This window comes from Diadema antillarum, unplaced genomic scaffold (assembly GCF_040938485.1).
Source record: "Diadema antillarum isolate AM-2024a unplaced genomic scaffold, OU_Dant_1.0 seq00001575_RagTag, whole genome shotgun sequence".
Classification (NCBI taxonomy): domain Eukaryota; kingdom Metazoa; phylum Echinodermata; class Echinoidea; order Diadematoida; family Diadematidae; genus Diadema; species Diadema antillarum.
The window spans coordinates 359,558-482,996 of record NW_027272295.1 but is presented as its reverse complement, the minus strand read 5'-3'; the positions used below and the strand labels follow the sequence as shown (position 1 = coordinate 482,996).

The 123,439-nt window shown below is 37.9% G+C and overlaps 3 protein-coding genes across 3 annotated transcripts; 1 reads left to right on the top strand and 2 right to left on the bottom strand.

The window, feature by feature from the left end:
- Nucleotides 1-39,259: 39,259 nt before the first annotated feature.
- On the bottom strand, nucleotides 39,260-65,857 carry LOC139710842 (protein Skeletor, isoforms B/C-like). Its single transcript, XM_071622764.1, has 15 exons — nucleotides 65,765-65,857; nucleotides 54,228-54,374; nucleotides 53,049-53,121; nucleotides 52,340-52,448; nucleotides 51,613-51,784; nucleotides 47,441-47,516; nucleotides 46,310-46,505; nucleotides 45,625-45,942; nucleotides 44,912-45,056; nucleotides 43,730-43,843; nucleotides 42,860-43,045; nucleotides 42,180-42,373; nucleotides 40,937-40,967; nucleotides 40,075-40,241; nucleotides 39,260-39,376 (listed from the first exon to the last, which is right to left on the bottom strand). Exons 1-15 carry the CDS (start codon nucleotides 65,823-65,825, stop codon nucleotides 39,260-39,262), a joined length of 2,106 nt encoding a protein of 701 aa, XP_071478865.1. The 5' UTR covers nucleotides 65,826-65,857.
- Nucleotides 65,858-75,871: 10,014 nt separating this feature from the next.
- Nucleotides 75,872-93,418, bottom strand: LOC139710846 (alpha-N-acetylgalactosaminide alpha-2,6-sialyltransferase 2-like). Its single transcript, XM_071622767.1, has 8 exons — nucleotides 93,116-93,418; nucleotides 88,798-89,489; nucleotides 87,911-88,082; nucleotides 79,740-79,899; nucleotides 79,220-79,328; nucleotides 77,387-77,493; nucleotides 76,979-77,091; nucleotides 75,872-76,618 (listed from the first exon to the last, which is right to left on the bottom strand). The coding sequence occupies exons 2-8, from the start codon at nucleotides 89,398-89,400 to the stop codon at nucleotides 76,407-76,409; spliced, it is 1,476 nt and encodes a 491-aa protein (XP_071478868.1). The 5' UTR covers nucleotides 89,401-89,489; nucleotides 93,116-93,418; the 3' UTR covers nucleotides 75,872-76,406.
- A 14,149-nt stretch (nucleotides 93,419-107,567) lies between these two features.
- Nucleotides 107,568-116,429, top strand: LOC139710841 (protease-associated domain-containing protein 1-like). Its single transcript, XM_071622763.1, has 5 exons — nucleotides 107,568-107,677; nucleotides 109,456-109,556; nucleotides 110,853-110,962; nucleotides 113,075-113,242; nucleotides 115,854-116,429. Exons 1-5 carry the CDS (start codon nucleotides 107,602-107,604, stop codon nucleotides 115,969-115,971), a joined length of 573 nt encoding a protein of 190 aa, XP_071478864.1. The 5' UTR covers nucleotides 107,568-107,601; the 3' UTR covers nucleotides 115,972-116,429.
- Nucleotides 116,430-123,439: the final 7,010 nt, after the last annotated feature.

Genomic DNA, 123,439 nt, shown 5'->3' with positions numbered 1-123,439 from the left:
TTACGCAAAATTCCATTTTACTTGTTTTCAGTGTTTAGCTGTTTTTATGTAATGGATTAGAGGAAAAACAAGCGTAAATTTGCGAGTAAATTCTGAGCTGCCTGTTCATCATGATCAAATACCGCATTTAAAATTCTGAAACTACTGCTCTAAGCTCATTGCTTACTTTGTAAAACTTTATTTGTCGCTATTGGAGCTAAAAGATTTAAAGAATATAAGGACACTTTCGAAACACGTTATCCCTATCGGTCGGATTGCATACGTCACGAACGTTCGTTGATTATTGTCACGGACGTTCGTTCTATATACTACTAGGGTCATGTTCCAGGACGGGTAACTAATCGACGGAGAGTACGTAGCCTTCCTAACTCTTTCAAAAAATTGAAAAGGTATTGTCAATGCACATTATAAGAAATTTGACACTCTTTCAGCATATACATTGCTCAGAGAGGGATTAGAGGGTGAATTTTCAGAGAAAATTGATTTTCGGTGAATCGTGATGTTCCAAAAACTGCAGACGAGCCCCAGTCCGCTCTAAACATGACATGCAGCTCCTCGGCTAGAGAGCCAAAGGTAGAATGTGTACCTTCGCCATCAAAGCAAGATGGTGCCCCACTCGATAACGTTTTAATCCTATAAAGCCTAAGGGGGGCACATTGTGCCCCCCTACCAGATTTGCGTTTGCCACTCCTTCGCCCTTAATCCGATTTCAACCAAATTTGGTGACTTTTCCTAAAATCTTATTGCAAACATTTTGATATATAATTTAGCTATATTTGATGTTGCTGGTTGCCATGGCATTCATAAGCTGACAACCATGTCAGTCAGATTTTGCATCTTTTTTCTGTTGCCATTTCATTTAATAGCATTACAGTGTAAGAAATGGGTGTTTCTTGGCTGAAATTTGTTGAAGGAGCAAAATTTGAAGTAATTATGGTCCTGGAACGTTTTTCTTATTATTTCCTTTGTTTCTATGTGACAAAGGCATAAAAAATAGATATAATAGAGATAATTGAACAATAATATTTTCTAAAGATTGCCCTGATATTTTGAGTTATTTTGATTCCTTCACACAAGTTATGCCTCTTACTGAGTATATCATTAGTTTATGATATTATTATCAATTTTCAATCTCAAAATTCCAGTATTATGCAAATATGAAATGCCATAACTATACATGTACCCATCCCAAACATTTCATCTCAGGTCTCATAATGTATCACTATGTTGATATGGATAGCGCCCCCATGTGGTGACCTTGAGAAATTTCAAACATAAAAATAACAAAATTCCACACATAAAAATAACAAAATTCCACTTGCTTATCATTTGTGACAAACATGAAAATGATTGGTCTATAATAAGACATGTACGATGGGGATAGAGAAATTATACAGAAAATCATGTTTTTAGCATATTTCCTATGTATTCCTTTATATTTCGGTAAATAGCGCCCTCCATGGGTGACCTTGTGAAAATTCAAATGTACGGTCATGTAGAGTATGAGTTACTCTACCCACGAGCCAAATATTCAATTCAATTCAATCTTTATTTCCAATTCCATATACAGTATAGATTAAAAAATACATGTAAATATGAGCACATTGTGCAAAGGTGCAGAAATACAAACAAAAAACAATGAAAACATTGACAAAACAGGAAATTATTATGAAAAAAAATAAGGAAAACAGATAGAATATAGGTACAATAAAAACAAAAGCTCATTGACCAGAAAATGGTATGCGCGTAGAAAGCCAGAATAGGCTTGTTATGTTGCACATACCCCGTAATATAATCATTATAAAAACTAACTCGAATGCTATTATGATATGTACCTAAAATCAATAACAGCAATGGATATACTTTATACAACATACAAATAAAAAAGAAGACTAATTATCAATATCAAAAAATCAATACTTACTAATCAACATCTTCTTATACTGTCTTTTAAAACTATTATTAAATTGCACATTAAGTTTGCTCAAATCTAGCGTGTTCCAAAGAACAGGACCAGTATGACGTAACGAGTATTTACATTTGTCAGTTAAAAAAAAACGCCATCGATGAAAATGAGTTGAGGATCTCGTATAATAATAATGTACATCAGAGTTCAAAGAAAACATATTTTGTATATAAGGCGAAATATGACGATGATACATCAAATAATACAAAAGTTACATGGGGGGGGGGGGCACAATGTGCCCCTCCCCCCTTCGGCCTGCGAGGGGTCAAAATAGCTTGGGCTTAATAGGTTTAATCATCACGGACGTTCTGTTTTTTCTCGGAGGTCAGGCTAAAAATTTCATTTCGGTTCGCATTTGACAAGGGATGGACAGAAACTCAAAACATACATATTATCGTGTGGCTAGATCTTAGTTGATTACGAATCAGAACAATATCGCCAATAACGTTTAACCCTAACCAGGCCGGGCTTTTTGGGGTGTTCTGTGGCCGAGGGGGGGGGGGGGGGGTTGATTCAACCCCCCCCCCCCCCCCCCCGAGATCTCGGCCGTCGATCGCGCAATCACCGTGAAAATTGGCACATGCATTATCTGTGGTGCAATCTACCACATTACACGAAAAGAAATAGAAATTTTCATTCAACTAATTAATTATACTAATATATGCATAAAATCATACATTTTGCTCTAAATCAGAAAGTAAAGCTCCTGGAATCCTAATTTTTGGTGATAACATTCTTTGTAGCATTCCTAACAATGTACTTGAAAAGAAAATCCGGTCTCAAACTTAATTTCTTATGTATTTTATTGTTTTATGAATTTTTAATGTATTTCTGTTTTTCGACCTTTTGTTTTTTTCATTTTTTTTTCGCAAAAAATTATGACAGAACCTTTTCCAAGCATAATTATGCTAAAATTAATTGATTTCAGCCTATGAAAGCGAAAATAATCATCTCTTTACGAATAAGGTGTGAAAACTCCATTTGCATAGACTTTATACACAAAATCACGTTTTTGAGCCATTTTCGGTCTGACAGGCATGTATAAAAGGTCGTGCAGCGTTGTAACGGTGTGCACGATTTTCGCGAAAATGGTGTCAAAAGATGCGCAAGACTTGAAAGTAAAAAGTCAGCGACTGGCGCGGTCAAAAAATTTCGCGCGGCGGAATAGTCGCGAAAAATGTCGGGGGGGGGGTTGATTCAACCCCCTTCCCCCGGCCTTTTTAGGGTTAATGTTCTGATACGATCTCTATTAGTAGGCATAAATAGCGGACGCACGCCCGTGACGAAAACTGAGTATAATCTTGCATAAAAGAATGTTACGTCCCATGGGTACAGTCAGTAGACGTACAAGTTTTGCAGGGTATGTACAGTAGGTGAAACACCAAATTTTCGTATACAGTTGGGACAACAAAGTGGAATTTGCAGCAGCGATAGAAATAAAAGCATCACGGACGTTCGTCAATTTAGGGCTTTGATATTTCAATACATTCTCTGTATACGTGCTCATAAAGTTCTTATAGTTTTGTGGTAAATACCCATGATATGTCAGATCCAGAACACGGTCAGATATTAGATGCCACGTACCATACAAAAGGCACATAATTGGTTTGAAAAACAAAAATTATTGTGAAAATAGCGTTTTTACCTTATTTTTACGTTTTAAGTCCCTGTCAAATGCAAAATATCAGTCAAAAGTCACCCAACAGGGACCAAACCATACATTTCCTGAAAGGAAATTTACCAGGCTTTGAAATGACATGAAAGAATCTGGTTTCTTAGATCATCCTGGTGTGCTCTATTCTAAAGGGAAAGAATGTCATAAGGTGCGAAAATTGGCAATTGTATATCCTTATATATATATAATATAATATATATATATATATATATATATATATATATATATATATCTTATATATATATATATATATATGTATATCTTATATATATATCTTATATATATATATATATATATAAGATATATATATATATATATAATTTTCGCACCTTATGACATATCTATTTAAACAAGGAAGGGAAAACTGACCAGAAACAAATAGCAAAAAAAAAAAAAAATACAATAAAAAAATAAAAAGCTTCTGACCACACGAGCAAAGAGAATTAAGGGTTTGGGACGAACACCGAACTAAGGCTTTCAATGGCTCAGTCTGTAGAGCACCGGTCTAGTAATCCGGAGGTCTCGGGTTCGAATCCCGATGAAAACCCATTTTCTTTGCTCAAAGTTTTCACTATATATATATATATATATATATATATATATATATAGACATTTGCCCTTATTTCACTGCCAGATCGTATATATTTTGTATTCCGCGAGGTGGTAGCCTGCATTTTTAGATGATCATTTCCAAATGGTAAATTGTATAATTGTGTATAGGCATTTTATTAGCATTATTCGTAAGGTATAACATCTATTTGTTTATAATTTCATGAAATGAAGTTCTATCATAAATAATTAGATATTTTCATGAGATAATATCAGTAATATCATATTACCATTACACAGACAGACAGACAGACAGACACACACACACACACAATAGTTCCCCATAATAAAATTTTGATTTTTTTTTTTTTTTACGAAAATAAAAAGGAGCAAAATTAAAATGGCAATGGTATGTCTGCACGTATTGACTAAGGTCAGTATAAAAATGAGAATGATTTCCTGAATCGTGGATGAGTGAGCACACATCAAAGGCAAATTTGATTACTTTTTAAAAGTATTATTACGGTCTTATTTTTTTCGGGGGGGGGGGGGTGTCACGTATTCTGTTTGTTGTGTATTGTATATAATGATTAATCGCTGTTGCTGTTTCATCATCCATCACTTCGACCCCTTCACATCAACTGTGACGCTTTTCATGTTTTGTTTTTTGTGAGGAAAATAGCTGTGTCAACTCTCATTAAACTGCAAAATCCATTTAGTTCAATAGGATTGTTGTCAAATAATGCAGCCAAGATCTAGCAACCCATGTCGAGTTAGAATAAGAAAGAGTAGTTGTGTCTTCATTGAGTAAGCATGTACACTTTAAAGATGGAGTAAAAACTGCAAAACTATACTCTTGATATTGAATAAGGGAGTGGTGGTACAATGAATCATGGAATAACAACACCACTAAAACATTCACCGGAAGCAGAATGTTTCACATATACCCCACAAAAGTAACTTTTGTGACTTTTGAAAAGTAACCATTGTCACTCCTACATGACTATAAAGATCACTGTCATTATTTTCCACATAGAAGTTTGTCAATAAGTGTAGCAATATCCCTGCGAATTGATTTTGCTTAAAACTTATTTTTTTCGTTAAGTGAGATTATTTTAGGGGAGTGTGTATATCGGTTTTGTTAAATACTGTTAAATAAAACAATAAATCAAGCCAAACCTACCAAACTTTCAATACCCCATGAGATAACGACATTTTTGAATAAAAAGGCATAAGATACATACTATGCAGATATGAATTCAAACATATTAGCAGTACTATCAGTTCGGCCAACTTTTTTATAATGAGCGTATGTCATGTTAGCATTCAAAAAGATTCCATCCTCTTTTTTTATCTCCCATTTCATCACATTTTCTTCATGTATTTCAAAGGAAGGCGAAAGCATTTGTCTTAATCTTTCTTTTTTTTTCTGGGGAAGAGAGGGCGATGATCTGGGGCCCGTTCATAAAACGTGTCATTAGTGACAAGTTGTCATAGATATGACAAGATGCTGAAATCCTTGCATCTGATTGGCTGAGAGCGAATTTGTCACAGAAATGTAGTAGCTGTTACTGATGACAAGTTTTATGAAACGGGCCCCTGATCTTCTGTATGCGTTTTTTTTTTTTTGGGGGGGGGGGGGGGGGGAGGGGAAGACCGAGCATGTCGATTCAATTATCTATTAATTTCTTTAGGTTGAATGAATGGAGGGCCTATCTGAAGTTGTGGCTGACCTAGGTGATGCTTTCTCTCTGATAACGTAATCGTCATTCGCAATACTGCACAGGTCACGTTGTCATCATCCTATAAACCTGCCAACCCTTAGCTATCATCGATAGTTGTGGATAGCAGGCCTATAATCACTCTGCAGAAGTTAACGAAACAATAAAATCAATTGTCAGCTGAACTATAATATTCCCATTCGGGTCCAAGTCCGATCCCGATTGTGAAAGATATCATATCTTATCTCAACAGCCCGCATTGGTTCGCGGTATTCGTATTGAATTGAATACTTGAATTGAATAACTGAAACGGCACTGGTCTTACACTCGAGACACAGTGAACAGTTCCAGCACGTTTATTTTCATATTTCACTTGACATCAAGATACATCACAAAAAGAATACAAACAAGCGAGATACAAAATATGATATAAGTCTGGTCATGAATAGAAACTGTGTCAGCATGTACATAAGACAATTGTCTATAACGTGTGAAATGTGATGGAACCGCAAAAGCAAAGTTTGTATGCGCAGGTTCCAGGAAAAAATTACCAATGTAAATTTGCTATGCAATCAATGGAGATAGGACACACAGTAATAATGACGAAACTATATGGAAGCTAAAATATTTATATCAAGGTACAAAGGGAAGAAGAAATAAAAGAGGAGAAAAAGAAAGGAAAAACAAGAAACCACAGAATAAGAACTCAGTGAAAACATAGCATATAGATACACAAGTATACGAGCACATATCTAGAATCAAGTCCATAACGACTTCAAAATGTAAATACTGATGTAGGGATTATACAATGGGATAATAAACCAGAGGTAAATCGATCATACACTGCAGGTTGAAGTGTCATACATTGAATGAGGATACTGCAGATAGCATATTAAAAAGTTCTAATCAGGTAAGTTATATTCATTAAGTAACATTGATTTTAATTTTTGTTTAAATGTAAACATATTAGAACATTTGATTAAGTCTGCGGGAAGATCATTCCAGAATGTGGGTCCGGTAAAAACAATACATTGTTTTTTACTAAGGAGTGTGCGAGTACGTGGAAGGTGAAATTAGTCTCTTTGTCTTGTGGGGTAAGCATAAACTGCATAGTTTTTTTGTTTTTTTCTGAAACACATGGATTTATACCAACGACGTAAATCCGTACTGAGGAGTGGGGAGGATGGTCGGCGATAGTCATCATCACCACGAATACAATTGACAAGCCCATAACCGGACCGGCGCAGCCTTGTGGGGGATTGTGAGAAATGTTTGCATCCCCCACTCTTTTGCATGAAATATACAGTTGGAGGGAATTAAGTGGCAGCAAAAGTGTGACGACTTTTTGTTCATGCAGTATGTTTGCTTTTTTATTGCTTGTCAGCCGACTTTCGGCGGAAAATCAGACCTTAAAAGTATATAGTAAGACTATTTTGTTGCTGTTTCTATTTGTCTTTTGACTTTATTTCTTCTTGACTGACAGGCGATTTTGACCCCCCCCCCCTTTTCAAAAACGTAGCTTCGCCCTGAATGATGCCCAAATAAAATCAATAGAATGGTAAGATGGATCTCCATTTCTTTGTATGTAATAATGCAGTAGATATTTTCACGTAGCTATTGTATTTTTCAATTTTCTTGATTTAAGTCAATAAAGCTATCATCTCCAGGGGCATCGTTCCATTTTAATGATGCTGGGTGAGGGAACAACTTGGAGTTGGAATATCTGTCCAAGGGAGCCGAGTAACGGAGCGGGGGGAGTGTGTGGGAGGGGGATACCCCCTCCGACACAAGGAAAATTTTGCATTTTCAGACTTGAAATTCGGCAATCTGGTGCAAACTTTTGGTGAAATTTTGGATTTTTCCTATCAAAAAACAAATAAGATAAAGAAATATTCATAGATCATTGAATGACTTAACCGTGGTATCTCAGCTCTTGCTCCGCCTGTGCGACATCACTGTGTAGGCCTACTAAATAGTTGGGTCTATAACCGGTGAAGCCCGGATTTGATCCTGGCGGGAGGGGGGGGGGGGGTTAGACGCGAGGGAGCGAAGCGACCGAACCCGAGCGAGCGGAGCAAGCGAGGGGGGGGGGGGGGAGGGAGGATGGTGCGGGAGGGGGGATTCCCCCTACCATGGCGCGAACCTTTCATTTTGATGTTGTACATGCATGGTGCAATTTCATGCATGTGTTTGCGCGTTTTGTCGAATTGAAACAGTCCCACTTGTTTAAGGTAGTAATATATTTTGATGTTGATTATTATTAAACAATTTGGCAATAAATGGTATCATTTAAATGAACATCTTGTATTACATTACACCGAATATCATGAACGCGATCGAGCTCGAACGAGCGGAGCGAGCGGGGGATTCCCCCTGCCATGGTGAGAACATTGTGCAATAACATGATGCATGTTCTTGTGCGTCCCACGATGAGAACTTTTTGCGTTTCGATATTATAAAGGGTGCAATTTGATGCGTGTTTCGGCGTGTTTTATCGGGTGCACGTCACGAGACCGACACCCACGAGTCATACAGCCCACAAGTTATACAGCTCACAAGTCATACAGCCTACGAGTCATACAGCTCACAAGTCATACAGCCCACGAGTCATACAGCTCACAAGTCATACAGCCCACCAGTTATACAGCCCACGAGTTCGACACTGAGTAAATAAAGCCCACTAGTTCGACATCAAGTAAAATAAGTCCAGGAGTTATACGGCTCACGAGACCGACACTACGCACAAAAGGCTCATGAGACCGACAGTAAGCAAACAAAGCCCCATTATTGATGTCGGTCTCGTGGACCGTATGACTCGTGGGATGCCCCCGTTTTATCGGGGTCATCCCAAGAGACCGACATCCACGAGTCATACGGTCCACGAGACCGACATCAAAAATAGGTCCATGAGTCATACAGCCCATGAGTTATACGGCTCACGAGTCTTACAGCCTATGACTTCGACACTACGCACAAAAGGCTCACGAGACCGACACTAAGCAAAGAAAGTCCACGAGACCGACACTACACAACAAAGGCTCACGAGACCGACAGTACGCACAAAAGGCTCAGGAGATCGACACAAGGCAAAGAAGGCTCACGAGACCGACACTAGGCAAAGAAAGCCCACGAGACCGACACTAAGCAAAGAAGGCTCACGAGACCGACCGGATGAACAGCGCCATCTACATGTCAATTACCTGTACAGCGTGTTCATGAAGGTGAAAATTACATACTGGCGGGTGCAATATCGTCATGCTATCGAGCGAGAGATTGTAACTATTAAAGTTAACATCACCATCTACATATCAACGATATCAAATACCTATGCATTTCTACACGTGTAGCTTTTAGAGGGCAGTTCTGTCACGCTACAGGGAGAGAAATTGTTACCAATTTATCTTTTTTTTTAAAAAATAAAACTGTCCTCTCCATAAGACCCCCCCCCCAAAAAAAAAAAAATGTATGAAGAAATAATAGAGGACAAGAAAGATGTATGGTTTGATTTTAGATGCCATTGTGCTATTTTTGATAGGCCTTCCGAGTTTCCAGATAGACGGTGGACAGGATGTAAGTTGTTTTTTTTTCGCCCTTTTCTTTCTTGCTTCTTTATTCAGGTATTCCTTGTTAGATAACCTATCCTCCTGCTTATACCCGCCTCCTTGGAGTTCAGTTTGTAATTGTTTTCTGTAACTATAATGTATGACATTTCAAAGGATGAAAACGTTTTATATCGCAGAGATTCACCTAGATTTGTGGCTTGTATTTGTTAAATCATTCTCCTCAAAACGGTACATTTTTCATGAAATAGAATGGCTGATTTCATGGATTCGTGTTCTTTTTTCCCCCGAATACTTAACGATTCCTTGATGTTATAGACGATTACATAATTATTTCTGCGAATTTATACTAAATCAACAGCTTTGCAGATGACTGTTCCCCTAACATACCATGCAAAGCAAGTGTGCACTGCAACAGTAGCCATTTAGTGAAATATTTTCTTGTAAACTTCAGTGTGGGAGGGGGAGGGGGGTGTCCCCCTCTCACGGTGAGAACTTTTCACATTTCGATGATGTAAAGGTGTAATTTGATGCATTTTTTGCGTGTTTTATCTATCCTGCTGTCCCACTATTTTGAAGGTAGCGATTTATTTTGATGTAGATTATTATTGAACGATTCACCTTAAATGGTATCCTTTAAATAAACTTCTTGTATTAATTGTTGCACTGAATGTCATGAATGCGACCGAGCTCAAGTGCGTGGATCGATCAGGGGGGGGGGGGGGGGTGGAAGGGGGGAGGTGTTCCCATACCACGATGAGAACTGTTTGCATTTTTGATGCATGTTGTAAATGGTGCAATTTTATGCCTGTTTGCGTGTTTTATTGACTTGAAATAGTCCCACTTGTTTAACAGTATGTTTTGATGTAGATTAAATTGAACAATTTGCCTATAAAACGTTATCATTTAAATAAACTAATTGTATTAATTCCTACAATAATTATCATGAACGCTGTATATTAAACAATTCAAACAGAAAAAGCAAGCACACGACAGCGTAGACAAGGGGCATTTCTCCTCCCACACGAAGGTGATTTTGCATTTTCAGACCTGAAATTCAGCAATCTGGTGCAGCATTTTGGTGCAATACTTTTTTTTTTCAGCGCCCCCCCCCCCCAAAAAAAAAATGGAAATAAATTGGGTTTTTTTTCAGGGAAGTTTTAAAATCACGGAATTTAGCTCTTATTCCGAGTGTGCATCATGTGTGCGTGTATGTACAAAGTCTATATTATGGTAGAGCTTAAAGAGAAGGTGTGGGAGGGGATTCCCCCTCCCACTCGCGGAGCTTTTGTGTTATCAGAATTTAAATAAAGCGATCTGAAGCACACTTTTTGTGGAAAATTCACAAATTGTCATTCCCTCAAGTGTACTAAGTCTGTAGAGGGGACCAAGCAAAAGGAGGGTGGCAAGATATACCTCTCCTATATTCGAGGGAGCTTTTATCAGTTTTCAAACTGAAATTGAACAATATGGTGCACACTTTTATAGGAATATCTGGAAATTTGTCAATCAGAGAAGGTGGGAGGGGATAAGCCCTATCCCCCCCCCCCCCCTCCTACACGAGGGAGATTCTGTATTTTCTGATTGCATTAAAACGTTTTGGTGCACATATTTTGTGGCATATTTGGAAAATTGTCTATGTTCAAAGTGTAGCCACAGCCTAATGCATGGGGGAGGGGTGGGGGAGGGAGGGGCGGGCGAGCAGGGAGAAGGCGTTGGGCGAGTGCTATCACCATCCTTCCCGTATGACGGAGCTTTTGCCATATACGCATATTTGATGGAATATTTAGGAAATTAAAAAAAAAAAACTGATCTGGGGGAACTGAGCGAGGAAAGAATTGAATAAAAGGGGTATTCCCCTTGTACACGAAGAAACTCTTTGATTGAGTTTTCGGAATATAAGTAATTATAAGTGATACGTCTTGTGCACTCAGAATTATTCAGAATATTATTGAAAATCTGAAAAGTGTGCTAAGGCTAAGGCACACAGGGGGAGGGTTTGGAACGAGTGGTATCTCCCTCCCAAGCACGAGAGATTTTGCCTATTTTGAATTGAAATTCAACGATCTGGTGCACACTTTGAGTGAATTATAAGAAAAAAATATGATTTTGCTTGATGAAAAGTTGAAAGGAAGACCCGCTTCATGTACATACAGTGTGCACGCATTTTTTCCCCGCCTTCCAAATCCCCGGTCCAAATCTTAGGGGAGAGGGGCGCCCCCATCGCCCCCTTCCCTTAATTGGCTACACCAGTGTAGAGACAGCCCCCATAACTTCCAGTTTAGAAGTTATGGGGGAGGGTGTGGGAAGGGGTAGCCCCTCCCACCAGACGGAGCTTTTGCATTTTTGCGATTGACATTATTTTAATGATCTGATGTGCACTTTTGTGGAATATTCAGAAAAACTATCAATCCCCAAAGTGTACAGAGTCTAAATCAGTGGATATGAACCTAGAGGGCGGGGTAGTAAATTAAAAGAAGATGAGGGAATTTTTTAATTTATTACAATTAAACAATATAATGGTTTTAGAACTACTCCCACCTGACAACTCCCCCGGAGGACGTCTCCCCCGGAGATCAACTCCCCGGAGGACGTCTCCCCGGAGGACTACCCCACAGGAGGACGTCTCCCCCGGAGGACGTCTCCCACTGAAGACTACTCCCCGGAGGACGTCTCCCCCGGAGGACCACTCCCCAGGAGGACCACTCCCCCGGAGGACCACGCCCCCGGAGGACCAAGCCCCCGAGGACCACTCCCCCGGACGACAATTGCCCGGATGACCAGTCCACTGGTCGACCATCCCCACCACTTTTCACAGTCAACATAACAAACGAAAATTACAAAATAACATTACTGACAGTGACACACAGGATAGTAAACTATATATCATAAGAATCTAAGATAAAACCATAACCACATTACAAGGTACTTCTATTAACACATTCCTTATCATAATCATGAATTCAAAAAGAAAAAGAAAATCATTCATGAAAGGACTTCTTAAAATAAATCAAATAATGAAGAAAAACAGGTACATGCTAAGGAAAGAACTCTCCCCTCGAAAGCGAATTTCCGCCAATGTGTTTAACTCTTTAGTAACTTTCAGTAATAAAATGGACCTGCGCTTCTACTTTTTTTTTTGACATTACATGTAGCGTGTATAATGGTTAAGCTTTGTGCTGAGATTTCAAAAACTTTGCTATAAAGACGGACGTGTCTTAAAGGTAATGCAAATTTTAAACAGACTTTTATATTGATAGAATTATAATTGTACACAGATGAATTGAGTTTTAATTTTGTGTCTTACTGATCATATAGTTTTAATGCAACAACAGTTTATAGTGCATATACCAAAGTAGGCTTTATAATTACGCAAATCATGTTGTACTCCGGAAACCAATGATAGCTCGGTCACAGTAATGGTTCAAATTTTAGTACTTTTTTTTTCTTATTCTTTTTTATCACATAGGCATACCCCAATTTTCTTATTTGGCACCATTACATCATCTGGTCTTATCTTCTATCCGTTCTCCGTTTCTTTTTCACGAACACTAATTACTCGGGACTTACAAGCTAGCTTTCATGTAAGTCCTGTCATACTTCTCTTTGATCAACCCCATTTCGATTTCGATTTGACCAGTTATCATTACATGTAATTACTGTGTTATCACCCATGTATATTGTTTGTGTTCTGCACATTGTTTACAAGGTAAAAGAACTTGTTTGATTTTTGTTATAATGTTCACAAATGAATGGTATGGAAATGAATGAATTGAATTGAATTGAATTTCAAGAGAGACGTCCCCGGGGCAGTTGTCAGGTGGGAGTTGTCCTCCGGGGGAGTGGTCCTCCGGGGAAGTGGTCCTCCGGGGAGCAGTCCTCCGGAGGAGTAGTCCTCCGGGGGAGTGGTCCTCCGGGGGAGACGTCCTCCGGGGGAGTGGTCCTCCGGGGGAGACGTCCTCCGGGGGAGCGGTCATCCGGAGGAGTTGTCAGGTGGGAGTAGTCCCCGGGGGAGTAGTCCTCCGGGTGAGTTGTCCTGATACGCAATATAATACATGTAGATCTGATGCATACATAAAGGAGACCTCCGGATGATTTTCAGATTTTTACAGTTAAACAACTATGAATTACTTATACTGAGGACAGAGTTTCCGAATTTGTGATGTTTGGGATGAAGAAAAAGAATATTTTTAAAATTTAGAACAAATTGCTATGAACAAGGATGATGACATGGCAGAGTCACCGTAAAAATGCGTGAGTTGGGGCTCAAGGAAGCAGATCAAAAGAAGAAGGCATGCATGGATTATACACAGGTGAACTTGCAAGCAAGCGGTATTGTAATGGAATTACACTGTTACATTTCTGAAATATGTGAACCTCCTATGTTATGATCCTTGTTCAGTGTAATTTGTTTTAAGGTTTTTCAAAGTATTGTTTCTCTGCTCAAGAACCACAATGAATTCCACAAATCTGTACATGGAGCTGTCAATTTATGTACTACATGATGTGAAATTATGAAGATCGTCATGGAATGTCCCTCTAATGAAAAATTTGGAAATCTGTCAATCTAAATCTGTAAAAAGTCTATAGGAAAAGGACCGAACCGGGGAGGGGGAGAGAGAGATGTTGTATTTTCAGAACTAAAATTCAGCAATCTGGTGCACACTTTGGATAAGATATTTGGACAAAACGTAAGAAATATTTTCTCATTTCGGGGATTATTGAGGAACAAAATGACATGTTTGCCCCCCCCCCCCCCCGTCCTCCAGGATCGACGTCCCTGCATCCGAGTGGGCTTTTGCATTCTTATAATACGAATACAAATGAAAAGTTCTGATGGAATTGGGAAAGCTGTCAATCCCCAAAGTGTACTACAGTTTTTAATGGGAAACCAAGCGGGGAAAGGGTTGATTGAAAGAAGATATCCTCTCCCACCCGCGGTGGATCTTTTGTGTCATTTTTTTTTTTTTTGTAACTGAAGTGGCAGACCTGGTGCACACTTAAGATGAACAATTTGGAAATCTGTCAATCTAAAAAGAAAAAAGGAAAGGACCGAAAGGGGGTATCCCCCTCCAACGCGAGATACATTCTTATTTTCATTTTCAGAACTGAAATTCTGCATTCTGGTACACACTTTGGATAAGATATTTGGACAGTTTTCTATCAAAAACGCAAGATAATTTTCCTCCTTTCGGGAAGCATTGGCGATCAAAATTATAGTGTCACGCATATTGGTTAAGATGTTTGATATGTTATATGTGTATATAGCTTTACATGTTTTTCATTGCTTTCATGATTATTGTACTAGTCTATGTAAAGGATGTCTCGCCCACGCTATAGCAAATTACTAGTTTAACTTAGCCTAATCTCAAATTGCTTTGCATTAGCGGAGTTCTCTCTTTGTTCTTCTTCCTTTTGTTCTTCTGACCTTCACAAGTCTATTCTAACCTCTCACCACTTTGACCTTGTGCTCGCTTGTTCTTCTGACCTTCACATGTTCATTCTGTGCCTCCTTCGATCGCTTTGACCTTGCTCTTACTTCAGTACTTTCGCTTTGTCCCTTCTCACTTTGACTTTGCTTTGTCTTTCAGAACTCTTGTCTTGCTCTCCTCAGTTAAATTTTGTCCTGACTTTTCAGAATCCTTGCCCTTACCCTTCGCCCTTGCCCCTCACTGCCCTTCAGCCTTTTCAGCCTGCTCCCCACGTCCTTGACTATCACTGTCCTTCAGTCCTTTGTGCTTGCTTCTTATCTTGACTTTCTCCTGTCCTTGTATCCTCTCCTTGCCATGACTTTGAGCTGCTCATCTGTGTGCTCAAAGACGTCCTTCTCCTATACTCCGCAGCGCGATAAACGTCTTTCTCGTGACCTTCATGACTGGTCCTCTCTATCTCTCTCGAACAAGAGGAGGTTGTTTGAAAGCGGTATATAAGACAGACTTTATGCTTATCTGAAGTTCACTTACCTCCTTGGGAGACGGACAGCTAGAGAGTAACCAACGACAGAGATAAAGAGTCAACCAGTCCAGAAATTGTCTCCAGTCTTGTTAGCTTATTGCATTAGTTAGTCATAAGTCCTTCACCGCATCGCACCTCTCATGCCTGGCGAGACATTCTCAATATCCATCTCTAGCTGTAAATGTGTTCGAGTGATTCACCATAATAAACTTCTTTTACCGTGATTTCTGCCTGATGACTGTAATTTCTCCGTGACCCTCGGCATCCTTCGACAATACTCTTAAGCACATAGCGGGACTTTATTTTGGGACATTTATAGACTTGGAATTATATTCTGCCCATCTTCAACAAATATCACCGTTACACAGGTGTCAGGAGTGGGATCCAGACTTTAACACGTGATTTGCATATAACATTACTGCATAACATGGCTCCGAGGAAGCAAAAAGCAGATCTGGAAAAGGAGCAGTTGTGCGATTCGAACGTACATGTTATTTATACACCTGACTTCTTTCATTGAAAATGTCGAACGATTATCTATTGACGGAAATGCCAACGACCAGCAAAATTATGGAGAAGGCAAAGGCTGGTGACTATTGTGTATGATCTCTTCTTGGAGGATTAAATCGGAATCATTTTCTGAGCATGATAATTCTGTGACGAAGGACAATGAAGGTCATAATTTTTCTTGCATTGGTAGCTCTTTTCTACTTACTAGTGCCAGCTGATGCCAAAAGGAGTGTGGAATCACGGGCAAAAGAACTAATGATTATTGAAAGTGTTTTCTTGAACATAGTGAGCGGAGACAAGGAACTGGGCAGAATTGAATCCGCATTGGGGATACAGAGGTAGCAAGTCCCAATACATCTTCAATGATTCCCTGATCCACAGAGGTAGCAAGCCCCAATACATCGTCAAGGATTCCCTGATCCACAGAGGTAGCAAGTCCCAATACATCTTCAAGAATTTTCTGATCCGAGTCTTTCCTCATGGAGATGACACTGGAGGCAAGACTGCCACAAATTTGATGATGACAACTTCCCAGCTGAACCACTACGGATCTGGCTTTCCGAGTACGACCAGCGCTGGCCGGGACGTGAACGGATCACAATTTTTTCATCACAACCGGGGAGACATCTTGGCTGGACGGGAAGTTCATCGTCTGGTAGACAGACCCGGCACCAATCACCATGATAACCGAGAGACATCAACTATAAATTCCACCACATGAGCGGAAAAAAAGAAGAAGAAGAATCAAACACTGTGAAAGACTTAGAATAACTTTGATCAGAATATATGTCGCACATTGGATTTGCGATTTGGTACGTGCTCAACAGACTTCAGAGCTGGGTTTTTTTTTTTTTTTTTTTTTTTTTTTTTTTTTGGTGTTGTGTGTTTTTTAACAACCAGTCATTGCCATTGTTTTTATTACTGCATTCATCATTTGGTGTTGTAGTGTTGTAACTACCTTGTTAATATCTCTTTAGCTGGGAGACATTTGTGAAATTTGTTTCATTTCACAACTGAATATGATTGTCTGCATTACGTTACAGTATGTTTCGATATTCTGTAGAAATTTCGTGGAAATTGTTGCGCATGAGGTTAGAAAAAAAAAGTATATGTATATATATAGATACATGTATAATATATATATATATATATATATATATATATATACATGTAATTGTGTGATTAGATGTTGTGAAATGGCACGAAGAAGACATATTGAAAATCCTGGCCAGGTTTGTCAATTAGATGATGATGAAAAGTCCATGCCTAAATGTGAAGAATTAAAGGAGTATTGCGATTACGCGCATTGTTGTTCTTATGGCCGTTATCACTAGTGATTTGCCCTGCGACTCCGTAAAAGTTGCCTTAGCTGATATTTTTCAGGCAGTAATGATCCAACTTGACACCATACATATAATGAATAACGCAACAGTTTATCGAAGCATACTGACAGCAATGTACGCAATTTGGTTAATTGGAGTATCAGACAAAATTTGGGAAGACGCCGCAGTTTTACTTTAGTTGAAAACGTTTTTCGTTCTCTAACGAACGTTGTAGGGGTAGGGAGGCTAGATTGCCCTGCGTCTCAGAAAAAGACGCCTTCCAGGCCGCAATTTGGTCCATGAACCTACGAAATTTGTTGGATGATAGCTAAAGTAATTTTGAAATGGCAAGAAAAAAACACTATATTTTTTTAGTTTGTGATTAAATTTTACGGCATAAAGTGACTGGTTTGTGACGAAAAGGACATGTTATGAAGCTATTGTTCAAAACCGAAATTTTCATTATTGGTTTATGGTCACCCCTAAGCATTTTTCTTGTAAAGTGTGACTTGACCTACGCTCCATGATTATAGCACAATAGCTGATTCATAGGTTGTATGGTTATTGCTCTCTTGTGTTTGTCATGGTAAAATATATCAACCAACATGCTGAGCACACGTGGCACTCGGTATACCCTATAATGCACTTTTTCTAGTGTACTTGTTAAGCCTATACGTTTTATGTTTTATGTGTTTTTGCGTCCAGAGAATGCTGACTGCTGTGATAATTTCATACAGTAAAGTTAAATATTTAGTTAAATCATGGTCGTATTTAAGTTTATTTTGATTTATTTGTTACAATCAGGAAAGTGTTCATACTTCCTTTCTCTTTCTCTCCCTGAGATCGCTCTGTTCTTTTCCTCTCCTATCATTTTCTTCACAATTATGTAACTATGTATATAGCCGTTATGTTTTTTACTATTTCGGGTTCTATGGTCTTTCTTCGCCTTATTACCCACCGGCTAGTATCTAATTTTTGCCAAATTGTGCAGAGTGTGCAATTCCGATGAAAATATCTCGTAAACACATTTATGATGTAATTTGGGAAAATTTTCAATCCCAGAAGTGTATCTTTTTTATTTGGGGGGGGGGGGAACCTTCCGTTAATTGAAAGTGTCTAGATATCTCCTCCCCTTTTGCATTTTCTTTTTAACACTGAAGAAAGAGACCTGGTGCACACTTTAGATGAAACGTTTGGGAATCTGTCAATCTATATGTGGAAAGGACTGAACGGGGAGGGTATGGAAGGGGGGTAGGCCTACCCCCCTCTCACGCGAGGGAGATTTTGTAGTTTCAGAATTGAAATTCAGCCATCTTCGGGTGAAATATTGAAAGGGAAATTTTGTAAGTGAAAGATCTGCTGCACACTCTTATAACTTATGACTCTGACTCTGAACAAGCTGAAACTCAATGAAGAGAAAACAGAGTTTCTTGTTCTCGCCTCCCAACGCCATCTTAACTTGTACAGGACATCAAACTTGCTCTTGGTACAATTCTCATCTCTTCATCTGATCATGTGCGCAATCTTGGAGTTATCTTTTCCTCTGATGCAAAGATGAGCATGCAGGTTTCACAGATCTTCTCCTGCTGGTCTACAAAGTAGTCAACAAAAGAGCTCCAGAGTACATTGAGGAGTGTCTGGTACGACACTCTCACTCTAGGCGCACTCGTCTTTCATCATCCGTTATCTTTACACAACCACACACGAAAAAACTAGCCGGAGATGCAGCTTTCTCTTCTTGTGCTCCTAGGCTGTGGAATAAGCTCCCTCCTCTTCTCAAATCTTCACCCACACTCGATCATTTCAAACAAAACTTGAAGACTTATTTATTTTGATGTCCCTCTATGTGCACTGGACTTATACTGTCACTGCCTGGTATTTTGTATATATCTTATCTCCTATGGCGACCAGGGATGACATGTCATAGCGCTTTGCATCCAGTGGAAAAGGCGCTCAATAAATGTCTACTATTATTATTATTATTATAAAATTTCAGGAAATACGTCAATCTCAAAAGTCTACAATGTCTATCGAAAGGGATCCAGTAGTGGAGCTTTTGCATGTTTAAGATTGCATTTCGACGATCTGGTGAATAGTTCTGGCCCGTATTTAGATAATTTTCAATAAACAAAGTTCCTAATCTCGAGAATTGCTTGGAGATAAATGATTTGTCTGCCCTCAACATTTCCGTAGGGGCGGGGAAAATGCCCCTTCACAACCCCCTCCCCGAGATAGATTCGATACCCCTGATCATCCCTGTGTATGCCCATAGATGTATCCTGACTGAGTCACCAGAGTCATCATCTTTTCAGGATTGATTCAGGAAATCAGAGACGTATGGCCGAGTAGTCGAGACGTATGGCCGAGTGGTTAAAGGCGACGTCTCAGAGATGTGAAGTTGCGGGTTCGAACCCCACAAGATCACGAAATGGAGGGAGTTCAATATTATTATACGGCGGTATAGTTTGTTTGTTTGTTTGTTTGTTGTTGTTTATTTTTTTTTTGGGGGGGGGGGGGTGGTTATTGTTTGTTTGTTTGTTTTTGTACATAATTTGCAGATGGTCCCGAGTTGCTCGCGTCATAGCATGTTTACTATTTGACGTTGTCAACGTCTGGACCATACCTTATGTCGACGTTTCTTTCTTCGCGAGCGAGCGAAGCAAACGAGCGCTTGAGAAAATAATGTATACATTATCCTACAAGACAGAATACTGTTCAGCTCTGTTACCTGTCTGAAGGCGGGCGTAAGAACGGGTGCACGTCACGAGACCGACGTCCACGAGTCATACAGCCCACAAATCATACAGCTCACAAGAGTCATACAGCCCGCGAGTCATACAGCCCACAAGTCACAGCCCATGAGTCCGACACTAAGCAAACAAGGCCCACGAGACCGACACATTATGCGCCGTGTTGTATCTGTCGAACTCGTGGGCTGTTTTTACGTAGTGTCGAACTCATGGGCTGTATGACTCGTGAGCTGTATGACTCATGGACCTGTTTTCAATGTCGAACTCGTGGGCTGTGTGATTCATGGGTGTCGGTCTAGTGGGATGACCCCGTAAGAACGGCATGCAATATACCAAAATTGATACAATCGCATTTCTGCTTCCTCCATTTTATTTTCCAAGTTTCAGGGGGGGGGGGGGGGGAGGGGTATGTACAGGCCATCCCCCACCTCCATCTGGGGGGGGGGGGGGGGGAATATATCCCCCATGCCCCATACGCCCATGGTAAATACGTCAGGCAAGCAAGCAGCAACCATAAGGAGTCTGTTTTCAAAGAAGAAATAATTCGTGTGGCAATAAAAATCGGCTAGATTGATTGAACGAATAGCCCGTTTTTGTATTTTGGAAATGTTATCAATGTGTGATTTTGCACATTTTCCCCAGGCAAGTATACCGTAACTGAGATAGGGTGAAATAAGCGTTAAATATAAGTTTTTCACAATATACTTCAGAAAAATGTTTTAGCTTATTTAAAATCCCAGTATTTCTTGAGAGCATCTTCGATAAATAATCTATGTGATATTTCCATATTCATTCATGGTCAATACATAGACCTAAAAATTTAAACGATTCAACTTGAATCAAACAATCATTATTCATTTTTATATCCTCAGGCAAGTGGGTAACAGAATTACTGAATAACATATATACAAACGGTTTTGTTTACATTGAAAGACAATTTGTTTGCTTGAATCCACATTTGAACCGACGTTATTCTCTGATCACTACATCTAAATGGGCTGTTGGGTTTCGATGTGAAAAAAAGATATTTGAACCATCGGCAAAAAGAAGAAAAGATAAAACATTAGATGATTTTTTTTTTGAAATCATTTATACAAAGAATAAACAAAACTATAGAGCCGTTGATATTGACAAAATGTTTCCTGTTGGTTAGGTAGCTCCTGAACCAGTCCAAGGCCTTTCCACGTATCCCATAATGCGAGAGTTCATAAACAAACTATCGTGATTGATAGTGTCAAAGGCCTTGGACAGGTCCGGGAATTTACCAGCTGTATGTGATGAGTCGTCAATAGCGTGGGCTATTTTATCGATAAAAGCAAGCACAGCGTGAGTAGTAGAGTGTGGTTTTTTTGTTCTAAATCCAAATTGAGAATCACAAAAAGTATTACATTCGTTTAAGAACTTAATAACAAGAGAACATATCAAATGTTCGAGAATCTTGGAAATCGCGGTCAAATGAGAAATTGGACGATAATTACTTACTTCTTCTTCATTACCTTTTTTTATAAACCGGAACAACTTTAGCAATTTTCATTTGACTGGGTACTACGCCAGTAACAAGGGACAAATTATATATGTAATTATGTTAAAGGAGACAATATTGTGGATACTATAGTATTTTTCAATAAGAAATTCGTAATGCCATCATTTCCAGCACTCTTTTTTTGTTTTTAACTTGTGAACTACGTCCCTCACCTCGTATTCTTGGATGGGAATAAAAAAAAAACCACACAGATTGAGGATTTGGATCAATAGAAAATAATGAAATTCTTTATCTAGTGTTACTGGTACATTACTAGCAAGACTGGGGCCTAAATCAACAACAACAACAACAAAATCATAAAACGCATAATCAACATGTACCGGATTTTGGATCAAGATACCATGCTGAGATATTTCCTTCACTTGTTCTGATTTATCATTAACTCTGCATGATAACTTCATTAATCTCCTTCATAGGACTCTTGGTATTGGAACGTATCAGAACGTAGCTGCACGCACCAGATCGGGGATCCTGATAGTAATGATCATGTAAGATCAAAACCAATCGTAGACTCAATCGGGGCAATCCTATCTGGTCGTATTTGAAAGGGAGACCAGATCGTGACAGATCGTATTGCTTGAAATAGACCGATCGTGACCATGTCGCATCCAAGCGAACCAACACGTATTGACTGGCATAACCTCGTATGCAAACGTGAATTTCAGACGAGTTCAACAAAACTTCCGCGATCAGTTACGAATGTCCAATCGTGTCGTTCGCAATGGATCACACAATAGTGGGAACCCCGATTTAGATGAAACATTTTTGGATGGGTATCCCCCTACCAGGCGAGAGAGATTTTGCATTTTTAGAATTGAAATTCAGCGATCTGGTGCACACTTTGATGAAATATTTGGAATGATATGTTTGCCCCCCCCCCCCCCCCCCACTCTAAGATTGAGGGAGCTTTCGCATTTTAGCTCATCTGAGCCGAAGGCTCAAGCAAGTGAGCTATTGCGATCGCTCTTCGTCCGGCGTTCGTCGTGCTTAAACTTTTAACATTTTCATGTTGTCCTTGATAATAACATATTGGATATCCACTAAACTTGGCAAGTAGCATTCCCAGGGGATAGAATCTCAATGTGTTCAAATTGGCACCATGCTCCCCTTTGGGTCCCTATGGGACCCAAACCTCCAAAATCAAAAAGGAATATTCAATCATATTCTTCTGCAGAATCAGACGTGATAGAGTTTTAAGTCTTTTTATTTTCAAACTGCCAAAGTGTATTACTTTCTAATATCTTGGTAAAAATTTACAATGCAATAATTTTACCTCATCTTGATTATTGCAATGAATTTGGGGAACACAAACAGGGTACACATTCACAGATTACAGTATGCTTAAAAAACGAGCTTTACGTATATAAGCAATAGTCATTATATTAACAAGTTCACCACTCTTTGTGCAATTTCGGATGCTTCCAATTTTTGATCCGGTCAAACTGAATGTTTTGTTGTTTATGTATGTTTATACATGTTCCCGATGAATTCCTCACTCCATTCATATCCAATTCGGGAACGCTATAATTTTCGTAAACCTGTGACTTATTCAACTCTAAGCGGATTGCAATCTATATATTTTACAGGTGTCAAGAAATGTAATTCTATCGATGATGACCTTAAATCTACCGCTACATTTTCTAGGTGTAAAGTTCTATATAAAGAGAGTGTATTTAGACAGAAGGTATCCATGACTGACTAGACTTCCTTTCTTCCTCTACCTTTCTTTCTCTCATCTCTATTTCTCCGTACACTTAAGATGGATGTGTGAGTGTGTGTGTGTGTGTGAGTGCGTCTGCCAAAAAAAAAAAATAAGCTAAGGTATGTCTTTGTGTTTGACGACAGATGATTTAAGAACATGTGTTATTTCAATTTGGACTAATCTTCTGTATGTATCATTCAATGTCACAACAAGTGTTGGTTGATTATGTGACAAAATAATATGTTTGCCCCTCCAATGTTTTATGGGGGGGGGGGGGGGTAACTACCCCCTGCGCCCCCAGGATCGACGCCCCTATAAGGGAGGGAGTTACCCCCTCCAACATGAGAGAGATTTTGCAATATCAGACCTTTACTTCAGAGATCTAGGTGCACACATTTGTGTGTGTGTGTGTGTGTGTGTGTGTGTGTGTGTGAAATATTGCTTCTGTCACAAAAGTAAGAAACATTAAATTGTATTCACGAAAATGTGCTGTGAAGGGGGATAGGTCCCTTCTCACGCAAGGGGGCCCTGGAATTTAGAGATATGGTGCACACTTTTGGTGAGATATTCGAGTTTTGTTTTTGTGAAAAGCGTAAGTATTCTATAGTAAAATATAAATTAGAATTAGAAGAATGGGGGGGGGGGGAGTGACTGTGCCCACTCCCACACGAGGAAGATATGCTTTTTCAGATCTGAAATTCGGAGATCTGGTGCTCACTTTTGGTGAAATTTTTGGATTATTCTCCTGTCAAAAAACAAAGAAAAATAAATATTCACATATATTATGAATGACTAAATCGCGGTATCTCAGTACCAAATATATGGAAGTTGACGGGGGGAGGTGACTATGTGGGAGAGGATAGTCCCCTTGCACACGACGGACTTTTTGCATTTTTACAATTGAAATAGAAGGATCTGATGCACACTTTTGCGCCATGTTCGGAAAATTGTCAATCCCCAAAGTATGCCACATCTAATTCTAAGGATAGGACCCGAGTGGGGAAAGGGTAAATTTAAAGAGGATGAGGGAACATTTGAGTTTATTAGAATTGAAGTGACAGATTTGATGCACACTTTGTGATGAAATATTCTGCATTTGCCCAACTTTCCAAAGTGTATCAAGTATCAATAGGCGACGAAATGGGGAAGTGTGTGGAAAGGGGTATCATTTTGACAATATTGAAATTCGAGGACCAGGTGCATAATATGGGTTAAATATTTGGACAGTTTCCAGTCAAAAAGCAGGAAAATCTTCCTCATTTCGGGAAATATTGGGGACAAAATGACATGTTTGCCCCCTGTATAGCCCTACTAGGATCGACACCCCTGTATACGAGGGAGCTTTTGTGTTTATTCAAATCAAAATGAAAATATCTCGTAAACACGTTCATGACGGAATCTGGGAAAATTCCAATCCCAAAAGTGAGTACTAATTAAATCTGTGGAGGTGGAAGAACCCCATAGTTATCTCCTCCCACCCACCAGAAAAAACGTTTGATTTTTTTTTTTGACCGAATGACAGACCTGCATGGTGCACACTTTAGATGAAATATTTGGAAATCTGTAAAAGTGTATTAAGTACAAAGGTCAGAATGAGGAGGGTATGGAAGGGGGTAGGACTGTTCCCCTCTCACGCGAGGGAGGTTTTGTATTTTCAAAATTGAAATTCTGCCATCTTGGGGTAATATATTTAGACAGATTTCTATTTTAAAAAAAAGAGTGAAAATTTCCACATCTCCGAAATAACGAGGAGGAGCAATATAATATGTTTGCCCCCAATACTTTTATGGGAGGGAACCACCCCCTCCCCCCATCGACGCCTCTGCATTATTATGAGGAAACTTTTGAAAGTGAAATATCTGCTGCACACTTCTAATAAAACATCAGGAAATACATCAATCTCAAAAGTGTACAAAGTCTGTCAAAAGGGACCCAGTGGGGAAGCTTTTGTATGTCTATGATTGCAATTCAACGATCTGGTGCATAAGAATTTTTTGCGGTATTTATTTTAGACAATTTCCAATCAAGAAAGTTCGAGATGTATTTTTTTTCCTCATCTCGGGAATTGTTTGGTTGTTTGCCCCCAACATTTCCATGAGGGCACGGCAAATGGCCCTTTGCACACCCTCCCCCCTCCCCCCCCCCCCCCCCCGTAGGATCGACGCCCCTGATCATCGCTGTGTATGCCCATAGATTCATCCTGACTGAGTCATCAGGGTCATCATCGTTTGCTCAATGATTCAGGAAATGGAGGGGGTCAGTTATGGCGGTATCATTTGTTGTTGTTCGTTTTGTTTTTGTTTTTTCGTACGTAATTTGCAGGTGGTCCCACGTAGCGCGCGTCATAGCATGTATACCTGTAAGGCTATGTCACTTGACGTTGTCAACGTTATAGGCTATATTGATTAAAGAGTCGGTGGCCCTGGCTTATTTTCAGTGCCAAATACTGGAGGATAATGGTAGACATAATTCAAATACTTACACAATTTATTTCGAAATTTGACCAGACGTAGTCAAGACTTTAATGCAGTCTACCAGTTCCGAATCCGAACTATTAATCAAATTCAAAGCTTCGTTGACATTACTCACGGTAAGATGATAATGGGATATACCAAATATTTCATACTGTATATCAAATGAAAGAACTAAGGGAACATAAAAAAAGAACATGAGATCGATATGAAAGCGAATCTCATGCCTCGTAAACTGTGACGTAGAAAGACTATAGTGATATACAGAATAGTAACATAAGATTATAAAGGGTAGCATGAAGAGTGTATTAAGGAATTTTATTTCATACTAAAACATTTATCTTCCTGGAAACTTGAGTTGTTTCTTTACCACAGATTTTTGTTTCATATCGCTCCATCAAGGAGGTGCTATAGGCGAGCTTCATGTCATTTTCCTATCAGATAACATTGTGTTTTGTGGTTTTCAGTAATTAGTACTTCGGGTTCCTGATTGGTCGTTGCCTTTGCCTTAACAAAGTGTTACGAAATTATTTAGGGGTAAAATTTTCCTGGAAAATGTCCATTTTTATATAACATAATTTCAACAAAAGTATCCCTGTGATGAAAAGTGGAAATAAAGTTGCCACAGAGAATAAAAGTAACATGTAATAAAGTAATATGTTTGTTTGTTTGTTTGTTGTTTTTTTTTTGGTTGTTGTTGTTGTTGTTAAAGAGTCTGGGCAGGAATTTGGAAAAAAGAAGGATACTAGCGCAATGATCTTTTTAACAGAGTAACTATTTTCACTTACCCAAAGGATATAAATGTAAAGGAGTCCAGCTGTTTGTATTTTCTCTTTTTTTGGTAGACTTTTATACTTTATTCCGTCAATATGATTCCAGTTTTGTTACAGTGTATGACAGGGTGTTAAGAAGACACTTCGAACGTCAAAATATATACTATGGAGAATAATTCAGTAGGTGAGTATTGAATATATAGCCGCAAATACTTATTTCACTTCCATGGAAATCCAATATTCCCGTATAAGGACATGGGCCAGCATAATCCTCCAAATATGTCCTGACTTCTTTTACCTGATTTAGCATTGTTTAGTAAAGAGTTGAGTAAAGTACATGTACCTGTAAAAGGCTTTTAATATACCATACCTGCCGCTTTTTATTTTCCCGATTACCCTATTTATCAAACATATTCAATTCCTTTTCTAAATATCTTTTTCATACATAGAAGTAATACAAAGTCAATTCAGCGAACTAATTGCTGAAGCTGCGAACAGGGAGCTCTATTATCACCTGTACACCAAGTACCATAATATTGTGGCAATATGCCTATTGTTGGATTTTGTCGGTTAGTTGGCTACTTCTATAAAGATAATCATGACTACTGTCGTTGAAGTATATGTTGATGATATTACGCGCATTGCATTCAACTGAAAGATTCAGTATGTTAGGAAACAATACTTAAGACTGATAATTATCTATCTGCGCATTGCATTCAACTGAAAGATTCAATATGTTAGGAAACAATACTTAAGACTGATTGTGGAACTTTGTTGCCTTTGACAATGGCGCAGACATGACACACCGCAGTGATAAAATAAACATAAGAAATTGCGCCCCTCCGACATACTGTCGATGTGACTAAGTTATTCATAAATTGGTTACTATTATTATATGATCTACGGTGCATATTCCATGGTTTCGGTACAGTCATCGACAGCAATTTGTAGGAATCAGATTTTATAAAGAAAATCGATCAAATGCGCTCAGGAGTTTGCATTGACGACCTGTTAACCTTATAAAGCCCAAGCTATTTTGACCCTTCCCACGCCTAAGGGGGGGGGGGGGACATTGTGCCCCCCCTGTATAACTTTGTTATTGTTTAATGTTTCATCGTCATATTTGGCACATAAGTAGAGCATCTCATACTCTACATGACTGCACGTTTGATTTTTCTCAAGGTCACCCATAGAGGGAGCTATTCACCAAAATATGAAGAAATACATAGGAAATATGCTTTAAAAAAATGCTTTTTCTGTATAACTTCTTTATCCCAAGTGTATGTGTTTAATGATGGATCAATCATTTTCATATTTCCCACAAATGATGTGCAAGTCGAAGCTCGTTATTTGTTATGGTTGAAATTTCTCAGGGTCACCACATGGGGGCGCTATTAATAACAACATAAAGACATACATTATGAGACCTGTGATGCATTGTTTTGGATAGGTATATGCGTAGTTATCACATTTCATGTTTCCATAATATTGGATTTTTAAGTTTGCAGATTGATAATGTGATAAACAGATGATATTAGAGTTATAACTTGGGTGAAGGAATCAAAATCACGCAAAATAGAACGGCAATCTTTTGAAAATACTGTTGTTTTCAATTATCTCTATTATTTCTATTGTTTTATGCCATTGTCACATGAAAACAAAGGAAATGATAGGAAAAACATTTCACAGCCATAATTACTATACATTTTGCTTCTTCAGCAAATTTCAGCCAAGAAACGCCCATTTCATACACAATATATTGTTAATTGGAATTTGAACAGAAAAATACGCAAAATCTGACTGATATGGTTGTCAATTTATGGTTGCCATGGCAACCAGCAATATCAGATATAGCTAAATTATATATCAAAATGTTTGGAATAAGACTTTAGGGAAAGTCACACAAAATTGGTTGAAATTGGATTAAGGGCGAAGGAGTGGCGAATGAAATCTGATAGGGGGCACAATGCCCCCCCCCCTCGGCTTTATAGGGTTAATCGATCGACACCTTCCTTTCACGACGTGTTTGCAGGACTGTGATATTACTGAGTCTAAAGTTCAAAGTTCATTCTACTCAACAACCCATATTCTGGCTATCGGGGTCCAATTAAAAGTCATATTTCACGTTATTACTTCAATAATCCAAACAGAGTTGCAAGTAACTTTAAGTTTATACAAAACAACTAAGATAAGGTAAATAGGAGTGAAGTGCGATTGATGAAAATAAAAACAAAGAAGAATGTACAGAAATACACGGTTTGATAATAGTGAACAAAACAGGAAGGAAAATATGAAGAGAGATGAGAGAGTGAGAGAGGATTAATAAAGAGTAATAGGGAACAGTGAGAAGGACACAAAGCTGATGACAAATTCCTTGGACATATTAACAATAAAAGAAATACGAGTGACATATCATTGATAAAAACAACAAAAAAGATTAAAAAACGTTAAAAAAAAGTACAGAAATATATTTAGACAATAAGTGAACAAAGAATGAAGGAAATATATGGGCATGCGAGAGCAAGAAGAGAAAGGAAGAGAAAGAGGGGAGAGTGGGAAGACAAGTTCAGCAGATTACTCAATATATAGAAAGCACGGCCTGTAAAAAGACATAAACAAGTAACTAAGAGAAGGTCGAAAAAATACTCATGTAGGCCTACATATGTCATTATCAATTGTAAAACTTGGTTAAACTAGAAAGGACTGCCCTCTTTTCACAATTAGATAATTGATCCACCTTCATTTTGGGTATTGCCTGTGATATCTTATTAAGTATTTCTTTTGCTGTTCATTGAAGAGGCTGCAATGAAAAGGTAATGAAATTCATCACCAATATCATTCTTATTGCAGTGGGTACAAAATCTTTAATTTCCAGGAAAGTGATTATATTATCTTCCAGAAACAATTGGCAATTTGGGATTAACACAACGGAATTTTCATAAAAATTTATCTGAGAATCATTTAAGTGTTGGGAGTATTTCTCAAAATAAAGCTCCTGCTTGATAATTCGAGAGTTCTAAAATAGAAAATGAAAATTCTTCTACATCACTACCCCCACTTTTGCTTGAAACTGCAATTCAGTCAGGTGTTAAATAAATTTACGCTTCTGCAAGAGTGAAATTTGATACAGGAATGTGATAGAATACTGTGAGACAATTTTTTTTTCTTTTTATGTCAAGGTGTTATTTTCCGATATTTGTAATTAATTTAGGTAGTTTTCACGTAGGAAAACTTTTTGTTTTGGAGTTTGCATTACTATAGTGTTTCGATGTGTCAATTTCCGATATTCATGATAAATTTACATTGTTTTCACATTCGAAAACGTCGTGACTTGGAGTTTGCATTAAGTATTATTTCGGGATGTCATTTTCCGATATTTGTAATCGATATAGGAGGTTTTCACATAGGATAGCGTTGTGTTTTTGAGTTTGCGTTGAGTTTGCATTAATTAGTATTTCGGGATGTCATTTCCCGATATTTGTAATCGATATAGGTTGTTTTTGCATAGAATAGCGTTATGTCTTGGAGTTTGCGTTGAGTTTGCATTAATTAGTATTTCGGGGTGTCATTTCCCGATATTTGTAATCGATATAGGTTGTTTTCGCATAGGATAGCGTTGTGTTTTTGAGTTTGCGTTGAGTTTGCATTAATTAGTATTTCGGGGTTTCATTTCCCGATATTTTTAATCGATATAGGTTGTTTTCGCATAGGATAGCGTTGTGTTTTGGAGTTTGCGTCGAGTTTGCATCAATTAGTATTTCGGCATTTATGATCGATCAGTAATATCCGTATTTCTGGGCATCATTCTGCTTTACATTTTCTGAATTTTGAAAGCGAAATATATTCAAAACGATATCTATTTGGTCAAGAAATATGAATTTAATGATATTTTCATAAAATGTTTTTTTTTTTTCAAATTAGTGTTGACTGTTGAGCAGTTGCGTTAGTCATTCTCGATAGAATGGATTTACTTGATCGATACTAGTTTTTGTTTCGAGAGGACTAACGTGAGAGTGGCCTCGGAAGAGCCAGGTCCAGGTACTGTAATTCACCCTAATTTTCACCGCTAATGGTTTGTATTAGTTTGCATTAATTAGTATTTTGCATTAGTTTGCATTGATTAGTAGTTTGCATTCAGTTTGCATTGAGTTTGTATTAGTTTGCGTCAGTTTGCATTAGTTTGCATTAGTTTGCATTAGTTTGTATTAGTTTGCATTAGTTTGCGTCAATTAGTAGGACCCGGCAAAGTAAGGGAGGATGTAGCTAGGGAGCTGCGGACAGGTGCGTGCATGCTCAGCCGATTAATGTATGGTATCTCTCAAAATAAAAAAAGAAGAAAAAATGTAAAATTTATTATGATGCTTTTGAATAATGTAAGTTTCGGTGTAGATCGCATAAATTACCTGTAAACAATGGTCGATATACAGTAATCCAAACACATCACATTGTAATATTCAGTGTACACTCTGCTTGTCGTCTCAAATAGGTGACGAGTTTCATTATATATTTGTTTGTCCTTATTTCCAAAGGGAGAGACGTTTGTACCTGCCCAAAAAGTTAACCAAAATTAGGTTTCCAAGTGCTTTGCACGTGACAGAGTTTTTTGATACCAAAAGTACCTTTCTGTTGAAAAACCTAGTAAGATTTACTCGTCTTATCATTTCCCAATTTTACTAAAAACTCTGAAAAAGATAATCACTTATTAAATAAGCACCATAGATCAACGGCGTAGCCAGGATTTCATCTTAGGGGGGGGGCGGTTAGTGTGCGAGGGAGCGAAGCGACCGAGCCCGAGCGAGCGGAGCGAGCGAGGGGGAGGGGAGGGTGTGGGAGGGGGGTGTCCCCCCTCCCACGGTGAGAAATTTTTGCATTTTGATGTTGTAAATGGTGCAATTTGATGCATGTTTTTGCGCGTTTTATCGACGTGAAACAGTTCCACTTGTTTAAGGTAGCAGTTTATTTTGATGTAGATTATCATTGAGCAATTTGCCTATAAAATGGTATACCGGGGGTAATTTAAATACACTTCTTGTATTAAACCTTTTCACTGAATATCATGAACGCGACTGAACCCGAGCGAGCGGAGCGAGCTAGGGGGAGGGGAGGGTGTGGGAGGGGGGTGTCCCCCCTCCCACGGTAAGAACTTTTTGCATTTTGATGTTGCAAATGGTGCAATTTGATGCATTTTTTGCGCGTTTTATCGACGTGAAAGTCCCACTCGTTTAAGGTAGCAGGTTATTTTGATGTAGATTATCATTGAACAATTTGCCTATAAAATGGTATAATTTAAATAAACTTCTTGTATTAATTCTCTTCACTGAATATCATGAACGCGACTGAACCCGAGCGAGCGGAGCGAGCGAGGGGGGAGGGGAGGGTGTGGGAGGGGGGTGTCCCCCCTCCCACGGTAAGAACTTTTTGCATTTTGATGTTGTAAATGGTGCAATTTGATGCATGTTTTTGCGCGTTTTATCGACGTGAAAGTCCCACTCGTTTAAGGTAGCAGTTTATTTTGATGTAGATTATTATTGAACAATTTGCCTATAAAATGGTATAATTAAAATAAACTTCTTGTATTAATTCTCCTCACTGAATATCATGAACGCGACTGAACCCGAGTGAGCGGAGCGAGAGAGGGGGGAGGGGAGGGTGTGGGAGGGGGTGTCCCCCCTCCCACGGTTAGAACTTTTTGCATTTTGATGTTGCAAATGGTGCAATTTGATGCATGTTTTTGCGTGTTTTAACGAGTTGAAACAGTCCCACTTGTTTAAGGTTGCAGTATATTTTGATGTAGGTTATCATTGAACAATTTGCCTATAATATGGTATGATTTAAATACACTTCAGGGCTTTTTACACTTGTGTTTCTTAACCCCGGACTTTCTCTGACCCAGGACTATCGTTAGTCCCGTACCAATTTTTCAGCTTTTTACACTCGCCAATTAGTCCCGTACTATCTCTTGTCCGGGGCTAAGGAGAAAACTGACCTTTTTACACTCGTATTTCTTAGCCCCGGACTTTCCAAACCACATGAATATTCATAATTACGCTGTGTACTGTACACGTACACGCACGCACCGGCAGCACTTGATTGCCTCGTTTCTGATTGGTCAGTGAGGGTCGGACTTCGTCTCCGTCGCTTAGCCCAGGATTATTTTTTCGTTCTGTTTACACTCACTTGCTTGGCACCGCAATTGCGGTGCTAACCCCTGCTATTTTGCAGGGCCAGATAGTACCGTACTATCGGTGGGGCTAGCCCACTTTGGCAAAAACGAGTGTAAACAGAAAGTGGGCTAAGGATAGTCCCGTACCAACGGTGGGGCTAAGGCCCCCCCTTAGCCCCACCGTTGGTCCGGGGCTAAGCAAAATTTTACAAGTGTAAAAAGCCCTTTCTTGTATTAATTCTTTTCACTGAATATCATGAACGCGACTGAACCCGAGCGAGCGGAGCGAGCGAGGGGGGGGGGGAGGGCGTGGGAGGGGGTGACCCCCCTCCCACGGTGAGAACTTTTTGCATTTTGACGTTGCAAATGGTGCAATTTGATGCATGTTTTTGCGCGTTTTATCGACGTGAAACAGTAACACTTGTTTAAGGTAGCAGTATATTTTGATGTAGGTTATCATTGAACAATTTGCCTATAAAATGGTATCATTTAAATAATCTTCTTGTATTAATTCTTTTCACTGAATATCATGAACGCGACTGAACCCGAGCGAGCGGAGCGAGCGAAGGGGGAGGGGAGGGTGTGGGAGGGGGGTTTCCCCCCTCCCATGGTGAGAACTTTTTGCATTTTGATGTTGCAAATGGTGCAATTTGATGCATGTTTTTGCGCGTTTTATCGACGTGAAACAGTCCCACTTGTTTAAGGTTGCAGTATATTTTAGTGTAGATTATTATTGAACAATTTGCCTATAAAATGGTATCATTTAAATAATCTTCTTGTATTAAACAATTCTTACACAGAATATCATGAACGCTGTCTGTTCAGCAATCAAACAGAAAAAGCACAGGGTGTAGATAGGGGCATATCCCCTCCCACACGAAGGTGATTTTGCGTTTTCAGACCTGAAATTCAGCGATCATGTGTAAATTTTTGGTGCAATACTTTTTCATCGAAGTGAAATCACGGAATTTAGCTCTTATTCCGAATGTACACCATCTGTATGTATAAAGTCTAGTGAGGTAGAGCTTAGGGGAAGGGGGATTCCCCCTCCCGCTCGCGGAGTTTTTGCGTTTTTAGAATTGAAATAAAGCGATCTGGGTATAGCCACAGTCTTTTTCTATGCATGGCGGAAGAGGGGGGGGGGAGGGGCGGGCGAGCAGGGAGAAGGCGTGGGCGAGTGTTATCTCCACCCTTCTCTTCCGATGGAGCTTTTGCCTTTTTAAGGTTGAAATTGAGATATCTCGTATACGCATATTTGATGGAACCAACATTTGGGAAATCAAAAAAAAAAAAAACTGATGGGGCGGGGGGACTGAGGGAGGAAAGGGTCGATTAAAAGGGGAAATTCCCCTTATACATGAGGGAACCTTGAGTTTTTCGGAATATAAGTGATAAGTCTTGTGCACTCAGAATTATTCATTTTTTTTTTTTTTAATCTAAAAAGTGTACTAAGCTAGGGAAAGAGGCACAGAGGTCGAGGGTTTGGGAGGGGGATACCCCCTCCCAAGCACGAGAAATTTTACATATTTTGAATTGAAATTCAACGATCTGGTGCACACTTTGAGTGAAATATTCAAAAAAATTTGATGAAAGGTTCAAAAGGAGACCCGCTTCATGTGCATGCATACAATATACACGCATTTTTTTTTCCGCCTCCCAAATCCCCGGTCCAAATCTTAGGGGGGGGGGGGGGGGCGACCGCCCCCATCGCCCTCCCCCCCCCCCCCCCCCCTGGCTACGCCAGTGCCATAGATAGTACAAAAAGAGTTGGTCCTACACGGACACTTAGCGGCTAGTATAGGTTAGTGAAGCAACCTTCTTTGTTAAATTTGTAATATTCTGCCATTTACATGTAGATTGTCTGTGTATCTTATCATTTTACTCATGTTTTTATTCTCATATACACTATATTATCTTGTATATCTTTTGTGTCATTATGTGTAATCTACAAGAATTGTATTCACTGGTTTGTCATATTGTTATTCATATTCTTTGTTTGTACTCTCATACCCCGAGAGGGGGTCGAAAGAGTCAATAAAATTCACTAAATTCACGAACAGTCCTGAGCTGCTAACTATATCGTGCAGTTTTTTTTTGCACGTGGAGCTTTGAAAATCCCATTTCACTTGGCAAAGGTAGGGAAATCTTGGCAATGTCATCTGCTGGCTTGAGGCACATTGAATGGCAGTACGCATTGCGTGAAACAAATACATACTACTGAACGTTTTCGACGAGCACTCGTCGGAGTAGAACCGCACGTATGAAACAATAAGCGCATATGAAACAAGATGCGCGAACATAACAATATATACTTTTGTATATATAATCATATAATCATATAATTCTATATTTTTTAATGGACCCAAAATTTGGAATGCTATTCAGGTTGAAATAAGACAGAGTTCATCGCTGAATGTCTTCAAAGGAAAATTAAGATTGCATGTTTTAAATCAGTATGCCGAAATTGTGCGATAAATTGTTCTCTTATGAAATACGTCAGTGTGTGTGTGTGTGTGTGTGTGTGTGCGTATGTGTGTATTAATTCATAAAGAAATGTATTCAATCAATATTTCGGTATTTTATGAATGAAATAGTGTGGGGAGAGGACTTTTATGTAAGGCATAGCCTTTCTGACTGTCTCCGAACACTTTCAAATGTATTGTATATTCGTAATGTTATACTGATGGTTATTGTGATCATTCTTTTCTTTGTTATAGTATGGTGTTGTCAATTTTCTGTATTTTTCTTCTGTTTTTACTGAAAGTGTTGAATGCATCGAAATCTGAAATCTGTAATACTCCGTAGGTGCAAAATGAGAAGGAAAGATTGTGCTAGAGGTAATGGCAATAAAAAATCATGATAATAGCTAGAAAATGATAACGATGATAGTATCAACATCAAATATTATGATCACGCAGACCGCCGTAGCCAAGATTTTTCAAAGGGAGGAGGTGCAGATAAAGGTCAAGAAATTGGAACTTTGATCACTGCGGCCCGATTTTTTTTTTTTTTTTGGGGGGGGAGCTAGGGGAGGTCAAGGATGAATGGTAACCTACACTTTAGGTGGAATGATTTTTTTTTAAATTCAAGCAAACAAAATATGCACAATATACTATTCAGTGACAGTGTGAATGGCTAAATCGTGATATCTGTCACCTTTTGACCCGAGTGTGCGTCTTCACTATTATAGTTTATCGAGATACTGGACCAAAGGGAGAGGGGGTAGGGATGTCCCTGCACAAACGAGGTAGCTTCTGTATAATATCTCAAAATGAGCGATCTGGTGCACACTTTGGTGGAATGTTTGCATTTTTCCCCGATCTACATAGGCTATACATAGGCCTACTATGAGTTTATGGAGGTGCACCAAAGGGAAGGGGCGCGTCCCTCCCCCCACAAGTGAGCTTTTACAATTCATAATTGAAGTTCAGCGATCTGGCGCACAACACTGATTATCTATCTTTGCATGACGTCATAAAGGGTCTCCAAAGACGATATTTAAATTTGGATTTGGGTCAAGTATTCAATTGTGGCATCATTACTGTAATTACTGCTTCCACAAGAAGAACAACCCCTGCTTGACCCCTTCCCGAACAAATCAATATGAATAAGAATATAATCTTTATTTAGAACGGGCATCATTTGAGTGATATCATAATAAAAAAAAATAGTTGTCATCTTGTCAGTCATTAGAATTAATTTCATTTGCATCAGCAGCATCCTCTTTACGATCGTCAACAGAAAGGCTGTCATTATTACTGATATATACACACGTATCCAGGGCCGGCGGAGCGTTTTCAAAAGTGGGGGCCCACTTCCGGGTTTTATGAGCTGACAAGCAAAAAAGAAAAAAAAAAGGTCTTCAGCTCATCTTCCTCCTTCCTTCCACTTCCGGGCTTCTTCAGCTGACAAGCAAAAAAAAACAACAACAAAGTCTTCAGCGCAAAAACATAACCTTACCGCACTCACACTTCACGGTCTCTATCTATTTCTTATTAGTGCCACTTACGCACTTCCGGGGTAAAACAAGTGGGGGGAGGGGGCCAAAGTGGTGACCTCTTATGTATTCCTTTGTATGGTGCAAAGAAAGTGCCCCCCCCCCCCCCCCCCCGTTCCGCCGGCCATGGTATCGACAGAATCATCGGCATACGTTTGGTCAGTTGATAAGCACATACACATCGTTAGTAAAAGCACCATCGACAAGGTCACCATCGAATCATTAAAATAATGCCTTGGTTGTGAAACAAAGCCAATAATTTTCCTATAAATAGCACAACTTAGGGCTGGAACCCCTTACCCGACCGTCTTGTACGATGATAATCTATTCATGTATTGAAAAAACAGTTTAGAGATATATTATTTAACGTTGTGTAGTTAATGATTTAAGCATGGCGTTTATGATTCGCTTGCTTTTCATGTAATCACACATCAACTTTGCAAACATGACCATCAAGACATATTCTCTTGCATGTGTACACGCAAAACTTAATTGCACAAATTCTTAACAATTTTCCACTACAATGAACCATTTCACATTTTGTTTCCCCCATTCGCAAAAAGGGCTCGGCGAGTGGTGACTGGATAATCTATGATCGTATTGTATAATAAGTGTTTCTCAACCCATAATCCTCGTCAATCATCTGCTTATGATAACGGTCTCCTGCATTTTTACTCAACAGGTTTCTCTTGAACAGCAGGTATCCATGGATTCTTGTTTGGGTTTTTTTATGCGTAATGCGACACCTGCTTATCTTCATTTTGTATCATCAAAACCAAAACAAAACAATGCTGTATACATTTAAGCCAACTATCTACCTGTTTCCATGTATTTCCTCTGTTCGAATATCACTACAGAACTTCGTTCAATTGACTGTGTGTCATATTCTTGTATCAAAAAGGAATGTAAAAATCAAATCAAATTCGGTTTGCGATATCAAATTGTTGTGTAACATCGATATATGCAAGAAGAGTAAAACAACATACACGCACAAACACTAGGAACAACTATATTACAGCGAGATGTCAGTGGTTATTAAAATTTGTCTCATTTATTTGAATTGCTGATATTAAAACACAGGTGCGATAACAAAGTTAACTGTAAAGTATAGAGTCGAGATTTTATAGCAAACTTTAAATCACTGATGACATCAACCAGTATTGCACCATTTCGATACTTCAGAATTATAGATAACACCAAACCTCTCCGAGTTGAATGTACATTTAACATTTAAAAATTAACAAATATGTAAAGTATCGTCATCATATTTTAAATCTAAATGCATCTAGGAGGATTTAAAACTATTACTTGTTTATCGTGGTCACGTAGTTCCCATGACCATTCATTAAAAACGAAGAAAATACAAAATTCAATCGTTCCGTGTGAAAACGACGGAGTTAACAGCTCACAGTATAAAGTGGGGTACCTATACGCCTTCCCACGCAATCACCACATTTTACCGAAAGCACTCTTCACCACATCTTTAACTGAGGGATCTTTGATCTTCACCGTATGGACCTCAAGTACTGACTTAAAACCCACCCTCAAAATTATTATCCCTTATTTCAGTCCATTTCATTAAATAAGCATGGTCACTAGACTTTCCTATCTATCACAGGAAGTTATGCTTGGAATTCGAAATATTTGCTAAAAATTATTGGTTTTAGACTTTCAATATCTTGACCATTCACATCTGTCATTTCGGGCTACTAATTATCTAGTTTTTATACCATTTAAGAATATCATCTAAATTAAATATTCGAAGTTGTGGTTATGGGCTGGAAAAATAAGTTATGTACTTGATAAAAACAAAGTGAGTCTGACCATGACCATTGATCTTTATCACCACTATTAGGTTCAAATAATTGTCAATTCATTTTCTATTCTTCTCACAAAAATGACATTGCCATAATGATATTCCTATCTCAAGTAATGACTATAGAGATAAAAACAAAACAAAACAAAGCAGCTACTTCGGCAATATCATGAGGCTTTTACGGCAATTACTTAAACCCTTCACGACAACAATCATTGTTATGTACTATTACTTTTTTTTTAAATCTAAGCAAGATGTATGTTTTGGAATATAGAGTCAAAGCACTCATAAAACATGGCATTTCCATCCAAAAACAAAACAAAAAAAAATCAATGCATTTTTGCACAAAATGTTCTCGGTATATACACTGTTTACTTTTACATTAGATATGCAACATAATTACATGTATATGCAGTGGTCCGGTGGTAACAAATTATAATCCATAGAACGGCTTTCTAAAATCGAGAAGAGATATAGGAATGACGGAAGGACGGACAACCGGAAAATGAAATACCTCAGACCTCCATTGGGACGAAATCATTGAATTTTAAGACATTGAAAATTCCATAAGTAACGTCCAAAAATATTCATTTCTATTTACGAAAGATAAGATTTTCCACAAGGTAACAACAATATATACTAATTCTTACATAACAAAGAGTAAGGAATCGACCTGAAAATGTCAGGTTAAAGAGTGTACATCAGATGAATTATAATAAGACATAAAAAGGCACATGGTCCAAGATGTAAGTGGAATGATATAAAATGTATGTTGGACGAGGCCATTTACATGTTGATTAGAGACAGGATGGAGAGAATGATGATGCTGCATATGGAAGCGGAAACCGGAGAAGCTCTACCGGTCACGTGAATTTTCCAGCCCAGAAAACGGTGGGTATAACACTGAAATCAAGAAAGAGTGTACAAAGACCAAATGACAAAAGTGAATTTTTGACTGTTGAAACTTCGATTTCTTTCATCTTCAATCAATCACGTTTCGAGAGAAATTTTATCAGTGACCGTCCTTTGTGGGAGACGATAGTTCTGAAGGTGTCGTGGATTGACAAAAGTAGCCTGATTGATTTCTGAGAGATGTGCAATAGTATGAATTTATTATAGAGGACCCCGTACAGGACTAGGCTTTAAAATATTTCATTCCAGCCCATTCATTGTACAAGAAAATGAGGCAAACTATTCAGTTACAAAATACAAAATCTCAATTCCTTGATTTTAACTTTGGTTTGATTTGATTTATTGGTTCCTGTATGTTCATTATACATGCACATACATGTAGGCCTGTATGTACACATAAATTGTTGATGCCATACACATACATAAACATCAGTTGTTAACAACTGCTTTTCTTCATTGCCTTTACACAATGTAAAGGAGAATTATGGTAATTTTATTCTGCTATTCATCATGCGTTTAGACAATGCCGAGATACTCAGTATGAAAAAAAAATCAAAAAACATCATCCTATCAAACATCTATACAATGTGATAAAGGAAAGAAGGCGGGGTATGTTTGCATTGTATTTTTCGTACAAACAGTAAAAGTCTGCTCATACCGTCATGATGCAACAGTAGAATGTAACCTACTTGGTAATAGACGAGGTCCGGCGTATCCATGGCCACTTTCCAAACCAATTTTCCAGGTTCGCCGGGCTGGCAGTTCTTCACGAGCGTGGAACGATACGCTCCGAATGAACTGTAGTCATCGGCGTTTCCCGTACTGGGTGTGTTCATCCACTGGCAGAGTGGGCCCTCTACGGTACGTATATTGAAAGAAGAACAGAACAAAGTGCCTTATTTATGATTATTGCCACATGGTAATGAGTCCACATACGAAAAGATCAAAATGTCAAGTAGGTAACAGCAAGAATAGCTCCGGGAAAAAAAAAACCCAAAGAATTTATAGAGTATTTTCCCTTGTTTTACTGAGCACCCGGTATGTATTTTCATTCATTTCTTCTATTAAAAACAAACAAACAGATAAAGGTGAGAGCCGGGTGAGCACATTGCTCAAGGAAAAAGAGCCTGGTTTGCAGAGAGTGCCCTGCACTCTACACTTAGATATACGTATACACAACATGCACGACAAAGGAAAAACAATATTAAACTTGTAAACTTAGAAGACATGTGTTCAGGAAAAGCGTGAAAACTAAAATATGCTTGATGATCCTGTGAGGGAACCACCAAATACGTAAATCTACAGCTGCTTCATTATGTACACATACCTTATTATGTATAATTATGTTCTCTGTCAATACATGTATTTCTAAGTGTTTGCCCAACAGTATGTTTATGTGTTATTGTTGTTGTTGTTCAGTTGTTGTTATTTTTTGTGGTTGTGATTTCAATGAAATCTTTACTGACATCTGTCACTATATAGGTCTATCTAAACATAGGGTCTGTTTAAAGACAACAAAATTGCAAATTCACAGTGATATAAACATCTCACCTTCTGGACCTGCAAAGATTGTCGAAACAACCTGCATGTAAACAAAGAAAAAACAAAGACAAAAAAAGACAAAATGTCACTACAAATGTTTTGGTATGAGGAGGAGCAAGATTGACATAAGGATATACTGCAAATGCACTTCTTGTGTTTCTTCTTCTAGTTTCTCGTCTTCATCTTCATCTTCGTTATATTCCTTTTCATCTTCGTATTGTATCATGGCTGATTAATGCAAATGATCTCGTTTTTTCTTTCTCCTTCTTGTTCTTCGTTTTCATTTTTATTTTCTTCTTTGTCTTCGTTTTCATCTTCTTCTTCTTCCTCCTCCTCTTTCTCTTTGTAATGTCCTTCTAAACTCATGGCTGTTGAATATTGGGACGTCGTGAGAGAATAGTGCTTAAACAGGGGGTGCTGTCAAGGTAAATTTTATTTTCATCATTGTCATGATCGCCACTGTAACTTTCGTCATTATCACTAGTAGCAGCAGAATAGCAAGAGTAGTAGTAGTAGTAGCAGTAGTGTATGGTAGTAGTAGTAGTAGTGTATGGTAGTAGTAGTAGTAGTAGTAGTGTATAGTAGTAGTAGTAGTAGTATAGTAGTAGTAGTAGTAGTAGTAGAAGTAGTCGTCATCGTAATAGTAGTAGTATAGTGTTGTAGGAGCAGTAGTAGTAGCAATAGTAGTAGTGGTAGTAGTAGTAGTAGTAGTAGTAGTAATAGCAGCAGTAGTATAGTTAAACCAGTATATTGCAGTACAACCCTTGTAGTAATAGTAGTATAGTACAAGTAGTAGCAGATAGTAGTAGTAGTAGTAGTAGTGTATAGTAGTAGTAGCAGTAGAAGTAGTCGTCGTCGTAATAGCAGTAGTATAGTGTAGTAGGAGCAGTAGTAGTAGTTGTAATAGTAGCAGTAGTAGTAGTAGTAGTAGTAATAGCAGCAGTAGTACAGTTAAAGTAGTCTATTGCAGTACAACCCTTGTAGTAATAGTAGTATAGTAGTAGTAGTAGTAGTAGTAGTAGTAGTAGTAGTAGTAGTAGTAGTATAGTAGTAGTAAAAGTAGTAGTAGTAGTAGTAGTAGTAGTAGTAGCAGTGGTAGTAGTAGAAGTAGTAGTTGCGGTGGTAGCCGTAGTATAGTTGTTTCCGTTATTGCTGTTGTTGTTGTGTAGTAGTAGCAAGAGGAGGGGAGGAGGAATGGCATGCAGTTGTACACAGTATCATTAATGTATAATCACGAAACCTGGCTATATACCCCCGTATTATCGTTGATGAGCTGTTCGAAACCGCCGTTGGGGTCGTCGGTGATGTAGAAAGGATGGTAGTTAGCATTGACGGAGGGGTCGTCGCCACCACGTACGAGGAAGGTGTAGGTGCTACCCCTCTTTACCGTCATTTCCGGGATGAGGAGGTCATTGATGAACCAGGCGATGCCCCAGCCGACTTGACCTGTGGGTTTTCAGTTTTCAAATATGGGAACGTAAAATCCTGTTCCTGAATAATAAAAAGGTCTTATAACGTTTTAAAAACCTGTTTGATAATAAATGTCAGTTACTAATTGCAGTTACCATGACAACAAAAAAAAAACCAAACAAACTATAAACAAGCAAACAAGTAGCTATATATGAATTGATTTGATTGGTTGCCCAGATGATTATTTCAGTTTGTATATAAACTTTTTTTTTTCAAAAAAAGAGGCATCTCTAGGGTGTCAACCTTGCCTCTGAAATTCATTGCGGGGCAGAAAAGGATCATTGATGCATGTACGATGTGCTGAAACAGTGGCGCGATTTGCATCACCCAAGAACTTATTCTTCGCTCTAAGCCTGAAATGATAATGAAACAAGCAGAGGTTGAGATGAATAGGATAGAATAAAAGTCATCCCAAAGGTTATTTGTTAAACAAGACAAAGACTCGATAAACCACAAGAATACCTGTAATAGCTTCATAACCCTTTTCTCCTCCAGAAAGACCCATTTCGACGGTAAAAGTGGTATCTTCAAGAGCAACAAGACTCTCAATTTCCCATCCACCGGACATTGGAGGTGTGGTCCTCCCAGCGTTCAAGTCCTCACAGGCGGAACTGGCACGACCAAACTCGATTTGGAGATTCGATTCACCTGAATAAGAAAATGAAACAGACTAACACACTAAACACATGCAATCCAATCTAGAATTATTGCTCTATTCACCATCGTACTCCACACGACTTGAATTATCAAATATCAGGTAGGTCTATACATGGTTTAGTTTGATGGTCTGGGATCATGAAATTCTGTCAAACTTCAGAGCAAGAAATTTTTAATTAATGTATCAGGTTTACCAGCTATAGACGTATTTACTACTTGAGTTTTGATCAACATCTGGTATAAATGCATGGTGTGACAGATGTTTTGCCTTTCAAGATCCTGTCCGAAGTCTTTGGAGTTAAAAAACAAACAAACAAGCACTGAAACGGTAATTGACGTAATACATGTGCGTATTTTAGCAGAAAATTGGAGCACAGATCTAACAGGCGATATTATTGCAATCGGGAACAGTTGGCGAGGGAATTTTGAATGTGATTGGGCATTACGTGATGAGCAATATTCTGACACATCACGTTCGCCTTTGCTTTGGAAGAATCGGGACACGCCCCAGTCGAAACGTCGGTTGACACCGTAGTAGTTTAGAGACATGAAACCGAAACCAAACGAAACCTGTGTTTTATGAGCTAACGCCATGGAAACGATCATGTTGAAGCGCCTCATGAGCGACCACTTTTATAACAAAATGGAATGAAATGAATGATAGAGGAGACTTACGTGGAGATCGTTTTTGATTATGGTATGCCACTCGTCCATCTGCGTTGATGGGTCCCAGGGCCCATATGACGAACGTTGGACCATTAGTCAAGATGGGCTTGTCATAAGTAGAGTCTGACGGCATGAATAAAAGACAGCAAAATCGTGAATATCATAAAACTATATGACTGTTTGATAAGTTGCAAACTTATCAAACATCAAAACAATCCAACCCAAAATAGTTTTGACATATATTGGCAGAAAGTTCACTCAATTATGTAAAAAGTATGGAAAGATGATAAGTTTCAACGTCGAACCAAAATGACCTCAGACTAATTCTGCATGCTAATACGAGACAGCGAAGAGAAACCTCCGTCTCTATCTACCTTAATTTGAAAAAAAAATAAAAACGCTGTAAATTATAATCGGGCAAGAAAAAGAGTCGTCGAATCATTTATATAAGTCTTTGTGCTTTCAAAGAAGTTAATACAGAAATTTTAGTAGCTCTTTTGGTAACTCATACAAAGAAGGTGAAATCATAAAGTCTTACAAATTTCCCAGCTCATGAACCTTTGCAATTGATATACAGAACTTTCCTTTTTCTTCTGAAGCCTCACAGATGAATGATTTTATTTTCTTTCCAATCATATATCACCTCAGAATTGTGAGAATCGAGCAATGAGAACTGACCACTGATCTTTACAAAAGGCATCTGGATATCTCATAGGCCCATTCATGCTGTACAAGTAAATGAAGCCGGGGTGCCGCCATCTTACTAGAACTAGACACACTCTTTGAGGATACATGCATTTCCCAGGACAGACTGCCACACCAAATCCAAGATCAAGGTCCCATTTCACAAAAGATGTTATGATAGCAACTCTTGCAGGAATGGCAACTTCTCATGGCGACAGCCAAACAGGAAGCTGGATTCTTGTCGTTAGCATGACAATTATTGCCATTCAAGCAAGAGTTGTTATCATAATGAAATTTTTTTTAATGAAATAGGGCCATGCATGGGTTGTGATATCGTAAGCTCCGTACACAGATGTATGGGCGATGTTAGTGGTAAGATGGCTTCACGGTAGTTTCAAGCGATTGGCCTATGAAAAATAGATATTATCTACCATAGAAATTAGTGAAATGACTGGGCGAAATCATTCGTAATGGCTGCTGAAAACTTTTCGTGAAAACCCCATTTACCCTGAGCTGCCAGCGGCCTCGTGTACGTGATATGCGTGATTCCGTCAACGGTCACTGACGATAATAACGTGACGTCATCAGCAGCCGACCCGGCACCCGCGGCTATCACGTCGGGGCACGCTCCGGCGCCATTTTGAGGAGTGCACTGTTTAAAGAGTCAAGGAGTAAAATGATCATGATTAAGGCATTTAAAAAGAATGCTGATACAATTCCATCATTTGACTAGCACATTTCCCACTTATTCAGGTCATGAAGAAGCCTGAAGTCAATATTTACAAATATATTGTACGTCAAGTTTCTTCGGAGTTACTATCAAAACAAGCATGCAAGCAACAAAAAACAAAACAAAAATCGATGATTTCAAGCCAACAAAAGCTGAATGTTTTGTACCCCACATCCGTTGGAATCTCATTCATGTTATTCAGAATGCTTGTCGCTGTCAGTCATCTCGTGTATTTGTACCCGAATGTTCTTATTTGAATGAATAAATAAAAATAATCTTGAAAGTTCCTTGGCCTTTCCTCGATACAGCAAAGCTAAGCAAACACAATACTACTAAATCACGCAGAAAGACAGACGTATGATCGTGTGTGTGTCTATTTAGTTTCGTTGTATTTTTGCATGAAACTCCTGATCTTTGAGTAAAATATCTTTACAAGGGAAGGGCACCCTCGAATTTGTGCGCGAACGTGCATTATAATCAAACTTGTCACCTGTGCGTATGCCGAGAGATAGTAATCCACCACACGGGCTTGTCCCGTCGCTCCCTCGACGTACGCTACAGCCACGTCTCCGCCAACCATCCTCGTACCCGTGGCCGAACCGCTGAAGCCGAACGCAGCGTACTCGCCTGGAGAGTTCCGGCTGCTGAGTCTGATGGTGATGTCGGTCCCGTTGATCTTCCATCTAACTTGCAAGTTACCCGGAGAAAGTGTCTCACAGTTGGGGAATTCATCCATGGGTTGGGTTTGAGGAGAAACACTCCGAGTCTGAGAAGAAACACTCCGAGTCTGAGAAGAAACACTCGGAGTCTGAGAAGAAAACAAAAGACAAAAATTGAAATGACCAAAGTTGCTGATTCGTCAACTAACTAGTGTCATCAAGTATGCAGAATGAATTTATAATTCAATAAGTCTATGAATAAAATGAATCGATAGAAATAGAATATTAATACATAAATAAATAAGAAAGAAGATGAAAACAAGAAAGGTGCGCTCTCTCTTATTGGAATTCACTAGTATTCCATTTTTTTTCTCATCCTCATTTTTTATTAAGATTTACAAGCTATCTATTAAAAGCTGTATAAAGGTTTGTGCTACCTCTACGTTAAGGACATACGATATACTGCGAATGAACTGGTAAGAACTATTGATCATCTTTTTTTTTCGTTTGAAATACCGTTGGTCTCGGCATGGGTTGCGCCAGCGGTTCTGGAGGAATATTCAGCTGGTTTTGGGCTGGGATGTCGAGATGACCGAAGTCTTGGTTTGCCAGGACACACCACAGGCCAATGTGACCGATGTCGAACACTGTCACCCCGTCTGGCAGAGTTATGGTCAACGTGGCATCGGAGTACCGTCCCAGCACTGCTTTGCTACGAAATCGGACGAGGAAAACATCGACATTTAGGATATCATTATGATGTAGGCCCTATCAACAGACCTCCCCATCCACCCAATGGAGGCGAACGCCATTAAGTTCGACTCTGACGGTAGTCCCATAATCTTACTGTACATCCATGAAACAACGTATTGGTATGATGATGTTGTTCAATGTTTATCTATCTTCACACACACACACACACACACACACACACACACACTCTCTCTCTCTCTCTCTCTCTCTCTCTCTCTCGATTCTTTATATATATATATATACCGATGGAGAGAGAGATCTATAGATATCTCTCTCCATCGGTGTTTGCATACATATCAATTAATTATTATGTATGCAAACATCATTTATTATCTACATGTACGTATAGGCCTACATGCAACAACATAATAATGTTTGGTTATAAGGAGGTTCTCAGTGTAGTGATTTCATTTATATGTCTCTGCCAAGAACAGGAAACAAAACTGAAACCAATTGTAATCATAATTATGTCGACTATGGGGTATTTTGTTGCTGTCGTCGTTGTTGTTAATTGTAATCACAAGAATACTTGAGAGCTTTTCACCAGTCTTTAATGGCAATGACAATATAAGCAGTATAAGCACTACAAAGACAAGCAAAGTGATGTTTTCTTGCTGGGATGAATTTTGCGCTATGCTGTCTCCGCAAGTAATATTGATAAAGCTTTCGCCAATTTGTGACTTTTGTCGCTCTGTGCTGGGTCTCTAGATATTCTATTTACCAAGTGTATTCTTTCAAGTATTCTTAACATAAGTTCTAACTATACTGCGGCTATTTCCCAGTCGTGGGGATATACCGTCTGTTACAAGTAGGTCACAACTGGTTTATTCTCATAGCTCTACAGCAGATTGAAAAATACATGACATGACAAAATGCGGCTATAACAATTATTACCTTCCTGTTTCATCTGGAACAATGATACCATTAGTGTTGCTTGGCGTTCCTCCCGGGCCCGCCCAGAAGTACGCACCTGAAAGGGGAAAAAAAAGCGCAAGAAATAATGTACCATTAATCCTTAGTAGTGCCAATATTAGGTCGCCGAGGTTCTATCTTCATCGGGCACCCATACCGCAGGTCCAAACTTTCCGAAAAAGTTTTAAACAAATTACTCCGCAGTCACTACATCACAAATCTCGAGATCGTTATTTTGGAGATCACAAAAACAAGTGCTGAGATGGTATCACCAAAATAGGGAATTACTAGCTTGTTTGTTTGTTTGTTTGTTTGTTTGTTTGTTTGTTAGCTTGTTTGACTGATTGATTTCGATGTTTCATATGAAATCTATGAAAAACGCATGGATGCCAATTTTAACACACATTGACTCATCCTAAAAAGATTGTATTTATAACAAAGAGTGCATTTAGCAGTGCATATACTGTTGGCTTTGTTTCTTTGTTTCTAATCACTGGTCCAGTATCTCCCTTTCCTTAGCAGGCCCGTAGCCAGGGGGGTGCGTCGGGTGCGTACGCACCCCCCCCCCCAAATTCTAAAAGGTCCACTTTTTCATAATAACGGTTTTTAGCAATTCTCAAGATAACAATCCAAATAAATATTAAGACACATTATATGCTACGTAAATGTGGAAGAGTACGTTTAACAATGTTAAAAATAATTGTACGAAACCCTTTTGTTGTATGAACCATCGGATCGTCCCCATGCACACAAACACAAATGTTATGTATCAATTTGTGCGAGCTATTATTATATTGGCACTGCATGCCATGGCCCTTGGCGCGTGTGACCGGTGTTTTTTTTTTTTTTCCACTGGCCGACCGAGTACGTGCGATTCGTGGATGACATTGAGGTTGACACTTGCATTTTTTCACAGGAACAGAGGTAAGTTGATGAAAATCTAATAGCCTCAAGTTTACATATATGATAAAAATTAAAGAAATTTCCTCGAAATTACTATAATCGAAAACCTGAGACATTTTATATCTACGTCTCACAAAGATATAGTACATGTATATATAAGTACATGTTGGCATGATCCCTGGGGATAGATTATTATGTCAACTATTTTCCATTATGAATGCATGCTCCAATCAAATTGTGAAAAGGTGGTCATGAATTAGCATTTCTTACGAACGATCAGGAGAGACAAAACAAAATGAAAGGCCTATCTTACTCCAGTTCTCTTGTAACACTCATTGGGCCATTATGCATGCCTAACGAATTATTATAATAGCTGCTTTTCTAGCCCTTTTGCTAGTACCAACATTCGAGAAAAGATCATCTATCAAGTAACTGTACGATCTCCGTGCATAATCTAATGCTTTTTATAGTACAAACGATTTCTTGAGCCTGCACCGTTTCAGGCTCTGTTCTGGATACGGCGGTAAAAACTCATTCTTTTTTGTTGTTTATTTTATCATATTTACTAATCTCTTTTCTAACTTACAGGTAGCGGATTTCTTTGCAGGCCAAATTCGGAAATGTAGAGTTGATTATTACTTATACATTTTCTCATGTTGTGACAGTTCTATTGGTTCTCATTTTAAAGTGAGCCAAAACCTAAGAACATTTTCACTTATAATTTCCAAAGAGTATTATGCAGGCACGCAAACTCATTTTAGTTATATTTCATTTAAATGTAATGGGTAAGAGGGTATGAGAGAGAATGGAAAGTGCTGAGCTATGAAGTAAAATGGTAAAGTAAAAAGTTTGTCAGATAGTATTACAAAAGAAACTCTTTCTTTTTTGTTTGTTTATTTTATCATTATTTACTTATCTCTCTTCTAACTTAAAGGTAGTGGATCTCTTTGCAGCCCAAATTCGAAAATGCCTAGAGACAGCTAGTAACCAAATATGCTACTATAATTTAATAAATAAGAAATAACCATTCCAGTATGTATCTTAGTGTGCACAGTAAGACAGATCAAATCAAATAGGAAAACATCTGAGCACTAAGCCTGAGGTCTGAATTTGCACTCAACTTCTTCCAATGGCTAACGGATGTTTAATTTTTGAATTTCACTGACCTCCAAATTTCACAAAGAAAACCTTCTTAGCATGATGGTTAATATGACATTTGACTGATATTGGAGATGTTTGCGAATCGGATCTACTACCTTTAATATTATTAAATCTAAAATGATTATTTGAAAGTTCGGAAATGCTGGAAATATCCTACCACAAGGAGGCAAAATATAAATGGTTCACATTTACAATTCATTTTGTTTTAAAAATTTTCTTATTTATTTTCGTTTTTGACAAACTCGCATACCAACGGCTGATATACTGTATAGTAAAGTGACTGTTTCATCTTCCAAACAGCATCGAATGGGATGGAAAACTCCAACTGAAAGGTGGACACCGTGACCATACTCGCTAAAGAAAACGCGTAATAGGGGTCGTTTTTTCTCACGGATTAGATGGAAAGTGTGATGTACAAGCGTCTATAATCAAAGGGTATCAAAAAGGCCGAAATTTGGGAAAATGGTATATTGTTCAATCATGATGAAGTACTTCTTTAGGGTGCAGGAAACATTTAAGGAATACTTGTTTTTAAGGCCCGAAAAATCAAATGATCATTACTCGTTTAGGGGCCATTTTGAAAGTCCATGTATGAGCATGGTGCCCACCTTTTAATTGTCGCTACCCCTCCCAGGACAGTATCAAAGGACCGTTTTGTTAATTAACGCAATCCCCCCTTCCTTTAAAAATCCTGGCTTCAGGCCTGCTAACGCGGGTATACAATAGAAAAAATAAAAGTTAAAACAACACCAGGAAAATCACTATTCTCAATTTTGCGGCGCGCTACGCGCGCAGAGTCTCGAACACAATTAAACTTTGCAACTTCCTGGCAAAATGAGTTTTTACTATTTCCTAGATGAAATACCGTAACGCGATTGCATGCAACAGACAAAAATACAAATTTCCTCGAGACTTTAAAACGTCATTAAAACAGTCAAAATTTACAATTTGCGCAAATTCTTCTACAACTTTTGTAGTTTGGTCGTCCAAAGAATATATATATATATATATATATATATAATTGTGTGTGTGTGTGTGTGTGTGTGTGTGTGTCATCATTGGTATTGGTACCGAAGGTCCGTTTTTTTAGTGACCGCACCCCCCCCCCCCCCTTGAAAAATCCTGGCTACGGGCCTGCTTAGGTCCTAAAAATACCCCGTAAGAAAGACAAGTTATTTATTCCTTTTTAGGGGGCATTATTGCGATGACTGTGTTATGATCCACATTGTGACGCTTCATCCCTTTCCCCGTATAACGTAACAGTAATCATTGATGTCGATGTCATCACATTGTTTGTGACAAAAGTTCTGCGTAAAATATGCAAGTTATGTTTTTGACGGACAATAGATTATATGGTTTCAACCACATCCATTTTCACTCAAGTGTCTTTTTTTTCCATTGATAGATTATGTTTAAACAGCAAGATCATGCTGCAACAGGTGCAACTTTGTTTCCTCTGCTTTTCTTACTTCTTGTCCCAAAAGACAAAACATGAAGACATTTAGTGAATATTTACTGGCAAGTCAGTGGAAAACTTGCGTCGGCATGACGTCATCATTCCAGCTAATTTGCAGGCATATGGTCCCTACGTACTAGTGTTACTATTTTTGTGAAATGAGTAAAAATAACCTTTATAATCTCTAAATACATAATGGTGAATCCCTTCAATCCCCATTTATTTGACTTTGATATAATTTACTTGAACTAACTGTGGAATCAATATCGCATGAATTTTATAATTCTCAACCTCGATGATTCGAAACCTCGATTGATACACCACTTTACAAACCCTCGATGTGGGATAAGTGGCAAGTGTAATTATACCCGTCTTTTGACAGCAGCAAGAAGGAATGATAGGACCCATGCAGTTTTCAGAAAACCAGACATCTGAAACATTTTCATTATATAGTTTAACTTGTAGTAAAACATGACATTTCCTGTTATGACAATCACCACACATAAACTGAAGGTCAACACGCATGCACGCAATCTCATCAGGCACAAGTTATATGCGCCTGCACAATCCAACACACTCGGGAAAGGGATACATAATAACATTTCCTTCAAATACACATTCACTTTCGGCTTACGTGGTCCATATCCGTCGTAGTCCAGGTTTTGGAATCTGATCTGTTTTGGATTGAGAATGGTGACACTAGAGGCATACACATTGTGGACTCGAGGCGAGAATCCAAGGGGGCCTAGGTTGTACTCCGAAGGAGGAACGAAATTGGCTGGGAAGGACACGTGAGCGAAGTCCACCTGTAACGAAATGATGCGAAACGCATGAGTTAGAATAAAAACAAAACAAAACATACAAATGCGAGATTACATCCCCTGGAATAATCACATGCTACTGTCCGTGCTTCAACATGACACAAACGAAATGTATGGGAACATTGTATACAACACGATCAAATTAACAAGCTCTCATTTTCAGGCCTTCCGTTGACGAGATCCTCACTTCTGCCTCTCTTAGTTCCGGGTCTTCATCTTACATTTTATATGTGTGTACAGCAATGTGGGCGTTTGTGTGTGTGTTTGCTTGTTTCAGTAGTACAATATTTGTAAAGACGAAATATTCAGTATGAGGCCGATAAAACAATAAGTTCCTATGATTTCCGTCTCTGCGATATGGCGCTATTGATGCCCCACAAACTTGAACGTTATCTGTGCATGGACCTTGGTGCTCTGGTGTTTCTCCTCTTTGGTATATGCGTATCATCATTTCCATGACAATGTGTACAACTGAGAACATTATTTTACTAAAAACTACAGCGCCTCCTGATCCTATTGACCACAACACATTTTACCCACCGCAAATCTCCTACACCAAACCGAAAGCCACGCCAAGTCTGACACCGTCTGACCCGTCGGCATCTGCACGTCTATATCTCTGTTGTCATAGCGACCAAGTTTGACCAGGCTGTATTGAATGGACACATGAAAAACATGAATTATAATTAAGCGTTCCTATCCCTCTGCGTGCAACATTCAGCAATTGTCCACATAGGTTTGTATATAAAATTTGTACACATTTGACTCATTGTCACAGCAGAATGGAAGAAACTGCACTTCGTTAATCAAGTTGGCCTGAAATAAAATCCGTGAAGAAAAAAAAAACAATCAATCAAAGGAATCCGTTAGAAAGTGGCATCAAATCGATCGTAGAATTAGAAGGCATTGGAAAAAGTTATGCCTCCAATTAAGAAGCAGTAGTATTCATCTCCACCACACAAACAAGGTTACTTCGGTGATGCTGCCGAAAAAATGCCTTCTAACTCTGGCTCGCAAGCATGAAAAAAAAAAATGTTAATTCGTGTTCAAAAGGTTCTCAAATTATGACATGTAAATTATTTCAACCCGGTGAAGTGGTCAAGCCTCACATCCAACTGGACCCCATGGAAGACCAGCTTAGCATAGCTGAACATGGGATATCCAGCAATCTTCTTAGATGGAAATGAACAAACAAACAAACAAACAAACAAACAAACAAACAAACAAACAAACAAACAAACAAACAAACCTTCCTGTTTCGTCCGGGATGATGAATCCTTGGTCGGACGGGGTCCCGGTCCTTCCTCCCCACAGAAAAGCATCTATACAGACACATAGGTGATATCAAAAGCAAAGGTAGAGACGTTTGACTTTGTATCCTTCTATATGGCGTCTTGCTACCTGAAAATAGTTACGACTTAACTTTATCAGAACCACTTTGAGCATGAGAAGAAAAAGGCAATTTGTACCAGAGAGCATGTTGGTGTTTGAATTCAATGAGATAAGCATCTGTGATGTAATGATTATTTCAAGTAATCCTTGTAAGTGGTGCTTGCCATCACATCCACCTGACAGCAAAAGTGGTATTTGGCAATATCAAAGGAAAATTATTGTCATTACATTCGTTCCAAAATAATAAAGTGGATGCTTTCCAAAGTGTTAATAATACTATTGATGGATCATTCTGGTCACGTGGTCTCGGCGAATTCATTCTTTGTTTGCACATGACTGATGAATTCCATATATTGTTATGTTTGGCAAGCTAATGCATTTTGTCGCTTGAAGACTAGTGGAGTGCCTAATTAACTGAGAAAGAAGAAAGGTCATTTGTACAAATTTGTGCATGAGCTAACCCCGAACTGGCTTGTTACAAGAAATAACCTAACTCTTGAGTTACTGGATGTTCAGTTTCCGGAGCATTAGGGTATGACATGTATTTAAATCATTTTTATAATGCCAATCTACGCGAAATGAAATTAATGATCTTCTCTCTAAATACACGTACTGTATATAGAAACACAACTTCTAAATGGAGTAGATAGATGGAATTCAAATTTACCATATGATATGCACCCACTTATCACTTATGATGAATTACGTGTACTGTTCATCTGTCGATTGATATATATATTATAATACATACTGTACATATTGACTCAGTAACACCTTAATGTATATTGTATATACAGCATTATTCATACATGACTACCCCCATCATCTCAAGTGGTGTATCACTTTACCGCGGCGGCCTTCAGAGAACTCATCATGCATTCTGAGCAGTTGTGTGCTACGCGAGCAGTCTACAATACCAGTGAAACGTGATGTATGATAAAGAGCACACTCCGCTGCCTTTGCCATGTACACTATACTACATTACAAAATGATAATGATAAATGATGATTGTAATTGGTGATGGAAGAGCGCTCACCCGGAGCAGTACCGTCATAGGAAAACCCGATGATGCGCAGTCTATTGTTGTCGATAGCGTAGACGGTACCAGTCACGGCGTGCGCGTTTGACGTTCCGAATGACGCGACCAACTTCCCATTATACTGCCCCCTGGCCAGTCCAGCAGCTGTGTCGATCAGAGAAAGTAAGGAGGAGATTGTTTATGAGGAAAACCATTTTCGTTAATCAGATATTTGGAGTGAAAATGCATCACGAAGTGTTGACATGATTGTGCGTGTATTGCACACACATACCTTGGACTCAATTCCAGATGGAAGATCATTGATGTATATTCCTAATAGACATCAATGATCTTCCATCTGGAATTGAGTCCAAAGTATGTCTTTATGCCGATGACTGTATTCTATACCATGAAATCCGCTCACCGTCAGGTAGTGTTGTTCTCCAAAATGACCTCCAGCGCCTAGAAAAGTGGGCGAAAACGTGGCTAATGTCATTTAAATTGCCAAAATGCCAGATGATCCACTTCACAAAAAGGCGTACCATTATCCCAACTTCATATACACTCTACGGCCATCGCCTTGCAGAGGTGTCACAACACAAGTACTTGGGAATAACCCTGTCATCGGATCTAAAATGGAATACACATATTGACAACATCACCAACAAAGCAAGCAGTATGCTCGGATTTCTACGGCGTAACCTCCATAGAGCCGCTCTTAATGTCAAAGTACAAGCATATAAGAGTTTAGTCCGCCCTCACCTGGAGTACTGTAGCCCTGTTTGGGACCCGCACACTTTGAGGCTTATCCAAAAAGTAGAGGCTATACAAAGGAAAGCTGCCCGTTTCATAACCAACGATTACAATTATGGAAGCTCTGTAACAACCATGCTCCAGAATATCAAACTACCTACCCTGGAACATAGGCGTCACATGAACAGTATCATATCCATGCATAAAATAATCTATGGCCTGGTTGATTTGCCCTTCGAAAGACATGGTGAATTCAACCCTGAACCACTTAGAAGGACCAGGAGTTGGAAGCCTCTTCAAATCAAGCTCCCTACTTCCAGAACTGATCTCCATCTACACTCATTCTTCCCAAGAACCACCAGAGAGTACTGGAATTCCTTACCACAAGCAATAACCAATACAGCTGATCCACGTTCATTTAAAGATACATTATTCAAACATTTTGAGTAATGTCCCTTCTACCATGACCTATGAACCAAAGTTGAGTGTTGCTCTACCAGGGCTGATCAACGTACACCATCAAGATCAAGATCAAGATACCCACAAGCATGCATACACGTATTGTTCAATTCAATTCAATTGTTCGGGTAGTCCGCCATGATGGAAAAAAAAAACAGGTGTATGTGGGAAAAACCCCCATAAGAATAATGATGCCGCATTCAATTTCCTGCTCGTTTTCAATCTGGACGTTCAAATGCTAACTATGAAAGCGCCTCGAATGATCACGTGAATAGATGATGAGATTGCATTCTCAGTTGCTGCCATACACAAAGGACATTCTCATTTCAAACAAAAGGAGCATGTGTAGCTTCCGGCAGTACACAAATGACTCCGAGGTTTGAGTGGGTGGATAGGAATTTGATACACTACATGTAGGCGTATATAATTTCAGCTATAAACTCAAAACAAAACAAAAACAAAAACAAAAAAGCAAAACAGAAACACACAAAAAGTGTGAGTCAGCTTTTTTTTAATACACTGAGTTCAAAATTCCCCCAAAACATTATTAAACTGTGTGCTGACTATATTTCATCATCAGCTGCATGAACTTGATAAAGATTTCAAAGGTTGTACCAATGTAGCTTGAATTTGAATGACATTCGTATACTGTACCCAGAAATAGCTTTTTTGTTTCATTAATATCACCTTGGAAGATATTTATTAAAGGGATAGTACAGTATTGGTGGAGATGAAAATTGGGTTTTTAACTTTTTGCAAGATACCAAGAAAACACTTATGAAATAGTACATAGCATACCATCTTAAGAGGAATTCAAAGTTTATTTGATGAAAATCGGGTTTGGAATGACTGAAACATCCAAAAACAAAGTAAAACAAAGCAATCGTAATAAAGTGTGGGTCCCACACTTATTAGAATCACCCTGTTTTGGATATCTCAGCCATTTCAAAAACAATTTTCATCATATAAACTTTGAATTCCTCATGGAATCATATGCTCTTTCATATTTCATAAGAGGTTTCTCATTATCTCACCAAAAAAATGTTAGAAACCTGAAATTAGGTCTCAACCAAAACTATACGATCCCTTTAAGTGGCCAAAACACTGTTTCAAAGATAAAGTGCATCCAAAGCAGAAGGTTACCGACGACAGTTATTATGACTGTATGTCAGATAATTAATTAACTGCCACAGGAATATCTTTTTCCGATGTGATGTGAACATTTTCAAACTAGGAATATAGTCTGGTATTGCAGATAATGCGATCTGATTACCCTCTTACAGTGGTACTAAGTACTACATGGTCAGGCTCTTTGATGATAACAACGCGTCTGCGACGTCATCACACTCTCGAAACTGAAGGACGAAACTTGTACCGGACATCACCCGGGATATCCTTTCAAGCTGTTAGCTCTATACTCTCTCTCTCTCTCTCTAAATAATAATAATAATAATAAGATGTTGAATTGAGAGTGTCTCTCAGTATACTTATTGCTTAAATTGGCATTCCAGACGATTTCCATAATGACACATGGCATAGCATATGAATCGACAAACCCACGTATTAGATTTGTAGAATTTATTGTTGACCTTGAGCAGAGAAACCAATACTCTGAAATAAGCCTAAACAAATTACACTGAACAATTTTGATGTCATAGGAGGCTCCCATATTTCAGAAATGTAGTAGTGTAATTCCATTACAATACCGCCTGTATAGAATCATGCATGCCTTCTCCAATTGTTCTGTTTCCTTGAGCCCTAACTCAGGCATTCTTATGGTGAGGCTGTATGTCATCATCTTTGTTCATTGCAATTCGTTATGAAATTTGAAAACATTTCTATTACTCGATCATCCCGATCACTATTAATGAATCTGGGGGTCTCTTTTAAATACCCAAGCTAGAGTATAATAAACTTTTGACTTTATGTGGCTTTGGGCAGTAATATTATATGTCTTTGGTAAGTAGGGACCTATTGACAATGCACTATTTTTTAATGTCTTTGTTTAATAATGGATATATCTGAAATCTTTTGACATCCTGACAAGCAAATCACTGTATGGCAAAGAAATGTTTGATTGTGGTGATGTATAACATGAGCATAAAGGACTCGCGGTCTCTCTCCGCTGCATTAAAACACAGTGATATATATATATATATATATATATATATACACTCAGCAAAAAAAAAAGTAAGTTCCCCCCTAACATTTTTGGATATATCACAAAAAGCATTTTACGGATTTTCATAATTCAAACGGGAATGGATAGAAAATTTCATTACTCATAACATGAATGGCATATAATTGCCACCAGATATCATTATTGGTGTAAAAAAAGGCATTTTATGTCAAAATGCATGGGGAAAAAAGTTGCACTTTAGGCTATATGAAGCATATTGTATACATTTGCTATGTAAGTTAGCAAATGACCTTTTTAAATTGTGTAATTCTCAGGAATTTCTTCAGGTACAATGTGCTTTCCTATTAAACAGATGTTATGCATACTTTTAAACAATAGCCTTTTCAATATGAAAATGCTTGGAGGAGCCATGTGATTTGTAATTCCAATTTGGGTTGATCACATTAATGTGCCTATGGCCATTTTGCATCATGCGCTCAAGTTGTAGATCAGTTTGTTGAAGGAAATGGCATCGAACGTATGGAGTGGCCTGCAAGATCCCCTGACTGTAATCCAGTAGAGAATCTTTTGGATATCATTAAGCGGAAAGCGAGCAAGAAGGTGAAAAATGACACTTCACTGCAATAATTTCAGCGCATCTTGCAGAGAGCATGGGCCAACATTGAGCAGCGCCAAGTACAAACTTTAGTTAACAGTATGAAGACGAGATGCCGGCTGGTCATTGAAGCGGATGGTGGACATATCAATTATCAAATACTTGACTGTATGCTCATGAAAAGAAAGAGATAGAAAAATATGCAATAAACCATGCTTAAATGTTCAGAATCATGATTGATTGTTTGATTATTTGTGTAAAAGTCACTGCAAATCACTAAAGTGCAACTTTTGTTTCCATGCATGGACATAAAATGCATTTTTTCACACCAATAATAATATCTGGTGGCAATGATTTGCCACTCATGTTATGAGTAATAAAATTCCTTATCCATTTCCGTTTGAATTATGAAAATCAGTAAAATACTTTTTGGGATATATAAAAAAATGTTAGGGGGAACTTACTTTTTTTGCTGAGTGTATATATATATATATATATATATAGGGTACATGCAGGTAATATGAGACTATTAAGCTCATTTGCATAAATGGCATGAAGATGCATACAGAGAAACCCATCAAACTTTGTTTTTGGGAATTAGCAACTATTCATCCTTCCTTTTATATAGCATTTGCACTAATCAAATATTTTTGTTGACAGTTAATATGCAAATTATGACATCATCGCAGAAGTCTCATATTACCTGCATGTGCAGGTAATATGAGACTGTGCATGGTAGACATTGTGTCAATGTTGAAATGACAATCTTATGTCTTAAATTCATGACTTTTTTCTATTGGTGTTGTTTGACTATTTAATTTTGATAGATATCATATGAATATTATCTAAAACTGAGACAAATAACACAATTTTAAGCCAAAAATTGATTTTAAGCATGAAACGCCATTTTCCGTGTGTTTGTACACAAATCTCAGAAATTCTCAAATTTGACGCCGACATGAGATTTCATTACCGACATGAGATTATTACGTAAAGGTCTTTTACTTTTATTTTTACAAAATAGGTATCAAATGTTGCACAAAAGTTCAAAGAAAAAAAGATAATCCTGATGGGCATTTTATTATATTTTATTATTCTTTTTTTTTTTGGCAACTGAGCTAGGCCTGGCCTAGCTCAGTTGCAAAAAGAAAATTGAATAAAAAATGATAACAACCGCGGAAATATCACACAAAACGTTGAGACCCCAGTCTTTTATGGTTAAAACTATGAACATTGTGAATTTAAATGTTTGAAGTAATCGTGTACAGTATCTAACACATATAAAATAACACTTAAACTAAAGATTATAGCACACCAAATTAATTGTGGCATTAATTTGGAAGCACCCTATCTAAAGTACACAAATATCAATTTACATACATGTTCATATAGCTGTGTGTTGTACTTTGTGATACATTTTTTATATACTTTGAATATAAAAAACTGTCAGAGAAGAAAATGAGGTATTTTGATGTTGGCTTCTATCTAATTAGGCAAGTCACTTGATATCAGAGATGTCAATAAAACCTGTCCGACATGTTGACGTCTCATATTACCTGCAGCTTGTTGGGTCTTGTTGGTCCCCTTTGAAGCCATATAACACATATTTAGTACAGTACATAGACCAAAACACACTTTCTTTGGTTAAACCAATCAATGAGCTTACATAAAATGCAAAGAATTGATTTCACACACAATAACTTTACTTACACCAGTGTAATTGGTGAAATGTCAAATCTTATATCAAGGCTAAAAAATACTGTAATTTTTACATATCTTTTCAGTATTTGGTGATATTCTCACCAAACTTTCAGTCAGCGAGCAGGAAAATCATCAAGAACTAAGCACAGTGATGATATAAAACTATAGATGGCGCTATATGCATTTTGGAAGTGGTTCAGGTGGAGTAATAAGGGTTTTTAAGTCACGCGTGCCATATTACCTGCAGTCTCATATTACCTGCATGTACCCTATATATATATATATATATATATATATGTGTGTGTGTGTGTGTGTGTGTGCCTATGTGTGTGTGCGTGTGTGTGTGTGTATGTGAGAGAGAGAGAGAGAGAGCATGTGAGTGATACTTGAAACTCAATACTAAAAGGAAACGAAGTGAGAGGAGGAGAAATAAGAATTTTTAGATACTGAATATGAGCATAGACGAAAGCATGTATACATAACTATATACATGTATTACTGACATTATCTCCGAAGGGTGCAGATAGCCATTCTTAACATGCATACAACGAGGGAAATAAACACGACTGTGTACATACATGTAGGTCTGCTATATTGTCCATTATAATGCTCATATACAGTGCTTCCCTTATAAAGGAGAATGATACCGTTATACATGAAATGTGAATTGAAGAAATACAGCAATACTAGTAGAACACTTTAGCAAAGTTCGAGGAAAATCTGACCAACATTTTCAAAAGTTATGACTTTTTATAGTTCAAATAATGCAGCTATCACAGGATAAGAAGACTACAACACATACGGACAACAATAAAGGAAATATTTTCATTTTTCTATTATCGCATAATGAAAGAGTACTTGACTTACCTCTTACAGAAAACAGAGAAATTACCTTAACACATTAATATGTCAGTAGTAAGTATAGATATAAAGCATACTTTTCACAAGAAGAAGTGACATTTTGTGAAATTCTCTCTGTATATTTTCCTTGTATCGGTGTAGGCCTATATACCTGACGTCACGAGCTTAAGTACAGTTGTCTCATCAAGCGATGTCTTAAAAGTTCATAACTTTTAACAGGTTGTCCTCTTGCTTTAAATTTCATTTATATTGTCAATCCGCGTGTACATTTGAAGACAAATTTCATATTGGCATTCGTTTGAATGGAAGGACCCCTACTGTAAATCCTTTTAGCATCTGGTCTGTCAATTACTGAGTATTGGTATCCGGTCTCATATCAAAAGAAACAATTTTGGTAAGATTTTGTTCTACACCTGTAGGGTGATGATTATATTGTTTGACAGGGAAACCTTGCCTTGCGGTTTTCCGTTTTAACTTTATGAATGCATGTTTGCATATACGGTGACAGAATTACGTGGTTATATGCTGAATTTTTACACCGGGATCTGGTGTACGAGATGGGAAAATTCACAACATGGAAGGCATCTTCATACCATTCAGCCTACACCATATGCGAAATTTAAATCATTCTGTAAAAATAGAAAAGACGAATGTGTATTACATCGATTAAGACTTGGAAAATGTAGGCTTAATTATTATTTGTGTAAAATAGGAAAACATGATAATGGACAATGTGATACTTGTAAAGAACAAGAGACTATCTCTCATGTTCTGATGTATTGTAAAGAATACTCCAGAGAACGAAAGTTTTTATGCAAACGTCTAAAGATATCATCTGATGCTCTCACATTACAACATTTGCTCCAAAATGACGAACTCCGCCAAGAATGTGTTTTATTATTTTTGAAATCCACGGGCATATATGCCAGAATATGATTTTTTTTTCTTTCAAGAAACATATTTATCGGGGACTGATGTGTCAAGTCTCATTTCATCTCCTCTGTGTTCTTTTCTCTTATTTTCTTATTTCTACCTAATGAGAAGATAATCAGGAGGAATAGTATATAACGTAACATCATTGATGCACAGCACAGCACTGCACTTACCCGCTATTGGGCTTGTCTGTTTGTATTTTGTGTTTAGAATTATAGCTAGGTAATATGTTTTGTATTGCATGGTGTATACAAATCGGGAAACTGTATCGCAAAATAATGTGTTGGGTGGAGCGCCCTCGTTGCAAATGAGTGGTCTAGGTCATGCGCGATCGGCCGAGAAGCCTGCTCAACATTACCGAGCCGGGCTGACCAGATTTTGCGAGCCTTTTACGAGGTGCTTTTCTCTATCTCAACCTTTATGCGTACAGATTGCTCCCCGCGCTTAATTATAATCATGATTATTATTTTACTTATATTACAATGGAATTATTATTCTTTCCGTTGTCGAAAAATGAGTGTGAATTTCTTTTATATATGAGATAAAAGGCGTAAATATTCAATATTGAATGACGCGCCATTTAAGCACCACCAACAACAACAACGTCATGCATCCAATTTTCCGGAAGCGTTCTGGTTCTGGTTCTGGTTCTGGTTGTATACTGCACACAACGCCCTGGTGGGCTATCACGGTACAGTGGTCGAGGTCATTTGCAGCAGCAACAATTAAATCTTGAAGTGTGCTTTTTGGGTTATACTAAACACATCTATATTTAATAAATCTGCTTTAAACTTGTCAAGGTTGTGGGCCGTTTTCACACTATCTGGTAGTAGATTCCACTCTGGAATAGTGCGAGTGTAGAGGGAATACTTAAGACAATCCTTGCTAAATTTAGGCCTCTCATAGGAAAATTCTCCATGAAGTCGACGAGTATGATAGTTTCCTTTGTGGGTGAATTTCTCTACATTGTTTGGGATCAGTCCATGGGTTTCTTTGTAGATGGTTGTAAGTCTGGCTCTAATACGACGGTCTTCAAGGGTCTCCCATCCAAGTCTTTGGACCAGGGAAGACGAGCTGGTCTCTCTGTTGTAATTGCTGGTTACGAATCGTGCAGCTCTATTTTGGATTTTTTCAATTGATGATATGTGTACCTTGTGGTAAGGATCCCAGATGGCATGGCAGTATTCCAATCTTGGGCGTACCAGTGATTTATAAGCAATTGACTTAACTTCAGGAGGACAGCAGTGAATGTTTCTTCTCAAGAGCCCCAGCATGCTGTTTGCCTTGTTGCATATTTTGTGTATATGACGCGACCAGGTAAGATCTTTAGATATCTCGACTCCCAGATATGAGTAGTGTTCCACTTCAGCAAGGGGCATATCGTTCATCTTGTATGTGAACTTGGGAGGTTTGCGTTTGTGTGTAATACTCATAGAGTAACATTTGGATTTGTTGAAATTCATTTCCCATTTCTTTTCCCAGGCCATGACATCATTTAGATCCTGTTGGAGTCTACATTGGTCTTCAGGTGACTTGATCTCCTTATAAATAATACAGTCGTCGGCAAAAAGTCGTATATCTGACTTAATTCCTCTGGGTAGATCGTTAATATAAACAAGGAAAAGGAGTGGCCCTAAAACTGTGCCTTGAGGAACTCCTGATAACACTTTGGCCTCTGCGGATGACTTGCCATCCAGCACTACTTTCTGATGCCGTTGTGTTAAAAAATTTCTAATCCAGGTTAAGATGTTGTTTCTAATGCCCACACTGGAAAGTTTAAGTAGTAAGCGTTCATGTGGAACAGTGTCGAACGCTTTACTGAAATCCATGATGATCATATCCACTTGCCCCTTTGAATCCAGAGTTATTGCAAGATCGTTAATAAGACCAGTAAGTTGTGTTTCACAGGAAAGCCCTTTCCTAAACCCGTGTTGTTTGTCGAATAAAACATTATGTTGTTCAAGGTGGCATATTATATGATGATAAATAATATGCTCTAATAATTTACATGTAATTGAAGTGAGGGAGATCGGACGATAATTTGCAGGATTCGATCTATCACCTTTCTTGAAAAGGGGAGATACATTTGCATTCAGCCAGTCGTCTGGAAGTGAACCAGTAGACAAGGATTTGTTGAAAATCTTGGTTAAGACTGGAGCCAAGCTCTCTGAACATTCCCGCAGAATTCTGCCTGGGATTTCATCAGGTCCTGTTGCTTTATTTGGCTTGACATTGTTAAGGAGTTTTAATACACCGGAAACTGTGACATTAATTTCAGTAATATCAGATATGTCCTCATAATTACATTTTGGCATCTCAGATTGATCTTCTGTAGTGAATACAGAACAAAACTGGTCATTAAGGGTGTTGGCCTTGTCCATTGGTAAGGTTGCAAGACTCCCGTCACTTCTCTTTAGAGTAGATACACCAAAAACCTCTTGTTTTGTGGTTTTGATGAAATTCCAGAATGGTTTTGTGTTGTTTTCCTTTAAACTCCCTCCTATGATGTCCCTAATATAACTCCTGTAGGCTTTACGAATATATCTATCAGTCTTACGTCGGTGGGTTTTGAATTTTTCCCAGCTTTCAGATGTTTTCAGTTTTTTAGCCCTTTTGTACAATCGCTTTTTCTTTCGTATATCCTTCTTAATGCTGTAATTTATCCAGGGGAGGTTACGTCTCGACGAACTTTCCTTAGAAGGGATGTACTTATTCATTGAAGAAATAATGATGTTCTTGAAACCTAACCAGATTTCATTGACATCATGACTTGCTATGTAATCAGGAGTGAGGAGCTCATCAAAAGCTGTAATATCCTTGGAGATGTCATCGTACTTTGCCTTTTTGTAAAGGAAGATTTTTCGTCTGGGTGGTCTCACAAATTTTGGTTTGATATCTGCTTCGATGATTACCACATCATGATCACTGATACCTCCAGTAACTGTGACATTTTTCACAAAAGACGGACTGTTTGTGAAGCACAAGTCTAATATGTTCTTTTCTCTAGTTGGTGTAAGAACCTTCTGGTGTAGGTTGTGATCCTGTGTTATTTCAATCATGGCTTTGCTGGGAGCTGGATAAGATCCTCCACTGACAAATGCAGAGTTTTCCCAGTCAACGTGAGGTAAATTAAAATCCCCTAGTAGCCAGATGGATGCTTGTCTTGGGATTTTGTTTAATGCGATATCAAGTTGCCTGATAATCTTCCTTAGTTGACTGAGGTCTGTAAAATGCACCAATAAACACGGGGCTAATACCTTTGACGTGTATGCTTGCCCAGACTGATTCAGTTCCAGTTTCTAAATTCTTTTCCTCCGTTGTTCAGGCGTTGACGGAAAGATCGGTCCGTTTGCATTGCACGTTTACCAAAACAATCAAACAAACAACAGAAAAAGTCTACAAAGTGTGTGGCACTGGAAATCTGTCCTAATTACATGATTAAAGCCACCTAATCCGTTGCTTTTCTATGTTACGTTGGTGAAACTGTTGTGTTGGACAGTACTTTATATGCACCAAGAGCTTGCTATATACAGTAGAAAGGCTACAATATGCGCGTTTAAGCACACGTATTATCTAAATCTGTACAAACTAACACACACACACACACCCACAAACACACATGCATGCATACACACAAGAAATCCTTAAATGATTATAGTACTAATTAGCATGATTACACGCGTAGAACGCAGCTTGGCATAATGAACCAACCGTCACTGCAGTCGTTGCTCAGTGTATGACAACAACAACTAGAGGCAGTTCATATTTTGATTACGTTCTAGGCTGTCATGCTCATATTATGTCATGTGAGCATGCGTGATTGATGAGTAGATCAGTCTAGTTTAAGTTTGTATGTCTCTTATATCAAGAAAATATCGGCACATAGATTGCAGTATTTTGTTTCACGTATGTGCAGTAACGAATTTCCAAACGGAGTGGTTTTACTGGAGTCGAAAAATACTCAACGATGATAACTGAAAGCTGCAGCATCCCGACAACGATCATGACGACGCTTCAGATTTCTCAGGGAACAAGATCATGCCATGGTTACACTGAAAAAAAAACCTTACTAAGAAATAACCCCAGTCACGCCAGTGCCATTTAGGAACTCACCTTGTAGATAAAGATAGAGGAACAAGTGTAGCCAAACAGGGACACGCTGAAGCCACGCCATCTTACTTGGTGATCTGCGCTTTCGATAGTGAAGCAAGGATGCCACTACGTGTACGTGTATGCAGTTGGTAAAACCTAATTGTTGTGAAGCTTCGTCTATGTGTAGATTATCATGTGCATTGAGCCGTTTCAACATTCCCTACTCTTAAAATAAAATCCGGGTGACGGCAGGCATTTCTGCGCCCAAGGCACTATAATAGTAGGCCTATTACGCAGAGCTTGGACTCGTCTCTTTGGAGAGATTAACGCTTGGAAACAATGACGTCAGAAGGGGACACTTATCTAGATCACTGTCGGTTCTTTCCGTTCATAGGATGTTATTCTCTGCCAGTGCTTTGACATTATATTGTCGATATCTTGTCAGGCCATTTTTTTTTTTTCAAAATTCGTCATCGGTCAAAGAATAATTGTAGATATAGCATAGGTTTAGACCTCTTTATCATAATTGTGCATGTTATATGGGGTGCGAGCTTCGCTTTAATGTAAGCTCTGTCCCTCATTAATGAAGATTAAAAAAAAACCTAATAATTTTTGACGTACACTGTGTTCTGGCGATTATTTCCATGAGCGGTGATTAAGACATTGATGTTCTTTCTATTTCTAACGTTTATCTACTGCTCTCTTTAGTATTCAAATAACAACTTTTAAGAGTTACATATGCAGGGGTTCGGCTGGGACAATTGCTTTCGATTCGACGGACAGCTTCGAGGGTCAGTGTTTTGCACAAGACCTTGGGGGCGGGGGCACTTGGCCCTGCCGGTGCCGAACTACCATCGTCCAGCTACACGAGCCGCCAGACGCACTGCAGGAAATTCTTTCATCCAATACTCCACCTGCACCAACTGTTTCAAACACTATATTCCACGTACCATCAAGGACTGGAACTCATTACCACCGGACATTCAGAGCACAGTCAACAACGACACTTTTAAACTTCAAGCAACCATTTTTTTTCCGTAACCGAGACTCAAGCTACAAGGATTAACAGAGCAATATCGCGCACTCCCCCTTTCCTCCTCGTTTGATTCCAGACGGAACGTTGAGGAGTACCTTGAAGAAGAAGAAGAAGAAGAGTTGAGACTCCTTCCATGGCTAAGATGAGAAGCATCCGCAACTGTTTTATATTCTGAGTTCAGTTTCAGTCATTGTCAAGAATATGTTGGACCTTGCAAAGAGCTTTCTCATCACGTGTCACTGCGAGAGCTTGGGCACAGGAATGCCATATATTGATTCTTTTCTCACTGGAAATCCAGATCGAACGAGGGGTCCCGTTTCATAAAACTTGTTATCAGTAACAACTGCCACATTTCTATGTCAAATTTGCTCTCAGCCAATTAATACTATACTATACTATAGTATATATAATACTATAGTATATATAACACTATAATATCATTACGTTATTGCTGTATCTCCTTTTCGTTGCAATTCTCCAGTTCGTTCATTCGTTCGTCCGTTCGTATTTATTACGCTTCTCAAATCAAATCAAAATGAATTACATGGATGTTACAAATTCAATCAAAACATCACCAATTGACAAAGGAGCAAAATATATAGATAAGTGCAGTTTATACTACATTCATAACAAAATAATTGTAAAACATTTATGGTTGCATATAATACAGAAAAGGTAGTACATTTGATTCAACAAGCTCAAGGAAGCAAGAGACCATCAGCATAAGCATGGCTTGACTGGGCTGATTGCCTCATTTGGAATGTAGCTAAGGTTTGCCTCTTACGAAAAGTATTATTTTTTTATTGCAATAGTATGTTTTAGAGGGGAAACAAGAAAATGTGAGTGAGTGTTATGCGTGTGCAGTAGGTACGTGTGTTTAATATAATCAGTCTTCAATATATAAATAAAAAATAGTAACAAAATCGTACAAAAAAATAAACAAAGTCATATCAATAAAGTTTTATTTTACTAAATGTATTGAGTTACCTCATGTAGCTGTCACAAGCGTTATAAACCCATCGTAAGACATAAGAGCTCTGAATGTGTTCTGGGTCCTACATAAGAAGTGGTCTTGGGGATTCCCAGCGAAGACATTTTGTTGAGACGGGAGTCTGCATTTTACGGGAGACCAGCCTTTGGCACCCAACATCAGGAAGTCTGGGCAACAGCGCCAAAAAGGGCAGGTAGATATGCATAAACCGACTAATGGGAAAATTATTTTTGGCAGCGTTTTTTTTTGATGTGCGGGTATACGTGGCAATGCCACTTCCTTCGAACTATTAGAAGAAAGTGTCGCTTTCTCCAAAGTTATTGTAATTGTTATGATCACGGACAATAGATGTTATTGTCACTGACATGCAATTCGTCGGGTGCCCGTGCATTGGCCGCTAACGCAATACAAATTGTATTGCATTAGCGGCCAATGCACGGGCACCTGACGAATTACGATAACCATTATCACCAACATTTAATACATACAATCATCGTTTTCTTTTTTTTCTGGATTATACTATTTTGGCACTTCATAAGCACAATGCAAACTACACTACGACAAAGATTGAGCTTCCAGTAAAGATTGTGTGTGTGTGTGTGTGTGTGTGTGTGTGTGTGTTTTCTACTTCCAAGCTACATTGCGTATACCTATATACTAATAATACATCGATTATATATATATATATGTATATATATATATATATATATATATATATATATATATATATATGTTTATGTGGTCGAGACAATGTAGATGACAAAAGATGTCACATAAAGCCGGCTGTTACGAAGCTTTCGACCTTGGTCTTCCTCAGCTTTATTATCTGTTTATGAAATGAAATATTATGTTTTTGAGCATAGCAAATCTGGAGTCATGAACACAATATATTAAATACAAGTTCAGCATGAGTTAATAGCTTCATAGCATACTTGGCAACATTTTTGGCAATTTGCAACACGTTCAGCAATGTATAACTGTAAATGAATATATAGTGAGTATATGTGGCATACAAACATATCATAAAATAAATACAAAACATACATCACAAATAAACTAAGCAATATAATTACCTGCTAAGCAGACGTGTGAGTTACTTGGGTGTCTTGTGGCTGTCTTGTGGCGGGATGTGAGTGATCATGTGATATTGGGGGGAAGGTTTGTGTGCGGTGGTGCATGTCAGGCCGGAGTGGGGTAGTATACAGAATTAGGTTCAGTGTTACAAGTGTGTCAGTGCAGATGTGAACAACCCTCCATCTGCACTGACACATGGCCGAGTTTTCTGCTACGGGTGTTCTATACTGTGAGTCTGAAGATATATGTTTATATATAATTAGTAATCTTTTAAACAGAACATGATTTAATCTGATTCAATTCGAATGATTTTTTATTTCCATAAAAAGTAATACAAGATAACATACAGTATATATATATATATATATATATATATATATATATATATATATATACAAGAGATGAAGAAGTAGAGTGGTAATGCATTTTGACAGTCCAACAGTGCTATTTATTCAGACCCAATTTTACAGTTACTTTTGAATTGGCGTCTCCAGACAACACTTGACTCACAGGCAATTATTGACCATGTAAATGAAAACAGAACATGTCAGTAAATTTGATTAAATAGAACCTTGCAACTTATATGATATAATCCTTGACAATTATGATTAATGATTATATTTTCATAGATACTAGGTGTTTCAAAAAACATTTCCCACTTTTGATCATTAATAATTCTGAAACTGTTCATCCGATATAACTGTCATTGATATGAGTAACAGCTGAATAGTGTACAATTTTGTTAAAGGTAATTTGAATGTGAAAGCATAAATCAGTTTCATTAAATCTAAGATTGATTTTGAAGTAAGGTTTCAGATTTTGGTCAAATTTTAACCCTCTGTACAAAAAATGATCTTTACACAGAAACCAATGATGTGTATGTGAGTGTGTGCTGACAATGGCCCTGAACAATGGACATGCCTGAACCACCTGTTGACTGGGCGTCACTCTCGCGCTCCCTGGCACATGAATGCTTAATCAATAATTCATGTTGATTGCCCTTGATGGGCACTGCTAGTCTGAATTCATGCACGGTAAAGGGTAAAATGCATGCACATGGAAAAAGTAAGCACATGTTTCCATGTGCTTGCAAACACCACATTTCATTCCAGCTGGCAATCATTGTCAAATTTTGCTTCACACATCACTAAATTTGGGATATAATTAAGCATAAATGATCCGAAAAGTCCCTCATTTTTATACAACTGTCTATGTATAATAATTAAATAGTCTGACAAATTTTCGCTTTTTCGATAAAAAGAGATCATTTTTGGTAAAGAGTTCAGCAGCATTTATCATTGGGGCGATTTGTTTCACAGTAGATTTGTTTAAGGCTCCATATACACAAGAGTGTATACTCTAAATTGATTTTCTTTGCTTCCTGTCACCATGTTTACGATAGAACAGAAGATATTCATTGTAATTTCGTTTTTCAGAAGTAGGGAGCAGGCCCCTGGGAGCAACTTTTTTCACAGGGGTGCTGAACCCCTGACCCACCCGTTCGATTGCCGGACCATATTAGCAGCATTTCAGTATGGGAGGGGGGGGGGGGGGCAGTGGGAGGTGAAGGGAGGGATAGAGACATTGCAGCGAGGGCAAAAAAGCCCTCTGCCACACAAGGAAACTTTTGCATTTTTAGTGAAATTCAACAATCTTGTAAACACTTTATGTGGTAAATTTTGAAATTCTCCAATCAAAACAGAAAGAAAACTATGTTCATCGATGAAATGTTGAACATGGTATCTGTTATCTCTTGATCCGTGGGAGAGGGAGATTTTGAATTTTCAGACCTGAAATTCAGCGTTCTGGTGGACACTTTTGATGAAATTTTTAAAGAAGTATGAAGAATAAATTTTCACAGAAATCAGAATGACCATTAAATCGGGGTATATAATCAGGTAATGTATTGTTCCACGTGTGGGTCATCACTGTTTAATAATTGTATTAAAGTTGATGAGGTGGGGATGGGATGGGTAGCTCCCTCCAACACGATGGAGCTTTTGCATTTCTAGAATTGAAATACAATGTACAACGATCTGATGCACACTCTTGGTGGAATATCCAAAAAAATTTATCAGAGAAGTGTGTGTGGGTCTTTCACTTTGTATAAGTCCATTGAAGGGGACCTAAACGGGGAGGGTGTGGGAGGGGGTATCCCCCTCCCACTCGAGGGAGATTTTGAGACCTGAATTTCAACGTTCTGGTGCATACTTTTTGTGAAATTTTTAAAGAAGTATGAAAAATAAATAATCACAGAAATGTGAATGACCATTAAATCAGGGTATATGATCAGCTATTGTTCCGCGTGTGGGTCATCACTGTTTAGTAATTGTATTGAACTTGATGAGGCGGGGATGGGATGGGTAGCCCCCTCCAACACGATTGAGCTTTTGCATTTTTAGAATTGAAATACAATGTACAAAGATCTGATGCACACTCTTGGTGGAATATCCCACATTTTTTATCAGAGAAATGTGTGTGGGTCTTTTCACTTTGTATAAGTCCATAGAAGGGACCTAAAGGGGGAGGGTATGGGAGGGGGTATCCCCCTCCCACTCGAGGGAGATTTTGAATTTTCAGACCTGAAATTCAGCGTTCTGGTGCGTACCTTTTGTGAAATTTTTAAAGAAGTATGAAAAATAAATACAGAAATGTGAATGACCATTAAATCAGGGTATATGATCTGCTATTGTTCCGCTTGTGGGTCATCACTGTTTAGTAATTGTATTGAACTTGATGAGGTGGGGATGGGATGGGTAGCCCCCTCCAACACGATGGAGCTTTTGCATTTTTAGAATTGAAATGCAATGTACAAAGATCTGATGCACACTCTTGGTGGAATATCCCAAATTTTTAATCAGAGAAGTGTGTGTGGGCCTTTTCACTTTGTATAAGTCCATAGTAGAAGGGGATCTAAAGGGGAGGGTATGGGAGGGGGTATCCCCCTCCCACTCGAGGGAGATTTTGAATTTTTAGACCTGAAATTCAGCGTTCTGGTGCATACTTTTGATGAAATTTTTGAAGAAGTATGAAAAATAGATAATCACAGAAATGTGAATGACCATTAAATCGGGGTATATAGTCAGCTCTTGATCCGCGTGTGCGTCATCACTGTGTAATAAATATATGGCAGTTGATGAGGCAGGGATGGATGGGGTAGCCCCCTCCCACACAACGGAGCTTTTGCATTTTTAGAATTGAACTACAATGTACAACGATCTGATGTACACTCTTGGTGGAATATCCTGAAATTTGTATCAGACGATAGTAAGTCATCTGTGGAGGGAAACCAAGCGAGGGAAGGATGTGATGGAAGGATGTATCCCCCTCCTACCTGAGAGATCTTTTGCATCTTTATGATCGCAAAAAAGATCTGGAATTTCTGGCGCACACTTCTGGTGGAATATGTAAATATCTAACATAGCCATAATCAATGCATGGGGTGGAGGCTAATATACAGTAGCATATGGGGGAGGGTTATGGAAGGGGGTGTCCCTTACCCCTCCCAATCGAGAGAGCCTTCGTATTTTGAGGATTGAAATAAAAATATATTGTTTATACTCAATTATAGTAATTTATGGTGGAATATTTGAAAAAAAAAAACACGTCAAATAAAGAAGCATAAAGCTACTAAATGTAGTGGGGGAATAAAAGTAAACTGAAAGAGGACATCCCCTTTCCGAAATTAAAGAACTTTCGGTGACAGATCTGGTGCGCACTTTTTGATGAAATATTCCGAAAGTGTCAATCTCATAAGTCTATACAATAAGTGTATAGAAGTTGGCCTAACGGGGTAGGGTGTGGGAGGGGGTATCCCTCCCACGCTAGGGACATTTTCCATTTTCAGAATTGAAATCAAACAATATGGTGCACTTTTGGTGAAATATCTGGACAGTTAGCAAGATCGTGGGGATCTTTTTATTTGGGGGGGGGGGTAGGGGGATGGAGAGGGTGGGTGTAAAGTGATGTGTTTGCACAGCCCCCACCCAATATTTTTATTCCAGGATTGATGCCAGTTAATACGAGGAAACTCACTGTGGCATTTTTGGAATTCATGTGTCATTTTCTGGAAACAATTTTTTGATGGAATTTGGGAAATTATCAATACCCGAAGTGTACTGCAACAAAGTCTATGGAGGGGAACTAAGCGGGGAAGTGGTTAATGCCTAAATGAAAGGAGGGTATTATTCCCACACGAGGGAACTTTTGAATTTTTTGAACTGAAATGACAGATCTTTTTATGACTTTGATGAAATAATCATTCGGAAATATGTCAATCTAAAGACACGTACTAAATCCACGGGAAAGGATAAACGGGGGAGGGCTATCCCCCTCCCACGCGAGAGAGATATTGTCTTTTCAGAATTGAACTGCAACAATTCCTTGCATAGTTTCGGTAAAACATTTGTCAGTTTTCCGTCAAAAAAGCAAGAAAATCTCTGACATCCCGAAAAGTATGGGGGAGGGGGTAATTATTATTATGGCAACTGCCCCGCACCCCTGCATACGAGGGAGCTTTTGAATAATAATGATAATGATAATGATAATGAATAACATTTATATAGCGCTTAATACTGATGTTTCTAAGCTCATCGATCCGGAAAAAAAGAAGTATGACATTGAAATAGAATACAGCATTATATACATGTACATATTACAATATAACAACAGCAACAAAACAACAGAATTAAAGTTGAGTAAACAGATAAGTTTTCAACAATGACTTAAACTTATCAACATTTTCAGCATTACAAATATAGAGAGGAATACTGTAGAATAGACAGGAAAATATCGTGGCAAGGGATATTTCCATCTAACACGACGGAGATTTCGCATTTTCAGAATTGACTGGTGCACACTTTGGGTAAAAGATTGGGACAGTTTAAAAAAAAAATCCACATCTTGGCAATGTTTGCTTTCCCCCCCCCCCCCCCCCTCCATCGACGCTACCCTGGAGGGGGTACCCTCCCCCTAAATGAAGGAACTTCTGCTTTTTTAGAATTGAAATTCAGCAATCTAGTGAGCCCTTCAGGTAGCATATTTGAAAAAAATCAACAAAAAGTAAGAAAAGTAAATATCCAGGGACAATGGGAATGCTTAAATAGTGCTCTGTGCTTATATAAGCTTGTTCTGTGTGGGAGGGGGACACGCCTCCCACGCTATGGAGCTTTTACATTTTCAGAAATGAAATTCAGTGATTTGATGCACACTTTGGGTGGGATATTTGGACAGTTTTCTATAAAAAAGAAACAAACAATTTTCCCTGTAAAAAAGACAAAAGTTGGGGGTGCAGAAGCACCCCCAACTTTTATTTTTCATAGGGGTGCTACGCCCCCCTGCTGCAAAAAGTCAGGGGTGCTGCAGCACCCCCAGCACCCCCGGCTCCCAGGGGCTTGGTAGGGAGAGGACTGTCGCCACTCAAAGACAGTATCGGCAGGTGTTTGACTTTACACAGATACTGCCAGAGGCTGAATAAAGACTAGTTGTGATAGTGGAATTTCTCATGAATAAATAATGAAGCATTCAAACCCTGGCCATTGTTCAGGACCATTGTCAGGGTGTTAACCACACACTCCCATACACACCCATTGACCCCTGTGCAAAGTGAAATTTTGTACAGACGGTTGAAAATAGAGCAAAATCTGGAACCTAACTGTGAAATTAATCATGGATTTCATGAAACCGATTTATGCTTTCATATTTAAACCACCTTCAACCAAATTGTACAGTATTCAGCTATCACTCATATCAATGACAATATTATCTGATATATACTTTATGAATTATTAAGAATCAAAAGTGGGAAATGTTTTTTGAAACACCTAGTACTTCGTGAACTACCAACAATCCATGTGATCGAGTGGATTAGAATTGTCTCTCCTATAATATGAAGAGTTCATTTCCAAAATAGGCTAAGGCTGCGTTTATCTAAAAAAAATCTGAGGCAGAATCACGATCCTAAACGCGTTTGAGGCATGAAACGCAACCCTGTTTTCAAACGCGTTTAGAAACGCCGTTTTGAAACGCCTTTCAAAGGGCGTTTTAAAACGCGTGTGAGATCACGATCGCCGTTCTGTGAGTAGATAAATGCAATGCCGTTTTGAAACGCGTTTATATCTCATGGTCAAATCCCAGCTGTTTCCGGTTGTGCTCTCTACCCATTATTTGTGTGTGACTGAGGAGGCATGTTTGGTGGTATGCAGTTGACCTTTACTTCCCGGGTCAAACGGCGCAAAGCAGCTGTGCAGTGGCACCACTCGAATCGCGATTGTATGATGGTTAGATAAACGCGGCTCCCCGAGAATCGCATTTCAAACCACGTTTGCAAACACCGTTCCAAACGCGTTTTGAAACGTGATTCTCTCTCTCAAGTTAGATAAACGCAGCCTCAAATACATCTTAAAGGAGAAAAACCTGGATTTTTATTTTGCAATCATCGAGGTGCTTTCATGCAAAAGACTTTACGTACAAGGGGAGTATCACATAATGGGATAAAGAAGATGTGCCAAAAAAATCTCCATGCATATACATTGAATTTTGAAGAATTTATATTTTGGGGAATTTGGGGACTGAGCAGCTTTGAACAAAACTTTTAGCACGGTGATGTACAGCATGTAATTGGTGTTTTAGTTTCTGTGTCTCGAGTTTCTGTGACTTCATGTCTTTTTCTTGGATGATGTAATATCTCTACAATTCTCCTCCTGATTTCTTCATCTTTCCGAAGAATTCATAGGCATAGAAGATTCTCAGCTAACAATCATGTTATATTTTATATATGGGTAATCTGGGAAGCTATACATAACTTAGAAAACTAACCAGCCTAGCATTACTCAGAGGTCAAAGTACATTAAAGCATGCACACTGGTCTCCAATTGGATCCCGCCGGATTTAGCAACTTTTGGAACAGAACTCATTTTTCCTCACCTGATTTCTCCATTTTCTCAAAATACTTTCAACACGAAGAGTTTACTGTATGGGACTGCTTAAAATGAGCATGTTTCTGTCAAAAAGTTCAATTCGATTGAAAAGGAACTTTTCAATATACTCCTTAAGGTGTAAAAATTTAGTTTTGTGCGACTGATATGGGCTTGATCTTTAAAACTGAAATGAATTATTGCCATCAAATGCCAAAACGTGGCGCCGAAGCCATGTGTTTTTGATGGAAGTCAGCAACAGATATTTTGCTTACACTCATACACGATACCAAAGTACTCTTGTTGTTGGCGGTTTTCTTTTATATATATACATATCATTATTCAGTAGAATGCCAACTAATTTAATCTTGTCATATTTTTTCACATATATTTATATTCATATTTACAAAAAAAAAGACACTCGATAAAAACACTTGGCACACAGGCAGAAGTGAGAAGTTTAGATAAAAAGACTATGAGGGAGAGAGAATAATATTTAGAGATATGAGAGGGGCAGCGGTGACGAAAACGATCACCACAACGTATAATTAATTAAATGGACTCAATTCATCCCTCCCCCGCGATGAACAATCACGGGCAACGCCTCAGTAAGCATCGCATTGTGATGTCACGCGTTAGATGACGTCATCAGTCTCTCCTGTAGAGTCTGATGATGCCCTCTTCGTGCATTTTCTTCCACAATTCGCGCTCGTTGTCGACATCGTGCGCGCCCGTCGAAGCCTTCGTGTGCTTGACGAATGCATGGTCGTAGAAATGTAGCGTGAAACGAGGGTCGTAGCCAAAGCCGTAGAGAGTGACTTCGTCACAAATATGAATGGCTAACAATGTCACTAAGGCACCTATTAAAAGAGTATGAAAAGCAGATTTATAGAAATGTAACTTTTTTCGATGTTATAGTCATGCACACACCTTTACTATATTGATATCATATCATATTATATCATATCATATCATATCATAAAATCATATCATTATCATATAATACATCATATCATATCATATCATATCATATATCATATCAAATCATATATCATATATCATATCATATCATATCATATCATATCATATCATATCATATCATATCATTTTATCTCATATTGCATTCGTGTATCATGCCAATTGACCGAGATAACCTTGATCACTAACCACTATTGATTAACCAACAACTGACCAATGTATACCCCGGGTATATACCTCACCTGTTGTGGGTCTGAAGGATTTACCGTTCAGAAACCGTGTGAAGACGTAGCGCGCGAAGTCAGGATGGAGGAGCTTGAGTCTGGAGGCAGAAACCGGTGGTTTGGGTAGGGTACTAGGCAGCAAATTAGCATGAAAAGACGTTTTAAACCATAGTAATGTAGTTCTATACGCACTCGATAAGTCGTTATGGATGAATATGATATTACATTCATGATATTTGGGTGACATACTTACGAAAAGCTCTTTTTCGTATTTACAACAAAAAGAAGCAATGGTTGGGTTTTTTTTTTTTTTGGTTTTATCTTTTATTTTTGATAGGAGTACTTAGTAGTATGCAGTGTGCCATAAAATGATAATAAAATCTTTAAAAAAGGAAACTTGAATACATCATGTTTTTCAAAACTTACTAATTGCGTGAAGATGTTTTGAACAGAGGAGGGGGAATCTCTCTAACCATGTGCTCAGCATAATCCACATCGTATTGCTTAAACATGGCGAACACGGCGAGTGTGTCCTGAAACAAACGAAAAAGAAAGAAAACTTTAACGAAACATTGCTATAATGACGATGAAATTCGATGGACTCAATCGAATCATGAATTTTTGTTAAATTTGCTTTCTTCCTTATCACGTTATTAACCGGGCAGACAATAATAATTCTATTACTTTGTATATACTTTACTGCAAAGAAAGATACACCCGTATCATAAAAATGATATAACGACTTGAGTACTAATAATGACGTATAAATACTGAGCATAAGTATCTGTTCTGTGTGTTTGCTTGCTATCAGTGTTTGGTAGTTATCATCTGCGTTACTGTTCACCTATCAGAAAAAGGTGTGCAGTATGAAACGCGTTCGAATATATTTTTTCCTCTGCAAAAGTTCCACAAAATTTCACTTTTCACTTTTCATGCATTCCCTTCACTTGTTGATGACGTTCACAGTAATATTATTCCCCCTGCCTTCGGAAAGAGGCGCATGTAATACCCAGCGATCTTTCATTATGCTACAGAAAAATGAAAATATATTGAATTCTCCTTTTATTTCTATTTGTCTTTGTCCACTTGTGACAGCAAGAATTATTATAGTCTTTTATCCAGCCATGGCGCTACTGACCCTATATAGTAATTTATAACTTTTGAACGAATTGTCCGATTTTTCTCAAACTACATATTCCTTGATATCATCTATAACTCGATATTTCTGCATTCACTTGTGACTTAATGTACACATATTTGGGTTTCATTTCCCTTTAAGAAATTGTTTTTTCGTTGGTCTGTGATATATATATATATATATATATATATATATATATAATAATATATGACATAATCTTGATTTTAATAAATAATCCGAATTTTCGAGGATCCTTCCTCTTCATCAGGGATGACTGAAGAGGAAGGATCCTCGAAAATTCGGATTGTTCATTAAAATCAAGATTGGCATTTAATGCATTCCACTGTTGTGACATTATTATTGCTATTTCTAGTACTGCCAGTACGCGGAGCAACTACAATAATATGTATATATATATATATATATATATATATATATATATATATATATATATATATATGTATATGAATATACAAGAAGAACGAGTCTCAAATACGCCATGGATCCAACAAGAAGGTGTTTTTTTTTTATCACAAAATTTTCAGCCTGCCTCAGCATGTGCACTACACTGACGAAGGCCTGAGGCAGGCTGAAAATTTTGTAATAAAAAAAACCTTCTTGTTGGATCCATGGCGTATTTGAGACTCGTTCTTCTTATAATTACAACATTCGAAGTCCAACACGTGGAAAGTTCCAAGATATATATATATATATATATATATATATATATATATATATATATATCGATGAAGAGTTTGTTCGCAAAAACCGATAAGTCCATAGTTGCCAAATGGAGATATTTGTGATTAAAGGTCGAGAAAGATAAAGAGAATAATAAGAAAATTTTTGCTTCTTTTGAACAAAACTTCAAAAATGTACCTTTGTATGTAGTGACCAATATATCATTTAAAAGGTATTATTTTGTACTTTATGACAGAGACCATACTTCAAAATCTACAAAAATGGACTTATCGGATTTGGCGAACAAACTCTTTATACATATATATATATAATAAATGAAATTAAACGATCAGTTCCATTTGTTGATGTGTCAATAAATCAATGCGTAGTTTTTATAATTTTTCATTTCCTCAACAAGAACAATGAGTAGAAAGGCAAACCTTGTCCTTTACCGCACTTGGATACAAAGACTCTGGAAAAAATACGTAGACGCTCGTCTTTTCACCGACATCTTTTGCAAAACGCTTGCCGGCTAAGCCTCGGTTCAATCTTGAGAGAAGAGAGAGGGAATGGGGGTAAAAAAGGAGAGAAACTGAGTATAATATCTTTTTTACTGGCAGAGATGAACAAAAAAAACATTTCAAGAAATATAATTTCTTAAGCCAATGATTACATAAGCTTACAAGAGATGGAAAAAAAAAACCTTAGAGAAAAAGTATTTTCACACTACTTTTGAAATTTACTGCGTGTACCTGTATGTATAGGTTTGTGTGTGTGGAGGTGTGTGTGCGTGTGTGGGGGGTTCTTTTTTTTTGGGGGGGGGGGGAGTTCACTGTCGTCCCTCAATTTCTGCCAGGAATGAATACAGTTAACATCATGATGCAATATTAAAGCATTATCATTACATACTTGATTTGTCGCTCCCCGCAGTAGGCCTCAGAAAAGCAGCGAAATCATTACCTGAATACAAGATCGTGACTGTCAATTTCCACGCCCACATTGGATCCATTGAGGATCCCTCCAGAACCAACGACAGCACACCGTAGACACTGAGGGCGTTCTTCAAGAAGGAAGAGAGGCAGGTTGGTGAAGTTGCTGTTCGTGGTCATAGCAGCCAATTCTGAAGAGCCATATAGTAAACACAGTAAAGTCATTAAACCCACTGCTTCTGAGATGATATAGTTATTTCGTATAAAATTTCGTAGCATCCGGTTACGTCATGCAGTCGGTTAAAGGGATTATGCAAGATTGACTGGTATCGATCTATAATAGGCCTACCCTCATTATCTCTCATATGTGGCTACAAAATATCTAGTGTCATGTAGTCTGGTAGGAATGGGGGGTCCCCATGCACCCCCCGAACACATTTTTTTAAATTACTTTTTTGTAACCCTTAGGGTGTCTAGTTAATGAATTTTTTTGTTCCCAAGAAAAAATCGTGTCCCATGGGGGTCATTGGCGGCCATCTTGGCAGCCATCTTGGATTTTCAGGGAAAATCATTATCTTCCATAACTTTTGAACTACACAGCATAAAATTATAAATAAAGCACTTCTGCAGGGTAAACATGACACAAGAAATCGATTGCAATGGTTATTTACATGATTAAAGCAAGTCTGAAACAAGAAAAGCCTAAAAACATCCAAATTTTGGTGTCATTTTCACCGAAAACTACCCAAATATCTTAACTTTTGAATTACACAACATACAGGGACAAATAAAACAGTAATTCAGAGTTAATACGGCATGATGAATCGTTTGAGAGAGTTATTTACATGATTAAAGTAAGTTACATACAAGAAAAGTCCAAACATGCGAGGAAAACCAGTGTCGTTTACTCTAGAAATATTCGCAAGTAGTCTATATACATATATACATGACAACCTCATACCTCCTAAGAGTAAACTTACCTCTTTTTCTTAACAGTCTGGTAGGAAAGGGGGGGGCGTGCACCCTCCTTTTTGTATCCCTTAGGGTGTCTATTTGATTTTTTTTTTGTCTCCAAGTAAAAATTGTGTCACATGGGGGTCGTTGGCAGCCATCTTGGATTTGCGAGGAAAATCATTAGTTTGTATAAGTTTTGAAGTTTGCAACATACAAGGAAAAATAAAACATTTTTTCAGGGTAAATGTGACATGAGGAATCGATTGAGATGGTTATTTACATGATTAAAAAATGCTTGATACAAGAAAAGTCCAAAATATGAAAAATTCTGTATTGGTTACACTGAAAAGTACCCAAATAGTTCAACTTTTGAACTATACACAACATAAAGGGACAAATAAAACATTTCTTCAGACGAAACACAGCATGAGGAATCAATTGAGATTGTCATTTACATGATGAAAGCAAATTTGATACAAGAAATGTCCCAAAAATGAAAAATTAAGTGCTGTTACTCTGGAAATGGCCCAAATATTTCATGCTACATACAAATGTACATGACAAATTGCATACCTCACAAAAGTGACTAACAACTCTGTCTTTAGATCATTGCCCAAATAGGCCTTTTTTGTTTTGTATCAAAAACATTAAATAGAATCTGAAGAAAAAATTAATTTCAAGCATTGTCACCCCTCACTTGAATAGAAATAAGAATGTAAGCACTGTGATAATTCATATGCAAATATCCTTAAAAAGAGGTGACACATGATAATAATGTTGATCACAACACTTAAAAGTGACTAATGGACAAAGATAAAACTTGAACTGAAATTTAACACTCTTTGTGCGCATTCAATTTCGTTTCATTTTATATTTAAAACGAGTTTGAGTTGGGATATATTCAAGGAAACAATCACTGTGTCAAAATGTCGAGCCGATTTCAAAAATTTAGATGCCAAAATGGTTTCATTTATTCCCAGGTTAAAAAAGCAGTTCATTCATATGTATTTGTTTAAAGTTTATTGTCCGAAAACAAAAAGAGAAACATTTCATTTGACAGCCGGAAATCTAGCCTGTGAATAGGAACTGTATATCAATGTGGATTGCTGCTACTTTAATTTAGAAATATTTGCATATGAATCGCTTTTGTGCTTACATCCTGTATGCATTCAATTCAAATTCACATTGATTGGAATTAAGTTTCCTTTCGAATTCTGTTAAAAGTATCTGATACAAGATGCAATATTCAAGCTATTATCAAAAGACATAATGATATTTTGAAAGGGTTAGTCACATACCGATTAGTAATTGGCTGAACGCAGTCACGTGATGGAAGTACATTCGTTATGTTCGCCCATGGGCAAACATTCTTGTAATGTTCTCCCATGGGAAAACATTTCCACGTGACAAATGACAGAATTAAGGCCTAGGACCGCACTGCACTTATAACCTCCCTCAATAGCATTTCAGACCCTTCGGGTGGAACATTGGGTATGTTCCCTCCGCCGCCAGTCATCATCTATATATTTTAACATCTGTGACATGTGTATATGCTTTTCATGAAGTATGGAATTAACGTATATTGAAAAAATATAAAGTAACACAATATGACTTCACTTTTCTTAAAAAGTACTCTGAATGCTCATCCTGTGTAACTGTACAAACCACAGAAGCGGTTATGCGATATATCAGGTTTTAATTTCACACTTCTTTAATTTCTATACTGGTAGTCATCATCAAAACGATCATTGTAATCAATGTTTGGCTCTTCTTCTTCATCCTCCTTCATTTCCTCAGTAATTTTCTGAAGAAGTCAATGAGGGAAGTCGGAAAGATAGGGCCACTTGACCACACTGGCTCCATCATAATAAAGGCTACCTTCTGCCATCCTTGTCCAGAATCAAAGGAGTCATATACAGAGCACCAGAAGATTGGTTGGTCAGCTCTCTTTAAGATGGCAAGGCGATGGGTCACACATTTAATGTGTGGGATAAGGTTGTCTCTGCAAGGTGTATATGAGCATGAAGAAATCCACATTGGAGTTTGTCGTCATTGTTCGCCCTCTCCCATCATCTGCTTTGGATGATGCTTTTGTAAATAGACTTCTCCACCTCTTATGGTCATACATTAGGCATGTGAATGCTCCAATGTCTTCTGTCACCTCTTATTGGCTCTACAGACCACCCATCTCCAAGGTTTACGTGGGGGACAAAAAACATTGGCACATTTTAAAGTCATGTTGTAAGATTTCAGCAGTGTTCAATATAATGTAATATTGAACAATCTACCACATTTCAGTAAAATATTGCAGAGATTATAATGTCAAACTACTCTCTCCCGAATGCTGTATGGTACGTGGGGTGGCTTTGTAGATTCTTTAGGGGTCCGACTTTGCCCCTACTCTTGAAGGCACTTGTTACATCTTCCCCTGTAAACACATGTCGTCCAAGTATTGTGGTACAGTAGCCAGCTCCCTTTGATTCTGTATGCCAGTTCAACGACATTCACAATCTGGCAATGCTCGACAGTCCATTTATCAAGGAGGATAGTGAGGGTGACGGTTAGACGGCAGCTCATGGATAGAGCTTATTGTCTCCTGGGATGAATAATAAGGTGAACAAAAAGAATGTAACAGGAATCACTTAAGCTTCAGAGAATGTGATTTCTGTTACATTCCTTTTGTTTACACAATGATTATGTTCCAAGAGACAATGGCGCGATATCCATGAGTGACTGTCTAACCAGTAGAAGGAGACGGACACCAGGGTCGTGCTCTACCTCAAGTGCGCTGCTAAGCTTGGGTACAAGGTAGCTTTGGTGAGGAATCCAGACACACATTTTCTTGATCCCCTTGATCCATGCTTAATCCATTCTACAATGTATATTAGTATCTTTCTTAATAAACGGACTGTCACGTATTGCCAGGTTGTCAATGTCAATTAACTTGCATTTATATAGAATCAACGGGAGCTCATATACTGTATACCAAAATACCTGGACTGTATTTGTTTACCGGGGAAGATGTAACAATTAAAGTGCCTTAATGGGTATTGGAAAAGTTGGACCCCTAAAGAATCTACAAAAGCCACCCCATATACCACATAGCATTCAGGTGAGAGTTGTTTGATATCATGATTTCAGAAGTATTTTACTGAAATCTAATAAGTTGCTCAGTATTATATTATAATAAACACTACTAAAATCTTCGCATATGACTTTACAATATGCCAAGTTGAGTGGTTTTTTTTCCTCACAAATCTTGGTGATGGGTGGTCTGTGGAGCCAGAGGTGACAGATGACATTGAAGCATTCACATGCCTAAAATGTATAGCGAGGCCCGGGAGAAGTCTATTATAATGGCGTTCGCAGCATCATGCTGAAACAGATGGTGGGAGAGGGCGAGCAACTGATGACCAAATCCAAGGTGGATTTCTCCTTGCTCCCACCTGGCAGAGGCAACCTTATTTCACACTTTCAATGTGTGAACCATGGGTACCACCTTGCCATCTTCAAGCGATCTGACTAGCCAATCTTCTGGTGCGCTACCTCTTTAATCCTGGACAAAGGTGGCATAAGACAGCCTTCGGTATCATGGATCCGGTGTGGTCAAGTGGCCCTATCCTTTCCACTTCCCTCATTGACTTGCTTCAGAAAGTTACTCCGTAGACGGAGGAGGATGAAGAGGAGGAGCCAGACATTGATTACAATGATCGTTTTGATGATGACTGGAAATTACCAGAAGTGTAAAACCAAAAGCTAACATATTATCGCTTACCGAATCTGTGGTTTGTATAATTGCATAGGATGAGAATTAAGAATATGTTAGACAAATTAAAGTCATAGAAAGAGAGAGAGGATTTCTGACTGTCAAGTGATTTTCATATGTTTGTTTTCAGACAGGAAGGCTTTAAACAAATACTTTTGAATGAACCATTTTAGCTTAATCTTAAATAAGTTTTAATGATAACAATCTGACACCTAAATTGGTGAAACCGACAGAGCATTTTGGTAAAATGATTTCCTTTATGAAAATACACTTACTCAAACTCTTCAAATACAAAATTATATGAAATAGAAGATGCACACAAAAAGTGTTCAATGACATTTTAGGTTTGAATTTTGTCGATTAGTCACTTTCACATGTTGTAATCAAAATTTGTATGTTCACCTCTTTCGATCTGCTTTTTTAGGGGTATCTGCATATGAATTGCCATCGTGCTTACATTTTTCATTTGATTTCAACAAGTGAGGCGTCAAAATGCTTGGAGTTGCATCGTTGCATTTTTTTTTTATATACAAAACACCATATTTGAGCTATGATCTAAAGACAAAGTGCCAAGTCACTTTTGTGAAGTAGTTTGTCACGTATGTATACGGATTTTGGGTACTCTACAGTGTAAATGACACCAAATTTTTCGTATTTTGGACTTTTTGTATCAAACTTGCTTTAGTCATATAAATAACCATCTCAATCGATTCCTCATGATACAGTTACCCTGAAGGAAATGTTATATTTATCCCTGTATGTTGTGAAATTCAAAAGTTACAGAATTTACTGATTTTCCTCTCAAATCAAAAATGGCCGCCAATGACCCCCCCCCCCCCCCCGACACGATTTTTACTTGGAAACAAAACAAAAAAAATCATCAAATAGACACCATAAGGAATACAAAAATTTAGGGTGCATGAGGATCCCCCATTCCTACAAGACTATTAAGACTTTAGTGGTTAGTCAATCATATGAGGTATATTGTCATGTAGGTATATGGACTATTTGGGCAGAGCAAACAACACTGTTTTTTATTCGCATGTTTGGATTTTTCACGTATCATAATTGCTTTAATCATGTAAATAACAATGTCAATCTATTCCTCATGCCAAATTTACCCGGGAGAAATTATTTATTTGTCCTTGTATGTTGGAAAGTTCAAAGGTTATAGAAATTAATGATTTTCCTCGTAAATCCAAGATGGCTGCCAATGACCCCCATGCAACATGATTTTCACTTGGAGACAAAAAGAATCAAATAGACACCCTAAGGGATACAAAAAGGAGGGTGCATGGGACCCCCCATCCCCCATTCCTACCAGACTGTTAAGAAAAAGACGTTAGTTTACTCTTAGGAGATATGAAATTGTCATGTATATATGTATAATATAGACTATACTTGGGAATATTTCTAGAGTAAACGACACTCGTTTTCCTCACATGTTTGGACTTTTCTTGTATGTAACTTGCTTTAATCATGTAAATAACTCTCTCAAATGATTCCTCATGCCATATTAACTCTGAATTACTGTTTTATTTGTCCCTGTATGTTGTGTAATTCAAAAGTTAAACTATTTAGGTATTTTTCGGTGAAAATGACACCGAAATTTGCATATTTTAGGCTTTTCTTGTTTCAGACTTGCTTTAATCACGTCAATAACCATTGCAATCGATTCCTCGTGTCACGTTTACCCTGAAGAAATGCTTTCTTTATAATTTTATGCTGTGTAGTTCAAAAGTTATGGAAGATAATGATTTTCCCTGAAAATCCAAGATGGCTGCCAAGATGGCCGCCAATGACCCCCATTAACTAGACACCCTAAGGGTTACAAAAAAGTAAGTTAAAAAAATGTGTTCGGGGGGTGCATGGGGACCCCCCATTCCTACCAGACTAATGTGCCATATCGGTATTTAGGATAATTTTCAATTTTGCTTTTCTTCAGATTACTTAGATAAGCCCACAAAAACCTTTCGAACAAAAATTTTGTCAATGACATGCTATGTGAATTATCACTGATAGTTTCCCTGCAATCATGGCAATGTGTCTTGTTAATCTATGATCATCAACAATCATGGAAACGCATGCAATATTATGCTCCGTTCAGGGACATCCAAATGAACTGTCTTTTGTTAATCATGTTAGTACTTTACTACAGAGATTGACAGATGATGTTAGTGACAGAATCTTTGTTTTGGAAGATTTCTTAATGGCGTATACCAAGTACAGCAATAATCTAAATAAAAACTAGATATGTCGTCTTTGGGACATGATATGGTATAATTTTGAAATTGATAGGCAGAGGACTTTCTGAGCTAACCTCTGCACAACTTTTGGGGAGAAATAAAGAAAGGAGAATAAAGAATCAGTACAGATACAGGAGGTGATCCGAGAGGGTACTCAGATCACCTAATGATAGAAAAAATAATGTTAAAATACATGACACATATTTAGATATTCTTTTGGCTACATAAGTTATACGTTATGCCGAGGGCATGATATGAATCAACACATGTCAATATACATTTGCCTTGCATTGGCCCTTAAACTCATCAAGATAGGGTCATTATGATTGTTGTGAGCTAGAATTCAAGGTGTGAACAGTTATAAACAAGAAAACTATACCTATGTTTGAGATCATTCGCACACTACTTGTTGTAAATCACGCATTTTGTAGATCTTAGTTGATGAGTCTTTTCATTAGTTCATGCATCTATATTGTCATGATTAATGTACTTGTGATTTGAATCCTCTAAGGGTTGAAGTTCGACCTTGCCATTCGATGGTTTTCCGCGATTTAATAGATTTTTATCGTTTGTTTAGAACACTATCCCTGCAGAACGACTCAAGAAGTTTCATCAAAAGCAAAAACACAATTCAAGAAGCACATAACAGATTAGTAGCTTCCAAAAACGTGGATATAAACTGTATATAAGCGCTAATGTTATTTCCTTTAAGTGCACGTCGACTTTCGTGACGGCAGAAATTAAAAAATGGTGTATGTTAACAGCAAACATCATCGATTACCATACGGTGGTACGCAGAACGTGTATTCAGTGAACAAACAATGCAGTAACCTGGCCAATGATGTAATGCATGTCGCCACTGGGTCGTGTTACCATCGATTTGGCTGCGTGTAAATATAAGATGTGCCATACTGTGATTTTGTTTCTTAATTCGCTCAATTCACAGCAGATGTTTGAAGTTAAATGCCACACCATCATGCTTACTTTGAAGGTAATTTATTTTTAATGGACTGCTTGGATTTTTGCAATGTCGCTTGAAAAAGAACTAACAATAATTTTTCTTTTATGGTATTAAAGTTTTATTTGAATATGATTAGAAAGACCGCATGTCTATTATATGTGTTGCTATTACATTATTACTATGGATGATCGGTAATCATGCTAACATACTGACAACCACGGAAACGTCACACATTGCTTAACACTATACATGTACATGGAAAGAATATTACTCACGTTTCCTATCGACTCCTCTGTAGCCGAATGGTAAGCGGTAATGTTGCAGTTTGTGGAAGTTCTGATAACCCCGTATATCGTCATAGTCTGAAAATAGTTTGATGTCTTCCATGAATCTCTCGCCGAACCATCTTGAAGTTCTGCTAATTGATCGAAGAGTCTTTGGGCACGTCTATGATATGTAAATTGGAAGTAACATCATGTCATTCCTTCAAACTTTCGGCATTGCTCTTTTTAAAACAATTTGTACGTATACGTGATTATTATCATGTTTTTCTTTACTACAATCAATATTGGATCTTATCATTTACTAGTACCTTATACTCTTATGGTTTTTATCATCACCAGTAAACCTGAAGAATAGCTGCTCACAATATCGCTTTATCTTTGTCATAATCTCTGTTTTCATCCATCGTCGATATTAGTTCTAGTTTTGTTATCATCTGCGTGTCCATGTAAATCATGATTATAACTGATATTATGTGGAAGCGTGATTATCTTCATCTTAGTACGGAATTTTACTATGTATAGTTTCATACTAAAGGAGAGTTGCAGGAGCAATTATAGCACTATAGCACTTGTACAAGTAAAGTATGTACAACTAGGCCCATAGCACCGAAGCAATTTTACATAATGTAAGTAGTAAGTAGTACTAGTAGTAGTCGTAGTATAGTAGTATCAGTAGTAGTAGTAGTAGTAGTAGCAGCAGCAGCAGCATTGGTATAGTAACAGTCGAGTAGTGGTGTAGTAGTAGTAGTAAAAGTATGGTAGTAGGAGACTATAGTATAGTTGTAGATAGTACCAGCATTTACAAGTATAAATTAGTAGTAAGCTGTTGGATGGTCAGATGTCGACTGTAACATACATAATTCATCACTGCCGCTTACAGATTTAGGAAGCGATGTGTCTTTGAGGAATGGCAGTTTATTGACGGGGACATTATCAATGTTGCTGGGGAACCTTGGTTCCTCCAAGGGAAGTTGCCGTAACATGTCCTCCTGTCGTTGGCGTTCGAGTATCAATTGCTGCCGGTGCGAGGTGGCTTCGCTTTGACGCTGCCCACTTGACCCATTCCTTTCGGCCACAAGTCTCCTTATGACGCTCATTGCCTCGTGGAATTCAGCTTGACCGTCCCGTCCCCTACCCGTGTCGTTCCACCTCTCCGCGACGTGTTGCAGAAGCGTTTCTAGTGGAACGCCTTTGTCTGACCCGGACTCACGGTCATACACGGTTACGGGAGAGCTGGAGTTTCGGTCTCGACCTACCATGAGCTCGTGTCGCATTGATTCAACTGCCCCGCTGGCATTCCTCAAAGTCTGCAAGGCATCCCTCGACAGAACATAAAACTTCTTGTGTACGTTGCGCGCTGAGAAGACCCTCTCATTGAAGGTCATTCCAACCAGGGTCACAAGAACGTATAAACTAACACCGGTGAGCGCAACATACATCGGGATGCGCGTGACGGGTATCCGGCAAGGTTTGGGGTGCATGCTGATGGATAGCTGTTTTATTGAGATATGCTGATTGGTAGCAACAAGCTGACTTTCAGATTCCACATGGAGACTGGTGTTCTCAGGATCTGAAGAGGAAGGGGAGAAATAATGAAACTCGTTTATTTCGTTCCTACAGAAGGTCCACAAAAAGGCCCACGAGTTCAACCCTTATTAGTAAATACGGCCCACGAGTTTGACGTAATGCGTCATGGGTCTTAACCAGTCTCGTGGGCTTTGGTTGTTTATAATTAATTGTCGAACTCGTGCGCCTTGTTTGCTTAGTGTCGAACTCGTGAATGCGCTCTATGACTCGTGGGCTGTATAATTCCCGGGTGTCGAACTCGTGACGTGCACCTGTTACACATACGCGTAGACTCCAGCAACCAAAAGTTTGTGGCGACCATGGACAACCACTCATCGACTTGTTGCTGACCGAATATCGTCCGATTGCCAAAAGGTTGCTGACCATGTGTAAACCATTTGATTACAGGTTGAACGCTTTGCGAACGCGTTGCGAACAACAACAGAATGATGATAGGCGACTGTGCATGCTGGCAGAAAGGCTTGCAAAGGGTCTTCAACTGGTCGGCTAATGGTAGGCGACTTAATGACGACCACTAGAAATTGGCCCGCCGATAGTTTGCTGATTTTCATTCCGGGCTCGGCAACATTACTTCAGGATTACATTTAATGCCGACGCATGTGAACGTAGACGCTCTAAAAAAATGTTTTCAGCAGAAATTATTATTAAGTGCAATCTGGTTGGCAACCACTTGGGAAATGGTCTACGATCAGTCTTTATGTGGTCGGCAATTGGTCAGCAACTGGTTGCAACTGGTTGCCTACTAAACATGCAAAGAGTGTGACACCACTGCAGACCAGTCCTAAAGGGTTAGCAACCAGTTTGCAGTTGTTGCCGAAATTTTTTTACAACCATTTTCCAACTCCAAAAAAAAAAAAAAACTTTTTTACGACCTGTGACAACCTACTGCCGACCACTGACCAGTGATTTCAGAGGTCTTAGATTCCATAAAATGGTTGGCGACCGGTTTTCGCTCTGTGTGACCAGGACCTAACCTCTAATAATCAAAACGAAACGCAATTCTTCCATGGCCCTATTGCATAAGTAGGTGCAATCCAACATATCTAAGTCAGAAAATCAAACATAAGTCGGTATCAGCAAATCAGAATAAAGTATTCCTAATTATGTTTGATATTCTGACTTATGTTTGATTTCAAATTCCATGCAACAGGGCCCAGTGTTCATTGGATATCACATCACAAGAAGTATTCATTCTTTGAAAACGAATAAATTCAAGTTTAGTCATGCAAAAATGTATCTTTCTGGACTGACATCGCTCTATTCTTTCTAAATGCTTAGATTTCCCTTTGGTAAGCAGAAAACTTGGAGTTTATATAGCATAGAAATGCAAATTACGGGACAATCATTTATTCATATGGTTATTACATGCGCGTTCTTCTAAAATAGTTGAGGGGAATTGATCATGCTTGCGAAAGGGGCTGCAGCAAGTATGATGTTTGTAACCATGGCAAGAATAATCAAAAGGATAAAAAAAATTCTATAACAATAATGAAAGAAATATGGTGGATGGGCATAACAAACAGTGAAAACAAACAGGCCTTACAACCTAAACTGACTGCAATGAATCTCAAAACCGCCGTTGATTCTATATGTATATAAATGTCCCTAACAGCACACACGCCCTTTCCAAACATAGATTCTGTGTACTACACAAGAGTGAAAGCATCGTATAATATCTATATCATGTGGGGGGTTTGACTCAATTGACCAGGGTAAAGTCTATAACGTCACATAGCGCTTTAAGCACCAAAACGTTGTGGCATAGGGGCACTTTAACACTACCACTGTTATATCGACACTAACTGATGATATTTGCACTTCGAGTCAATGCTTGATTTTTATTGTTTAACAACGTGAACATGAGCTGAACATGCTTACCTGTAACTTATTGGAAATAACATTCAATTAAAGGTTCAATCTTTACATTGTGATAACATAGTATCAGTATATTTTTTCTAAAACGTGACTAAAATCATACTGTAATAATGACAGAATTTTGAATATCAATGATTTGAAATACTTTTCAGTCGACTGGACGATGCACTTTAAAACAATAATTGGTTATCCCTTAATCTCAAATGGCGGCCTTGGGAACAAATTGAAAAGATGATTTTGAACACATTGAATAAGAACTATGGAAACTAGAAAGCAGAAGGAAAAAAAGCAAAGTGGACTTCCGAAAGCACAAGGAGTTCGTGTTTGTGCCTCGCACATGGGTGAACATATGAACAGAGCCACTGTAAGTCGGGATTTAAACTTTCAATAGAAGTTAATTGGTTTGTGTGTGAACACAACCGCTATCTCTCTCATTAGTGGATCAATTTAAGTGAGGGCGAACATTCATTGGTATGCTGAAGGAATGATATGATCGCGGACAAAATTTATTTTGATCTTCTGTGTGATGATTTCGATATCGATTTTGGAGGCGCTAATATTTAAGTCCACATTCGGGCGTTCTTGGAACGTGTCAATATTATCGAATTCGGATTGGTAAAGAAGACAGCGTTTTAGAGATGATAAGTGTGCTGCTTTTCCTCGCACACGTTTAATTATGATCGTTCAGTTTGAGTATCAATCAGGATATATAGCGGCAATATCGCTATTGTGAGTATTTGCATGTTTCACAGCCAGGTCTAAGCCGTAAATCATACATTATTCTATGTGAAGGGAATGATTATGAGGTTGTGCAGACACCCATGAGAAATATGCATGAAGTACTGGATGAAAGAGACAACAATTTTGTTGGGGAGTCGTTCAAGCAATTTAATGTCGTCATAACGCCGCGCATGCTCATGATTTTTTTTTTGTTTTACTTCTTCTTTTGAATTAGATATACGTATATACACTCAGCAACAAAAAAAGAAAGAAAGTAAACACATTTCCATGTTCATATTTTCTTGTATAAGATTCCAATAAAAATGAAAAAAAAAATACATCAGTTCCAAGGAAATTCAGCTGTCTTCAAACATGATAGCTGTAATAATTGAACACAACTTGAAACTAAGAGAGAACACATTTCTTTATCTGTTCCAATGTGCAAAACTGAGCAAAAATAAAAATATACAAGCAAATTGAAATTCAGTCATATCGCACAGGAAAGCAAAACATATGTTTTGTTTAAATCATTGAATTTCTTCTTTTTTTTCACTTTCCCCTCTTTCCCACAATTCTCTTTATCAAAATAGTATGGTCTAATTCAGTTTGTAGTTTTTAAAGAGAACCTGCCTTACTGAGGTAAAGAAGATCGCATGGAAATTGGTTGCCATGCGATTGTACTCATAGCGACTGCAGCATTCAGTAGGTTATTCGCAAGATCAATAAATTGAGTTGCTAAGCTGCATTACGCTGAATGTGAATGCTTTCATTTCATGATTATCTATGACATTGTCGATCAACCGGTTGATTATCGATTGCAAGTGGGAGAGAGGGAGAGACAGAATGACATAAATGAAGAAAAATAAAGAAAGAAAAAAGAAGAAAAGGGAACTACGACTTAACTCACAGCAATCAAAACATAAATCACCGAAAAAAAAACCTGAATGAGTTTAAGTGGCTTAGTCTTAATGGTCATTAAGAGTGTTTGAAATTGACGAGAAAAGAGGTACTTACAATTTCGCAATCGTGCTTCTAAAAAAATGTTGGTGTAGCAAGCTTGAAATGATGCGTTGCGTTGTCGACATCCCTTCGCTTGGAAAACTCACCCATGTTGACGTACGTCGCGAAGGAGATATGATTGCCCTGATTTATTTTGCTTCTTTTCTCTTTTACTGTCAACCTTATCAATATCAGCACTGTCTATCTGTACTGGCTGAAAGCATGACGGATTTCCCGAAATTTTAGAACTGTTATTCAACACAGTTATTGGTAATGGTGTAGGCGTCTGTCCGTACTATCCTACCATACCTCTTTGATTGTGCGTACACGACTGACGAGAATGTCCACGTTTCGACGACAAAAACTCGACATAATTTCAAGTACTCCGCAGCTTTTTTTTTTGGGGGGGGGGGAGGGAGGGGCGTGCACGTGCTCTGAACTGATGAATTATAGGGTAGCTGTTGTGGCTGTGTGTTGCACCTGTTCATTCACCGTTATCCTCTTTTGATATGAAATTGATCGAATTACGAAAATTTGCTGACGCTGCGACGAACTAATATGAAACCCACCTTGATAGGGGGATGCAAAGGTAGAACCCGTCCTCAAACATGGGTTTCGAGTTACATAATAATTGTCACTTGAGTATTTATAGGCCCTCATCAAGTATGTCGACTTCAGAGCTCTTCCGGTTTCAAAAGCAAGAAAAAAAAGACATTAAAAACAAACAAACAAAAAACAAACAAAAGCAAAAAAGAAATCCAGAATGTACATAGATGCGCTCACACACAATCACATACACACGACACGCTTTCTCTCTCACACAAATACACACACACACACACACACACACACACACACACGCACACACACACACACATACACACACACACACACACATTTGTTGTTATCTATATTAGTATAAAATTTTACAGTCGAATGGATTGAACATAGTGGCAGATTTTTTTTTCTGAAGTATATAGTGATAGGCTATCCATCATCATATCTGACGAGAGCTAAGTGGATTTTTTTCCCCGCTGGTCCACGTTCTAATTGATCAGTCGTGTCGGTGTTTATGTGTATTCAAGTTGCGTTTTTCATTTCTTACAAGGTATTGTTTACCATTGGGAGCAGTGATTGAAAAAATGTTTGAGTTATCACATCTGATGCATTTGTGTAGGTCAGTTCTATCACAAAACACCCTACCATGTTTTTTTGTTGTTGCAATAGAGCCTAAAATATAAGAAGATATGACTATTTTTCTTCATAAACCATAACTGTAGACGGTTTAGTCAAAAATAATTTTATTACAACTATTGTTCACATTTTGTATATTGAACAATACTTAGCATTGATTATACTGATTAACTTGACTTAAATTGGTTGTTTGGTTTCTATCCCTAACTCACATTTTTAGAGCTATTTTGAAGCGATAAAGCTGGGTTTTGGTTTCATCTGCAAATGGTAGATAATGCCTTTAAAAGGGGAGTTCTCTTTGTCTTCACGCGGACCAACTATTAAACAGCGACAGGACATTTCAATGCGAACAGAGGGGTTTATGAAATATAGAGGGTAAACCTTCTGTTCTGTGCTGGGGTAATTATCGTTATACATGAATATTGAGCAGATCCCCCCCCCTCGTATTTTGTCATGATAAATGCTGATGTGATACGGTGTCGTTTATTCGTTTCTTTAACTTTTGTTTTACCAATCGTTTATTTCATTTCAGATATTGGAAGAACAAACAAAAAGAATTAAAAAAAAATCAAACAGAGAGGCGAAATAGTAATAGAATTCAATGCTAAGTCAAAGGTTAACGGCATGGGTGTGTTGGTGCTATTAATACCCCCATCTCACTAGACGGCGATTCCGCTACGATCACCAAAAATCGACAAAGCGCGGCGGATCGTGGCTTAATCGCTTTAAATCTTCTCCATCGTATCTTGAGCGGTTCAGAAGCGCGGAGGGTCGCCACCATCGCCATGGTCGGCGACCTCGCTACGGAAGTTTTGAACATGTCCAAAACTTCCGTAGCGAGGTCGCCGTGGTTTTAGAGCGTATCAAAATCGCCTCACGAGCGCATTAAAAGCGCCACATTCGTAACTCTGACGGGGTAGCAACGCATTAGGCGTAACTCAAGCGCACCGAAAGCGCCCATGAAAATGACCACTTTTACAGTATTACTTAACGGGAACCAACCATGAATGATAGAAAGTACTGCACAGACCAGGAAGGTGGACATGGAGAAAAACGTATAAAATCCTTTTTCCACGTACACTCAGTACGAATCTACTCTGTTTTCTAAATATATTGTTTGTTTGTCATATACCATTCCAAGTCAATGAAAGTAAATTCAGTTGTAATCTTTTCACATACAATGTAAATCATCATCAAATTGTCTCATTGTAGGATACAATTTGTAGTTTGCTCGTAGGCCGGTTCTTTAATATTATACACCAGTACATGTTTCACCCTTTTAATTGAATGGATGACTTAACTAATAGCGCAGTTTCACATCAGGTTCTAACTGGTGTGTTCTAGAATGCTAAGATGTAAGGGTAAAACCATATTCTGCATATCCATGTTGGTTTGACACTGGCATCTGCCTGAAGAAATTCAATCATGAAACCTACCCCGATCTCTCGAGATCGTAACATGAGCCCGGCGTAAACGTATCACTGTCGCTCCGATCGTATCACTGTTGTAGCGACGTCTTGATAAGCGTACGAATATCGCAATACGATCGCTTTGATCACAAAAGCAGCGCGTCTCGTCGGCTTGGAAAAGCGGCAAAAACGTGGCAGCGTCGTAGCATTATCGTGGCACTATTGCCTACAACGCAGGCTGAGCGTAGAGAAACAGTATATTACAGTGTAATCGCCTCGGAGGCCAAACATGGAGACGGACGGCGATTGCGCCACGATTTGTTAAATCGTCACAAATACGCTAAAATAATGTTTTTTCTTTTTATTTCTTTATCCCAAGTATGTCTATGTTTTTTATTTTATATCAATCATTTTCATATTTACCACAAAGGAAAAGCAAGTCAACCTTCACTATTTGTTATGGTTGAAATTTCTCAAGGTCAACATATGGGGGCGCTATTCATTACAATATAAAGAAATATTAAAAACCTATGATATGTCGCTCGGAATGGATACATATATTGGTATCATATTTCATATTTCCAAAATATTGAAATTTTGAGTTTGCAGATTGTAATATGATAAACGAATGATATTACAGGCAAAGCTTGTGTGAAGATAACACAAAATAAAAGGGTAGTCTTTGGAAAATGCTGTATTTTATTCTTATTTCATTTCTATTATATCTATTGTTTGATGCGTATGTCATATAGAAAATAAAGGAAATAATAAGAAGACCATTTCAGGGTAATTCACAACTATAATTACTTCACCCTTTGGTCCTTCAGCAAATTACAGCCAAGAAAACCCCCTTTTCATCCATTATTATATTGTTAACTGAAGTTGGAACAGAAAATCGTGCAAAATCTGACGAACATGGTTGTCAGTTTACGGTTGCCATGGCAACCAGCAATATCGGACATAGCTAAATTATACATCAAAATGTGCGCAATAAGATTTTAGGAAAAGTCACCAAATTTGGTTGAAATCGGGTTAAGGGTGTAGGAGTGGCAAACGAAAATATGGTAGGGGCACAATGTGTCCCCCCCCCCCTTGGGCTTTATAGGATTAAATTCCTTACCTTGTTATATTTCCTTTGTGTTGTCCTCTAAAATGATATTGAAAACACTCGAAGTTACAGTTATTAATTTGTATGTTTATACGTTTTGTTCTTTCAGATAGAAAGAAAGGAGAGTCATAAGATGCCATAATTATCGCCCAATGCAGAGGCCGTTATCTCTACCATAAAAGCTGTGACTGTACAGTACTGGTTGAGGTGAGGATTCAGCTTGTAACGTTTTGCGAGATATTTAACCACTCTATGAAATGTTAAAGAGCATACAATTCTAGGGGAATCAAAAGTTTATTTGATGAAAATCGGTTTTGAAATGACTGATATCTAAAAACAAGGAAGAACAAAGAGATCATATAATAAAAGTAGTGGCCTGTCAATTTCGTTAGGATCGCTTTTCAGTTGTTTTGATATCTCAGCCATTTCAAGGCCAATTTTCATCAAATAAATGTTGAATCCTTCTTGAAATTTTATGCTCCTTCATATTTCATAAGAGGTTTCTCATTGTCTCGCCAAAAATATTACAAACCTGAATCCTTACCTCAACCAGTACTGTACAGTAGTCCCTTAAGATATACATGAACCGTGTATAGTATACGTAAAACTATATCCTATTATACCCGTAATTATTATTATCTACTTCTTTTAAGTACTCCCATTCACTGTTTATATTTTGATGTGAACATTGTTGATTTTGTCACATAAATGATTTCAATAGGCCTAATTGTACAAGTGGAGAAATAGACAAACTGAAACTGAATCGGAACTATAGGAGGGGGAGGGAATGGTTAGAGAGACTCCGGTTTCAACTTCTGCCCATGCAAACCCTGTATTTTCTATGATGAGATAAGGTCCCGGGATAAGGTGCTCTTTATACCAATATTCAATGACCTCCTCCCTCTTTACACACGGTGTATCAATGTGGGCATTGCGGAAGGATTTATAATGATAACGACAGAATCTCTGCAAGAGCAGCGCAAAACTGGGAAAGGCTTTGTTTGATGAATAATGTCAGGATTACTTTCTGATGAGACTGGCTCTTTAAAATTTTCAAAGAGCAAACATGATATCCAGAGTATTTGTCCTCCATTTACTTCTGACCTGCGGATTCGTTTGATCTACGTAGACAACGTGTCTTCACTCGAACATCATTGTTTACATTTTCTGTACCATCTCGCTGCAGTTATATTCAGTTTTACTTGGTACACGTGCTAGCACTATTGAGCGTATAACATTCGACTCATTAATGTGAATTGAATTGAATTAAATTTATTGCCACTTCATGGGGTGGAACACCATGATCAGCAGAGCAGGCTTCCATAGGGGTCCACATACATATACATAAATAATGGTAAAAAGCGAAAAATACATCTTGAGTAAAAATAAATATCATGTATTCACAACAAAACATATAGAACGATACTAAGCACATGTCATGTGTAAAACAAGCTTAGATTCAAAAGTTAAATACATGTAACACAGCTGTAACAACTAATTTTTGGCAGTTATACCTTGAAATGAATAAAAAAAAAACAGTTGATTCCATTAAAATCCCTTAGATGAATAAAAATATGTAATATACAGCACATCAGCACATCAGCACAAATTTTTGCTTAGCCCCGGACCAACGATGGGGCTAAGCCCCCCCCCCCCCCCTTAGCCCCACCGTTGGTCCGGGGCTAAGCAAAAATTTACAAGTGTAAAAAGCCCTTATGATAACTAAATCAGGGCGCAAACTTGTAGTGAGAATATGGGGAGGTATGGTGCCCCCGGCGATTGAGTGCCATTCTAGATCGGTGTAAATCGTCCAGTTGGACAGATTTTCAAGAAATGTTTGATACAGACCTCAGCAGGTTGTTATGACGCCACTCGTATCTATCTAGAAAAAAACTGGGCAGTTTGAAAGTATATGATGCAAAGTGCCTGTGGTGCCCGGGCAGAAGACACATTTATCACTGAGGCGTTTACCCCAGATGTGCAATTTTGTGTAGGAGGGCAGAGAATCTATACCCGCATTGACGGTGAAACTGAGAACTTTTTTACATAAATATATATATATATATATATATATATATATATATATATATATATATATATATACACACACACACACACACACATATATGTATACATATAATATATGTATGCATACACAACCCATAAAGGATAGTATGAAGCAAAGCGGAAGAAATCAATATGCGCTATTGTATAGTTGGATATCGCTTCTTCGGTCTTTATGAGACTTACAATGATAATGTAGTTGCATGGCCTACCTAAAAGGTAATTATGGTCACTTACGTGTACAACATAGTCGATAATTCTTTCTACTGTGCATAAGACACCTATGCCTCATACCTTACAAATAATTTATTGACATTTGTACATCGATTATCTAAAGAAATAGCTATGCTTGCAGTGCTGGAGTTAGTTTACCTACTTGATATCAGGATATTCTATTATATTTAAAAATTCTTTTAGACAGTTTTTAAAGGGATGGTATAGTATCGGTTGAGGAGAGGATTCAGCCTTCAACTTTTTGCAAGATACTCAGAAACCACTTTCTGAAATGTTAAAGAGCATACAATTCTGAAAGGAATTCAAAATTCATGTGATGAAAATCGGTTTTGTAATGGCTGAGTATATACAAAAACAAAGTAAAACAAAGCGATCATAATAAAATGTGGGTCCCACCTTTCAGGATTGCTTTGTATTGAATATCTCAGCCATTTCAGAACCAATTTTCATCAAACAAAATGTTGAATCCCTCTTGGAATTACACGCTCTTTCATATTTCACGAGGTTTCTCATTATTTCACCAACAAACAAAAAATTTTTGGATACCTGAAGTTAGGCCTCAACCAAAACTATACGATCCCTTTAATGCGTTTATAACGTTTGCGGGAATTTGCGTGGGGGTTAGTGCGAAGTGAACGAAAAAAACGTAACACTGAATCAAATTCAAGGGGTTCGATGGAAATAAAGTGCTCATATCACTTCACTTTCATTTCTTAAGTTTTCACAGTAACTTCCAGTATCTTGTAACATATTATCTTGAAATCAATGAATAGCAATAAACAATTCAATGTTTACAGACTTTAAGTGTTGTATACTGTATGATTCAGAATGGATTTAAATCCGTCCGTATGTCGAGTACGTCACAAGGCCATAAGTTAAGATTATGTGCGGGGGAACCTACAAAAAGGCAGATGCTTGTGAGGGTAGGTCCCCAGGGGGAAAAAAGTCAAACACGAACACTCACACACACCCTACATGGCACGCACGCAAGTGCACCTCCACAGACATGCGTATGCACACACACACACACACACACACACACACACACACACACAAACACACACACACACACACGCACACACACACATACACATACACAAAACAAAGAGAAAAGAAAGAGAAAAACATCAACAAGATAATGTGGTTGCCTGCAGCTACGAGAGAAAAATAAATATGAAAAAACGAGAAATTGGAAATTAGACCATGTATATAGAACTGCTCAACAACCAGCTGTGCTGAGGAGTCTAAATCAATCATTGTAAATCAGCTATTGACTAGGGTTTTCATCGGAGTCTTTGGTCAAAAAAAATAGATGAATTCAGGTGTTCGTTGCACTTTAAGTTCAGTATTTAGAGAATTCAACAGTCTGGGGCCATTATAAATAATTAAGTATTTTGCAATAATTATTCGTTAGTTTTTGGTATATCTGTATGGTACAAATTAATCACTCTGTCTTATGTAGGGCATTCAAATAAAATATTGGGGGTAGTCACAACTGCCATGGCTGGTGGCTATTATGGTTCCAGATACAAGTGGATGGGGATAAAAGGAAGAATTTGTAGAAATTAATTGCTTTTGGAACACAGGGTTTGAGTATTAGATCTGTTCTGCTGACGTATTGGGCTTTGACCATTTATGTTAGTGACGAAGATGGATGTTGACCTGTTGATGGTCCTTAATATGCATGGAGACGACGTATACATGACATGTGAAGTAGGAAACAAACAGAGCAAGGAAGCTGGCCGGATACAAATACCTGTGGACCCACAACGGGCGAATCTACGTGAAGAAAAACGATGGAGGCGCCATCAGTGTCATCAACAGGAAAGAGGACTTGTCAATCATAGGCGCCGGAAGTGGTGGTGGGGGGGGGGGGGGGGGCCTGTGCGCCCCCCCCCCCCCAAATCCAAAAAGTGGGGGGGCAAAACGCATTTTTGCCCCCCCCCCCCAAAAAAAAAAAAGAAAGCCCCCCCCCGAAAAAAATAAAAAATAAATAAATAGATAGATTAATATATATATATATATGTATATATATATATATATATATATATATATATATATATATATATACATATAATAATTATATACAAGTATATATAAATAAGATACAAATAGGGAAATTTATTAGCTAAGGCTAGTAATTCTAACTCTCATAAATGTTTAGACATTCATTTTTCGTTGCGCGTGAACAGATTATCTCAACCGCATTCAACGGTAACAGTTGCAGTTTTTAGAGGCCTTTGGCTATGGAAAATCGTGTAAATATCAAAATGTTAGCTGTAAGCACTGGCGGATTTAGAGGCGGGCACAACTGGCCCATGCCAACCCTCCTTTTGAAGCAACTTTTTAAAAAATTCTTCTTTGTTTTGTAATTGTATACGTGTGCCCCCCCCCCCCCCCCCCTTGAGAAAAAAAAAATCTTCCATACGTCCCTCTTCCACCGCTAGTTGTTACTAACGTGACACCTGACGTAGGTAGCGCTCCCGGAAAATAGTTTTAACCCCCGTCCGCACCGCCCCCCCCCCCCTTCTTAATTTCCAAAGCGAAAAAATATAGCTACAAACGGCAGTTTTTGGACTGTAAAATGTCAAAATGTTCAAGCTCGTTCGATCCGCTCGCTCGCATTCAATCGCTATGCCATTCTCCTGGTGTTGCTGCCAGTAATTGCCAGCAGTGCGCCCCCCCCCCCCTTAATTTCCAAAGCGAAAAAAAAAGTATAGCTGCAAACGGCAGTTTTTATACTGTAAAATGTCAAATTTTTCAAGCTCGCTCGCATTTAATCGTTATGCCATTGTAAAAGAGAATGTTACTGCCAGTAATTGCCAGCAGTTGGCCTGGGCCGCCCCCCCCCCCCCCTCTTAATTTCCAAAGCGAAAAAAAATATAGCTACAAACTGCAGTTTGGGGACTGTAAAATGTCAAAATTTTCAAGCTCGCTCGCATTTAATCGTTATGCCATTCTCCTAACGTTGCTGCCAGTAATTGCCAGCAGTTGAGCCCGGTGCGCCTCCCCCTTAATTTCCAAAGCGAAAAACATAGCTTCAAACGGCAGTTTTGGGACTGTACATTGTAGAATGTCAAAATTTTCAAGCTCGCTCGCTTCGCTCGCTCGCATTGAATTGTTATGCCATTCTCCTAATGTTGCTGCCAGTAATTGCCAGCAGTTGCGCCCGGTGCGCCCCCCCCCCCCTTAATTTCCAAAGCGAAAGATATAGCTATATACAAACGGCAGTTTGGGGACTGTAAAATGTCAAAATTTTCAAGCTCACTCGCCCCGCTCGCTCGCATTTTATTGTTATGCAATTCTCCTGATGTTGCTGACAGTGCTTGTCGTTTCACACCGTCATTCCATAATCCATGTAAGGAAAACTTACAATGTTGCTCAATGACTGCGTTGTTGAATGTATCACATTCCGTAATGTATTGTAGTCCCGTTAAGTTTGCAGACTGACAGCGCACGCACACATGCACAAGCATACACATCCTCAAAATTGCTCTTCCACAAGGTGCCCCCGCCCCCAATGTCTCGACCCACGGTATGCCATTGTACACACACACACACACACACACACACACACACACACACACATATATATATATATACATACATATATATATATATATATATATATATATATATATATATACATACATATATATATATATATATATGTATGTGTGTGTGGGTGTGTGTGTGTGTGTGTGTGCGTGTGTATGTGTGTGTATGTGTATATTGTGTAACATAATCTATCGTGAGCCCCCTCCAATATTTGCCCCCCCCCCCCCCCCCCATCCAAAACTGCTTCCGGCGCGCCTGCTTGTCAAAGCTACAGTAAATATACGTATTACCTTTGTTTGTTGTCTACCACTATGATCCTTCCTCTAAATGCTGGATAGCAATATTTTTCCTTTTAATCTCTTAACAGATGATGACTTTGTTACTTTATTTCAAAAAGACCAAAATGTACTTGCTAGAAACACCAAGTTTGATAGGACTGCAACTAGAATCTTAGCCGACAATCTAGACGAACTTTACATTGAGTTTAACAGCCACGATGAAGCGTGTCAACTTGCTCAATCGCCATACTTTACAGAAGCTACCCTTAGAGAATATTTACGAACGCTAGAACGAGCTGAATTATTTTGTTTCCATTTGAATATAAGAAGTGCTAATCGAAACTTTGAAAAGCTTCGCTTATTTCTTGATAATATTGATTTGCCCATGTTACCTATCATAGGCCTCTCTGAAACGTGGTCTGATGAAACTCCAGCGTCAGGTCCAATTCATGTTCTTGCTGGTTATGGTATTGTCATTAACAACAGATCAAATAGACCAGATGGTGGAGTAGCTATATATGTTCCCCCGAATATATGATTACGCTATAAAGGAAGAACTGAAATATATGAATGATATAATAGAATCATTATTCATTGAAATTTCTGTCTGTAAGGGCAAAAACATTCTGCGTGGAGTTATATACAGACCTCCTCAATCTAATTATGATGATTTTATGAATATTATGAACGATATTTGTCAAAACGTTGCATTCCACAACAAGGATTGCATCATCATGGGTGATTTCAATATAAATCTTTTGTCAAGCAGTAATGCTGCCTGTGATAACTTCCTTGATAACATTTTACAAGCCTCATTTCTGCCTCTTATTTCTAAACCAACAAGAATTACTGGTCATTCTGCTACTCTTATTGATAACATTTTTGCGAACCTAAAACCTTTTCCAAAATCTGGCATAGTGGTGAGCGATATATCAGACCATTTTATGATATCTTGTCACTTTGATATTGGACCAAGGAGTCATAGTACAATTCGAAGGCATGTATTTCGTCGTAAATTCACCCCTGGAAATATCGCTCTCGTTCAAGAAAAACTTCAATCTGTGGACTGGTCAATTGTGTATGAGGCAAATGAAAATATTGACCAAGCATAATATACTTTCTTCATCTGTTGAATAATTGCTTAGATGCATGCATTCCCTTAAGGAAATGTCGTACACAGGATTACAAACGAATCCCCAAGCAACCATGGGTTTCCAAAACACTCTTACGCTCAATAAATCGCAAGAGTACTTTTTTTTTTATGTTAATTTTATCAAAAACCGTGATGAAACCTCTCGAATGAAATATATTTCATACAAAAATATTCTTACCAATACACTCAACTTAGCTAAAAAGAATATTTTGCGTACCAATTGAGTCAATTCAAATGTGATATCAAGAACACTTGGAAAGTAATAAATACCGTATTGAATAGAGGGAAGGCTGTAAATCCCATTTCTAAAGTTCAAGTTGATAATACTATCATTGAGGACAAGTCTGAAATTGACGAGATTTTTAACTCATACTTTTCGAAGATAGGTTCAAACTAAGCACAAACTATTACTCCAAGTGATAAATCATTTTACGAATTTCTTTCCTCACCAAACGACCACTCATTTTTTTTTCAAGCCAATTGACAGGCAAGAATTAATCAAAATTGTACTTCAGCTCAAAGCAAACAAAGCCCCTGGCTATGATGACATTGGCAATGTCCTTATCAAAGACATTATACATTGTATAGCAGACCCTTTATTGTTTTTATATAACCTTTCACTACAATCTGGTCAAGTACCATCTAAAATGAAACTCAGAAAGATGACTCCAATATTCAAGAAAGGAGACAAATTATGTATCAGCAACTATCGCCAAATATCTTTGTTAACTTCGTTATCAAAAATCTTAGAGAAAATTGTTCATTCAAGAACAACTACCTTCCTTGAATCTCACAACATCATATCTGACTCCCAATTTGGCTTTAGAGAAAAACATAACACAACTCATGCCATTCTAAGTTTAATAAATATCATATCAGCTTCAATCGAAAAATCCTGTCATACTATCGGTTTGTTCTTAGATTTTTCTAAAGCATTCGATACTATAAATCACGACATTCTGTTATACAACCTTGCGCACTATGGTATTAGAGGTAAGGCTCTGGAATGGTTCGAAAGTTATCTTTCTGGAAGAAAGCAATTTGTTACCATTAATGGATATAATTCGTCTACGGTACCAATCACGTGTGGAGTTCCCCAAGGAAGCCTTCTTGGTCCACTGTTATTCTCTATTTATGTAAATGACATTCGATGTTCTTCGAGTGTTCTCTCTTTTATCCTTTTTGCTGATGATTCAAATTTATTCTATACTCACAGTGATCCTAATAAGTTAGTAGAAGTTTTAAATGTAGAACTTACACATGTAACAAATTGGATAAAAGCAAATAAATTATATTTGAATAAACAAAAAACCAATTACATGTTATTCAGTAACTCTGTTAAACAACTTCCTGGCCAAGTGATATTTGATAATTCTGTCATTAAAGAAGTCAAGATTACAAAATTTCTCGGTATTACAATCGACACTAAGCTAACTTGGAATTGTCATATTGATAACATTAATTTTGTAAGATAGTTTCAAGAAATATTGGCATCATTAATCACGTTAAACGGATTCTCCCCAAGTCAGTGCTTCTTATGTTATATTCAACTCTTATTCTTCCTTACCTTAATTATGGCGTAATGGCATGGGGAAATGCAATACAAATTAAAATGGACAGGGTGCTTCTCTTGCAGAAAAGAGCGATGCGTTTGATATGCAATACCGCTTATAGATCACACACTGATGTCTTATGTAAAGAAAACCGTATTCTTAAGATTACTGATTTATATCGTCTTCAGCTGGGTTGCTTTATGTACAATGTAGAAATTAACGCTACCCCTGCTGTATTTAAGGAAATGTTTCGAAAAAATAATGTTATACATAATTACTCAACAAGGTATGCGAATGATTATCATATTCCTAAAAATAGAACTAGTTTTGGTAACAGAAATTTCATGTTTACTGGTCCTAAGCTTTGGAATTCCTTTGATCGTTCACTAAAACAAGCTCAGAGCTTGAATAGCTTTAAAGTATAAGCTCAAAAATGTGTTTCTTGATAAGTATTAATAAACAGTTTTATGGTAATAAAACGTACAATGTATATTTCAATCAATGTTTTCTAGAAGTACTTTCATTACGTATACTCGGAAGGTTATCTTCTGTTTCATTCATTGTTCTAATGGTACACTGTATATAATGTACACTGTAAACACTTTGTACATAAACTTGTGCTTTGTAACATATACATGACTTGTTGTATATCCATAGTACGGTTCATGTGCCTTTGTAGATAGTGTATATATGGTGTTTTTGTTATTTCACTCAGCCTTATCTTTGATATCATTTTGTCTATAATCTGTAGGGGGACTACATTTAACAAGCAGTGCTTCTAAGTAGTCCCCTCCACATTTGTATAATGGTGTTATTCTATCTCAGAATATCACTATATTTTGTACATGTAATATACTCTGCATAGTTTTGATATAATGTCCACTATGTGTTATACGCTGTACATTTTATCATATAATGTCCACTTTGTGGATTATGAATTAATTTCATTTCATTTCATTTCATTTCATTTACTAGTATTTCAAGTTCATCCCATCCCTCCTTGGAGAGAGCTCTGAAGCTGATGTGGATATTCTGTAGCGTTGCAGGTGACAAAGAGAGTAGCTGTTTTCAGTCCCGGGTTGCCAGCATGTTTTTTGTTTTGTTTTGTTTTGTTTGTTTGTTTGTTTGTTTGTTTGTTTGTTTGTTTTTGTTTGTTTGTTTGTTTGTTTGTTTGTTTGTTTGTTTGTTTTGTTTGTTTGATTGTTTGTTTGTTTGTTTGTTTGTTTGTTTGTTTGTTTGTTTGTTTGTTTGTTTGTTTGTTTGTTTGTTTGTTTGTTTTTACTTTCAGCAGTGTAAACCCCACTGGGAGTGCTGAGATGTTGGAAGTGTATCGGGATTCCAGGTTTCAGAACCACACTCCGGGGAGATCGAATTCGAACCAGTGTCACGGAGGTTTATCCTCTTGATTTGACCTGTTTGGAAAATTACGTGTATTATAAGGCTCTCCTTAACGGTCCAAGGGTTTTGCATGCAAATACTTGGATGGTACATGCATGTAGTAAACAGATCGAGCCTATTACTAAGTAACTCCCAGAAGATATCTATTTGTCGACCCTGGGCATTGACTCATTGTAAAGCTAATTTCGACTGTCAGAGCTTATGACAGTTTACCTTTACATTTCTTCACTTTCCAAAATCTAATTAGATCTTTTTTTCCAAAAAAAAAAAATGACAAAGAAACTGATTTTGTTCTGTTTATCCACTGTCATTTGATATGACATTGTTATTTTGTTTTTTTCTTTCTTTCTTTTTGAAAACACCATATTGCATTGCTGCTGCTAATACTAGACGCTTACATTTCGTTTTTGTACTCCACACATAGGGCGCGCAGATGGGATGAAGAAAGAGTGAAACTATCGTTCAGTGTCACAGCACAGTGATCAATTCAATAGAATCGCTAAACTCGAGTTAGACATCTACTTCAGCGTCGGGGAAAGCCTGACTCTGAAAATGACGAAATCAACAACTAGATGGCGCATTATGTGCCTTATCATTTTGTGTTTGTATCTTGCAGGCAGAGCAATAGGTAAGAGACTATCTTCCTCGCAACGGTATAATCTTCTAGACCATTAATATTCCGAGTTCTGTCGACTTGAACATTCTCTTGACATTTTGCCAACAAATTTTGTTATATATGGGACCACACTGTGAGAGGGTATCGTACCATAGAGCTCAGCTCTAGACCCTATAGACTCTAGCTCTAGCTATGTATCGTACACGATATAGGGTAATTAGAGTCTAATTGCCTTATTTCAAAGGGCAATATTGATATTTTGTCATTGGTTATTTGACCAGAATCCAGCAAACTTTCTAAACTCACTGCTGAAGGGACCATTTCTGCCACTTTAATTTTGGAACTTGCTATTTTGGTTCTTTCTTTTAAAACTTAAAATAAAATTAGAATTTTCTAGAATCTAATTGAGTATTTTTATGTTATAACACTTAATTAAGTAAATTTAAAGCCTACCTACAACAACTTAGTTACAGGTCCCTGGTTATAACCAACAGTGGACTTCTTTTTTTCACCTGAGCTGAGCTGAGGCCCATAGCATTGGCTCCTACATATCATGGGGTCTTTACACATTATATGGTAGCCCTACTACATATCGACCACCTTCTTTTAAACCGACCGCGTATAATTCGCGCACTGAACACTTAGTACGCACTTCTCTGCGCGCGAAGCACATAAAAATGGATTGGCTTTGAATGTAGATGAGGATGGTGTGGTAAAACGCGATAATTCACTGTTCATTGATGGTTTTAATCAAGGACAAAATTTCGAATGAATATTTTCACCGAATCGTAATGACAGCACAATTTAATGTCTATGGAAGTTTCTAAAAAGCTTCGTAGACGTTTTCTACAACACGGTGTTCAATACAACTCGGTTTGCGTGCATTGTCAATGCAAAAACAGCGGTCGATCCTATAACGAGATTTACCGCGGGGAGCTGAAACGAGGCCATGCTAGTTCGTCGGCGATGTTTTTGCACTGAAACTTCGAATCGAAAAGGGAACAACGGCATTTGATAGAGCTGGATTTTCTCAATCATGTAGGTCAAGTTTTTTACATGAATTTCAGTGTTAAATATTCTTATCAAGCAAATAAACATTAGGCGGTCGATGAGTAGTAGGTCCAACCATACACAGTGTTTTGAGGTCCATTTATTTGTGTAGATTGAATATACACCCCTAAATCATTTTTATTTTCATTTTGGGGAGACATTGCGGCCCACTCACTCACTGGTTGAGAAGCGCTGAGCATTATAGATACGGTAGACTACTATGTAACTTTTTTCGTGAATCAGGACTTGCCCGAAATGTTGCAAGTGGTTAAATTCGCAATTGCGGAGTAGACGATCTAGATGATCAGATGATCTACAGTAAACAATACGGAAGGAAGGAATGAAGACCCTCTATGCATGCCTCACATTCATATCGGGATAAAAGTTTATATTTTTCATGTTTTTGAATTTGCAAATAGCATGCATACTCTCGAAATTCGCAAAAATAATATATTTGGCATAATTATACAGTTATAATGAGTTAGAGTTTGAATTGAACTACCAGCACTACCACTGTACCAGTATGGTGTGCAACAATGTATGTTATATAAAAGGCTATACCGGTATTCTACAGTACATTTATTATCTTACTTCAAAATGATATTGGCAATTTTGGACAATACAGGGTTTAAATTATGTGAATTTGAGAGTCTTGGTACGTGTAACATGAGACAGTCTGTTCACTTTTTGTTGTTGTTGTTGTTGTTGTTGTTTTTAATTGGATATTTCTTCCATTCCAGGACATGCAGTGAATGAAAATCTTGCATTCCGAATTCTGTTTCCAAGAGAGTTGGCCTTCGACTACACCATCAGGCCAGCCAAGAACTTTGGCGGTGTTTTTGTAAGTTGTGTTCATCATGTCTTGCTTAGGTAAAATGGAGTGTATTTTGAAGATAGTTATAAGTTTGTCACTGCTTTTGCCTGTAAGCCAGGGCTCAGAAGAAAGTGGTAGTCTGTGTCTGGCACATTAAGCCAGGGCTCAGAAGAAAGTGGTAGTCTGTGTCTGACACATTAAGCCAGGGCTCAGAAGAAAGTGGTAGTCTGTGTCTGACACATGCTATCAGCAAATTATGCTTGAAAATGTTCTTTTTCTTCAATGAAATGTACATCACTTCTTATATTGCTAAAGCAAACACCCCTCCCAAATGAAAAATGATAATTCTGTTGAAACAGATGCCTTGTTATGTATGCATAAATCCTTGCCCTAATCAGGCTGGGCTTTTTGGCTATGCCAAAGCTGAAGGGAGTGGATTCCACCCCCCCCCCCCCCCTTTTTCGGGTTAGAACACAGTGCTCTGCTGACTTGTGATTTTTGTTTCTACCAAACATGTGGAGCTAAGTACGTTGGTTCAGAGGTGCAAGTGTAGAAATGTAGATGGTCTTCCAAGGTCCTTGCACACATGGCTTGATTCTGTCCAACTTGATGATCCTCTGCTGGCTTAATTCTCTTCCAATTTCTACAGTGAAAGAGTCTTTGACAAAGGTTGCAGTGGAACATTTATTGGTTGGAAAGGATGACGTATTGCAGGGCATTTATACAAAAAAAAAGATATTTTGCCCACTTGCCCCACTGGGCTTTTTGGCAAGAGTCTGTTCATTTTACTTGCTTGGAAAAGAGTTTTAGTTGCCCTTTGAAAGTGGGCGAGGAGGTATACAGCTTGCTTGCTGTAGTGATTACTCTGTAGAAACTGCGAGGCAAAATTTGTAAGTGATACAGAGTTGAGGTTGAGGATAGTCCCAACCCTCTCCAGATCATTGCATGTTCATGGTTGGAAACGGTTGTGAAGCAGTGAAGATCTTCCTGATCCATTTTTGTTTTTGTTCATTTACATGTAGCACAGAAACTCTTGTTCTGGTGTACTCCTGTTACAACGAAATCCTTGAGACCAGCGGTTTTATTTTGTTACAACAAAATTTTGTTAGAATTGAACAGCATAGTGTATATTAATGATCATTTTGGGACCTGAATTTTGATTGTGCTGTAACAAGAATTTTGTTGTTACCATGTTCGTTATAATGGGTGTGCACTGTATTGCTTAGTTTGAAAGTGTGTACCTGCACTGTAGTAGGAGAGAGTATTATGCATTGTTATTGACTTATACTCTACTTGTTTCTTCCTCCCTTCGCTCTCATTCAGAATTTTTACTATTCCAAAATTCCACTGGTACTGGCTGATCCCAGAGAGGCATGTGGAGAGCTGCACAACGCTGATGAAATTAGGGGTGCAGTAGCACTCGTCATTCGTGGGTAAGTTTTCAGAAGTTGAGTTTGAACTACATTGAACCTTGGCCTCATGTGCCTCATGTGCCTCATGTTATATTTACAGTTTATTTAATAAAACTCCCCCCAGGGTGTCATGCCAGTACATCATGAGCTATAGTGAGAGCTCTACATTGCCTGTATAAAGACTGGTGCTGCTTTGCACTGCATTACCCAAACAAGATCTTCACCATTCTGTGTGTCACAAATCCTTGGATTGATTTAACTCTTTATGTGCCACGTTCGCACGTCCGGCTCAGTCGACGGCGTGCCCACTTCGCATATTCTGCTCGACAAACAAAGCCGCCAAAACCAATTGATAAGTCGCTAATTACTGCTAATCCCGCGGCACAATGAAAGCGTTTTTCGTGTCTTTGTTCCTCTCATAAACGGCTTGCATTCTATGTGGTGAATGACTATCAAGCGGTGTTCCCAACTAGATTTGCTCGTACATTCCAAGTTTCTGTCACGGTTTTATGTGCAAAAGTCATGCCTTTACAGTAATGTAGCAACTGGTCATTCGAAAGAGAAATTGGAAATAGATTCCTCATAACATTTATATCGAAACAAAGTTTGGCATTCCTCTTTAACTTTGCCTAATATTATGCCCATTGTAACAGAAATTTGTAGAGGTTATACAAATTAGAAAAACAGAATTCTTTCTCAAAGCATGACTACCTTCATGTCTCGGAATAACGTGGCACACAGGGGGTTTTCATCATGGCACATAAAGAGTTAAAGGGTGCTGCAAAGTGAGAGCTTTGTTTGATATAATATGACAGACATACACCCTATAGCGATGCATCACTCGATATGATGGCTGTAACATAAGACTGATATAATTATCACTGGCCCATGCACGCAACCCCGTAAACCAATATGCGGACTTACTGAAAAACAGTCCTGAGGCTGATGTTGTTTGGTTTTATTTTCAACCCTGTTGAGGGAAATAAAACAAACCAAAAAACAAACATGCACTGCTTTCAGGCATGATGATAATCTTATGTATAGGGCCTACTTACTGTGTGTATGTACATGTGGCTGACACTTTGCTGCTACTGTAAAGTGGACCTGAAAATTCAGAATCAATGAGCGTTACATGGACGTGTATCATTAAGGAAGACTGTGTTCATTTGTTGATTGCTTTAAAGACACATGCCAAAAATATCTATAGCATGGGTATAATTTCTGTGAAAATAACCAAGAAATAATCATTGATTCACAGGTCTTACGTAATCGGGTGTAAAGAGCGCAACTTTTGTCTTCTTCTTTTAAGCCAGCAGTCCCTTTTGACGTCTCAATATTATTGCTTCATTACACCTCCCCCAGTAATGGAAAAAAAATTCTTGCAGAGGAAGAATGTCCTTGTTTGTAGAGGAATTCAGGTCAGTCAAAACTTCATAAATTTGATGTGAATCTGAATTTCTGTGGATATCAACAGTATGAGGTGAGGAGGGACTGAAAGCTGTTGAACACCATTACAGTTCCTTCGATGCCTTTAGTATGTCAAAAAAAGATATACAATCAATATTGGATTTTTGCAGTCTAATATGATTAAACTGTCTGAATGCTATTTCAGGGTCTAAAAATTTTTCTTACCTATATTTTGCAGAAAACCCTTCATGTGGTAAAGTGGTCACAGAGAAATGTGAATCATGAAGCATGTCGTGGATGTGATTCTTCCAAGTTTAGCACTTGGATTCTCTTGGAACTGTGTGAACACAATGGACAGAACTTGGAGGGAAGCGATTCCTGATATGCTCTACAAAAATCTTCATTTCTCTTTGACCACTGAAGCAAATCGGATGGGGTTTTCTGCAAGACATGGGTAATAAGTTATTGTTTCATATCCTGAAATTGTGTTTGGATTGATTCACTATTTTCAAAGTTATTATGTGGAAGTTCCTGTTGTAATTTTTGTTGGGACATACAATATATTTCTTGCCACTGAAAAATTATGCAGGTTGCAGACTTAGCTCTGAACCTGATACTAAGACACCAGTTGTATCCAGATTGTTTTGACATGAATAAGAGCATCAAACTAGGTTTATTGTATCTTTTTTTCGTAATGCTGTTTTCCTGTCCTGTTTTGTATTTCAGGGAGTGTTCATTTTTGTCAAAAAGCATTATTGCCGACCATGCCGGTGCTCTGATGGTCATTATTTACGATAAGGACGAGACTAATGACAGCAGATTCATCGACATGATCGACGACGAGACGAAACGAAACACAACAATACCTGCAGCATTTATGCTTGGCAGAGATGGGTGAGAATCGAAGGATATAGTTTTTTGGTTGCTGTTTGTTTGTTTCTTTGTTTTTTGTGTGCATGCTGTACAAAGTACATCCTTTTCATGATTTTAGAGCCAGCTGAACAACATTCATTCAATATCCATGTCCCAATCTGACCAGAACACATTTCGGTAGCTTTCTTCTAAATGCTTCCATACCTAAAGGGTGCCGCAGGCATTGTGCTTTCTCATTTTCCATCTGTCCTTATATACGGCTATTAAGAGCTCATAAAATCTTTGGATGTCAAATCAAGTGTGGAGGGCTAACGTCACTACAAAAAAAAAGATAGCTAAAAATGTTAGTTTCCAGCTATATCTTCAACCAAGAATTGTGCATAGTTGTACTTCGATTTGCTAGTAGAGTAAAATCAACAACAACAACAACTGCATTTTGGATGAGGGGAAGAGAAAGTTATGGTATGGTCAAAGGTCACTATACTTGAGCTAGGAAATACATTTTTGAGATTGCTTTCACCAGGAACATTCAATGGAAATGTCCCGTGGTCTGATGGATAGAAATGATTTGGAAAGTTCAATCTTGTATTTCCTTTCTGTAAAGAGGGTTGAAGGTTAGTGGTTGAGGTTATTGGTCAATATTAGTAAACAATGGACTTTCCTATTTAATACCCATCTAAATGATAGAAAAGTGTTTACTCAGAAAACAGGTTTGAAATGTAGGGTCTATTCAAATGCTTTAAAGGGATGGTATAATTCTGGTTCAGATAGGGATGCAGGTTTCCAACGTTTTTTTTTTTGTGTGTGTGTGTGTGTGTGTGTATGTGTGTTTGTGAGATAATATGAAATATGAAAGAACATGCAATTCGTAGAGGGATTCCTTATTTGATGAAAATTGGTCTTGAATTGGCTAAGATAGCCAAAAAAGCTATCCTATTAAAATGCGACAGGCCACAACTTTTATTATCAGATCTTTGTGTTTTATCTTATCTTTGGATAATATCTCGGTCATTTCAATACCGATTTTCATCAAATAAAATTTAAACTTCCCTTAGAATTGTATGCTTTTTAACATTTCATAGAGTGGTTTCTAAATGTCTCGCAAAACGTTCCAAGCTAAATCCTCATCTCAACAAATACTATACAGCCCCTTTAATCTCACCCTGCGGTGCTCTTTGTAATGAACAGAACAACAACAACAACAACAAAACCAGGGTATGAAAGTAAAACTCCATAACATCCACCATGAAGGAACCATCAGATAAAGCTGAACCTTTGTGCACTCAGTAAGTACATTCTATTCCTGACTAGTACCAACTTTTTTTTTTCAGTGCAATAACATCATCCCTTCAAAATTTTTTAGAGTTGACAGTGAAGAGTGTGAAGGGTTTTTAAGAAAGTGAAAGATACTCAAAGCACATACCTTATCACATCATTCAAGAAAAAGAAAAAAGTGTTCTTGGAAAACTACAAATACGACATCTTCACATTCTTTTTATTATTACAAACTTCAGAATGCACGTGACTGTGCATCACAAAACCAAGAAAAAAGTTGCATGCCTTGATTTTTTTGTGAGGACTCAGAATAGGTAAAATGGGACAACCTAATCTTGAGTTTTTCGTCTTTTGTGAAAAAGCTTTTTTTTTTTCATTTTATAGTTTGGAATGAAGGGAAAATTGTGTTTTTAGCAGTTTTCTTACAATGTAGAACACTTTTCTAAGAGTAGAATGGTGAGATGAGTTTGTCTCACAGACCCCTTTTCATTTCTTGAAAACCCTTTACACACTCTTCACCTTCAAATCTAATAACTTTTGAAAGGATGATGCTACTGCTTTACAATTAGTATAAGTTGTGGATAGAATGTTTTAGTACAGCACGCTCAATATCAGCTTAATCTGATATTCCTTCATTGTTGTTTCTATGGAGTTTGGCTTTCTGTTTGTTTGTTTGTTTGTTTGTTTTTTGTCCCATCCATTGCACAGAGTGCGACTTGGTGAGATAAATCACTTGAATAGACCCTGTACTTCAGAGCCTCTTTTCCCAGCACACTTTTTTCCAGAGCGAGTGCTTTCTTTCCAATATTTAGATAGGTTAGGAGAGTCCATGTGAATTGAGTTTCATGTCATTTTAAAGTTTAAAGTCTGCTCTGTAAGAAACTAGTCCTCACTAAAAATTCATGTCTGGCAACTTTTTGTTGGTTTTATGATGTAAGGTCACATATAGAACAGACTTGATCTTTCAGAAAATACGAAACTAAGAATTTCATATATAGTTGGACTACCTGACTTTTTGTTGGTTTTATAACGCACAGTCACGTTATTCTTTGTTGCAGAAGTCAAGTTGTGTTGAAGTCCTCTTTAAAAATCACATTGCCTAATGCATCACAGTGATTCATGATCATGAATATGATATTCTATTGACAAATAGATGTCACTTCCAACCGAGCTGCAGTATATCAGGCACTAAAAGAGAGAGATGTATGGAACATGTTAATTCAATCTGATGGCATGAATGATCATTCTTCCAAACCAGATTTTATGGTTTTGCAGGTAATCCATCTAATATAATCAACTCGCTTATTTTCTTTTACAATTTTCATCTGGTTTTTTTCTTTCTTTCTTTTTGCTTTAGGAAAGTGATTGAACACCATCTAAATGAGCACAATGATGTCGTGGAGATTGCAATACCTGTCAACACAACTGGCATTCCATACTCTCATTTGCACAGACCGCCATGGACACTGTGGTGAAGATAAATATCCTACTTTTATATCGATTTTTGTTTTTGTTTTTTGGTATTCCATAGTTACCTGAGCTTCCAACTGATTATTCTTCCACAAGAGAACATTCATGGTTGAAAATTATTTTTTTTTGACACATTTGTGTCTATCCTGATAAGTCTTTCTCACTTATGTGCAAATGTTGTTGATTTTAACCTCTCAGTGAGAACAACAACTCAAAAATTGTCCTCCGTTGGTTCAGAAGGAAGGAAATTGTGAGTGGTCACATTCATAGTTTACAGTTTTGTCTCTGTCTGGTCAGTATGTGTTTGGGTCTGAATGTTTCATTCTCTTGAGTCATGTGGTATCTTGAGGAGATTTGTGCCTTATTTTTTTATGAAAAATCTGTGTGTCAGGCAAATTCATCATCCAGAAGTATTATTCAGTTTGTGAAGTGGGCTCGATTCCTGAATTTGGTATGTGTGTGAGAGGTGTCCAGTTTTCTGCAAAGTTATGTTGTATAAAGTTTAAGTACCAACATAAAGTATGTCAGTCAGTGATTTGTTTGCATTGGTCATTGACTGGGCTGGGTCATTAAGCACACACTTTAAAAATCTGATACAATTGGGTTTGAATGAGAAGGGGGGGGGGGGGACAGAGTGTTTTGATGCTTGTGTAGTTAAGAGGGAAGTTGTATGTAGCTTACTCAAATAGAGAGTGCATGTCTTCATAAAGCTCTGGTAGCCCCCAGGAATGGTATGGCATTACATGGGAGGAAAGGATAAAAATATTAAAGTCAAGACATTGGAGCTGTCAGATTTTGGGAGTAATGATTGAAATAACTTGGGAAGGGAGGGGAAAGGGAATGAGAGATAATTGCTTTGTAATTGTGTATGTGTAGTCAGCTTGAGGATGCTATTTCATCATCACCTCAATAGGATAAGTTGCATTCAAAGTTCTTTGCCTAGGCTAATGAACCAGTCACTTTTCCTGTACACCTCATTTGGCCAAAAAGTTGGGGGAAAACATACAAAACTTGTCGCCAAAATCATAGGGCCACACGCATGCCCAGGTACGTCAGTGAATTTCTACATGGATATCAGTACGGTGCACAGTTAACAGTATATTATGAACCCAACTGTTTATAGGGTGTGCGGTTAGTAGCAACAAATAATGCTTACCTTGATACTGTACATGTATTTAGGCCGGGCTCCCTATAACTTTTGTGAATGCAGTGTATTATTGAATTTGAATTGGTTGCCCAGGAGGCAAGTGTTTCTAAGTCTACTTGTCCTGTAAGTAAGATTTGGCATGCCATGGGCAAGTTGGCAAATTAATGTGCAGTGATCTTGATTCCAGGTTGCAGAATACTGCTGGTAGGACAAACCTGTATAAGTTAACCCATTGTCATGGAGATACATCATACATATATTGTAATTTTACATAGTGTTACACAGCACTGCGTGTTGCTGTACATGTAAATGATGAGTGAAGGATGAACAACACAGAAATACAGGGGAACCTCGGCATAACAAGAACCTGATAAAAGCTGTGGCAATTACCTTGTTAGTCGGATTTCTCACTATGTTAGGGTACAGAAATTAAGAAATATAAGGAGTTTGGACCATCAAAATCACCTTGTCATCGATATGGAGGCTTTGTTATATCCAACCTCTTTATACTAAGGTTTCACTGTAGTAGCAATCACTGGTATTTATGTCGCACCTTTCCAATGCATCATGCTGACCCATCACCGAGATCGCTATGCTCACTTCACACCTTGAGGAGTATTTCACACAAACACACACACACGTACACCTGCCAAATGCAACAATATGAATTTAATGAAGTAAAATTTTATTTGGTTATTTTGGTTATGATTTTAAGATGATGTGGATACATGTATGAAGTAAAATATTGATGGATGTGATTCTCTTTTCCATTGTATTTATTTTTCCTGTATTGTTTCTTTTGAAAGAGTCTACATTTTAATGGAGAATCATTGGATGGGATGGGAATTTTTGTGTTTCTTTTCTTACAGAAAATTTTTATTTTTGTGATTTGTTTAATGTTTTTTGTTTAAAGAATGTATTGAAATAAGGTAGAGTATGTGGACTCCACATTGTTTTGTCAGAGGTTTGCCTGACCAAAGAACTATAAATGTAATCAATTAAATTAATGCACAACAGATAAGAGCTCCCCCCCCCCTCCTCCTCCCTTAGCTTACTGTATAAATGCACCTGTAGTTGTCAACTGGTCAGTTAATTTAATGCAAGGTCACTTTATATTAGACAGTGTGGACACGATGCACAAGACACAAGTGCGAGGACTTTGACTTGTACAAGCCCATTTGTTGTCGGGAAATGCTGGCGTACGCCTTACGACCCAAGGAGTCTTAATATCGATTTGAAAAAAACAAACAACCCAACAACAACAACAAAGACACAAATGTGTAGAGAGGATGTTTTATGTGTTATCATTATGAGGGTATGTTGAGCCTGTTAGAATGTGATGATGGTTTATATAACAAATGAATGGATATTACATGTATTTGGGAGGGATATAATACACCCTGTATGTGGTGAAATACAGGTCATAGATTGTAAAATTGGCAGAATGTTTCTAGTGAATATATACCTCACTTTGCAGAAATGTGCATAATTTCTTTAGTCACTACAAATGTAAGAGAACAATATTGAATTGCCAAGTATGAAAAAAAAGTACATGTAAAGCACACAAAAATTACATGATGATATGGTTTCGGAGACAAGTCATGTTGGAATACTCTACAGTTGTAATAGAAAGGTATTTTGCTTTGGGATGCATTCTGACATTACAACTTGTGGATTAACGGTATGCAATGTTGTATATCAGCATTTCATGACTTTGTAAAAATGATCACAATACTGTTTAGAACACACACACACACACACACACACACACACACACACACAGATTCTCTATCTCCTTATCTCTCTCTCTCTCTATCTTTGGATATATTCAGCTTTAATGCCAATGTCTGCACCAGCTTTATGAAAAATGTATTTAACTTCACACAAAATAATACAAAAATTGGACTTATTGCCTTGCATCATTGAGACATGAATACAGACCACTTTTTTTAATGAATTCTTTTGATTATGTCTTGTTTCTCTATCTCTTTGAATTTTGAATGTTTATCATATCCATTATGCATTTGGGTGTAACTTATTTTTTTGCTTTAATTTTTTTTTTTTTTTTTTTTTTTGGGGGGGGGGGGAGGTGGGGGTTGCTTTTGTTGTCTTTTAAAGTATACATGTAATGAGATACACGTGTATGAGATTGTTGTTTTTTAAGTTGGTACAGTATATGATGCATAGCAGCCTCTACTAGTTCTACCAAGTACAGTGCACTCCCGTTATAACGAAATGCTCGGGACCGGCAGTTTTCTTTCGTTGTAACGAAATTTCGTTGTAACCGAACAAATACAATATATAACGAAAACAAGGAACCACGTATATATATCATATTACGTTTGCTGAATACTCATCATACACTGGAAAACTATGTGAAATGTGAAGGGATAACTGTATTACAATAATAAAGGCAAGTTCCCCTCAGAAACTGTGCATGACACAAGAAGCGAACACACAGTGGTGTGAAGCGTTCACCCATGCAGAGACGCTATAAATGCTTGTTCCGCTACGTATTTTCGAAAGCAATTCGCATTTCGTTATAACGAAGCACATTTCTTTTGTTTTTCTTTGTCTGTGGCGCTCGGAAAAGACTTCGTTATAACGGAAATTTCGCTATAACCGTGTTCGTTATAAGCGAATTTTGTACCATAGACTTTAGTGGTGATAATTTTGGGACCAGAAGATTTACTTCGTTATAACGAAATTTCGTTATAACCGAGTTCGTTGTAACGGGACTGCACTGTATGTATGTATTTGGACCTTCATGTTCACTGTATGCATTTTTCATGTCTTTGAACAGTACAATCTTTCCATTTTCAGCTAAAATTGCTTCCATGTTTGTTACCAACTGCTTGTTCATTACTGTGATACATGATGTAAAGAGAAATATCAATAAAATTCTGCATTTTTAATGGATGATTTGTATCAATGTATGTACATTATTGTGCAGTTCTCCGTTGTTTTTTCTAGTTTACGAAGTGTACCATTCATAACTTTTTTTTTCATCTACAGTAACAGTGGACAATCAAATATATGAGAATCTAATATTTTTGAATACATGTACTTTCAGAAAGGAGCAAAGTCTATTCTTAGTGATCAATTAAATAGTGAAATTGCAACAGCTACTTTGAAAGGTCGTGCACAGCTAAGGTTTGTTAGAGCTGTGCTTTTCTTTTTCTGATAATGACGATGTACACATGAAATGCCCAACACACTATATTGCTAAGCTGTGAAGGATAATAAAAAATGACAGCACACAAGAAGCTGTGCACATTGTTGGTCATCAGTTGTGAATAGTGGGATGTGATTGCTTCCAATGGAACAGGAATTTTTTTCAGTTAATTTTCATATTTGGTCCAATTAGATCACTTTTGCTTTAGCGATATGTTGCTAAATCATCACTGCAAATTGAAATGGACAAACTGGAGAAAACCAAGATATGAACATGCTTTGATATTCATGCTAGTGATGTGATGACATACACAAAAAAAAAAAAAAAACACACAAGACAATATGACACTCTTTTTGTAATCTTTAATTTGTTTGGGTCTCTCATAATTTCCCCTTTGCATGGACTGTAAATGTATTATCCTAGACCATGGTTATTTTCATTTTTATTCTTTTTTTTTCCTACTTTTATAAGCATGCTGATTCATTAGAGCAAAATCATGATTGAAACCTCATTCAAGGATTTGTGTCCCCTCTTGTCAGTCATTTCCTTTTCACAAGGAATTAAAACAAACACAATACTGTATGATATTAATTTCTCAACCCTCTCAACAGTGTTGTGACTCCCAACAAAAACCGATCCACTTTCAGGTGCTGCTGTCAGCAGTCACTTGTAATATACACATTGTGCATCTTATATGACATCTTATATGACATCATCTGACAGGATATACAATTTACTGGTAGAAGCCCATGTGTGGAGAATGTTTAGCGGGAATCTCTCAACCAAAACATTGTTTGTGCCTGGCTCATCGGATACTGGCACATATAGTACCAATGTCTTAATATCAAGTGGAAATTTCATTGTGGACTTATTCACGACAGTAATAAGTACAAAACCTACGTTGAATAATGTCATAGCAATGCAGGAGTTGTGATGTTTTTAGTGTGTGTGTGTGTGGGGGGGGGGGGGTGGTGAGAGTTAATGGTTACTGTAGTCCTGCCCCCCCCCCCCCCTTTTCCCTCAATGCTATAAATGCCCCCATGTTCTAAGCAAGGGAAATTTGTGCTTCAGACAAATGTATTGAGGTTACTTTCCTCTGGCTCATGCAGGCTAATCTCTGCACTTCACCAGTGATTATAATAACACATATAAACATAGATTAAACAATCCAAAATATTGCATAGAGCCTACAATCTACCATTCAAAGTTCTTGTGAAGGACTGAGGCACTTCTACACATTGATAATCACTTAAATTTCTACTTACAAAACATGTATACAGAGATAACATCTTAAACAAAAAAAGAACAGTAATCACTTCAATATACATCTATCTAAATATATCACAACTGATACATATACATGTACTATCACATAGCTTGAAAGACAAAGGTGTACACAAATCTATTCATAATCTTTGGAAGAGTATAGGGTGACAAAATGATTACTGTAAAAGTGGTTTCTTTTGCGTACAGATACTTTCGCGGTTTCCATTGGTGCCAACTTTTTCGCGTGTGTTTAAATTCATGGTCAGCAAAATCTGTGCGTGTGGTGACCATCAATACCATCAATACCTGCAATGGGCAGAATTTTTGTGTGTGCGCAACAGCGTTGTAACAAGCGGCGATTTCAAAACATTTCTTTGCATGGTTAATTTCGCACGATTTTTCAAAATATTTTCGCGTGATGTTAAATTCGCAGTTCAACCTCAAAACGCGAAAAGCGTGAAAATAAAACCACCGCGAAAGAAACCACTTTTACAGTACCAAAACACCACCATATCTTTTAATGGAGAATTTTGATGCATTTCTAATGGGTCACCATAAGAGTAGGTAGAAGTGAAAATCTTTCCCATCAAAAATCCATTTGGTCACACACTCGGATTATGTCACAGAGATCTCAGTATGAAGGTACCTACCTGACAGTTACTTGATTGTCCCCACAGTGAGTGTTTAGTTACCCTGTCACTCATCATAAACTGTGAAGTTTTCTGGGATTTCCACTGTAGCATAAACATGATACTACCATTTTTTCATACTACATAATATGTCATATCTTATCTTACTGAAGAGCCTTTCATGATAATCTCACTACAAAGAAAGTCATAGATAATATATTTGAACCACTATCACATTAATAATACTCAATCCATCATACACAAATGTTACTATCATATTGCCATACCATATACTCGATAAACAGCTCTATAATTTACATGACCGTATATTTAATAGACACAATATATGAAACTACATTTACAATATGAAAATAATCCTTTAAACTCTATGCAAAACATCTCTCTTGCCAAGAACCTTTTTTTTTTCCTTTGTCGTTAAAATATACTACATGGACTGTGTCATCAGCATGTAACTCCCTGAAAATATGAAAATACTTAATATAAAAATAATTGCAGTTTTTGCCATCACTCGTTAGCCTGTTCCTTTAATGCCCCCAAATTATATTCTTTTTGCCTGCTTACAAAGAACAGACAAGGTCGCTAATGTGCTCGGAAGAACGCAGTAAAGAAGTGCATGTACCTTTTTTTACAGTCAACTGCATGTGACATCAAACGATAAAATATCGATCGAAAATGATATTTGAATAGACTGTGACTGTTGGGCTCGCAAACTCTTTTTGTTATACACTATAAGGGCAATCAAACGGGGTCTGCGAAAGTCAAAATCTTGTGAGCTCTGATTGCTTCGTACGTCTTCACATGAGTTCTAAAGCAAAAACAAGCACACTACTACATTGTAAAGAGGTAAATTATACAAAAACACATGCAAATTTTACAGAAAAAGAAAATTTGATAGAAAAAAACACAGACATTGATAGAAGAAACTCTTATCTATCAACCAGTCATTTTTCTGGTAAGCATAATTACACAAATAAACATGAACCTAGGCCACAAATACAGGCACTCTTGTCTACATTTTGGGAACCTGGTATACAAGGTTCTCAGAAGGAATGGGTTTTATTTCTGTCTGAAAGAAATCGATCTCGGGAAGGTGCTGGTAATTAGGTGATCCATGTTTTCTCAGATCACCTTTTCATATTGTCAGGATTTGTCCTTCTTTCTTTCTTTCTTTCTTTTTTTCTCTCTTTTTCATTTCTGCCATTTTTGTTTTGCGTACAGCATATCTCAATTTTCAT

Excerpts from the sequence above, each read along its gene's own strand:
- LOC139710842 (XM_071622764.1), bottom strand. The coding sequence starts at position 65,825 with ATGGCGTGGCTTCAGCGTGTCCCTGTTTGGCTACACTTGTTCCTCTAT. Across the intron at positions 54,375-65,764 it reads CCTCTATCTTTATCTACAAG|CTGCTGGACTGGCCAGGGGG; the intron begins GTGAGTTCCTAA and ends TGATCGACACAG. Across the intron at positions 40,968-42,179 it reads TCATCAACGATAATACGGGG|GTTGTTTCGACAATCTTTGC; the intron begins GTATATAGCCAG and ends GTTTACATGCAG.
- LOC139710841 (XM_071622763.1), top strand. The coding sequence starts at position 107,602 with ATGACGAAATCAACAACTAGATGGCGCATTATGTGCCTTATCATTTTG. Across the intron at positions 107,678-109,455 it reads TCTTGCAGGCAGAGCAATAG|GACATGCAGTGAATGAAAAT; the intron begins GTAAGAGACTAT and ends CTTCCATTCCAG. Across the intron at positions 113,243-115,853 it reads TTTATGCTTGGCAGAGATGG|GAAAGTGATTGAACACCATC; the intron begins GTGAGAATCGAA and ends TTTTTGCTTTAG.
- LOC139710846 (XM_071622767.1), bottom strand. The coding sequence starts at position 89,400 with ATGCACCCCAAACCTTGCCGGATACCCGTCACGCGCATCCCGATGTAT. Across the intron at positions 77,494-79,219 it reads CAAGTGCGGTAAAGGACAAG|GACACACTCGCCGTGTTCGC; the intron begins GTTTGCCTTTCT and ends CGTTTGTTTCAG. Across the intron at positions 76,619-76,978 it reads ATCCTTCAGACCCACAACAG|GTGCCTTAGTGACATTGTTA; the intron begins GTGAGGTATATA and ends CTCTTTTAATAG.